At 34.0% G+C, this 144,179-nt stretch overlaps 1 protein-coding gene across 7 annotated transcripts; it reads left to right on the top strand.

The window, feature by feature from the left end:
* Positions 1 to 2,453: 2,453 nt before the first annotated feature.
* On the top strand, positions 2,454 to 118,126 carry USP15 (ubiquitin specific peptidase 15). Of its 7 annotated transcripts, XM_011225439.3 has the most exons (22): positions 2,454 to 2,689; positions 23,314 to 23,441; positions 32,964 to 33,094; positions 42,152 to 42,278; positions 48,048 to 48,193; positions 52,783 to 52,844; positions 71,308 to 71,394; positions 77,544 to 77,688; positions 98,333 to 98,506; positions 99,952 to 100,110; positions 100,190 to 100,414; positions 103,808 to 103,891; positions 103,982 to 104,076; positions 104,177 to 104,368; positions 105,456 to 105,571; positions 105,749 to 106,021; positions 106,401 to 106,471; positions 106,809 to 106,924; positions 107,755 to 107,904; positions 109,748 to 109,851; positions 112,968 to 113,056; positions 116,498 to 118,126. In XM_011225439.3, the coding sequence occupies exons 1-22, from the start codon at positions 2,601 to 2,603 to the stop codon at positions 116,678 to 116,680; spliced, it is 2,946 nt and encodes a 981-aa protein (XP_011223741.1). In that variant the 5' UTR covers positions 2,454 to 2,600; the 3' UTR covers positions 116,681 to 118,126. The 7 variants fall into 7 exon arrangements, with proteins under 7 accessions (XP_011223741.1, XP_002919643.1, XP_034500224.1 ...); XM_002919597.4 differs by lacking the exon at positions 71,308 to 71,394; XM_034644332.1 differs by lacking the exons at positions 2,454 to 2,689; positions 23,314 to 23,441; positions 32,964 to 33,094; ... (3 more) ...; positions 71,308 to 71,394; positions 77,544 to 77,688 and adding an exon at positions 91,998 to 92,134.
* Positions 118,127 to 144,179: the final 26,053 nt, after the last annotated feature.

The raw sequence follows: 144,179 nt of genomic DNA on the forward strand, positions 1-144,179 counted from the left end.
AATGTTTATGAACAATATCTCATTTCTCTTCATAATTGAAAGAAGCATCAGTAAAATAATCAGAATTTCCCTAAATCAGTAAACTGGGGTCATTAGAAAGTTGACTGCTATAATTAAGATCAATTTCACAATATATGTAAATAAGCCATCATGCTGTACTCCCTAAACTTATACAGTAATGTATGTCAATTGTTTCTCAACAAAACTGGAGGAAAAAGATCATAAAGGTTGGTAGAAAAATTAAAACTTACCCGAACTTCTAGATTCTGGAGCTAGACTTCCTGGTTTGCAATTCGAGTTCTGTCAATTGCCTCAATCCACCTATACAGAATAGGAATAATAACAATACCTACTTCACAGGGTTGCTATGAGAAGCAAGTTAATATTTTAAAGTGTTTAGAACTGGTCTTAGAACTTTATAAGTGCTTACTAAATACAATAATGTAACTGTGATTTCTTTTCTGTCTCTGAATTAGGTCTACAAAATGACTTCATGAATCTGATGTATAATTCAAATTAACATTGAACTTACATATGTATGTCCAGTTAACTCATTGCCTTGAATGTGGTGCAAATGAAAGTTTATTTTACTTTGTTGCATGGATATAGGCTTCAACATTTCAAATGTGCATTTTCTTTGAAAGGAAACTGAATAGGGAAGTGTGCAGGAGGCATCACTTCTCAATTATGCTAAGTTTATAAAATGATAGCATGGTTTTTACTTCAAAGCCTGTGAAAATTTTTTAACAGCTTTATTGAGATATAATTTATATACTATACAATTCATCCTGTCACTGGTAAACAACATTAGCATTCACTAATCGGCTCTTATGTCTCAGGCAATAAACACATATTGTTCCATTTAATCTTCATAAAAATCCTTTAAGGCAGGTATTAATATCCCTAATTTTATGATTAAACTAAAAGTTAAGTACTTTGCAGCTCCAGGTCGAGGTGAGGTTTTTAACTCCTGTTCGTATGGATCCAATATTCTTCCCATATCATGCTACCTCTCCTTGGAAAATTACTTTGTTGTCTTTCAGAGGTTGGCTGGGAGGGGGGAAATGTGACCCTTTGATGGTACTCATAGTTAGAGAAACTAATTTTTTCAACCTGCCATAAGAAAAGCTAAATAATATAAGAAATAGCAGTAACTGGAAGCTGCTTACAGACTCTTAAATCAAGGATGACATGATAGTGCAAAATTGTTTTATTATGAAGAAAATAAGCAACTCTGATGCCGATACACACACATCATAATGCCAGTACACACTAATTTGGAACGGCTCAGTACTTCTCACTAGCATAATTGCATCCATCTTTATTGCATTCCCACCAAATGAGTTAGGGTAGACATTAAAAATGGGGAAGAGAGAGATCATGCAGAATTCTTATCCATCTTTTAGACTTTTCACATAATTTATATTATCCTAAAGTCAAATTTCCAGACCTCCTCATATTGGAAATATTCAGTTTTGCCACAATTCATTTGAAACAAATATTTAGGTTGTTCTTGTATGTTAGGTAGCACGATGCTAGCTACCAGCTGTACAGGGATTTTAAAAAAGAAAGAAAAAACAAAGATGAACCCAGTGCAGCCCAGTTAATATTTCAGGTCAGGTTTTCAAAAGGAGAGGTAGTCAGTGTGCTCTAGTGGACAGAGAGCACGCGGGATTTGGAACTTGGGTTATAAACTTACCTCTCCACCTACTGTGTGACCTTAGCATTTGATTTTTGAGACTCGATTTCCCCATTTGTAACAATCGGCTACAGTAAAAGTTGGTATTACTAAATTTTAGGTATGCACACATGGGAAGATGTGGTTAATTAATGTTACTTTATAATATCGAGGATAAAGGTTTTCTCGCACGTTTCCTTCCCTTTTAATACCTGGCATTATTTGATACATATTTCACACCGTGTTCACCGAGGAACTGGAACATGTTTTTCACTGCAGTTTAGCGTCTGGGTGTGCCTGGGGAGGCGTCACAAAGAGCCTATAAAAGGTTTCCACCTACAGCAGGAGTAGGAGGGCAGGAAGGAGCCCAAGAAGGGCATTGAGGCCAAGCGTTCGGTTTCCGATTGTTCTTTGGGCTGAAATTCACCGAGCTTAGCTTCTGCGACTAGCAACGAAAAGACTGGTGTCTCAGAGCTGTTAATAATTTTCTGCCATATCTTAGCCGTCCCCACGCCCCCCGCCCCACCCCACCCTCAAGCGTGAGTGAATGCGCAAATAAGGGTTTTCAGGCGCCTGTGAGAAAAGAGGGAGGGGAAGGCAGAAGTCGAGGATGGACGGGGCGGTGGCACCGCTCTTGAGAGAGAAGACCGAGGGCCCCCACACAGAAGAGTTAAAACCTGGCGGCCCCGAGCCAGAGGAGGCCAAGGCGCGATGCTGGGCAGGCGGGGGCCGATTGGGGGCAGCAGACCACGGCAGCATACTCAGTCCGCCCGCGGGACCAACTCTTGTCCCGAGGCGCCCCCCCCACGTCTCTTTTGGTTTCGACCTGCCGACTGGGAGGGGCCGCGGGACGCCATTCCCACAATGCTCTGGGGCGTGCCGCCGCCGTCGCTGCCGCCTCCGCTACCGCTAGTGGAAGAAGATGGCGGAAGGCGGAGCGGCAGATCTGGACATCCAGCGGTCTGACATCGCGACGCTGCTCAAAACCTCACTCCGGAAAGGGGACACCTGGTGAGAGAAAGGGGTTGAGGTGGCCGCGGTTGCGGGAGGATGGTGGAGAACTGGGCGGGAACTGCGGGCTGGTGTCTTTCGCTAGTGACAGGTGCGGGCAGGTCCGGCGGCGGCCGCGCTGGGCAGCAGGATTTTGGCTGCTCCCAAAATGTTGGGGCAAAGATTGGACCCGAGTTGAGGGCCAGGGTTCGTGGCTTGTCGGGGCGTGCTGAGAGGCTTCAGAGGAGCGGCGACGGCGACTCACACAATTCTTTTCGTCCTCCTTCCTTCTGTAGTGCCGCTCCCACCTCAGGCCTTCCCGAATGATAGGTTATAGTCGTTCGGCATGAGTCCCTCAATTTTTGACAGGTCCCGGTCCCGCGGCTTACCAAGATCTCACCCTCTTTCCTTCTCCAGTCATTTCCTTTCCCGGCATTGTCGGCATTCAAGTTCCTTGTTATTCTGCTTCTTGTATTCTTCCGGGAGGCAGGCTGCAGGATGTTTGCGGTTCGTACTACACAGGTGGCATGTGTCAGGGCGCCACTTAAGAGAAAGAAACCCTAGTTTCCAGTTTTGTCAAAAGGAGGGAGAGGAGTACGGAACCTTAAGCTAATGAGAAATACCACGTGGTCTTGTGCCTTAGTGGAGGCTTGATAGAAACCGGCAGCGTTTCTCTTAGAAGCGCAGCCCTTCCCTCCTGTTTGAGGGATAACGTAGGCCTGCAAAAACTAGATAAGTCCACTTGAGGCTTAAGTCACTTGCTAATATTCAGACTTATAAAATACCAAAGGATATACTTAAAACGCTGAAGGAAGTATGTGTAGATTTTAATACTTGTTGGCCATAGTAAGTGGTATTCAGAATAACTTAAATATGTGAATATGTAACATAAAGAGCAAGGGCTCTGTTTATTAGGAAGGGTACTGTGCTGCTTTACTATAATAATTATTTTCATGTCTCATTGTCACCATAAGAGTGGTATATAATTAACAGAGTGGTTTTTCCACGTACGCCTCTGTGACTTAGTGGAAGGAATATAAGATTTAGACCTAGTTAGGTCACCGTTTCACCACTTACCCTGCAGTATGACTTTGAGGAGAGTTAATTTAAATCATTGTACCTCAGTGTCTTCATCTATGAAATGGACAATAATAATTTCATTGTAGGGAATTTATCGTGATTCAATGAGATATTCCAAAATATTACCTGTTTATGAGATAACATTAAATTTTAGTTACTACTTGTCACTGCCATTTACTTCTGATAAAATGCTGTAGTATTAGGACATTTTCAAGTAAGTAGATGGCAGTCTTGGGACTTGAATTTTAGTATTTTGATCTAAGTCTTGGTACTTTTTTCCAACTTTGTTAGACTACATAGATTCTGTGTTTATAGGATAAAAATCCCTAAGGGTGTAAGCATAGACTTGTTGAAGTACAACAGAAAATATGATCTTTAGGTGATTTAATAATCATTATTGTTCATGTAAGTGTGAGATGCACATTCCTGTGTGGAAACTAGATATTTCCTAGGACACATGTTTACCTTGGTCTGTGGATTATTAAAGATAAATTAATCCTTACTTCCTATTATTTGTTAAAGAACACTTAAAGATTCTTAATTGACCTAGCCTATTACCACCTCATAAAAAGATAAATGTGGATTTCCATAAAATAGGAATCTATAAATTTAAATATGGCTGTTATTCAGATGGATGTTCTTTTTAATGTTTTGTGTTTTTGTTATTCTGAGTAATTGGTGGTGGTGACACTATGGGATGATAGGAACAGCATGTGTATTGGGGGCATTAAAGTTTAAGTTTGACATTTTTCAAATAAAAGTATTTTTGCTTTTTCACAAAGCTACTATTAAATTGTTTTAAAGATCTGTTTTAAAGAATACAGGAAGTCCATAAATTTGAGTCTTCTCAATGCTTTCATTTTAAAGAAAAGGAAACTGAAGCCCACATATTTAGATAACAGCAAAATGTGGGAAAATTTTTTTTAAGATATATTTATTTCAGAAGGGTCAGGGAGGGGCAGTGGGAGAGAGAGAGAGTCTTTTTTTAAGCAGGCTCCCCGCTGAGTCGGGAGCCTGACTCTGGGCTCAATCTCAGGACCCTGAAGGACCCTGAGATCACAACCTGAGCTGAAAGCTAGAGTCAGATGCTTAACAAACTGTGCCACTCAGGTGCTCCAGAATGTGAAAATATTTGTACTTGATTGATTACCCCTTTAGTTAAAGGAAAAAAGATGCAGGAGCAGGATGGTACTGCGGATTTGCGAAAACCAGTTTGGTTTATATGTAAGCCAGTTAATTTGCAATTAGGTGAATTTGTCAAAAAAAGGAAATAGTTTAGAGCAAAAGTTTGATTCAAAGTTTAAAGGAGAATAATAAGTACACATTTCGTTGTTACTTGGGCTCATGTTTTTGAAACTCATTAAAACTTGTTTTTAACTTGTTAAAAAGTTATCTCTCTTTTTAAAAGATGTTTAGGTTAGTCATTTATGGTTATTTGGGCAAATCCAATCTGCTGTTTTGTAGCTGAAATGGGCCATATGCAGATGGAACATTATTTTGGTGTGTGTGTGTAACCATCGTGAAAAAGACTGATGACTATTGAGAAAAAATGGAAGGTTTACCATAAGTTTATTCTTGAAAGTTTAATACTGATTTTTGATGTTACAGTCAAGTGCCTTAAAATGAATAATGAAAATGAAACTTAATTTCGTTAAGTAGTTTGTAAGCACTTTTTGGGTAAGTATTGTTTCATAGTACTCTGGTAGATAACAGACACTTAGGCAAGGTTTGATTCTGCTTGAAAACTAGAGTTTCTGTTTATTTGTAAATAGCGAATGATTTTTATCTGCAGATTGAGTTTCTAGAGATGAAAATAAGTACACGAGTCTGAGATGAGGAGAAACAAACTTTATGATATGCTTAATACTAGACTTTATGGTGACAAGTCCAAACTGATGAAGGAGAGTTATACCTCTTAAAAAGGTGAGGTATGGAAGTGACATTGATCTGCATTAGAAGGAGTAAAGTAGTCTCATAAAGCTGTTTCTTAATCTGTATTTTAGCTCAAAGGAGGTATTCAGAAAACCTTGAACAAGATTATTTGAATTTAGTAACTATAGGAATAAAGATAAAGGAACTAGAGCGTGTTTAACTTAGATTGAATGAAAGATAACTTAATCTTCAGATACTGGGTCGTTTCTCTTGATGAGACAAAAGCAAAAATTTTTTTAAGTACGTTACGTGTTAAGTATATTAGGGATAGAGGAACCTATTTAAGGGGGATGGGTAATTAAATAAATGAGTTACAAAGACAAGTTGTGGGTTATGGAATACTCTCTTTGGAGATATAAGTGAACAGATAACTATAAATCACTAAAATCCCTGCTTTATTATCCGACTTTTATTAAATGTTATTCTACCAGTCATTTTCACTAATTTTTATGTGTGATGTTTTAAATTTTTATGTATGTTCAATGGTAATGCATAGCTAACTTTACAAATTAAATTTTGTGTGTCATTTTTGCATAAACCCTAATAACTTTAATGGGTTTAAGGTATTTCAGAGAGTAACTTTAATTTGTATTCAGAGTCATTTCAGATGAATATGGTATTTTTGTTTCAACAAATAGGCAAGGAATAGTCCATCAGATCATTGAGGTTTTCGGATTAGAAGACATTGATTTAGTTTAGGGCTTTCCTTCATTTCCTCCTCTTAGAAATCTTTCAGGTTTTATTTTATATGGTCTCTTATGTTTGTGCAACCTTGATTAACACTAACAGAAAATAACCTTATAATGACAAATCAGCTCATAATGTAAAGGGACACTATTAATGTAAACTCCAAATTATTTAGTATATACTTGTTAAAGAAATTTTTATATTACTTTACTATAAATATTAATTTTTAGTTGTGCCAAAGTGTTAACCACTAAATTAGGGTATATGTTACATCATTTACAGGAAATGAGACCAGAAAGCAAAATGGTTTTTTTTTTAGTGTTGGTAAATCGGTGAAAGAAAGAACAGAAATAGTGATGTTATTAAAGAGTATTTTTCACATTTTAGTTGCTTAAAATCTAGAAAGGCAATTTTTCCTAATTTAAGCCTTATTATAAGTTTAAATCACTTCTAAGTTGTTAGTGAATCCAAAATTAATGTTTCTTATTTGCCAGGAAGATCCAGAGTTTTTAGTCTGTGATTTCATTTATTTAGTGACATTCAGGCTTTATGTTTTTTTCTAAATCATATCATTTTCCCATTAGCACATGTAAGGTATTAAATAAATGTTCTTTTTACAAAATAGTTTTGTGACAAATATTAATCTTGCTCAAACATACATATAATAAGGAAAACTTAGCTTGTCAGGCCATGATGTGTAGTATTATATTTGAAAACACTATGTGCTAGGTACTGTTTTAGTACTTACATATGTTAACTTATTTACTCATCACTACAATTCTAGGGCACTAGAATGTGAATGTGTTGTAATTCACATTTGACAGAAGAGGAATCCTAGGCTCAAGTGTTCACACAGGAATAAATCTGGGATTTGAACCCAAGTAGTCTGGGGCTTTAATTCAGGCCCCAAAATCACTGTACTACACTGCCTCTTATTTTGAAGATGTATTTTAAAATGTAGTTCCACTTCAAAAGGAAAAAAATGTACTTTTCTTTTTAAATGGAATCTATTTTATATTTAGTAGCAGAATTCTACCATTTTATTGCAAACTTGTGTTTTATGACTTTTCAGTTTACCTATGATAGAGTATATAGAAAATCTTAACGTCTTGCTTCTGGAAATCTAAATTTAATTACATTTAAAGATTAATAGGTAATTAGCTCAATATGTAGAATAAATGTTATTTTGATCCAAAAGTTCATGTAAACAAAAGAAAATGGGATGACTTATTGTTGAAATTTTGAATTTCAATTGTTTATCAGTAATTACAAACTTTCTTTAGAGGTTATTTGGCTTCTTCTTATATAGTTTTACAGAACTAACACATCAGGCTGATAGTAAGAGCTTGTAGGATATTTTGTTTTAGTACTTTGCATTTTAAAAGTGTTGGTTTATAGAAAACCACAAATATATGACATCTCTTTTTGGACTATGAATCTATAGGAACAACCTAGCCCAAAAATGAAAATATGAGTGTCTAGTATTCTGTGTTCCATGTTTAGTAACTGATTTTTTTTTCTCAGAAAAAACTCTTTCAGTGGATTTACAAAGTCAAAAGACATTTGAATTAAGACAGTGAAAGGTACATAACAGTATTGGCACCTCTTTAACATCTTCCTGAAAACTAACAGTTGAAGTAGCAACTGCAAATAGATCAGTTTTGCCATCTTTGTCTTGAGATGTATCCATTTTATTACATGAGTTTAGAGTGATTTTTCTGTTCCTCACTTTGAGAATTACTTTATTAATAAGCCATAATTAGTAAGCCATAATTATTGATAAAAGTGAATTGAAACCATCAGGCATATTGACAAGGAGATAAGGGGAAGGTTAAGAACAACTAATAAAGGTGTTTACATGCATCATCTAAAATCATTAAGGATCCTTAAAAAATATTTATATTCCTTTCTTATAGGTAAGGAATCTGAACTCTCAGAAATCAGTTGATTTGCATGTGGTTTGCAGGTGATGATAATACCACCAATAGTGAACATTTATTGAATGCTTACTCTGTGTTCTAAATGCTTTATACTTAGGCAGCTTTTAAAGTAAGTGCTCTTATTTACCTCATTTTACAGATGTTTGATGAGTTCAGAGCTAGTTTAAATACCTGGTTTAAAATGATTTTAAATACTAGATATTATCAGTATCTCCTTAGTATTAGAAATGTTTTTCGGACACCTGGGTGCAGCAGTCGGTTAAGCATCCAGCTTTTGATTTCAGCTCAGGTCATGATCTTAGGGTGGTGAGATGGAGCTCTGAGTCAGGGTCCGCACTTAGCACAGTCTGCTTGTCCCTCTCCCTCCCCCCACTTGTTCTCTCTCTCTCTCTCTCCATCAGATACATAAATAAAATCTTTTTTAAAAATGTTTTTATGTTGTCACTACTCAAATATAATGCAAACAGGATTTCATTAGATTATTTTTCCTTCTTAGTTCTACATAGAATTATTTAGCAGTTACTAAAACAATTGCTTTTCTTCCTTGACTCAGTTCACTTTGTGCATTTTATTTTCATTTCCTCAGTTTCCACTGTAATTCATACTCTCTATCTTATATTTTTTCCCTTGAAGTCATTTCTCCATACTCTTTTTCCATCTGTTCTTTAAACAAGGGAATGTAGTTCCTTTCAGTTTTATCATCCAGTTTATACAGAAGTCACTACTGAAGAAACCTGGAATAAGACTGGTAGTAAGTGATCTCAGTTTTGGATACAGATTAAAATGACATCAAGGAATAATCAAGAAATGCTCCTCAAAAAGTAAAGAAGGTCAGATGGTAATACGAGGCAGTAAACCTCTGTAGAGGGGCGCCTGGGTGTCTCAGTCAGTTAAGTGTCTGTCTTCAGCTCAGGTCATGATCCCAGGGTCCTGGGATGGAACCCTGCATCAGGCTCCCTGCTCAGCGGGAAGCCTGCTTCTCCCACTCCCCCTGCTTGTGTTCCCTCTCTCACTGTCTCTCTCTCCGTCAAATAAATAAATAAAATCTTAGAAAGAAGGAAAAAGGAGAGAAGGAAGGAAGGAAGGAAGAAAAGAAAAAAAAGAAAGAAAGAAAACCTCTGTAGAATTAACCTGTATTTGGTTGTACCTGCAACACTTTTACTGCTTCCATCAGTAGGATTCTGCATTGTTTCCTTATAGACCTCCCTCACAAAAGGAGGGTAATGACTACTTTTTCTTCTTCATGAGGAGGAGAACTAGCTGTCTCTTCTCTCCTTTCAGCTTTGAGAAGAGTCAGATATTAGTGTACTAATGCCTTACTGTTAAAAAAAATCGTGTAGCAGAAGTAGCCATAGAAATGACTTCCTTTGTGAAAGAAGTCAAAGGCTCTCACGGGCAAGTCTAAGAGTGGCTTTGAGGCCAGGCTATTCTAAATTTTAGAGAGCCAGTTAAATCAAAATCTGGAGCACTAGAGACAGAATTAATTACTTGAGTGAAAAGATCATCAAGTTCATTGAGTAAAATTTTACACAAAAAAATTAAGAATGATTAGGGTGAAATGATCATGGTAAAAGAGACCTGATAATTTGGGTTACTTTATGTTGTTTAACAATATGTTTTAACAGCTTGACAGAGTTTAACAATTTAATCAAGAATTTATCTTTGATATAGATAGAAAATTTATATTCACAAATTTGAATGGGTAGAAACTTAATTCTCTGGAGAGATATAGTTAAGTAGTTACATGTACCATATAGTTATGGTGATGGTTACAAAAATTATTACATGTTAAGAGCTTTACACATATATGAAATAAGTGATAATATTCTCATTTTGGAGATATGAAAACTGAGGTATAGTGTTACACGTACAATAGTCACACACTTGGGTCAGTGATAGAGCAGAGATTCTAAACTAGACAGCCAACTCTAAACCCTGTGTTTTAAACTGTATTACTTGCCTGTGAGTGATAGAGCCATACCCATATTATGGAAACAACTTTTTGAAAGATGAATACTTTGGCATCTTAAAAATAGCATTTTCATCTGTTATCCATGTGAGGAGGCTGTAGGATTTTTCTGGGGGCTCTCGCCTTGGTTTAACATTCTAATCTTAGTAGTCTTATTTCTAATCAATATAGCTCTGCTTTGATACTGATGGTAGTTCCCATTTCTTGAAAATTATTTACTCATTTCTGCCTCATCGGGCATTACACATCATTATTATTTCAAATATATTTTACTAATTTCTGGCCTTCTCTTTAAAACCTAGCTCAACACCAATCTCTGAGCCTTCGGCTCAGGTCTTGATCCCAGGGTCCTGGGCTTGAACCCTCCATGGGGCTCCCTGCTCAGTAGGGAGTCTGCTTCTTCCTCTCCCACTGTCCCTGTTCTCTCTCTCTCTCTCTCTCTCATTGTCATGTGCGCACACTCTCTCTTTCTAATAAATAAATAAAAATCTTAAAAACACACACCAATCTCTGTAAAATCATCCCTAATAATCTCATCCAGATATATGTCCTTCCACTCTTAAAAAAAAAACCAAACAGCTTTATTGTGATATAATTCACATATTGTACAATTTTCCCACTTAAAATATATCGTTTGCTGGGTTTCGGTATACCCACAGAATTGTGCAACCATTACTTTAATCAGTATTGGAATATTTTTTATCACACCCCAGTCCTCCATACCTATTAGCAGTACCCTGCTTCCCCCAATTTCTCCTCAGATACCCCTACTTAAGGCAGCCACTAATCTACTTTTTGTTCTATAGATTTAGCAACTTTGGATATTTCATGTAAATGGAATCATATATGTGATTTTTGTGTCTGGCTTCTTTCATGAAGTATTATTACTTCTTACTGAATAATATTCCGTTGTATAATATACCACATTGAATTCATTCCTTCATCGGTTGATGGACATTTGGGTTGTTCACATTTTGGCCCTTATGAATAATCTTGCTATGAACAATTCATGTGCAAGTTTTTGTATAGACATAACTATCTTGAGTATATACCTAGGAGTGGAATTCCTGGGTGTCTGTGTTTAATTTTTTAGGGAACTGATAGGCTCTTTTCCAAGGGCGGTGCAGCATTTTACATTGCCATCAACTGTGTCTGAGGGTTCCAATTTTTCCACATCCTTGACTGCGCTTGTTAATATTTTTTTTGATTACAGCCCATCTTAGCAGATGTAAAGCGGCATCTCATGGTAGTTTTGATTTGCATTTTCCTAATGGTTAATGATGTTGCACAGCTTTTTCATATGTGCATATTGGCTGTTTGTATACCTTCTTTGGCAAAATGCTTGCCTAGATCCTTTGCCCATTTTTAAATTAGATTATTTGTCTTTGTATTATTCAGTTTTAAAAGAGTTTATGTATTCTAGGTACAAATCCCTTTTTAGAGAGATGATTTGCAAAATTTTCTCCCGTTCTATGGGTTTTCTTTTCACTTTCACAATCTTACTTGGCCTCCTTCCTGGGTTCCTTTTTTGTCTTAGTTTAGATGTAAAAAGAGGTCATAAAAATTAGTTCTAGCTAACTGATGAATTTAATGTGCAAAGTAGAAAATAGGTTGGAAATGCTCGAAATTTAAAATGAAGATACAAAGAGATTAATCAAGCCATTGTTTTATTTGAAAGAACTACATAGCTTTCAGTTAAGTTTTACTGAAACAGTGAAATCCTGTGTTATAGTTTGGTACCTTTTTAAAAAGCCTGTGATTATCTGGCTTACATGATTTAAAATGCTAGAAATTATTGATATCTCCTCTAGTATTGAAAAAAAATGGTTTTATGCTCTTGTTATGTAAATGTAATTTAAATAGTATATCATTAAATTAGAGAATTAATCTTAGAGTGAATTTACATCGCAAGTTGTTTATTCCACTAATTCTGCCTAAGATAGTTATACGTGTTTTTCTGAAATTGTGTGCTACATTGGATTAGGCTGAAGTATTTGTGTATTTTCTTAGTTGTAGAAAAATGTTTTATATCTATTTTGCAGAGAAAAAGGTAGGATTTTAAGAAATAAATGATGTTATGTTATATGTCAGTATTAGGAAATTAAGCAGGAATTGCTTATCTAAATGCTGTAAGTATAAATGTACTAATCAAAAAAGAAAAGAACTACGTGTTCATTAGCTTTATATTTCTTAAATTCAGCTGCTGAGATTTCCCCATTTCCCTATACTGCTTTTAAACTTCTTTATGTCTAGGGCTGCTCTCAATCATTTATTGGCCCCTATATATCTTTCTTTAAATTTGCTTCTAGCATGAATAAAAATAGTATAAACTTTTAGAACTCTATCTTTACTCCACCACCACCAAAAAAAAAAAAAGGAAAAAAGAAAATTTGGACTTTTTAATTTTTAAAGTAGCTTTTCAGCATTTGAGAACTGTCTTAAAATTGACTCAGATTTCTGTGGGGTCCTAAAATTGACCCATCTTCTCTGGAGTCATTGAAAACTATTCTCTCCAGACCACAATACAAATTGTGTTTCTTAATGCCTTCAGAATATTTAGCACCATGTAATTTAGACCTTTTTGAAGTGCTCATAGTTTTTTGTGAGTTTTTGATTTACTAAACATTTGATTTGTATTTTGATCCTCCCAGTAATCCTGTGAGGTATTCCCAGTGGTCTTCATGAAATGTAAATCAAATCATCTCTCTTCCCTGCTAAAAATGTTACAGTGGCTTTCCGTTACACTCAGGATAAAATCCTTACCATTACCTTAATGGCATTATATAGTCTCGGTCCTGTCTACCTCTCTAGCTTTATGTAGCATTTTTTATCCCCTTGTCATAAACTCCAGCATCATTTAGTCAGTTCCTCCAACATACCAAACTCCTAAAGTTCTGGTTCTAGCACATGGTATCCCTTCAGTCTAGATAGCTTTTTTCTTCTTTTTCCTGAAACAACTCCTGTTTATATGCTAAAATGTTATTTTTCCAAAGCTGCTTTCCTTTATTCCGAATAGGGACCCCTTTATTATCCTTTCATAATTCCCTGTACTTCCCCTTCACAGTACTTACCGCAATATTTTACTACATATATTAATTACTTAACATCTCTCTCCTACACTAGACTTTGAATTCCATGAACACAGAGACCTTGGCTATTTTGCTAGCCATCTATTCATATGGAATAGTAGATCTCAAATATTTATTGAATGAATTACCATTTCTAAGATGAACAAGCTAAAGGTTTTAGCACTAACTTCTCTAAAAACCTCACAGCAAGTAAAATTAGAGGATTTGGGGGGGGAAGAAGAAAAGAAAGTGAATTTGGGCCTCGTACTTTTTTTTTTTAGTATAGTTGACAACGCTGTACATTATGCTGTTATACATTATGTTTACCACAAGTGTAGGTACTGTCAGCATAAACACTATTGCGATATCATTGACCATATTCCCTATGCTGTGCCTTTTATTCCCATGACTTATTTATTCTATAACTGGAAGCCTCTATCTCCCACTTCCCTTCACTCATTTTGCCCATCCCACCACTGCTTGATGTTTTCAATAGTATGTCATTAAATGAGAGAATTAATCTTAGTGCTTCCATCTGGCAACCATCAGTTTATTCTGTGAATTCATAGATCTGATTTTGCTTTTTGTTTGTTTATTCATTTATTTTTTAGATTCCATGTATAAGTGAAATCATACGGTATTTGTCTTTCTTAGTTTGACTTATTTCACTTAACATAATACCCTCTGTAGCCTAGTACTTTTTCTGTAGTAAATTTAGAATTTATATTTACTCCAGTCTGATTTCAGGAGGTAAGAAAATTTGTAAGCGAAATTAATCATGAAGACAAATTGAAATTAGGTGTGAAAAAAATTCATCCACAGTTTAGTTTACCACCATTCTAGAAAAGTTCCTAAAAGAAAGATGGTGTTCACTTTGTAGTCGTAATTGATGTGAAAATGGGACTCTCATATAGGTGTAGCATGAATACTCAGGCTTTTTCTACTAAGTTCTGAATAGGCAAAAATCTAACATTTCCCAAAGATGCTCCACTTTAAATTACTTATTTTCTTCTTAAGTAAAATGGATAATAGTTGCTAAGAAATGCCTTTGAATAAGTATTTCAATTCTTAATTATAACTTGGTAATAACATTTTGTTATTCTTCTGCTATTTCACTTTTTGCAGAGAACCCTACTGTTTCATAAAGAGGGGAACAGAAGGAGTGCCTGGGTGGCTCAGTTAGTTAAGCATCTGCCTTCGCTCAGATCATGATCTCAGGGTTCTGGGATCGAGCCTCGCATTGGGCTCCCTGCTCAGCTGGGAGTCTGCTTCTCCCTCTCCCTCTGCCACTCCCCCTGCCTGTGCTCTCTCATTCTCTCTCTCTCTCTCTCAAATAAATAAATAAAATCTTTAAAAAAAGGGGGGGGGAGAGGGGGAATAGTATATGATTTTAGTAAGAATCTGTTACGTCTTTAAGTTTTTGTTAAGTAAATGGGATTTATAGTGAAGTTTAACATAGGGGGAAGAAAAGCATTGAATTTAGAGTACGAAAGCCAGAGTGCATACTGAAAACAGGCCCTGCATTTACTCATTTAATAGAGTTGTGTTTCGTTGATAAGTTACATATGCTGAGTTTTGGTTTCCCCAACAACTAAATAAAAAAGGAAGGAAAAAAGAGAGGTTACTGTAACTATAACATGAAAATACTTTATACATAATCTTTTTATAGATATAAAGCCTTGGTATTTTGTTATGTGATATTAAAATTTTGATTTAAACAGTGAGTAATATGTTCATATTTATGTCTTTAAAATGTCTGTGACCGCAGAGTGGAGGGCAAATTGGAAGCAGTAAACTTAAAGAGGAGAGATAAGTTGGGCAGCCATTGCAATAATCTGAGCCACAAAAAATAATAGAGAAGGGGAGGTACAGAACTAAGGTACTTTTCTGAAGGTACTTGGTTACTAAATGTTATGGGGTGAGGGAAGGAGGAATACAGGATAATACTTTGCTTTCTGACTTGGGAAATTAAATTATTGATGATATTTATTAAAGGACCCCTGGAGAAGGAGTAAATATGAAGGTGTGAAAATGATTAATGACTAGTGGTTGGAATGTATGAAAAATCCGGGCTGACATGGACCAGTAGGAATTGGAAGTATGATTTAAAGTTGTAAAGACTGGCCCTGGGATGCGGATTTTGGAATCATTAGTATGAATTAAAATATCATTGGCAAGTATGAACAGTGAAAGAAGAAATTAACTCTGTGAAGAGAAGGTTGCAAGAAGAAGAAGATGAAGAAAGAAGAGTATCCCTACCCTCTCTTGCAAAAAAAAAAAAAAAGGTAGAAAAGTAGAATCATATGGTTTAAAGAGAATTGATGAGGTACATAAAATTATGAATCTTTTGGATTTGTGAGAAATTTTTTTAGGGTTCTTTGGGGTAGGAAGACCTCTTATGCTAGGTTGAAGAGTAAGTAAGGGTTGAAGAGTAGAAACTTAAGCTTGGCTGTAAGAACAAGTCAGAAAAATGGGAGTAGATAGAGAAGGAAATGAGTGTGAGTTGGGAGGTGACATGGGGGAAAAGGGTGAAAGAATTGGCCCTGTTTACATGCTGAGTGGGAAAAAAAAAGACAAGGTACGAGGAGAAACAAGAGTAGGGGCTGTTAATAGGGTAAGTTCCCAAGGAGGCAGAAGGAAATTAAATCCAAAGCATAGGAACAAAAATAATTAGCCTTGGATTTAAGGAGGGTTACATCCTTCACTAATTCACGAAGGAATCAGGTAAGATTAAGGTGTAGGGAAGGAGAGTTGGACAGAAAGTAGGGGCTTCTAACTTCCTCAGAAAGTAGGGTAGCAAGGTTGTCTATTCAGCAATGTGAGAGACTGGCAAAAGTTTTGAAATTACTGGAAATGGAGAAGGCTATCTGGAGATATGCTGGAGATTTGTGGCTCTTCTCGGAAGGATGTGAGAGATTGAAGACCATAGACCTTTATCTCCATGAGATTTTCTTTACTAATTTTTGAACCCAGATAATATTAACATTATGATAAAAATTTTTCATATTGGTGTACTAGTATGTGAGGATCATGGTTCCTGCAAGTGTGAGGCACTCATGAATACTTGTTAACCCACTGAAACAGGGAAATGGTAGTAATTAAGCTACAGCCAGAGGCCTCAATCATAAAGTAACCTTGATCATATTTTAGTATATGTACTTCATGGCTTTTTATATAAGAACACAGTCACATGTCTTAGTATTATTCAGAAATATTTCATCTTTGGTCTCATCTATAAGGCATATAGACTCCTTTGTGCAAGAAACTTAAATTGGTGCATTTGTCACAAAGCATTTAATTTCCTATACTTTGGGCTCTCTGGATATTTGCACATTAATATTTAGATGAATTTTAGATGGTTGCAAATCTATAATGTAATACTTCATACTAAAACTTAAATCAGCTTAAAATCAGTATATGTGTCAATTGTAGGATTTTTTATTGTTTTGCTTCTATTATCTTCCCAGATATCAAGGGTTATAATCTGTACTGTTTTTTATGTGCTTTTTTTTTTCCTTTTGAGATGTCACTCAATCATTTCTTCTTTCCTGGTTTACTTACCGGTTGCTCTAGTTTCCAAAAGGAAATAATTTCTTGAGAATGAATACATTATTATGTGTCAGAAACATAATTTGATAAATTTAGAAATAACCAAATGAATCATGCTTTTCCAGAGAAAATTCTCCAAAACTTATGTAAATTTTTTATTAAAATTTAATGTTAATTCATGTTTGGAAGAGGTAATATAAGACACAAAAATAAAGGAGATAACATAAACCTACAAATTTCTTTCAAAAATACATAGTAAAATAAACTCTGCATTTTGTACATTTGGCTATACATATTTTCATCCCAATTTAAAAAAAAAAAAAAAACCTGGGGCGCCTGGGTGGCACGGCGGTTAAGCGTCTGCCTTCGGCTCAGGGCGTGATCCTGGTGTTATGGGATCGAGCCCCACATCAGGCTCTTCCGCTATGAGCCTGCTTCTTCCTCTCCCACTCCCCCTGCTTGTGTTCCCTCTCTGCTGGCTGTCTCTATCTCTGTCGAATAAATAAATAAAATCTTTAAAAAAAAAAAAAAAAAAACCTGAGGAGGCACCTGGGTGGCTCAGTCAGACTCTTGGTTTTGGCTCAGGTCATGATCTCAGGGTCCTGGGATTGAGCCCCACTTTGACCTCCACACTCAGTGCAGCGTCTGCTTGTCCTTCTCCTTCCCCCTCTGTTCTTCCCCCTCCAAAATAAATAAAATCTTTTTAAAAAAGCCTAAGTTGTATTTATAATTACTTATTTTTATGGTTGAAATGTCTTTTCTTTTGTTGACTGTCACTTATCTGTTTTGACCTCAACATTCAGTCTATACATTTGACTCCACTTCCTTTTTGTCCTTGTATATGTGTATATATAAACTATTGTTCTATATTAAGTAGAAAATATTAATCAGATTTAATGTAATATTTCAGGAAGAGAGAAGATTATAAAGAAAAATGTAACAAAACACTTACGCACACAACCCTTAGTTTAAAAAAATAAAACATTACAGAAACAGTTGAGTGTCCTTGTGTATGTTTCCCTAATCACATCACCTTCTGTCCCTTGCCAGAGGGAGCCACCATCCTGAAACAGATTTTTATTATTATTTTAAATTATTTATATATTATTTTATTTAGTTTTATAATTAAATTATTGCATTATCTTATGTATATATTTTAATATATATGCATGGATTGTAAATTGTATATACTATTTGTGGCATGGTTTTAAATTTTCTATAGTCATGCTACACATCTGTTATCTCTATATATTTGTGTTATATTACATGTGTCCTTTTGCAGTTCTTTTTTTTTGGTTCAACATTGTAGTTTTGAGATTTATCTTTGATACATGTAGTTGTATTTTTCATTATAATTTTTGTGTAATATTTTTGAGTATGAATAATTGATATTAAGTTTTTTCCCCTTTTCATTGTTACAAATTATGCTGCACTATATATTCTTATAGTTGTTATTTTGTAAATATGTACAAGAGTTTCTGTAGGGTAAAACTTAGCAATGGCAATACATGATTGTATGGTATGTACATCTTTATTCTTAATAGATTGTGTTGCCAAACTACCATCCGAAGTGAAGTTTGTAGTTTATTCCCCTTTGGCAGTATATAAGCTCCTATTACTACACATCTTTTCCACAACTTGATATGGTTGACACATGTGCACATGCTTGTGTTCACCAGCTTCATGAGATGATATGGTATGGTGTTAATTCGTATTTTTCCCATTGCTAATGGGATTAAGCATCTTGTCATATGGATAGAGGCCATTCTGATTTTCTCTTCTGTGAATTGCTTTTTTTTTCCTCTTAGAATTTTATTTTTTAATTTATTAATTTGAAGGAGTTCTTCATGTATTCTAATCCATTGTCAGTTATCTGGAGTATATGTATCTTTCCTAGTCTGTATCTTCTCTCTTTACTTGGTGGTGTCTTTGTTGAATGGTAGCCTTTCATTTTAACCTTGGCAAGTTTATCAATCTTTATCTTTAAGGTTTTTGCTTTTTGTCTTAACTCTTCATATTCTAAGGTAATGAGGGTTTTCTCGTATCTTATTTTAAAAAATTGTACTTTTACTTTCACATTTACATTTTTAATCCAACTATAACTTATTTTTATACAGTTAGTTCTGCTGTAACATAGCATGTGTTCTTAAAATCACCATGTTATATGCAGAATCATGCAATAAAAAACACAGGGCATATGGGAAAAATGGGGTTGGGACACAGCGCTCAAAGAAATTTTGTCAGTGACACATTAAAAAACATAATAAAAATGGTAGCACAGTTTTACATATGTTAAATGGTTAAGAAATACATAACTACCACAATAAATACGACATTTTTGTTTTTAAAAGGATGATGGTGACTTCTAGAAGTAGGATTCAAAGGGTTGCAGCTTGAGTTATTGTGAAGTGGTGGAAGGGAAGTTTTCTTAAATCTGCTGAGAAGTTGTATCAGCAGATGTGGGAGTGTGGCTTCTAACACACTTGAAGATGTTTGAAGTATGGGAGGGGGGTGGCTGAATGGCTCAGTCAGCTAAGTGTCCGACTTTTGATTCTGGCTCCAGTCGTGATCTCAGGTCGTGAGATTGAGCCCCACATTGGGCTCTGTGCTGGGTGTAGAGCCTGCTTAAGATTCTCTCTTTACCCCTCCCTCTGCATTCACCCTCTTAAAAAAAAAAAAATGATGTTTGAAGTGTGTGTGTTTTGTGCATCCTGTGTGGTTCAGTACAGCTGAGTAGTTTTCTACATTTACCTTGTGTTTGTTTCAGTTAGGACTACAGTAAAGCAAGCTAGGCATTTAGGGGGCAGAATTTAAGGAGGCGCTTCCTGTTAGGGTTACTAGACATCTCGCTTGCCTCACCCTTAGTCCTGGCCCTGCTTGTGGATTAAAGTAGTGCTTGAGCATATACTGAAATTTGTGCTATTGTTCCCTAATATATCAGTCATGTTTAACATATTCAGGTTTTCAAAACAAGCATTAGAGTAGGACTGACTGCATATGTGAGTTAAAGCTCTAATTTTTCCCCATATACTTAGCTAGATCATTCCCCGCTAATTCATAATGATGCTTTTGGTATATATCATAGTTCCCCATATACATGAATCCAATTCTTGTTTCTTTGTGCTGTTTTCATTGGTCTTTTTGCTTCTCTCTATGCCAGTATCACATTTTTTAATCACAGATCTGGCACTAACTTTGTAACCTTGGTCAAGTTACTCCTGTGTGCCTATGAAATTATAATAGTGCCTACATTATTGGGTAGTTAAAGGAGTAAATGAACCAGTATATTTAAGTGCTTAGATATATGCATCTGGCCCAAGAGTAAAGCTCAAATGTTAATTATTTTGTTATTAAAAGCAATTTTTTAACTTAATAAACAGTCTTGATATCTAGTAGGCTGATACTGCCATTTTATTTCTCCTTTTCCAAACTGTTTGAAAGGAAGTGGGAAAGGCTTCTAGGAGGATTCCCTGAGAAAGTGATATGTAGGCTGTCTTAAAGATGAAAGGAATTAAATAGATGTTAGGAGGAATAGGAGTATAATAGTCTAGGCAGATGGAGCTGTAGTCAGAAAATGGAGTGTCTAGTAACTGAAAGAAGGTTGTTATAGTTAAATCTCAGCAAAGAAAAACGGTACCAGTTGAGACTAGACAGGCAGGAGTAGATAGATGTGCAAAACCAATAGGCATTTCTAAGGATTTTAGACTTCATCTTATGATCATAGTTATAATTGTTTGTAAAGATTGGTATTTCACGCCTTTTATTCTTTCTTAGAGGTCTAAGAATGAAAGTCATTAAATATCAGTCTTTACAAATAGCTATAGCTATTTAAAAACAAAACAAAACAAAAAACCTTGGGATCTAAAATTGGTCCTATCTGGATCCTAATAGTATACCAAGGATTAAGAGTGCTGTTGAGAATGTGTAAATCAGGTCTTTGTTCACTTACTTGTAATCTTTGAGAACTGTTGATTCTGTGGTAGGGTTTTATCAGTTGAAATTGATGATTCTTAAGTTTGTCAGATTCACAGATTACGGGTAGAGTTTTTACAACAAATCTATGTAAATGTTTTGAAATAATTTTTTTTTATTTAGTTCACTTCATTTAATATTGTTTTCTTTCTTGAGTACACCTAAGAATTCTACATATTATTTCTATAATAGATGTTTCCATTTTTTCCTATATTCCCCCTCATGTTTCATTACCACAAAATTCTACAAATAAGATACAGGTGGCCTATAATAGAGATATGATGGCCTTTTCATTTGAAAGTAATGTTGAAAGTAGATAAACATCCATCACCTGAGAGAGTCTCCTCTCATAATAGTATCATTATACAGAAAGTAGTTACTTCAAGATCTAGAAATATGGCAACAGATGAATACTACCTAGCACAAACCTCTATCATACAGTAAAGGATTTATTAAATACTTCGGGAGCTAAAACCCCATTTTTTAGAAATATATTTTAAATAAATATAAATAGAATTTTGATAGTATTTCCCAAATCGTTTTAATGTCAGTTTTATAAATCATATTGTTATTTATAGTATTACTGTTAATTGATAAATTCAGTGCAATTCCAATCAAAATCTTAATCGTATTTTTTGTGGAATTTGATAAAATGACTCTAAAATTCACGTGGAAGAACAAATGGCCAAGAATAGTTAAGGCAATTTGCAACAACACCAAGTTGGGGGAACTTGCCCTAAAAAAAAAAAAAAAAAAATCAAGATTAAAGTAATAAAGATACTATGAAACTGGCACAATGATAAAAACAAAAATAGATGAAGCAGAGGAAAGACCACATAGTATGACATTAATTTGCAAAGAAAGCAAACGAAATGTCTGAATATTTTGTTTTAAATCACAAGAGGGAGTCTAAAAAACTTTTAGTTTGTGATAAATAGGTATAATTTTCTTTAATATGTAAAGTTATTGCTGGCTTAATCTCTTTATTTTAGAAATAGGGTTTTCTTAAGAACTTAGTCTCTGAACTTTTTTTCTTCAGAAGTCTCAAATTCTACAATTTGGGGGCTTTCAGTTACATAATCTTGACAGTAGGTTTGGAATACTAGTGTATAGATAATTCTGCAGTACCCGCATTAAGGGAATTAAACTGCTGATGAATATTCTCTGGGAATTGTGGGAGTTTGTTAGATTGGTGCCTTTGCTTCAGACATTTTCAGTTTATTAATAACTATAAACTGTATAACTGTAGGATTTCATTCCTATACTTAGTGCTGTGTGGTAAGCACAGGTACATTAGAATGATCTCCAAAAAAACCTGGTAACTTACGTTAGTACACATGTGGGCTTTAAACATCTTGTTAACCTTTACTTTTGATTTTGTTATTGAACCTGGCTAAGTGTGGGGAAGTGTTTCTGGAAAAGAATTTAAAATAATTATGAGCCCGTAACAAAGCAGTATTTCATAATGGGTATAATGTAGTCAAAATAAATTTGTAAAATTTTTTAGGTTTATGAGCTTTCTTTACTGGAGCACCATTATTTTACTTTTTCTGTCACTGGTCATCTGATGAGAACTCAGTTAGTAGGTACTTGAAAATAAGATGAATGTAGTTTCAGTAATGCTTACGGTGCTTGGTGCCACCACACTTTTGAATTCAATCAAAAAAACCTGTCCTGGGTGGGGGAATGCGATAGGCTGGTGATGGGTAGTAAGGAGGGCACGTATTGCATGGTGCACTGGGTGTTATACGCAACTAATGTCATCGAACTTTACATCAAAAACCAGGGATGTACTGTATGGTGACTAACATAATATAATAAAAAAATATTATTATAAAAACAAACAACAACAACAACAACACCTGTCCTGCTTGCCCCAGCAGATTTTATAAGAAATAGATGGAGGTAATATTGTTATTAACTTTTGTTGGAAAAGAAGCTAAAGTTTTAAGAAAATTTGTTGCTACGATTATTATAATCAGTCTTGTAGACCTTTAATAATCCACTTTCCTTATCCCTGAAAAGATAGAGTAAAATATATAAAATAAACATACTGTATTTGTAAGTTTTTTGCAAAAGAACCATTTTCATATTTCTTTATATTTTACCATGTTGTGCTTTAAAATTTTGTTTTGATTCATTCTTATGATTCCCATTTGAATTTTTGTTCAATTGTCAGATATTTTATGGAATAGCTAGTGCATTTTCTAAGAGGTGCTGTTAAAGATTTTTTTTAATGTGTATGTCAATACTTGTCCTCAAATAGTAGATATTTATAGAAAAATAACAATAACACTGTATAAGTGAAATGTTTTTCCAGATTGTAACTCACATTACAGTTACTCTCAATAATCCTTTCAGGTAGTTTGAAGTATCAAATACAGGTAGCTTCTCTGCTATTCATATAGTTACAGGTATTTACTTTACTGATTTCTTTTCTTTTTTTAGGTACCTAGTCGATAGTCGCTGGTTCAAACAGTGGAAAAAATATGTTGGCTTTGACAGTTGGGACAAATACCAGATGGGAGATCAAAATGTATATCCTGGACCCATTGATAACTCTGGACTTCTCAAAGGTCATTATTTCCTTTCATTAGTCAGGTTGTAAATGTGTTCATTTGAGTATGTTATAGTCAGTATATGTAATATGGAAAATGTTCATGTAAATAAATTAGAAAATTTTCTTTGTGTTATAGATTTGACCTAATGAACTCAGATTATTCTATCATAATTAGTTATTACTCTGTATCATGACAAATTTTTCCATTTATTATATAAGAAAGGTTTATTATTTTTTAACCCTTTAAAGAATGTAAGTTAGAAAGCGCTATCTTATTATTTGGGGGAAATGCTGTATTGTTATTGTTTTTCCTAATGGACACGTGACTTTTTTTTTAAGTTGGGGAGCAATGATACATGTTTAAGTTCTTGGAATTTTGCATCAGTCTTCTACAACCCTCACTACTTAACGGTCTTCTATACCTCTCATTACATTTGAAGAGAATAAAACATAAGTACCAGAACTTCTATTTCTGGCGAAGATGGAGTATGAGGGACAAGATTTACTCTTCCACCTGAGCAAACTAAAACCTTGACAGAATATATAAAATAATGGTTCTTAAGAAAAACATTCGATACCAGGCAACAAAGAACAGAGATGCTTGAGAGATAGGAAACAAATGAGGTAAGCTGTATGATTGCCTCAGCTTACTGCATTGATAGAATGTTCAGGACAAGGCACAGAAGAGGAAACCCGTGTAGAGCCTGGCAGTCTCCCTTAGTTGAGGAAAGAGTTTGGAGTCCAGGGAAACCCACACCACCAGAGTTTTCAGGGCAGAATACCAGATAGGAATGATGAGCAAAAAGAGGCAGAGGAGACAGTGAGACACCTAGAGATCTATAGAGGGTCTCTCTAAAGGCTTCAGCTGAGTGTTGATCAAGCTCATGTATATGAGGGGGCTGCCCAAGGCCGGGGAAAGACCCACCCAAAAGAATTAGAGGGAACAATCATTAGGGCTCATTTAGGACCAAGAATAACGTGTTCATAGCAGAGTGGAAAACCATAATTCCAACCATAATTCATGGAGTATACTACTGAGAACAGTTTTGCCCTGTAAATGGGCAAAATTAATCCTCCTGTCCTTCTAATCTGAAAGCGTCAAACTTTACGTCTTAGAACAAAATGCAAAAATACTTAGAGGAATACAAAAATATCCAGCATCCAACCAACAAGATAAAATTTGTAATGTCTTGGATCCAACCAAATATTACCTGGCATGTCAAAGAAGCAGAAAAATATGATGCATAATGAGGAGAAATGTCAGGGTTTAAAAAAAAATGTTTAAGTAGAAAAAAATGAACAAATGAAACAAATACAAAACAGCAAGATGGTAGATTTAAATTATTCTTTATGAATAATCATATTCAGTGTAAATACCCCTAATTAGAGGTAGAGATTGGATTAAAAAAATAAGACATAACTATGGGGACGCCTGGTGGCTCCATTGGTTAAGCTTCTGCCTTCAGCCCAGATCATGATCCCAGGGTCCTGGGATCGAGTTCTGCATCGGGATCCCTGCTCAGCAGGGAACCTGCTTCTCCCTCTGCCTGCTGTTCTTCCTGCTTGTACACACTTTCTTTCTCTCTCTCTCTCTGGCAAGTAAATAAATAAAATCTTTTAAAAAAAAAGACATAATTATGCACTGTCTACACAAAAGCCCCCCTTTTAATATAAAGATACAAATGGATTAAAAGAAATTTTAAAAGGTATGCCATGTTATGGTAAGCAGAATTCTAAGACCGATCCCAATGGCTCTCTTATATAATCATCTCCCCCTTTGAATAGGGGTAGAGCCTGTGAATAGGATGAGATATCATTCCCATGATTATTTATGTTGTATGGCAAAGGGAGATTATCCCAGTGGTTTTAATCTAATCACAAATGCCCTTTAAAAGCAGACTTCTGGCTGGTGGCAGAAGTCAGAGATTTAAAGCATGGGAAGTACTTAGTGCATCATTGCTGATCTGAAAATGGAAGAGACCATGTGACAAGGAAGGCAGGCATCCTCTAGGAACAGAGAAAGACATGGCCCACAGCCAGCAAGGAAACAGACCACCTCAGACCTGGCACCATGAAAAACTGAATTCTGCCAACAATCTGGATGGACTTGGAAGCAGATTCTTCCCCCAGAGTATTTAGATAGGAGGAGATCACCCCATCTTACATCTTGATTTCTGCCTTATGAGCCCTAAGTAGAGGATCCAGTTGAGCCCACCTGAACTTGTAACCCACAAAATTGTGATATTATAAATAAATATTGGTTTTGGGGTGCCTGGGTGGTGCAGTTGGCTAAATGTCCAACTCTAGGTTTCGGCTGAGGTTGTGATCTCAGGATTGTGAGATCAAGCCCTGTGTTCGGCTCCTGCGCTCAGTGCAGAGTCTGCTTAAGACACTTTCTCCCTCTCCCTCTGCCCCCCCACCTCTCTCTCTCTCTCTCTCAAAATAATTTTTTTTAAAATGTATTGTTTTCAGCCCCTACATTAGTTTGTTATGCAGCAAATAGGAAAGTAATACACGTGCTAACACTAATCAAAAGAAAGGTGGAGTGGTTCTATTACTATATAATTTATAATACTTGAGTATATAAGTAAAATGAGAGTCTCAAATCAGTGATGTTGGTTTTTTTTTTTTTAAGATTTTATTTATTTATTCGACAGAGATAGAGACAGCCAGCGAGAGAAGGAACACAAGCAGGGGGAGGGGGAGAGGAAGAAGCAGGCTCATAGTGGAGGAGCCTCATGTGGGGCTCGATCCCATAATGCTGGGATCACGCCCTGAGCCGAAGGCAGACGCTTAACCGCTGTGCCACCCAGGCGCCCCAGTGATGTTGGTTTTTAAGAAACTAAGGAAGAACAAATTAAACCTAAAGTAAAGAAGAAAAATAAGTTCAGAACAGAAATTAAAGAGAGACGAAAAAAACAGAAAATCAATGTACCCAAAAGCTGGTTCTTCTCAAAATGAATATAATATGTGTCAATTATAAAAAAAATAAACTGGTTCTTTGTGAAAATAATAAAATTGATCCATATCTAGTTTGATCACAAGAAAAAGAGGAAGGACACAGTTACCAATATTAGGAATACAAGAGAGATAATATCGGTATGGAATCCACAAATATTAAAAGGACAATAAAGGAATATTATGAACTTTATGTCATTAAATTCAACAAATTAGGCGAAAAGTTGAAAATACCAAAGCTCATTCCAAAAGAATAGTTTGCCTGAATATTCCCTATATTAAGTACAGAAGTTGTTTAAGATTTTTCACAAAGAAAATATCAGATCCAAATAGTGCCACTGGTGAATTCCACCAAATATTTAAGGGAGAAATAATACCTATTTTACAAAACTCCTCCGGAAAATTGGGAGATAGTATTTCCCAACTCATGCTATGAAACCATCATTACCTTGATACCAAAATCTTACAGAGACATTTCAAGAAAACACTAGACAAACATCTTGTCTGAACAGAAGTTTAGTAAATCAAGTCCAACAACGAAAAGGGTATATGTGTCGTATAGAAATACATATTTAAAAGATAACATATCATGAAAGATAAAAGAGTAAAATAGAAAGAAACGTCCTCATTCTCATAATGGGCATCTATGAAAAACATACAGGTGACATGAAAAAGGTAAGGGTGTCCACTCAGCTCTTCAGCTGGCATTATTGGAGGTGTTCTACCCAATGCGGTAAGGCAAGAAGAAGAGATAAAAAGCATACAGATTATATAGGATGAAGTAATAAATCTGCTTTATTCATAGACAACTATGTCCATGTAGAAAATTAGATTGAATCTAAAAAACAAAAACAAAAAACTTCTAGGGGTACCGGGGTAGCTTAATCAAGCGTCTGCCTTCGGCTCAGGTCATGATCTCGGGGTTCTGGGATCAAGCCCTGCATCTTGCTCCCTGATGAACAGGGAGCCGGGGCGAGGGGGGTCTGATTCTCCCTCTCCTTCTGCCCCTACCCCCTGCTTGTGCACACTCTCTCTCACATACACTCTCAAATAAATAAAATCTTTAAAAAAAAAAAAGTTTCTAAGGACTAATAAATGAGATTGGTTTATGGAATATAAGATCTTTATTTAAAAACCCAATTGTATTTTTATATGCTAACAATGAACTAATGTGAATAGAAAAAAAATACATCAAAAAATATATGGATAAATCTGACAAAATATGTGCAAGACCTATACACTGAAACCTAGAAGACATTGCTGATAGAAATTAAAACTTACAGAGAGATCCAGTTGGTGGATCTGAAGACTCAATATTGTTAAATTTCCCCCCTCAAACTATAGATTCAACACAGTTCCAAATTACATTTCTAGTAGGTGTCTAAAAAATTGAGATAGAAAAAACAGTTGAAATTGAATTTACCTATCATAAAATTTATCCTTTTAAATTGTACAATTCAGTGGTTTTTAGTATATTCACAGAGTTGTACAGCCACTTCCACCATCTAATGCCACAATATTTTCATCACACCAGAAAGAAACTTTGTGCCCATTAGCAGTCACTCCTTATCCCCTCTTAAAACCCCCAACCCTCAACAACCACTAATCTACCTTCTGTCTCTAGATTTACCTATTTTGGACATTTCATCTAAAAGGAGTCATACAGTATGGAGCCTTTAACATTTGAATTCTTTCACCTAACACAAAGTTTTCAAGGGTCATCCATGTAGCATGAGTCAGTATTTCATTCCTTTTTATGGATGAATAATTTTCCATTGTATGGATATACCACATTTAATTTATCCATTCATCAACTGATGGACATTTGAGCCTTTTTCACTTTCTGGCTAATGATGCTGTAAACATTTTCACATACAAATTTTTGTGTAGTTATATATTTTCATTTCTCATGGGTACATACTTAGATGTGCAATTACTAGGTTAGATAGTTACTCTATATTTAACTATTTAGGGAATTGTTAGCCTGTTTTGAAATAGTTATACTATTTTACATTTTCACCAGCAATATATGAAGGTTCCAGTTTCTCCATATCCTTCTCAACACATTGTCCTTTCATTATGGCCATCCTACTGCCTATGAAATGGTATCTTGTTTTGATTTGTATCTCCCTAGTGATTAATGATGTTAAGTATCTTATCTGTGCTGCTTATATATCTTTTTTGGAGAAATGTCTATTCTGATCCTGTTCTTTTTAATTGGAATACTATCTTTGTATTCTTATGTTTCAAGTGTTATTTATATATTCTGGATACTATTCCCTTATCTGATACACGATTTCCAACAATTATCTGCCATTCTGTAGGTTATCTTTTACTTTCTTGGTTGTATCTTTGAAGCACAGTTTTTAATTCTAAGTCCAATTTATTTTTTTTCTTTGGATACTTGTGGTTGCGGTGTCAGAATGCATCACCGGATCCAGGGTCATACAAGATTTATACCTATGCTTTCTTCTAAGAGTTTTATAGTTTTAGCGTTGCGTTTATGACTTTGAGCAAATTAAAGCTAATATTTGTATGTAGTGTGAGGTAAGAATCAGTTGAACAGATAAGAGAATCCAAAAGTCGATCCACATATATGTGGTCAGTTGATTTTAGGCAAAGATGTAAGAGGATTTCAGTGGAGAGAATAGTCTTTTAAGCAAATGCTGCTTGAGCATTAGGTATCTGTTGGAAGAAAAGATAAAAAGCTGAATTTTGATCCATATGTGGCATCATATACAAAATAAACTTAAGACAGATCATATAAACTATAAAACTTACAGGAAAAAAATAGGAGAAAATCTTTGTGACATTGTGTTAGGGAGATTTCTTAAATGTGATACAAAAAGCACAATTGATAAAAGAATGAACTTTACGCCGTTAATTGTGTTTGATCAGTAATAAATGATACTGTTAAAAGAATTAAAAGACAAACCACAGTGTGGGGAAAATATTTGCAGATCGCCTAGTTGATAAGAGACTCGTATGCAGAATAAAGAATTCTCAAAACTATATTAAGATAACATAAAACCTAGTGGAAAATGACAAAAGATTTGAACAGATGCTTCACCAAAGAAAGTGGAGTTTTCAAAAACTGCATTAACTACAGAGATACTCGGCATCATTAGTCATTAGAGAAATGAGGCTTAAAACCACAATGAAGTGCTACTATATGTGTATCAAAATGATTAAAATTTAAGTGTATGACCGATACCAAGTGTTGACAAGGATATGAAACAAGTGGCGTGCTTTCATACACTGTTTTTGGAAATGAAATAATCAGGAAATTTCTCAAAAAGCTAAACATACGTTTACTATGGGAACCAGTCATTCCACTCCTATGTATTTTCCCGAAAGAAATGAGAGTGTATATCCATACACGAATACTTACACACAAGTGTTCATAGTAGTGTTGCTTGTAATAGAAAAAATTGGAAGCAACCCCAAATGCCCATCAATAGCTGAATGGATAACCAAATTATAGTATATTCGTATAATGAAATCCTACACAGCAGTTGAAAGGAATGAAGTATTGATAGGTAAAAACAACGACTCAAGATGATTATGCAGTGTAATGGAAGCCAAACAAAAACAGTGCATCTAATTTTTATATAAGATGCAAGAAAATGCCTGTAGTAACAGAAAACAGACATAATTTTCTTTTTTTTTTTCAGACAAATTAGATTTTATTTTTAAAAATTTTTTTAAAAAACATTTAAATTCAATTAGTTAACATTTAATGTATTATTGGTTTCAGAGATACAGGCCTGTGATTCATCAGTCTTATATAATACCAGTGCTCATTACATCACATGCCCTCCTTAACGTCCATCATCCAGTTACCCTGTCCCCCCACCCACCTCCCCTCCAGCAACCCAGTTTGTTTCCTATGATTAGGAGTCTCTTCCAGTTTGTCTCCCTCTCTGGTTTCGTCTTTTTTTTTATTTTTTCTCTCTTCCCCTGTGATCCTCTGTTTCTTAAATTCCACATATCAGTGAGATCATATGATAATTGTCTTTCTCTGATTGACTCATTTCACTTAGCATAATACTCTGTAGTTCCATCGACGTCATTGCAAATGGCAAGATTTCAATTTTTGATGGCTGCATAATATCCGTTGTGTGTGTGTGCACACACGCGTGTGTCCGTATCCCATCTTCATCCATTCATCCAGACATAATTTTCATATGTAATTGTACAAAATGCACATTAGTCTATAGTTGCAAAATACAGATAAGTGATTTTCTGAGGATAGGACAGTAGACCTGGATGGACAGGAAGGAGAGATTGCAAAGGACTACTAGGAAACTTTTGAGGGGGATGGATTTATCCATCATTTTGGTTGTGGTGATGGTTTCACATTTGTATTGCTCTGTCAGAACTTACCAAATAGTTCACTTTAAATGTGCGGTTTATTGTGTATCAATCATATATCAATAAATGCAGAAGTAACAAATACCAGTTTTTCTGTGTTTCGCTTAGGGGTATTTTCCTTCCTTAAAAAGAACTTGATTGTTTTATTTTGTCCATGAGATATAAAATTACTATTGGATTCTGATACATAATAAAATCATTTACCCAGACTCTTAAATTATTGTGGAAAACAGCATAAAAGTCTTAATTTTTTTTTAAAGATTTTATTTATTTATTCGACAGAGATAGAGACAGCCAGTGAGAGAGGGAACACAAGCAGGGGGAGTGGGAGAGGAAGAAGCAGGCTCCTAGCAGAAGAGCCTGATGTGGCGCTCGATCCCATAACGCCGGGATCATGCCCTGAGCCGAAGGCAGACGCTTAACCGCTGTGCCACCCAGGTGCCCCCATAAAAGTCTTAATTTTTAAACTCTTCTTTCTTTTCCTAAGTTTTCTTCAAGGCAGTCTGTTAATAGTAGGAAGAAAATGGATGTTAGAGTAAACCAATTTGTATTTGAATCCAGTTTCTGTAATCTGTATGTGTAACCTTCGGCAAGTTAATCAATGCCTGAATCTGTTTATTAATTAATTTGGAGATATCTACCTCATAATATTGTTTAGAAAAGTCACCTGAGATAGCAGTGTTTCCTAGTAACACTTTTCACAGTATCTTCAATTTTCTGCATGTATGATCTTGGGCAAGTTACTCAGTTTCTCTAAAAATATTTTCTGATCTAGAATGGAGATACCTATCTGATAGGATTGTTTTGAGAACTGACTGAGATAACACGGTTGTTTACTGTAATATGTCTCTTAGAATATGATGCATATAGGGGTTTAGAATGTGTAAGTTTCTTTCACCTTCAGCAGGCTCTGAAAATATGTTCCAAATCAGCAGTTTCCCCATCAAGAATTTGAAATTACAACTAAGGTTTTAAAAAACTGAGCTTAAAAATTAATGCCTAGTTTGTATCTGCTATTGAGGTTTGTATTGTACAGTTCAGAGTTTTATCATTTCTGCTCTGTATGAAAGTTTTCTCAAAGTTTAGTGTAATTTTGGGTGCCTGGGTGGCTCAGGTGGTTAAGCATCTGCCTTCGGCCCAGGTCATGATCTCCACGTCCTGGGTTCGAGCCCGTGTTGGGCTCCCAGCTCAGTGGGGAGTCTGCTTCTCCCTCTCCTTCTGCCTCTCATGCTGCTTGTGTTCTCTCTCTCTCTCTCAAATGAATAAAATATATTTTTAAAAAAGCTTAGTGTAATTCTGTGACCATTGATTGATCCTAGATGGGATAAATAACTTTCTTTCAATCCTTTCAGAATTTTTTCTGCTTCTTGATTTATATTGTTAGGTCTAATTAAGAATAGTGTGTTCTCATTATTGAGATGCTACTGAGAACAGTTTTGCTTCCCATGTGTATTAATTTAAGACTGACTCAAATTGAGAAAATCTTCTTTATGTTTTATATAACTCAGTGAATTATATCTGTTTCTGTACTTTGGAAATTCAGGTAAAAGGACCAGGTAATAATAAATGAGTCTCAGATTAGGACTGTCATGTAAGTATAATTTATGGTATTGCTTCTAGATCTCTGGCCTGCCCTGCACTAAATTTTTAATTTAACCAGAATTTTGAAAATGATTATAGAATTAGAACTACATCTGAGCAACTACCTCCACTTTAGATTTTAGGAGGAATCTAGATCGTGGGCCTTCTGGAATGATGATTTGTTTCACAAGATGCCCTTTTTTGATTTCCATCATGGTTCCCAGCCCATGTGCTTTGGAGTCATTGTAAAAGGTTATTGATTTGCATCTGAATTTCCTTCATCAGCTTTTACAAGAATGACCACTGTTACCATGTGAGGGATCTCCTACTTTAAATATTTGGGAAATAGTCTTTTTTCAGATCCCTTGGTATTTTAAGAGCATAATAAAAAATTATGTCTTTAAACATTGTTCATTGACTACTGGTACACACTGAATCTTTTTAAAGCAACAGTTTATTTTGGAATATGTAGATTTATATGTGAATTTCTACAGAGCTTTCTTCAGAACTCATTTAAATACTTAAATTAGTCTCTGAGTTTAATTTATGATTTTTACACTAAAGTATTTAGATATACGTACTATTGTTTCTTTTTATTTAATGAGTTTACTTTTTTCTTTTGCAGATGGTGATGCCCAGTCACTTAAGGAACATCTTATTGATGAATTGGATTACATACTATTGCCAACTGAGGGCTGGAATAAACTTGTCAGCTGGTACACATTGATGGAAGGTCAGGAACCAATAGCACGAAAGGTACATATTTAGAATAAGTGAATAAAAATACTTTTCTTGAAAGGTTCACATTTTATTGTTAATTTAGTGACTTATGAAGTCTCAGGAATTATCTAGGAGAAAAAGACCATCAAAATGTTACTTTTACACTGTATAATAATAACAACAGCTAATACCTATAGAGGATTTACTATTTGCTAGCCACTGTTATAAGCAAATTACATGTTAGAGAATTGAATGTTTTGATCAATTGAAATATAGATTGTTTAGCTCTAAAGCTGTTTAGAAGAAGAACTTTATTCCTGGAATAGAGGAAAATCTGTGCCTGGAATGTCTTCAAATATGCTAACTTGTATTACTTTAACCTTAATGATATACTTTTTTTTTTCTTAATAAAGGTAGCATATTATACAGTACAAGTATTTGGTGTGGTAAACAGACCAACCAACAGCTTCATTGGCATTACTTTTTGAAAGAGGCCGTGTTAGAATTTCTTCAAATCTGTGTCTAATAGCAAATTAAAATAAGTAAATAAATAAATAAAAACCATGAAAACTTCACACAGGTAGAGAGAAAAATAGTTTCTCTGTTAGGAGGCCATCATTTGTTTTTAATAAGATAGTTTGAATTTATTCAACCTGTTGGATAATATTTAAGCTTTAGTGTGCATAAAATTATCCAGAGTTTTATTAAATTGTGTCTTCCTCCAAAATTTAGTAAGTCTGGGAATTTCCACCTTTACTTTGCCCCCATGTGACTCTTATGACAATGAAATTTACTTAAGAATGACTGTTTTTTAGGGTCTGAAGCCCAACTTTGAATTTTGCAAATCTCTGATTGAGTTCAGGAACCTAGGATTAGTAGATGTGATGCAGAAACCACGTAGTTAACCATCTCTCTGGGCCTCAAATTATCTCTAAAATATTTTGCTTATAGTGTCAGGCACTCAGTTAAAACAACAACAAAACAGGCAAAAATGAATATTAAATGAACAAGAAATACAGTGGAGAAACAATAGACAGTAGAAACAGACCCATAAGGAATCCAGATAGTGGAGTTATCAGACAGAAACTTTAAAATACTGTGCTTATTATGTTTAAAAAAATAAGATAGTTGAAGGACAGAACTGTTAAGAACCAAATATAATTCCAAAACAAATGTAATTCTCTAATTCTAAAATAATTTGAAAAAATTAAGTAAATACTCAGTGTTTTGAGTAAAACAATAAATAGAACCAACGAGAAAATTTGTAAACTAAATAACATCAGTAGAAAATATACAGACTAAAACTTAGAGAGAGTGAAGGATGGAATGTACAGAAATAAGCAAAGACCCTTGGAGACGGGGCATAATTTTAATATACATATAAGTGGGCTCTTAGAAGGAGAGGGAAGTCAAAATAGGGTAGAAGTAACGCTGGAGTTAATAGCTGAGAATTTTCTAAAAACTAATGAAAGGTGACATGTTATATATCAAGAAATGCTGTGAAACTCATGCTAAAAAAAAAAAAAATACAAGCAAAATCATACCCAATAAGGCAAAACGATGCTCCTAATAGTAGCCAAAAAAAAAAAAAAGTTGATTACCTTTAAAGTAAGAATAAACAAAGAAATGATTTCTCAAGAGAAATGGAAGCTGAAAAATAATCAACCATCTTCAACATGATGAAAGAAAATAACTGCCAGCTTAGAATTCTGTAACCAAGGAAAGGGTTCTTCAGAAAAGGATCCTTCAGGTGGTGAAAAAAGCTATTTTCAGATAAACAAATTAATAGAATTTGTTTCTAGCTGACCTGCACTAAAGGAAATACAAAACAGTCTTCAGAATGGAAGGAAATTATTCCATGCGGAAGCTTGGAGACACAGGAGAAAATGTAGATTGACAACAGTAAATATTGTGAATAAATGTTAAGACAGACTATTTAAGGGGCGCCTGGGTAGCACAGTCGTTAAGCGTCTGCCTTCGGCTCAGGGCGTGATCCCGGCGTTCCAGGATCGAGTCCCACATCGGGCTCTTCCGCTGGGAGCCTGCTTCTTCCTCTCCCACTCGCCCTGCTGTGTTCCCTCTCTCGCTGGCTGTCTCTCTGTCACATAAATAAATAAAATCTTTAAAAAAAAGACAGACTATTTAAAATGGTAGTAATTTCTTACTGGGATGAATATATGCATAAATTTAAAATATGTAATATTTGCACGTAAGTTAAGATAGTGGCCTCCTATGTAACCTCCAGTGAGCTCCTCCTTACATCCTCATCTTTAGGTAGTCCCCTGTGGCCAGCAACATATAGCAGAAGTTACAGTAGGTATATCACTTGCAAGATCAGTTTTTAGGGTAAAGGGAGTCAAAAGGTACAAACTTCCAGTTATAAAATAGGTAAGTCATGGGGATGTAAATATATAGCTAACAATACTGTATTGCATTTTTGAAAGTTGCTAAGAGTAAGAGTGGATCTTAAAAGTTCTCATCACAAGAAAAAAAATTTTGTAATAGGATGATAGAGGTTAACTAAGCTTACTGTGGTGATCATTTCACAACATAGACAAATATTGAATCATTATGTTTTACACCTGAAATTAATGTTATCTGTCAGTTGTACCTCATTAAAATAGAGAAGATCAGATTATAAAAGACACCTTGGCTCACACTTGGGTGCACATGCCCTCTTGCTCTCTCTCATTTCTCAGTCTGGGGGAGTCAACTGCATATTCAGGCAGCCTGTGGCAGGGCTCACATGGTAAGAAACTGAGATCCTTGACCAGTAGAGAGAAATGGAGGCCTGCTAACAACCATGTGAGTGAGCTTGGAAATGAATCCTCCAGTCTCATTCTGCTTTCATATAATTGAGGCCCCAGCCCACCCACAGCTTGACAGCAGTCTTTCACGAGACCCCAAGCCAGAACAACTCAGCTACGCCGCTCCACATTCTTGACCCTCAGCAACTATATGAAATAATGTTTACTCTGTTAAGTTGCTGAGTTTTGGGGTGATTTATTATGCAGCAATAGAAAACTGATAACTAATTTTGGTACCTGGAAGTAGTGTGCTGCCTTAACAAAATTTGAACTGTGGTGGTGGCTTTGGAACCAGGCAGGGGGTCGAAGTTTTAAGAACCTATAAGAGTATTAGTGAAAGCCTAAGGTGCCTTGAATAAATTGTTAGTAGAATTTTATTATTTTTTTTAAGATTATTCATTTATTTATTTGACAGAGAGGCAGCTAGAGAGGGAACACAAGCAGGGGGAGTGGGAGAGGGAGAAGCAGGCTTCCCACTGAGCAGGGAAGCCCGGTGCGGGGCTTGATCCCAGAACGCTGGGATCATGACCTGAGCCGAAGGCAGACGCTTAACAACCGAGCCACCCAGGCGCCCCCATTAGTAGAATTTTAGACTTTGAGGAGGCTGCCAGTGAGGACTTACGCGAAAGTGAAGAAAATCTTAACTGGAACCCAGAAGAAAGTGATCTTTGTTATAAGGTAGCAGAAAGTTAAGCAACATGTCAACTGCAGTAAATTGAAAGGTAAAAATATATCTGATAAGCTGAATGATCTGCCAGAACTGCCTGTTTTTTCTTGTGCTGCATATAATCAGAAGTAAGAAGGGAGAGAGAAACTAAAGAAAGGGCTGTTAAAAAGGAGCCAACACTTACTAGTTTTGAGGATTTCTGGCCTCTCCAGGTGACAAACAATGCTGAATGAGATATTCCCAAGCAAAGATGAAACTCCAGGCACTCTCAGGAAAGTGTGACCAAAAGTTAAAGCCATGGGTACAATTCTTTAAGACCTTAGAAAAATCAAAGGTGGTGCGTCACAATACTGTTCAGACAAAAAGCCCTTTAAAGAATTTTGGGGTATACTTTACACTTCGTTTCAATATGTGGCTTCTAAGAACAATACGGCTTCTAAGAAGCTTAAGAGCATTGGCCTTCAGTCTTCTCAGTATAAACCCAAGATAGGACATATCTAGAGGACATTTGTGGATGTGACTTTTTGTCTATGGAATGAGAGTCCAGTGAGATCCACTGGACACCTATGGTATTTTCAAGAACCACTACCATCTTGAACTACAGAGACAGTGTAAAATCAAAGAAGTTTCCTAGTCTTCTACAAGCAGGAGGCAGACTAAGAATTTACTCAACTGCAAACATGTGCTAATTTTCATGAAAATAGTATGATCTAGGAAGCAAAATCAAGTATTGTTAAGATTCATTTTCAGGTAAGGGCAGAATAAGCCCTAATCAAGGAACTTTAAGTATTTGCCCAGGTGAATTTCAGAATTTCTATGGACCTCTTTCCCCCATGCCCGTTTTAACAGGAATATCTAAAAAATTATCTTCTGCATGCCCCGCCATTTTGTTTTGAGCGTATGTGGGACAGAAAATTTATCCTGTAGTTCACAGAATTATAGATAAAGAGGAGCTATACTCAAGATGCTTAAGAAACTATATCCAAGGATCCTTATCTGTGCCTGGATCAGGTATAAATGATGAGTTTCTGAACTTGGAGCTAATGTTATAATGGGATGATACTAGTGGGGGCTTTGCAGGGAGTGAATGAATGTATTTTACATGTTGTGGAGAGGGACTTCGACTTGCTGGGAGCCAGAGACTGGACTGTGGTAGCCATCCTCAAAATGTTCCCCAGCGATCACCACCTCCTGGTATTCATACTCTTGTGTAATCTCCCACATTGTACCAGAGTTAGTCTGTGTGACCAGTAAAATATGACAGAAGTGATAATATGTTACTTCTGGGGTTAGTTTCTAAAAGATGTTGGTGGGGAGTGCTCTTTTGTATACTGTTGTGCATGCTGGCACGTGTTCTCTCTCTCTCTCTGTATCTGTTTCTCTCTCGGATCAATCACTATGAAGAAGCCATATTGCCATGCAGGCAGCATATAGAGGCACTCACATAATGAGGAGCTAAATTCTCTGCCAACAGCTGGAGAGGATCTGAGGACTGCCAACAACCACATGATTGAGCTTGGAAGCAGATTTGAACAATATGATTAAGCAGCATGACCTAATTGACATGCATTGCCGTTAGTAAATGCAGAGTACAAATTCTTCTTAAGTGGAATTTTTACCAAAGTTGACCATTTGCTGGGCCATCAAGCAAATTCCACTGTATTTCTAATAATGGAAATTATTAAGTATATTTTCTGTCCCCAGTGAAATTTAGAAGTCAGTAACAAAAAGGTAACTAGATTGTCTCCTAGCTATCTAGAAATGGAATAATATTCCTCTAAAGTAATCCTTAGGTCAAAGAAGAAATACAAAAATTTAAATTTAAACATTTAAATTTAAAAAAAATTTAAATTTAAACATTTAAAAAAATTTAAAATTAAACATTTTAAACTGAGTGATAATAACAATACAACATAAAAGAATGACTAAAGCCATTCTTACAAGGAATGTGATAGCTTAAATGCGTATGTTGGAAAAGAAGAAAGTCAAAATCTGTTGTCTCAAGAAGTTAAGAGAGGAAAAGGAAATTAAGCCTAATCAAGAAATAATAATAGGGGCGCCTGGGTGATACAGCAGTTAGGCGTCTGCCTTCGGCTCAGGCATGATCCCAGCGTTACGGGATCGAGCCCCACGTCAGGCTCCTCTGCTGGGAGCCTGCTTCTTCCTCTCCCACTCCCCCTGCTTGTGTTCCCTCTCTCACTGGCTGTCTCTATCTCTGTCAAATAAATAAATAAAATCTTTAAAAAAAAAAAGAAATAATAATAAAAAATAGACATTAATAAAGTAGAAAAAACCCTATATTAAATGACCAAAGTTGACTCAAAAAATGGTGAAGTTAGACCAGTAAAACAAACATGAGTCATGGCAAGACTGATCAAAAATAAATAATGCTGGGAGGCGGTGTCACAAAACTTTTTCTGGTAAAGGGCCAGATAGTAAATATTTATGAGCCAGGACAGTCTCTGTTGAAAGTATTCATCTCTGCTGTTTTGGGTACAGCCATAAATGATATATAAATGAATGGGCATGACTGTGTTTTAGTAAAATGTTATTTACCAAAATAGATGGCAAATCAAATGTAGCCTGTGGGTCATAGTTGGCCCATCCCTGATCTTGGCCCTGGTTAATTAATGCCTACCAACATCACAAAAAGAGGGGCAACTAGATATTATTTGCGTCTTATTTAGAATATATCACATCATCCATGAAGTAGTCTTACTAAATGCAAGAATAAAAAGATAGATGGTGGACTTTAAAGTTAAATGACATTTTAGAGATTTATCATTCATTGCAGTGCATGGGCTTTATTTGGATCCTGATTCAATAAAAATGAGATGCGGACAATTTGAATATTGACTGGATATTTGATATTAAGGGATTAGTTTTAATTTCGTTAGGTGTGATGTGGTATTGTGGTTCTGAGTCCTTGTTTTTGAAGAAATATATCTTGAAATAGTTTTGGATGTAATATTACATGTAGAATTTGTTTGTTATGTATTAACACCTATGATTTCATAGTTGTGTTATACTTCTGTACTTGTCTATTTTTTACCACTGGTAAGCATATTACTCAGTGCTGCAAAAACGAATATAGTTAACTCCTCAAAAATAGTAAATGTGTCCCATTAGGCCATGTCATCAAATTGTTTTAGAGTACCAGATTTCTTTAGAAATAACTTTGTTTCCAAAGGGAGAGAAGTAAGCACTTGGAATTAAGTAAAGTTTCTATGAAACTTTCATATGCAAATTTAATGACTACATTAGGTTTATCAATATATTTCATGACTTTCTACAAAATGCTCTCTAATATTCACAGCAAAATGAACAAACAAATTCTGTTTATTTTAATTCAATATAAATTTGTATTTCCCTCACTAATTTAGTAAGATGTTACATTCATTGTGGCCATCAATTAATGGAAATATTTTTATTTAGCCATATAGGGTTTTAAATTTTGGACAGGAAGCCAGATTTCATCTTATGCTTGCTCTTTGTTTATGACAATATAACACTATAATTCACTTAGAAAAAATGTTTTGGCAGTAACCTCTAATTCTGAAATGTAACTATTATGTCTGAATATTCATGTTCCAGTCTTATTTCAAATGTGTATTTTAATGGTCATAATAATTAGGTAAGTATAACTTTGTACCTTGTTTTTTATAAGCCATTCATAGCCATTATTTTAAATGGTTATTTTTAGTGCATTTTTAATAAGGTGGTAGACTTTATATAAACAGATACAAAGAAGATATTACATAAATAATCTATATACAACCATAATAACACTAATACATAAATATGCTAATTACTTTTTCTGCTGTGGAGCTACTGTATTCAAGCTTTAATTATTCATATAATATGGTTCTTTCAAGTAAAAATAGTTGGGAGGACAAACTCATATTTTCTTTAAAAAAACAGATTTTTTAATACACTGCTTTTGGAAGTAGTAAAATGTCTTATAATAGTAGTGTTTTGAGTACTGATGATGAGGGTTTTAATGATATAAGATATTGTTAGAGAAGGAAAAAAATGGTGAGAAAAATCCTGAAACCCAATAAAGTGGATTTTGAAATAATCTTGGGTTTTTTTTTCATTGTTTATAATGACTTTCTAATAGTTAAATCACTAGATTCTTTCCAGGAAAATATCTATTGGTGTTATGAAAATTCTCATTTTCTGAAAACGATGCTTATTTAGAAACATATATCAATATAACTAATAATGACGGATTTTCTTTTTTGTTATTTTATCCAGTTTTGTTATGCCATTACCTGCTCTCTTGTTGATCATTCCATTTTCCCCCCTAAAAATGAGGCCTGTAGGCACATCAGTTTTAGCAACCTACCAATGATTAGTATTAATATTATTTTAGGATTTTTACTCAGATATTGAGTCCCAGAGCAAAAATTTCTGATTGACAGGAATATTTGATTTCTGGTTTTCATACTTAAATATAGCTTCATGTGATCTTTTGCTACATTCTTAACCTCAAAATAAATAAGCATAAGAGATTTAAAGCAAATTTCATTAGTTAAGAGACAACTTATATATTAGTTTTTAAAATTAATAAAGAGCTAGAAAGTTGCAGGCTGTTGACCGTTTTAGAAATGTGAATATAACAAGTATAATTAAAAGAATATAAATGACAAAGAATTACAAAAATTAGTGTTGGATTGGATATTAAATGTTAGCAAAACTACATTTGAATTTTTTGAGCTAAAACAATTTCCCTGCAAGTGGAAGACAAATTTGTAAGGCCTTTACTGCACTGATGCTAAGCTTGTGAGTTACAGCAGTTATTTGGAGCCTCCCTTTAGCCATATTTGTCTAATGTATCACATATCAGGCTGATTACTATTTTCAGAAACAGTATTCATGACTGAAATCCTACAGTTAACCTTTAGAAGATCAAAAGGAAATATACTTATTTAAAAGGTGACCCTAATATATACATATTTTCTCTTTTCCTGCTTTGTTGCTTGCATGTTTAGCAGCTTTTTTTTTTTTTTCATTTGTTGCATAGAATTACTGAGAGTGTATTTAAAGGTCAAACAAAGTCATCTTAGGATGGAAAACTAACATATCAGTTACAGACCGCAGCTGAATGTTTTGGCAGCAGTAATTTGGAGTTATTTTAAAAGATTTATTTTAACATATAGAGTGATTTAACATAGTTAGCTATTGCTAACTGAAATTTTATAAAATTTATCATTTTTAAAGGTTTTCTGCTTGAGATCAAGTACTAAAAGCTAGAAATAGGTCTGGATCATCAATCAGAGCTGTATTTACATTGGGGGTAAACTTTCTCATTATAAATACTGAATGTATGCATTATTTATAGTATACCAAAATATCTTCATAGATGAGTAGAATGCCTTTCCAAACTATCTGTTAATGTTTAATATGATTATTCATGTTCTGTTAAATATTCCAAATATTTCCTAGCTTTTTCAACTATCTAGTATGTCTTATTTCATATTGACAGTTTTTAATTGTTTGTTTGTTTGTTTTGAGATCTGCAGTTTTTTTCTAAAGCCTCCTTAGAGAAATATATTGCTCTTAGAGACAGTGAAATATATTGAACTATAGCTAACACTGATTTGTTTTGGTTTTTAGGTGGTTGAACAGGGTATGTTTGTAAAGCACTGCAAAGTAGAAGTATATCTCACAGAATTGAAGCTCTGTGAAAATGGAAACATGAACAATGTTGTAACTCGAAGATTTAGCAAAGCTGACACAATAGGTAATGCAAAACCCTGTCTCTTTGTTGAACCATTGCTACTAGAAATTTACTTGTAATTCTATTTCTTATATGCTACTAGGATGATAACCTTTTTAAGGGTTTATACTTAAACATTATAGATTTTCAACCATGATGTGATATATCTTAGCCTAGAGTTGAATTATTTATCATGTTTAGATCTACTTAACATTATTAGATGAGTTTATTTACTTTTTTAAAAAATCAAATAATTATTGTTTTATTTGAGCATTTGAAAAAATTTGTGTGTTTGTAACCTGAGTATAAAGTAGAACTGTAAATAAAAATAAAAACTTGATTAAATGAAAACTTTTTCAGGTAATGTAATATAGATATCCATAATAGTAATAATAATGTTTCCCCTTCTTAGCATGGAAAATGGCAAACTTTTTATTTCCTTTTTTCCTGTTTATTCTCTGGACTCAATGCAAATTAAGTAGCTACTTAGACAAGGTAATAGGCTTAGCATTTTTATGTCAAATTGATTTTTTTCTATTTTAATGAGTAGGTTAGAAAATTAGAGTCTCAAATACAAACGTACCCAACTCCCACTGTATATTTATATATCTACATATACTTATATATTTATGTATCTACACATTTAAGTGCTTATTAAAAAATTTTTGTTGTATTTAAAAGCCACATTTTATTTTAAGATCAAGAATATGTTGAATGAAACATAATATAATAAAAAAAAGAGTATGTTGAATGAATGAGATGTTTTTTAAATAAGTGATTATGGATTTAATAACAGAATTTCAGTATTTTTTGATAAATCACAGCTCAAAATAAAAATTTAAGTTATTTTCAAATAAAGTTATTCGAAAACGAGATTAGTGGTAATAGCATTGATCTTGTTGGAAAATGTAAACAGACAGTGAAGACATAGCAGTTAATGCAGAACTTCTCACCAAGCAAAAAAATTAGCAAATTTATGTATAGCTTTCTTTGTTGAAACCAATCATTAAATATACTTTGGTTAAAAGTAAATAAGAATATTTACTTTTGACTTTCGTAAATATATTTGACTTTCACCACTTACCCGTTTCACAGCAGAAAATACTTATAAGCCTGTATTTTTCATGAAATAACATCATCATTCTTCAATACCCAGTGCTTGGTTAATCCTCGTGTTTTTACCAAATAGAATATTATGTATGAATTTTCTGTTTTCCCTCTCTTTATTTACCTAGAATGTTTATAAGTTTGCAGTGCAGTTTAGTAAACTCATCTTTCTAAGATGAATGCTTAAAATATTAAGAATTCCATGTATAAATGTCATTTTATTATATTAATGTATAGTTACTTAACTTTTGAATTTCTAGAATTGTGGAACATATTCAGGAAAATAAAACATTTCTACATACTAACAACTGAAAGTTTTCAGTATGTATAAAACTGCACTAATCAAAATATTAAACAATGCACAATAAGAATCATCTGTCCAACAAGGGTAGTCTGTTAAAATAAAATTGAAAACTAATGTCTGAAATGTTAAGCTAATTGGAGTATAAATGAGAAGCTACTTCTTAAAATACTTCAGACAGATAATGTTTTCTAGTTTTTGTAAATGTTATGTATTTCCTTTTCTCCTTAGCTAATTTCTATAGAAAAATTATGTATAAACATGAGATAATCAGAAATCTTATTTTAGAACATTAGTTCACCGAATAATATTTTTAACTCATTATATGAAGATCAGCTGGTTTAATTTCTGAATTCAAAACAGCATTACAGAGTTCTCATATTAAGTACTAAGTAAGAATTTGTGAAGGAGATAGGTAATTTATAAAGAATCTCTGCTTCAAAAAGTTTATAATTTACCTAGATTTTAATCAGCATGGTTTAAATTTACTAATTCTTTAAAAAGCTGCATACATTGGATATATACCTTAAAATTGTAAATGAACTGAATTTGTATACGGCTAAAGTTTGTTACTGAGTTAGAGCAATGTTTGTCAAGACTATGAGAGTTCATTACATATTTTGGGAGTAGAAAGAACGGAACATAAAATATCAGAATAGAAAATAGCAACACATACATGTATATTGGGTCACAATTTCTTACTGTATGTCTTAGTTTTTAAAAGTCTGACTGTAGTAGAGCAAGTTTGCTTTCTAAGCAAAAGGTTTTGCAAAAATTAAAATTAAAGTGGGAATTTTAGAGACTTCATGGTTACAGGTATCATAGTAGTTAGCCGTTGTGAAATACTATGTTTTTGGCACTTAGGAAGTTTCTTATTTAAACCTCAAAAATAACTGTATTGTCATTGGTTAGGGGATGAAGTCGAGCCTTAGGAAGGTTAAATAACGTACTTAGGTTCACCCTGGTTCCAAGTGAAAGAGTCTGTATTTGAGCTCTACACAGTCTCATCACTTAGTTTCCACCTTATACAATCTGTGCAAAAGTTAATTGGGCTGATTTTGTTTTTCTAAAGGAAGTGAGTATTGAAATAAAAAATTGGGATAATAAGGAGATATGGGATGTATATTTTTCCCTTGTGGTCTCATCTTGATTTAAAATGCTCCAAATACTTATGTACATAAAACTTAGCTGTATGCTATATAAATAGAAGAAATAGAAGCACCTGTTTTCTGTTTTTGCCAAATTAATAAAATGCCTCATTTTCAGCTAATGCTACCTACACTCGCTTATAATATAGTTACCATAGGCAGGATCTAAATACTTTACCTCATTCAGAGCCAAAATATCGTGCCTTTGAGTATTTTTCTCCTTAAATTGACATATTTGGATGTAGAACATGTTCCAATAAGAAATAAATATAAAATTTGGTTTTTTATGTTTTCTTTAAGGATACGCTGAAAAAATAATTTTTGTTATAAAATTTAGTGAAAAACGCTTTATGTTTATATAAAATTTATTAATAGAACTTTAACTTTCTTATTAAGTATTCTTACTAGAAATTTTGTCACAACAATTTTATTTTTATTATATGAGTTAATATTTTTCTACGTCCGTGAGCTTTTCATTAACTGCCTAATAGAGTCAGCTTCATTTATGGAAAAATCTACACACACTTTCAATACTTTGACATTCTCAACTCAAGTGATCTTAATCTGTATCCAACTTCAGGCATCACTTCCCTAGCTATACCCTAGCCTGTCATTATCTATAACTGCACCTGGCAGATCTCAGTTTGCGCATTCTGCTTTCTGGCTACTGTTACCCTGCTCGCATTCTCACTCGACCCTGCTACATCAGATATTCAAACCTACCACTCCCTTGGCACTGCTTCTATGATGGTCTCTAATTACTTCCACATTGATTAATCTAGTGGTAATTTCAGTCTTCCATTTTCTTAACCTGCCAGCAGAAATTAACATACTTATTCACTTTTCCATCTAGAGATAACTTCTTTTTATGTGGCTTCCATGGCACAAGTTTTCTCTGCCTGCCTCTTCTCGGAGAATCTGAAAACATACTCTTCATATTTCTGATCTCAAAACCTCAGGGTGTTGCCATGCTTAGTCCTTTAATTAGCTCTTTTCTTTGGTGATTTCCTTCTTTGCCCTAAACTTTCTGCGTATTGATATCTTTTGAATTTATATCTCCTGCCCAGATCTCTCCCTTAATTCCAGTTTCAATCATTCCATAGCTTCATTTCTGTCTGATAGGAATCTCAAGATATAACATGTATGAAACTAAAGTCCGTCCTTTCCCTCCAGAAACCTGCTACCTGTCGTTCTTCCCCATCTGAGTAATCACCACTTGTATTCTTTCAATTGCTCAGGCTAAAAACCTTGGTATCATTCAGATTTTTTGTTTCCTACCCTGCATGTAATCTAGCAGCATATCTTCTAAGCAGTTCTTCAAAATCTGTTCTCAGTCTGACCACTTAACATTGCTTCTCCCTTAGTTTTGATCGCTGCAGTAGCCTAGTCTCCTACCCTTGGTATCCTGCAGTTTTTCACTAGCAGCAAAAGTGAACTGTTAAAATGTCAGCTAGATCCTGCCACTTCTCTGCTCAAAACTCAATTGCTTTTCTTCTTACTCATAAAATAGAATACTTTCATAGCTCACAAGGTTCTATAAAGGTCTCATTTCCACCTTGCTCATTTCACTTCAGCCACATTCATGCACCATACTGTTCTAAAACATGCCAGATACATTCCCACCTCAGGGCCTTTTGCACTCCTTTCTTCTGCCTGTAATGCTCTTCCCCAATATGTGAGTAGCTTACAAAACTCAATGAAGAGGAAATTCCCATATATGTCTGTATGTATTGTATTATGTATGTAAATATCTGTGTATATTAATAGATGAGTGTCTGAAAGAAGAAATACCAAAATGTTAACAGTGGCTCTCTCTATAGGCATTTTATTTGTATTTGTATTTCCTGAATTTTTGCAATGAGCAGGAATTATTTATGCAATCAGGAAGAAAGTACTCATTTTTAATAGAAAGACTAAAATGACCTCCTTTCCTCAGCTTCTTCCTCTAGCCTCCTTCCTGCATAATGTTCTGTTTCTTGATCTGTGTGCTGGTTATATGGGTATGTCCACTTAGGAAATTTATCATTATATACTGATGACCTATGCATTTTTCTGCATACATTTACACTTCAATAAAAAGAACAAAAAAATTCACCAAAATAAAAAGCAGTACGGTTGTTAGTATAGTTTATGTAATTATTTAAATATTCTGGCTAATTTGTTCTTAAGTTTTCAGATACACTGTAAGATTTCCTATTTATTTAATGCCTTGATCAAAATCTCATTGACTGTGACTATTAAAGAACTTCAGCTGCTAAGTAGAGCATAAACAATATCATTAGACTAAATTTAATGATTAAGATTTCTTCAGAGAACATGTATTATTAGGTTTAGTATTTTAATATTTCTTTCCAAAACTAACCAGGTATTCTAAAATGTAGAAGTATTTTATGTTTCTTCGTATGTCATTAGGTATTTTACTGTTTTCTTGAGTCTAAGGGTAGGCAAGTTATTGACCAGAATTCAGTAGATTTAATAGTATTTTCTAATATCTCTTTCTCATGTTTAAAAATTTTAAAGAGTCCTTTAACTATGTGACACTGAAACTTAAATACATCTCTACTCTCAAATATGTGGGTACTCCTGTGTCTTATTTTATAGCAAGGTAAGCTGCTCCAGTTTAAAAAAAGACTTTTTTCCACTCAGATAAATGAGTTAGAAATAAGGAAAATATATGGTTTTATGTGAAAACAAATTTTTACCAATACAGACATCCCTCCAGAGAAGGCACTTTCCTTTGTGTCCATATATTCTGTTTAACTTTAGTTAACTATTCAAACTGTAAATAATATTCAATTTAATATAAATTATCCTAAAATTGGTTATATTACAGTTAAAAATATTTTCTATCTATAGTATCTTTGACTCATACTTTTTCTAAATCCAGCATATCATCAGAAAATATATTGAATTTATAGTGTGTAAAAAGTTAAAAGTCATCCTGTATAGTATAAATTATACTGTAGTGTTATGTGATTGAACTCTTCTCTCTTGCGAGATCTTAGTTTCCCCAAGTAATTATCTGTCAGAGTTATAACTACCCTTTTGTTCCTAAAAGGCACACTGGGTTGTCTTTATTGTTCTTCATATATGTCCTACATATTTGTTTACCTATTCTTGCTATTATATCAGTATTTTAAATTTAAATCAGGATTTTTATGCTGGTGAGCACTTAGCTCTATGTGGTATATTTAAAAATATTTATTATATTTACATATCTTTCCTCCTTAAATCTAGATACAATTGAAAAGGAAATAAGAAAAATCTTCAATATTCCAGATGAAAAGGAGACCAGATTGTGGAACAAATACATGAGTAATACATTTGAACCACTGAATAAACCAGACAGCACCATTCAGGATGCTGGTTTATACCAAGGACAGGTATTGTTGAACAATACTGTTTATTTTAAGCATACTATACTTGAAGCTTTTTGGAGTCACAAACTTTATGAATATCTTGACAATCTGTAATGGGTTCTGCTGTCTCTGGCTTCCTCTTTCTAACTCATCTCTTCCCTGTTCCTGCTGATCATTAGCAATAACTTCTGCTTCCCTCCTTGAGCTTGAGAGTAACCTACTTTTTAAAAAGAAATTGTTTTCCATCAATAAAACAGCTAATATAATAAGATGGGTCAGCAAACTTTCTGTAAAGAATCAAATAGTAAATATTTTTGGCTCTGTAGCCCATATGGTCTCTGTTACAACTATAACTCTTCCATTGTAGTAACACAAAAGTAGTCATGGAGGATATGTAAACAACAAGCTTTGTTTATAAAAGCAGTCAGTGAGCTAAGCGAGCTCTGGTTTGCCAGCCCCAGTAAGGTATCAACCCCCAATTTGGTCTTTTTTTTATAATACAATCCAAAGAAATGAATGTGTTAAGAAATGAAGACATTCATACATAATCAGCAAGTCCTACTGATTCTACCCTCTAAATATTTCTTGAATTAATCTCTCTATTCCATTCTCAGCTCTGTCTTTTAATAATGTCTTAACAGGTCCCTCTGCGTCTAGTCTTTTGTATTTCCATTCTCAGTCTTCCATATTTCTGTTAGAACACTCTTTCTAAAATGTAAACCTCGATGTTTCATTATTGTAAACCTTTGCTGGTTCCCTAACAGTTGTAGAATAAAGTCCAGGAACCTTAACACAGCATGCAAGTCAAGGTTTGACCTTTTGGCTAGACTTCCAGCATCTTTAGATTATCCTTGCCTCATGATTTATACTCTAACAATGCCAAGCTGAACTCCTTGTAGTTCCCTGAGCGTACTATATGCTGTTCCCAACTCCTGTGCTTTCATCTGTGTTATTCCATCTGCCTGTTGTACCCTTCTTCCCAATGCCTGCGTCCATCCAGCAAAAAGTCCTTTAAACATCAAAATATTCAAATTAATCATTCCATTCTATCATGTAGTCTAATCAGATCAGATTGTTCATTCATCAGATTCCAGCTCAAATGTCACATCATCTCTTCAACCTTTCCTGATATATTTTTCTCAATATCTATTTGAGGTATAGGAGTTTTCTACTTTGGAGAAAAAATTACTCCCTTAATTTCATAGTAATTTATGTATATGTCTTTTGTGTCATTCATTATGTACTTTATTTATATGTTGAGCTTCTCCACTAGACTTCGAGTTCCTTGTTTTAGTTGGACTTCATGTCTATTTATTTTTGTTTTTCTTTTTAGTACCTAACACAGAGCCTGGTCCTCCAATATACGGAGATTTTTATTTTGTTCTGTTTTATTAAAGATAATTATTGACAGGAGCGCCTGCGTGACTCAGTTAAGCATCTGACTTCGGCTCAGGTCGTGATCTCAGGGTCCTGATATCGAGCCCTGCATCTGGCTCCCTGCTCAGCGGGGAGTCTGCTTGTCCTTCTCCCTCTGCCCCTTCCCCTGTCTCTTTCTCTTTCGCTCTTTTTCTCTCTCTCAAATAAGTAAATAAAATATTTTTAAAAATTATTATTGACATCAGTATTATGATACAAGTTGTTAAAAAATCCAGAACAACTGAGGAAGTTAATTTGTAGTAAATGCCAACCATATGTCATGTATTCTATTAGGCTATAAAAACAGTGATTTTGAGACTTACTTTAACTATTATAGTCTTAAATGAAATCTTAGAAAAAGCAATATGTATTATAATCAAAATTTGAGTTAACCTGATTAAAGCTGGAGTAAGGAATTTAGAACTCTTATGGTTAGTCAACACCCCACCTTGTTAGCCAGCCAATTCCCTCTTTCACTCTTTAGTTACCATCTGTAGGTCTTGAGATGGTTCCAGGAGTGCAATTTGGAATACATAGAATCATTTCTTTAAAACTTTTCAGTGATCGACCTGGTTTTTATTCTTTGTAATGGTTTTTTTTCTATCTATCATGTACATTAGAAAACTGAGGCTTAGAGAATTTAAGTAATGTGATGTTCTTGATAGGAATGCATTTATCAGATTGCAGGTGATAGTAAATTATTTTAATAAGAAGAAGGTTAAATATCCTTACGAATGTTTGATCTTTTGAAGTAAGAATATTTCAAAGAACATGCTTTAAATTTACCAGATTTTAAACATTTATTTTCTGAGTGATGATAAAGGAACTAAACATTATTCTGGACTTTTTTTTTTTAAGATTTATTTATTTTAGAGAGAGAGAGCAAGAGCAAGCAGGGGGAGGGGCAGAAGAAGAGAGAGAGAGAATCTCCAGTAGACTCCCCACTAAGCTTAAAGCCCTACTCAGGGCTCACTCTCACAACCCTAAGATCATGACCTGAGCTGCAGTCAAGAGTCAGATGCTTAACCAACTGAGCCACCCGAGTGCCCCTGTCCTGGACTTTAAAATTTTTACTGAATTCGAAAGTAAAATGAACATCAGAAAGTAGAACAAAGATACTTTATTGAAGAGTTTCCCTCCCAAAATGGTGGTGGATATCTTTTCCTTCCCGTAGAGAGAGAGAGAGAGTGTGTGTGTGTACTCATTTAACTTAATTAAACTTGTTTCTAAAGATATTCTCATCTTGAAAGTTTTAACCATGAGCACAACTTTATTCAGAAAATAAGATATTTGAATAAAGGAGTGAATATTAACATTTCTGATAGCCTTCAACATTAATGTCTGTGATTGTAAAAAACATGAAATTTTAACTATACATACTATTAGGAATTTAAATGTAATGGTTCAACTTTATATATTTATTTGATTCTTCAGTTTTAGGGCCTTCCATTAAAAAGCAAACCATAAACAGTGATAGTAAATACATAACTTTGAAATGTTTTGTAACCGAAATCTTTCATATTATAAGTGATCTGTCTTCCAAATGACTATGAGGTTATATATATGCACATATATATACATAGTATGAAGTTTATATGTATATTTAAATTTGTAATGCTTTAAATGTACTTCAAGGCATGCTTTCTCTGTATATATGTAGTTCATATGTAGATGTCTTAATAAGTTGCAGTAATGGAAAACTCTTCAGGAGTTAAAAATCACTTACTAAATTGAATTTTATAAATCTATAAAAATATATATATGATTATATCAGAATGATATCAGAACATTGAGGAGAATGATGAATTATATGTGATAGGGAGAGGAATATGACAGGGAAGGATCAGGATAGTAAGTACACAGTGTTCTTATTCTTTATATGCTATGTATACTTCATACGTGTTCTTTGAATATAGGAAATACTAATTTGTTTTTCCTTTTTTATTTAAATTCAATTAATTAACATATAATGTGTTATTTTTTTCAGGGGTATGGGTCTGTGATTCATCAGTCCTATATAATAATACCCAGTGCTCATTACAACACATAATCCTCCCCAATGTCCATCACCCAGTTACCCCATCCTCTACTCCCCTCCCCTCCAGCAACCCTCAGTTTGTTTCCTATGATTGAGTCTCTTATGGTTTGTGTCCCTGTCTGATAACTTTAATATTTTAATTAGCATACTCTTTCAACAACCTGGTTCCATGAATTTTTCTGTTTATCAGTTTAATCATTCGTTATATGTGTTCTGAAACAGGCTTATATTTTACATGGTTAGGATCCAAATGCCAACTTATACATGGCCTGAAACATTCAGTCCACAAAAGTATTTTACCAAGAGTATGTAGAATAGGTTCAAAATTGAAACTTTAAGAAAGAGTTGAAAGTGAGTATCCAGGATGTTTTCAAATTTATAATCCCTTGCATTTACTTCGAGGTGTGTTTTTGTGTTATAGTTCTCCCATGGAAATTTGGTTATTAACTTCTTATTGACATTATCATGTATTTCTTTTGCTAATTTAGTTATTTTTGCTTAGTTTCTTTTCTTTGCACGGACTCACCCAAAGCAAAAACTGGAAGAAAGACTTTTTTAAACAAGAAGATAAGAGAAAGGATTCTGGTATTTTAGAATAAAGCATAGCTCTGCCTTGCCTTGTACTTTACATTTATTAGAGTTGCTGTCTGCCTTAACCATGCTGCAATAAGGGACCTGAATCTGATTCTCACAAATGTGGCTCTATCATTTATATATTAAAAGATTCTATACTTTACATAGTGATAATGTAAATAAAGGCAATTTTTAAAGCCCCAAATAAATTATGTGTAAACTGTAATTTGGAATTATCTCTGTCACTGTTTTTCAGATTTGCTTAATAATAGCTGGGATTATACATCAGTATTTTTAACAACTGTGACCATTTATTGAGCATTTGGGGTTTTTTGCATGGTGCTATGGTACAGCCTGCAAATAGAAAAGAAGTAGAAAATGTACTTCCTAAACTCAAGGAATTTATATTCTTATTTATATTGCCCAGCTTTGAAATCAAAATGCAAATACTTCTTCACCTTGTCTACTCTGTCCTTTAAATAATTCCAGATTTACTTGAGTTTCTTAGTGTATCCAGCTAATCTTCTAAAGCTATTTCAACTTCAGAGTTAAGGAAAAACACTCTTCTATTGTGTCATATTTACAGGTGTTAGTGATAGAACAGAAAAATGAAGATGGAACATGGCCAAGGGGTCCTTCTGCTCCTAAGTAAGTGCTCCCACTTTTTATGGCTGATTGTATGTTTTGAAGCCTTTGGTTTCAGATAACAAAATCCAGAATGATAGAAGATACCTAATTGTATGTTGCAAGTATATATACCTACTTTTATTTTTAAATTTTATTCTCAGTATAGAAGTTATCTAAATTTGCATTTAAATTAATATGCTATAATTTAAAAGCCTTCCAATTCAAATCTCTTTTAGAATAAGGTATAGTGTACATATATTGTAAATATTATGTTGCGTTGTCTAATACATCAAATCACTATTAAACATTTTGTTTAATATTTTTCAGGCTTTTTGTGTTTTTTTAAAGTATCTGTTTAAGAATAGCAAAATGAATCTGATGTGAAAGCAATATTTTTATTTATTTAAATGTTTTAAAATATAAAAGTACAAGTAGAGATAAAGGAGTATAAGAATTGCTTTTGATGGTAAATGAGGGATGAAAGAATTAGAAATCCTTTAACTTTTTTTTAATATGGTAAGAACACTTAACTTGAGATTACCCCCTTAACAAATTTTTAAGTGTACCATACAGTATCGTTAACTGTAGGCACATTGTTATACAGTAGATATCTAGAATCTATCCATTTATATAACTGAAACCTTATTTCTGTTGTGCAGTAGTTTCACATTTCTCCCTTCCCCTAGCCCCTGGCAGCCATCATTGTAGTCTCTGTTTCTATGAGTATTTGACTAGTTTAGATATTTCATATAAGTGGAATCATGCAGTTTTTGTCTTTCTGTGATTGGCTTATTTTATCTAATATAATATCCTCCAGGATCATCCATGTTATCACATATGGCAAGATCTCCTTCCTTAAAAAAGTCTTACTTTCTTAAAAAAAAAAAAAAAAAAAAGTCCGGATAATATTTCGTTGCATGTATATACATTTTCTTTATCCATTCATCCATCAGTGGACATTTAGGTTGTTTTTGTTTCCCTATCTTGGCTATTGTAAATTGTACTGCAGTGAACATGGGCATGTAGATAATCTCTTTGAGATGATTTCATTTCCTTTGGATATATACCCAGAAGTGAGATTTCTGGATTGTATGGTACTCCTATTTTTAATTTATTTAGGAACCTTCATACTGTTTCCCATAGCGGCTACATCATTATACATTTATACCAACAGTGTACAAGTGTTCCAGTTTCTGCACATCCTTGTGAGCACTTGTTATCTTTTGTTCTTTTGATAATAGCCAGCCTAACAGGTATGAGGTGATATCTCATTGTGGATTGATTTGCATTTCCTCAGTGATTACTGATGTTGAGCATCTGTACCTGTGGACCATTTGTGTGCCTTCTTTTTGAGAAATGTTTATTTCGGTCTTAGGCCCACATTTTAATCTGGTTATTTGGGTTTTTTGCCATTGAATTGTGGGAATTCCTTATATATTTTGGATATTAACCTCTTATCAAATACATAGTTCAAAGATTTAAAAGACCTGAATCTGTAAAACTCCTAGAAGACATGTTAGTGGGAAAGCATCATCATATCTGTCCAGGCAGTGATTTCTTGAATATGACACCAAAGCACAGGCAACGAGAGCAATAGACACATGGGACTATATCAGACTAAAAAGTTTATGCACAGTAAGGGAAACAATAAGCAGAGTGAAAACACAGCATACAGAATGGGAGAAAACATTTTTAATGGTTTTAGAATGATCGGATCTACACTCCATTATCAAAAACACTTAGTGCTAGTTGTACTTCAATTTCAGACTTTTCAAACCTTTGAAAAGTAATATGGTGCATATGCCACCTATTATTTTAATATATCTATAGAGTCCAGGGGGACTCTTTTAATCAAACGCATTAATCAGCAAATATTCACACTAAGTAGGATAAAGGACTATTAATAGTTTCATATCATTTTAGGCTAGGTTGCCCTCTAGTGAATTATAAAATAATTTTTTAAAATATTCAGAGCTTTTGGAATTTCAGATTTTCTGATAAGGGATTGTAAACCTATATTTTGAAAGCCTTAAAATAATGATTCTTGAATAAATTATTTCTTATTGCTAACCTAACAAATAAAAGAAAAATGATCTTTGAAATGGATGGCCACACTGAGCCGGCTTTGAGCGCTCTGCACACCAGGTCTCCTCCTCTTCCTGTTCTGGTTAGCTGTGGCAGCCATGAAGATCCTGAATGCCAAGGCCAAGGTAGCCCAAGCCCAGGAGGCACTGGCAGTTAACATCAGTGTGGCCCAGGGGCTGCAGGACATGCTGAGGACCAACTTGGGGCCTAAGGGCACTGTGAAGATGTTTGTTCTGGTACTGGAGACATCAAACTTACTGAAGATGGCAATGTGCTGCCTCATGAAATGCAAATTCAACACCCAACAGCCTCCTTAATAGCCAAAGTGGCAACAGCCCAGGATGACATAACTGGTGATGGTACCACTTCCAATGTCTTAAAAACTGGAGAGCTACTGAAACAGGTGGATCTCTACATTTCTGAAGGTCTTCATTCCAGTATAACAACAGAAGGACTTGAGGCTACAAAGGAAAAGGCACTCCAGTTTTTGAAACAAGTCAAAGTAAGCAGAGAAATGGACAGGGAAGCACTTATAAATGTGGCCAGAACATCTCTACCTCCTAAAGTACATGCTGAATTTGCTGATGTCTTAACAGAGGCTGTAGTGGACTCCATTTTGGTCATTAAAAAACAAGCTGAACCTACTGAACTCTTCATGTTTGAGATCATGGAAATGAAACAGAAATCTGAAACTGATAAAAGCTTAATCAGAAGTCTTGCTTTGGACCATGGGGTGCACATCCTGGTATGAAAAGAAAAAAAGAAGATGCATACATCCTCACGTGCAGTGTGTCATTAGAATATGAAAAAACAAGTGAATTCTGGCTTTTCTTTACAAGAGTTCAGAAGGAGGAGAGAAACTTGTAAAAGCTGAAAGAAAATTCATTGAAGATAGAGTTAAAAAATAATAGAACTGAAAAAGAAAGTCTGTGGAAAGTCTGTGTGATTCAGATAAGGGATTCATTCAAAAGGGAATTGACCCCTTTTCCTTAGATGCTCTTGCAGAGAGCTAAAAGGAGAAATATGGGAAGGCTGACTCTTGCTTGTGGTGGAGTAGCTCTAAATTCTTTTGACGGCCTGAATCCTGATTGTTTTGGACATGCAGGGCTTATCTGTGTGTATACATTGGGAGAAGAGATACCTTTATTGAAAAATAGAACAATCCTCATTCCATCATATTATTGGTCAAAGGAGCAAATAAGCACATACTCACTCAAATCAAAGATGCAATAAGGGATGGTTTGAGGGCTGCTAAAAATGCTATTGATGATAGTTGTGTAGTTCTAGGTGCTGGGGCAGTGGAGGTGGCAATAACAGAAGGCTTGATTAAATATAAGCGCAGTGTAAAAGTCAGGGCCCAACTTGGAGTTCAAGCGTTTGCTGATGCATTGCTCATTATTCCCAAGGTTCTTGCTCAGAACTGTGGTTTTGACCTTCAGGAAAACTAAAGTTCAAGCAGAGCATTCAGAATCAGGTCAACTTGTGGGTGTGGACTTGAACACAGGTGAGCGAATGGTAGCAGTTGATGTAGGCATATGGGATAACTCTTGTGTAAAGAATAGCTTTGCACAGTCCTGCACTGTGATTGCCATCAACATTCTCCTGGTTGATGAGATCATGAGAGCTGGAATGTCTTCTCGAAAAGGTTGTATTGAAGCTTCCCTTGTGTCATCTGAATCATGAAGACTCTACAGAGTGATCCTGAGAATAGCTCTGGAATTTTTGTCCAAGCTTCAAAAGATTTTCAAAAGCATTTTCTTTTCCCATATGAAAAAAAAGAGAGAACACTGACACTCAAATTCTGAAATTCTGAAATTATATTACAGTATTTTGAATTGTACTGCAACATACACATATTAAGTAGGCTGTTTTTACCCAACGAGCAGGATGTTTTGCTTTAGCTTCAATGTTATAAAAGTACCAAGTTAGATAAGTATGTTATCTACCTTGTTATTAAATGTTTCTTGAAAAACAAAACAACAAAAAAACTAAAATGCACCTTTAATGAGTGGTTCTCTATCCATTTTATCTTAGGTGAAGTTTTTTCATTTAAATATTTTTATGAGACTGTGCCTAAGTGTATTAATTACATTTATTATTACTCCATGTAGTAGGATATAAGGGTAGAACTTAGTGTAAGAAGATAATGAAAGCACATGGTAGAATCATGTAAATTTCTTGATTGATAAAGTTTTAGAAGTTAGAAATGTTTTCTTCGTGAGTATTTACTTTCAGTCTTTAGATCAGAATGACTTGTTTTTTTCTCGTTTATCTTTAGATTGTTATGTCCTTGTTAAAGCTTTAAATAATTTTTCAAATTTCAAAGTTGCTTGTGCCTTGAGAAGTACCTTGAGTTCCAAAGATTTAGAGATCTTTTCTACTTAAAATTATTTATTTTCACTTGAAAGATAAAACGTTATATATTTTCTTTTATCTTCTTCACTCTCTGCTAGCACAATACCATTTTTATTTACCTAAACAACTATAGTACTTGCTTCTGTAAGAGAAAACACAGTTTCTTACATAATACCTAACATCATACACGTGCAATAAATGTTGGTGAATGAAACTACTGCTAGAAATGTGCTGAAGTGTTTAAGAATTCCATTCTTCACTGAGTCTCCCAGAGTAACAGGAAACCCAAATTTCAAAGCAGAAAAGTTAAGTATCTCCTTACTATAAAAATGTTCCTAATACCATGTAATAGAATGTCATAAATTGCCCAGTGATAGTTTATTATAATACAAAAATAATTTTTTTTCGAAATTAGCATCAGTGTATGAAAAGACTTTCTAAAAACTAAGAATAAAAGGAAATTCTCAGCTAACTCAATAAAGTCTATATACCCAAAGTCTATAGCAAACATTATATTGGGAAATTTTGAACACAAACTAAATAGGATTGGGAGTTAAAAAAAAAAAAGAAAAAATTTACTACTTGCGTATGATACGGTCATTTACATAAAACCCAAAACCCATCTGCAGACTACTAAAACAGAATATTCAGCAAGATTCTCTTAAGACTAAATTTATAAAAAATTAAGGGCGTCTAGGTGGCTCAGTGGGTTAAGCATCTGCCTTCGGCTCAGGTCGTGATCCCAGGGTCCTGGGATCGAGCCCCATTCTAGTCCCCTGCTCAGTAGGGAGTGCTCTGCCCCTCATCCTACTCATGCATGTGCGCTCTCTCTCTCTCTCTCTCTCTCTCAAATAAATAAATAAAATCTTAAAATTATAAAAAATATGTTTTTATACCCAGAGGTCAGCAGCCTTTCTTTAAAAAAAAAAAAAAAGATAATATATTCAGCTTGAGGGCCATATGGTACCTGACTCAACTATAACTCCACCACTATAGCTGCTTTCAAGCTATGACATTATGTCACCAAATGGGTATGGCTGTGTTCCAGTAAAACTATTTACAAAAAAATGTGGCAAACTAGAATTAGCTTGTGAGCCGTAGATTCCTGACCCCTGCTATATACCATTAGTAACCCACTTAGAAAATAGCATAACAAAAATTAACTTGATTAGGAATGCATAAAATGTTCATGGGAAATAACTAACTTTATTAAAAGACAAAAGGTTATTATATACTAAATGCGTTAACCTAGTGATTCCTATTTCTCTAAATCTATCATGTTACTGTCTCCTATTAAAAATTCTATCCTTTTTTTGTTGTTGTTGAGAAACTTCACAAACTCATTCTAAAATTAACATTTACCAATAAAGGTCCAGGATTAGCTACGTCACTTTTAACAAAGAAGAGGAAGGAAGCACTGGACCTATTAGATAGTGAGGATTCCTACAAAGCTGTAATAATGAAAACAGTATGGTGCTAGCAAAAGAAAGACAAATACACTGGGATAATTTAATGAGCTCAAAACAAAACAACACATGTATATATGAGAACTTGATTAAGTGGCACCACTAGGCAGTGAGAAACAGGTTGTTTATTTTTTTTAAAGATTTTATTTATTTATTTGACAGAGAGAGAGACAGCCAACGAGAGAGGGAACACAAGCAGGGGGTGTGGGAGAGGAAGAAGCAGGCTCATAGCGGAGGAGCCCGATGTGGGGCTCGATCCCATAACGCTGGGATCACGCCCTGAGCTGAAGGCAGACGCTTAATCGCTGTGCCACCCAGGCGCCCCAAGAGAAACAGGTTGTTTAAAGCAGATAGGTGCTTAGATTTTATTAGGAGAACTACCTATTTGTAGGAAAAAAACAGGATCACTACCTTATACATGACACACTCACATAAAAAATGTAAAATTTGGGATGCCTGGGTGGCTCATTCTGTTGGGGGTCCACCTCTTAGTTTCAGCTCAGGTCATGATCTTGGAAGATGGGCCCTGAATTCGGCTGCTTACTCAGCAGGGAATCTGCAGAGTCTGCTTGAGGATTCTCTCCCTCTGCCCCTCCCCCCACTCATGTGCACCCACATGCACGCTTTCTCTCTAAAATAAGCAGATAAATCTTAAAAAAAAAAAAAAAGACGAAAGAAAAAAATAAAAGAAACATAAAAACTTTAAAGCTCATAAGAAACATCAGAGAATATATGTATTTTAGGGATCAGAGAACATAATGTGAAAATTAGTGGGTTTGATTACATCAGAATTATGTCTGTTATAGGAACCATACATGAAATAAATGGTCAAATGTCAGTTTTTTAATATCTAAAACCTACCTAAGAATAATACCTATAATGTAGAAAGAACTGCTATACGTTAATAGAAACAAAGCAGAAATCTTATAAAAAATAAAGGAAAGAGGGACATGTGGGTGACTCAGTCCGTTAAAAATCCAACTTTGGTTTTGGCTCAGATCATGATCTCAGGGCAGTGAGATTGAGCCCAACATGGGGCTCTCAGATTCTCTCCCCCTCTCTCTCTGCTCCCCCCTCCCCCAGAAAAAAGGAAAAAGAAAAATGAATAGTGGTATGCTGTAGGATGCCAGTGCAGCAGGTAGAAGTAACAATGGTGAGATGTTTAAAACTGGATAAGGTTAAAATATACAGTTGAGAGAAAAGAAAAAACAAAATGAGATTTTAATTCAGTATTACTTATGTAAATTTAAAACGACACATTACATGAAATATATTTAAGAACATAAAGAAAGCACTTATAGTAGAGGAAAATAGGAGTACAGATTAGAAAAAAAGGTTTAAGGATTTATCACTTCTTTTATTTATATGTTTATAAGTAAAGGAAGGATGCACATTATTTTTTCTGGATGAATGCCAGCTTAAAAAAGTGGTATTCTGTATATTTATTGAAGTCACCTTATAAGCACTTGTAACTTAGACAAATTCAACTCCAGCAGAGGGCTTGTAACCTTAGGCCCTCAAGAAAGAAATTTCAAAATATTAATATATAGAACATTCTGTTTTATAAACTCAAAATTGCTGTTTTATCTGTCAGGATACAATCCCTGGTCCTCAACATGGTATGAAGATGCTAGTTCTAATAAACATCACTAACCTGGGATTTGCCCAGTGCTCAGTGTTGCTTACTACATAACCAGTTCCTACACAGAGTATCAAAAGTTGAGGGGAAAATATTACAAGTTGTAACACGGTGATAGAAGAAGAATCACCTGTTGAGTTTGTTGAAAATGGTTTCCTAGGCCCTATCACCAGAATTTCTGATCTGGTAGCGCTGGGTGGAGTAGAGCTCCTGAATAAACTGTTCTAGGAAGTTCACAGGTGATTCTAATGCTTTTGGTCTTAGGATCACATTTTGAGAAATTTTGTAGGTAATGTTTCTTAATATTTACTGTGTTCACCGCCATAGAATGAACAGAATATAAAGATAAATCTTTGTGTTGGGCCCAGGAATCTGCATTTTTAGGTGCTGCTTTATGAACAAGAAAATACCAGTGTAGTAGGCATATGTATCCTGAAACAGAGGAATGTCCTGGGCCCAGTTTTAGCAGAATTGACACCATATATCCTCTACTAAAACTAAATTTTTGTGCTGCTTGATTGAGAAGAAATGCTAAATATTAAAAAATATTAAGGGTAAAATATAATTTTGTTTAAAACATGTAGCCCTGTAGTTATAAAAATGCATATATCCTGAAATAACCCAAAGTCTATGTTATAGATCTAAAACTACCTAAAAAATACTCAAGAGTTTGCTGTCTGTATTTTTCTGCTAGATACCAACATATGATTTGAAATTTACATGTTTATATTCATGTTATATTTTTAAAATACTCCAGTGCTTAGTTTTTTCAGAACTTGCATTTCTAATCTAGTTTTTCTAATTTCTTACAGCCTCTCAAAAACATAGTGTTTTGCAGTAATACCTTAGAAAAGTTTTAACCCAAGGTTTTCTGTTAAATTTGACCATTTATTTTCCAAAGATGTTGGCATCAGGTACATAGTGTAATTATTCAGTGGGAGATATATGGCTAGTTAAATCTTGTATTTCTAAAAAGTTATTTTAAAGTATTATAATTGTAAAAGCATAGAGGTTCCTAAAGAGAGGAAAAACCTAATCAATAGATTATACCCTTTACTTTCCAGTTTGTTGAATGTTAACATTTTATTCCTTAACTGTAGCTTCTGAGACACAACTCTATTGAATTTTGACTAAGTTGTACAATTAATTTTTTTCTGTATGGTTTTATTTAGGTATAGTTATTTCAAAGAATGGCTTTGAGATTATTAATATTACAGAAAAAATCGAAATTCCTCTTGTGAGAGTAGCACAAGAAGTGGATTTAATTCAGACATTTTCATTAATTGGTCAAAAATATTGACAGAAGACATGTGATTAAGTATCTGGTGAATAAAAGTTAAGGGTCATTGATGATTGTGAAAAGTCAGTTTTCATGGACTAGAAAACATCCAGAGAAGAATCCAAAATTAACTGCATAAGGCATGAGAGGCCAAAAATAATCAAATGGAAAACTAAGCTAGTAGTTCTTACTTCATTGTCTCTCTGCCATCTGTGTTGTTCCGATTAACAAAATTCCAAATTGGTGACTGAAACAGTAAGTATAAACTTAATCTGGTGCCGTATTAGTTTTTTTACAGCACGCTGTCCCTGAGTGCTCTGCTTGGCGAGAGGGAGCACTTTATAAGTAAAACTTCTGCATACTACTTTTTGCTCAAGATAAATAATAGAAACGTCTAGGTGACTCCACAGTATTCTGTTTTTGTTTTTTACACCATCTGCTTCAATACTTTATTTGCTTAAATACATTCAGAAAAATTTAATGTATACTTCTTTAGAATTTTTTAGAGCATGATTAAGCCCAATTTGCATGTATAATTAGAAGATTAACTGTATAGGGGCGCCTGGGTGGCACAGCGGTTAAGCGTCTGCCTTCGGCTCAGGGCGTGATCCCGACGTTATGGGATCCAGCCCCACGTCAGGCTCCTCTGCTGTGAGCCTGCTTCTTCCTCTCCCACTCCCCCTGCTTGTGTTCCCTCTCTCGCTGGCTGTCTCTATCTCTGTCGAATAAATAAATAAAATCTTAAAAAAAAAAAAAAAAGATGGTTAAAAAAAAAAAAAGAAGATGATGATTAACTGTATAAATGGATCCCGAAATGGTGCATAGACCTATTTGATTGAAAATTACTAAGATACATACTAGGAAACTCTTACTAAGTAAAGTATTGGTTTCATTTTAACAAATTGTACTGAGACTTTTTAAGTATTTACAAGCATGATAGTCTCTGCTTATTTGAAACAGTAGATTTGGTTATTGCAGTTTTTTGGTACTAAACAAGCTATATTTATCATAGTTCACAGAAAATGCACTCTCAGAGTTTCTATGAAAGTGTACAAATTTGTTACCAGTTTTAATCTTGTTCAAACATAAAGTCCGGGATTGAGTGATTTGAGTTTGTGGGAGTTGAGAGAATGGCTCATAAACCAGCTTTTGATTCCTTGTCATTTATATTCACATATTTTAAACTAATAACATGTGTTCAATTTAAAATGCAGTTTTATGAACCATAAATCTAGGGTAATATTCCAAAATCTATAATTTGTTGTATTTTTAAAGACATCTTGAATCTTCATAAATTTTCTTTCATAGTTTATATCACTTTATCTTGTTCTTATTATTTTTCTCCTTAAGAAAAAGATGTAGAATGACTTTCTCTGAGACTCTAAATTAAGTTAATGGAACAGCCCCAAACAAAACTGCCTAGGATGCAATTAAAGATAGGGAACCAGAGTTTGGAGAGTAATAACTGCAGATGTGGAGTTATCTTCCTAGAAGTGAGAAATGTAAGCATATGTGAATTATCTAATCGAAAATGTAAAGAATTATATACTAAATTTTAAAGAGTGTCCCTAAGTAATGACATAAAACAAAAAGATCAAGGAGAAAGAATAATCCTGAACATTCAGGAAAACTTGGAACCCATTATGTTGTAGAGGCCAAGGGAAAAGCTTTTAGAAGAAAGATAATGGTCAGCATTGCTAAATGATGCAGAGACTGGCGGGAGAACAGAAGAGATTCCATTTTTGACAAGTGGAAACTTTGTATTGAGAATGAGAAATAGATTATAGGAAAAGAGGAATTGAATAATCAGAAATGGAACAACTGGTATAGATCAGTCATCATGAAATGTAATGAAAGAAGAAAGAGAGGGTACTTGGTTGGAAAGGCAGGATTCCTAGAGAGGAAATGAAACTGCTTTACATATAAATTTTTTTGTTATTTGATTATATATGTTCTTTCCTAGGTATTTGTCACCCAAAGATAGGTATCATAATAATGTTAAAAGGAAGTTCCTTTGTGCTATTTACCAAATAAACTGCTTTTTTTCTGGTTAGGTTGGCTATCCAAACTCCAGATCCTTTTTGGAAATGCTTGTGCCTGCACATAAACACACTCCCCATGACTCTACTTTGAGGTTTCTCATTTTAATACTCATTAAGATCCTGAGTTTATATATACTCTCCTTTGAAATGCTGAAAATGCACATGGATTAAATAAATCTTTCCTTCATCTAAACACTGTACCAACTTTCTGTTGTGGAAAGATAATATATAATCTAGTACCTGTACCATGTCTCCAAGTTTTACCAAACAGAGCATGGTCACAGTTGAGTTCAATAACTAGTGTTAGAATTGATATTTAAAAGCCATATCCAGATTTAATTGAAGTTAGGAAATTTAGAGTTTATGTCATGCAGAAATGAATATAATTTAAGTTTACGGTTCTTATATAGATGCTTGATATGGCCACGTGCTCACAAATAATTATTGGATATTTTCCTTTTTTTCTTCTTTTTGTTCCCTGGTTTGATCCAAAAAGGATTTGAGCAATTTGCAGTAATACGGGTGAGTCAAGGTTAACTATATGAGTGGATACAGAAATCACTCAAATGTAAAATAAACCTAGTCACAGTAAGGTGAAACCAGAGGAGAAGTTAGCTGGCAGGAGCAAGTAAGGGCTTTTGAAGTTATCAAAATTGATCTGCAAATGTATGGGCTTGTTTTGGGTCCTGATTCAAATCAACCCACTAGGAAGAAAAGATACTTTTGAGACAATTGGGGAAAAAAGTGAACATGAACAGAGTATTCATTTGGGACTGACAGTGGTATCAAAAAAGATCTCTTACCTGTTAGGGATATATACTGTAATTTTTTGTTTGTTTCAGGTTTTTATTTAAATTCCAGTTATCATAAAGTATAATACTAGTTTCAGGAGTAGAATTCAGAGATTAATTGCTTACATGTAACACCCAGCGCTCATCGCAAGTGCCCTGCTTAATACCCATCACCCATTTAGCCCATCCAGCCACCCACCTTCCCTCCAGCAACAGTTTGTTCTCTGTATTTGTCTGTTTTATGGTTTGCCTTTCCCCCCCATGTTCATGTTATGTTTCTTAAATTCCACATATGAGTGAAATCATATGGTATTTGTCTTTCTCTGACTGACTATTTCACTTAGCATAATACCCTCTAGCTCCATCCACATCTTTGCAAATGACAAGATTTCATTCTTTTTTATGGCTGGGTAATATTCCATTATACACACACACACGTGAAATTATAAATGTCTGGGATTTGCTTTAAAATAGTCCAGCAAAAACATGGGAGGAGGAAGGTCGAGGGGACAAAGATAAAACAAAGTGGCAGGATGTTAATAATTTTTGAAGCCCAGTGTCTGGTACTGGGTACGTGAGGACTTATGTATGTTTGGAAATTTCTATAATAAGTTGAAAATGAAAATGGTTGCAGTTTTGGTACTGGGATTCATAATGGCTGAAGCAAAGTAATTTTATTTTTGTAAGTGGAATGTTTTATGTTATAAATACCATTGATAACAGTAAAATAAGGAACAAAAATAGAATTATGATAAGCAATTTATATATAAATTCTCTTAAACTCTCTTTCCTTTATCTTTAAATACCTAACATACTGCCTGGCATAGAAGAGGCAAACAGCAAATGCTTGTTGAACTGAACTAATCTATAATCTAACAACAGTAAAAGTGTTTTGTTTTTAAAGAGATTTAAATTTTTCTTTAAGAATTTATCTGTTAGAAATGGGTAGGTTTAAGGTTGGCCTCATTTTTCTTAAGATAATTCTTGTATAATGTTAGATCTTACAACATAGGGTGGTTTTATGTCATTTGAAAATACTTATACAGCTCTTTAATTGTTTTGCTGTGTCAGCATTCAGACTTAACATCTCTGTATTTTGGTTGCTCAATACAGTATTAGGTTTTCATGTAAGTTAATTATTCAGTTAATTTATCAAGAATATTCGGGGCGCCTGGGTGGCTCAGTCGTTAAGCGTCTGCCTTCGGCTCAGGGCATGATCCCGGAGTCGTGGGATCGAGCCCCACTTTGGGCTCCTCTGCTGGGAAGCCTGCTTCTTCCTCTCCCACTCCCCCTGCTTGTGTTCCCTTTCTCACTGGCTGTCTCTCTCTCTGTCAAATAAATAAATAAAATCTTTAAAAAAAAAATTTATGAAGAATATTCAGTTAGATTTTTCTGTCGAAGTACCAAGTTCAACTTACAGCCTTGAATTGTGTGCTTTTAATTGAAACACTGGAAATAGGGCAATTAAAATATTGCATTTTTCTGGCATGAAGTTTGATTTTCTGTTTTCATGAAATAATATCAGCCACATTGATGTTCTGTCTTATTTAAGAGATGGATCCCTACCTTATTACCTAGCCCAAACTAGCCAAAATCAGTTTAACACCTGATACCTGGCTTAGTATCTAGTCTATCTGGAATATCCTAAGTAATTTTTTTTCTCCCCTCTCCTTAAAAATCCACTTAAAAAATTACACTGAGAAACAGTGTAATTTCCAAGTTACATCAAAGAAATAAAGCTAAAGGGCTCCAGTTATAATCCATAGACTGACTAGTCAACCTCTGAATTAACTCCACAAATGTTAGCTAGATTGGGCTATGTGTAATCTAGGTCAGAAGTTGGAATCAGAATAGATAAGTGATCTGTTAACATTCATTCGTAATGTCTGTAACAGCATTTAAAAGGTGTTAATATACTTATGCTTTACCTGTGGACCATATCCATCCTTCTCTTTCAGATCATTATGGTATAAAGGACAGTCTCTCTACCAATGTTATTTATCCCAGTGCTCCCTAAACCTTGCTTTTTCTTTCATTATCTCCTCCCTCCTATCTATATATATAAACTCCTACCATACTGCCATACATATAGTAGACACTCACTTAACAGTAGTTCATTCTTTTTCTTTCTTTTCCAGTGTCATCTTCCCCTTAGCCTATAAATATAAATCTGTCCTGTCTTTAAAAACAAAAACAAAAAACCATAAACTTCCTCCAGATACCATTCTTTAGGGTTTTTTTTTTTTCCTTTGACAGCCAACTTTAAAAAGGCCATACTTATGCCTTACCACGCAGTCAGGATTTAACAGAGTCCTTATTTGACCTTTTTTAAATCCTAGTTTATGATCTTTCTTTAATACTTCTTGTTAACATCTCCTAAAGAGCTTCTCTTAATTTGAAGCCATTATTCAAGAACTGTTTACACTTCTCTGACTGATTCTCTGGCTGGCTGGTGCTCCACCTCTCTAGCAGTGCCATGTTTGCTTGTGCGGGTTGTGTGCTGCACAGCTCTTGGGCATCTTCCACGTTGTAATCTACTTGAAAGGCCCTCCTTGATACTGTGCAGTGTACAACTTCACTGACTGTATGCAACAGCTTTGCTCACAACTTAAATGCATTGGTATTTCACAAATTTTCATCTCATGACCTCTCCTTTCATACCATAAGAGGTTCACAGTGGATGGACTGTATGCTAATTCTGTTCCTCAGTCAAACTGACAGAAATAAGCCATTCTATTTTTCTAGACAAAAACTCTCTTCTGAATTCCAGATTTTTTTCTAAATGTCATGTAGGATTTTCCATGTAAGATTCAGCTAAAATCTTTTTTACCTTACCTTCTCCCATTCCTTCAACCTAATATGTATCCATATCCTGTACACCCTATTTTAGGTACCAACTCAGAGCCATCTTGAGTTCCTCCTTCAGCCTCATTCTTTTTTCATCTAGTTGATTAGCAGTCTTGCAGATGCTACTTCCTAAACCTGAAGTTTTCAGATGTCTTGATCTTGGTACCCCTTTACGTTCTTAAAAATTATTTTTTTAAAGATTTATTTATTTGTGACAGAACCCAAAGAACTTCTTTTAGTGGACTAGAAATCAAAAATAAAATTTTAAATATTTGTTTATAAATGATACTAAAACCATTATATTTTTACATAAATAATATTTTTATGAAAAATAACCTTCAAAACAAAAAAATGCACTGAGAAGAGTAGAACTGTTTTACATTTTTGAAATTTCTTTAATACCTGATTAAACAGAAGACAGCTAAATTCTCATATGTGCTTCTGCATTCAGTTTATTGTGATATATTGTTTGGATTGAAGTGCATAAAGAAAACTCAGTTTCTCACAGATACATAATTAAAACAGACAGGTATTTTCAGATAATTGATAACCACATCAGAACTTGACCGGGGGTGGGTTAATGATGAAAATTGAATTGCATTGTGGGATCTGAAACCACGTCAATGAACTTGTAATACTATTATGTTAAAATCTATCATGTCTAACTTGATGCAGTTGGAAAATACTGATTCACTGAGTTATGCAGATATTCCAAATATTGGCATATTTCATCATACAATATTTTTTAATCACATTTGTTAAAACATCACCAATCTTACAAGGAAAGTCTTTAAGTAATGGGGAGCTATCAAGCCTCACAGTGGCAAAGTCAAGTTTTCCAGAACTGTTTTTTTGTTTGATCACTTGAATGTTATCATTGGCAATGAATACTTTCAGTTTTTTTCCTTGAAGTTACAGGCTCCCTTTATTCATTTTTGAGAAGATGTCTGCCAGATAGCCTTTTATGTGGAAGAGTGGTACAGTGAAAAGAGGGGCTAGTTCTGCTTGAAATTTGAATAATTACACAAGTCTTCTTCTAATGACAGTCATCCATATAGAATGGATGTGCTTTTGCAAACTTCCCAGTTTGTCACATAATATTAAAAAGAAGTGTATTTAAGGGTCAAGATTTAATAAAATCAATATTTTTTATCTTCTCAACATGGATATTCTTTTTTTTTTTAAGATTTTTATTTATTTATTTGACAGAGAGAGAGACAGCCAGCGAGAGAGGGAACACAAGCAGGGGGAGTGGGAGAGGAAGAAGCAGGCTCATAGCGGAGGAGCCCGATGTGGGGCTTGATCCCGGAACGCCGGGATCACGCCCTGAGCCGAAGGCAGACACTTAACCGCTGTGCCACCCAGGCGCCCCTCAACATGGATATTCTTAAGTGAAACTGTTTTCCACTTCAAGGAGGCAGTAAAGAATACAAGGACTCTAGTATATAATTTGGTGCTACTGCTTTAACTCATGCTAGAGAATCAGCAGTTTTGCCCACCATTGTTTTTGCACTATCGTTGCAAATATCCACCCAGTGAAAAGGTCAAATAACACTTAAATAACCCCTGTTATTATGAAAATGCTTTTGACCTCATAGATGGGCATGCTGAAAGAATCGTGGGACCTCTAAGGGTCCACTGACTTTTCTTTGAGAACCACTTCCTAAACATCCCAGACATATGCCCTTGCCCACCCTGTGTTCTTTGCCCCAGCCTTTATTAATTTTGTTAATCTGGTCTCCTAAATGATCTCTCAGTCTCCTTTCTCTTTCTCAAGAATTACCTTTCTACAATACGAATTTGTGTAGGTACCCTTTTAAACTCTTTCAACATGCCCAGCACAAGGGAATAAGATATAATAAATTCCCTTATAAAACATAAAAGTCCTTTATTATTGTGCCTAGCTTATTAACTTCTGTTCCTGTCATTACATACTTCCTACTCTTTAAGCTGAACTGAATTTATTGATAATTCCCTAAACACATCATTGTTTTTACAGTCCCATACCTTTGCATGTGTCTTTCCAGTTTCCACCTATCCCTCCGACTCTGCGCATCATTTTAAATCACCTCGTGTTACCACCGACAAAATTTTATATTTTATTATAGTTTTAAAATTTCTACAGGACTTACACTGTTTTGTAGTTATTTTACTTATGTATTTTTTCTTACATTAGACTGTGAGCTGTTTGAGGTCAGGAACTATGTCTGTCTTTGTATTCCTAGTACTTACCAAGGGCAAGGCATATAGTAGTCATTTAATAAATGTTCGAGTATTTCAGTGAATTTCATGGAAACTTCTAATACTATCCTTGGATAGAATTGCTAATGAATAGTAAAAAGGCCACAAATGGGGAGGAAAAGGAAATATATATATATATGCGTGCCTCAGCCACTTTATTGGATAAGGTAATGAATCTTTATTTCCATAAATTTGAGTATAATTAAAATTCAGGAGAACATTTCAGTTTATTTCTGTTTCTCAAAAGTGAAGTGAATTAAATTGTAGCTAAACGGATCACATTTTGAAAAATTAATCTCCTTAATTCATTATAACTTCATCTCTAATAAATTTGGGGGTTTTTTCCTTTGATAATTTAGCATTCTTGACATGAAGGCAAAAATGCCAGGATACTTCTGTATTTCTATTAATATTTAAAAACTAGTACCTTAAAATATTAAGATAACCTTTTAAATGTCCTCTACATTGTTTTATATTAAAACTTGGTTGATTGTGTCTTATGTTTGAACTTAGCACAGTAAAATAAGATCTTCTGTCAGAAAGGCATCTAAATAGAGGTCTTTCTTAGTATAATCTGCCTATATACAACCTGTATCAACAACAAGAAACTCCTTTAATAAAAATAAAAATTTTTTACCAAGATTTCATAATGTATAAAACTTTCAAAAGTTAAATAAAAATTTTTATGTGTAAGAAATGTTATTGCCCACCATATATTCTGCATAATGCATTAGTATGTAGATTAGGTGAAATCCAAATCACCTAAAATTCGTATACTTCAAGCACATTTTGTAGATAATACTTTCATGCCCATTGACCATTTCACTGTTTATTAGCACCTGATTAAGGGAAATAAAATAATTTTTTAGAACTAATCACTTTGGGCCTAACTTAGAGTTTATGATGAACCAGTTACTAGACTGACAGCTTTTTATAGCCCATGGGCTAGATGTTGCCTAGTAAATTAAAATTGTTTACAAAATTACAAGGGAAATTAAATCTTTAAGAGACCTGTTAAGTATTTTAAAGTAATCATTCCTATGTAATGAGTTTGTTGATTATAAATCATACCCTTAAAGCATATTGGTTGATTAAAAGCCATTAGTAATTGAAATCTCTCCAAAAAGATTCTGAATTAGTGAGGTGTGTAATATATATAGTCAGACGTATGTCTTTTCAGTTTTTGCAGCGATAACTTTGACCAAAAATTACTTCTTGGGACTATGTTTTGAATTCTTTTATGCTAATGTATCCCTGTTGCCTTACATTTTAAAGAATTGGTAAATCCTCAGATCTCTGTGACAGTGTTGGGTGTTAAGTAGAATGCAATGGTACCTACTGAGATACAAATTGGATTTCCTTTACATGCTTCCTTTAAAAAATTGGTATTTTAATTCCACCGATTTAAGGAAATTATTGTTTGTAAAATATTGAAAATGGTTACCTGAACTCAGAAATGGGTATATTGAGTCAATAGATTTATAGGAATAATAAATATCAAGTTGTGTATTAAATTTGATAAATTTCTTTTGAAAATAGTTCCTTTTTGTACTATTATTTTTATATGAAAAAAATATATAGGAAATAGAAAAACAAAGGATATATAGTGATTTTGCTCATGAATCTGTTTTCCAGCATTCATTACTACATACATTGTCATCTGTTCTTTTCTTTATTTCATAATTAATTTCAAAATTCAGCATTTTTTTATCTAATTTAACATTTTCATATTTTTAAAGGTCCCCAGGTGCATCCAATTTTTCAGCTTTACCAAAGATCTCTCCTTCATCTCTGTCAAATAATTATAACAACATCAACAACAGAAAGTAAGCACTGAATCTTAAAAACTCTTTGTTTAATTGATCGCCCTATTGTGGTTGCAAAAAATCTCTTGTATCTAAAACTTAGGATAAAAGTCTTAATGCATTAAAATTGAATTTTTTAAAAATTACAGATCAGTTCTTCTAGGAGTAACTTTAAGAAAGCACAGCTATAAACTTCTTGATTTAATACATATCCTATAATAATCCACTAAAAGAGAAATAAAGTCAGAATTTTACTTTTTAAACACTAACTATTGAAAATATATAGAGAAGTCTGTTAGAACTCAATTTTTTAGGAAGGGTATGAATTTCAGATGTCATTTGAGAACGAGATATATAATCACCTACAATATGTAGTTTTTTTCTTAAAGTATATATCAGTGATTCTCATACAAAATATTTATGTTTATCAAAAAGGCAATCACTTTTTCTTTAAAAAGTTTGGAGAAACAATTCCCTTCCCCCATCATGAATAATATTCAGAATCTTGAAATTTATAAAAGTTATATGAAAGTGTATGCTATATTGCCATAAGAAAAAAGTTGTTAAAAATCACTTGGGCTTCACTGTAATGTCTGACATGGGTATATTACCTTGAAAATTGTCATGGTTTTTATTTTTTTGAAAAGGATAAAAAGAAAGCTTTTATTATTTGTGATTAGCCCAGTCAAATTAGGGGAAGAACTTTAATCTAGAGACGATTACCCATTTATTATTTCTTGAATATATATATTACATTGTGGTTTATTTTTTAGGTTAACTGTATGTAGTTAAATATTTGTACTACTTGTCCAGTTCATAAATGGCATCTGATTTCCTAGAGTAAATTTGAAAAGACTAAGGCTATTTGTGAAAAAATTTTTAAAATAGCATCATTAATTGAATTTGTTGGTTTAATTTATTTTCCCTTAAAATTCATATCTGGGTGGGGAGAGGGCTTGACAAAATGATTTTAATGTACATCTAGATTATAAATTTGTAAGAATAGCCGAAATAATTTGGAAAGGAAAATCAGAAAGGATTAATCCTGCTAAATATCACAACCTGTTGTAAAGATAATAAGAATTCAAACAGCGTAGTAGTGACCCAAGAATACATCTACAGATCAGTGAAATAGAAAAGACAGTCAGAAACAGCCCTTTAAACATAAAAGAATTTAATGTGATCAGAAAGCATTGTAGACTAATGGAGAATGAGCAGATTATCCAGGAAATTTTGTTGGGAAAATTGGATCACTATTGAGAATTTCTCTTTAAAACTTTATATTAAATTGACTTTTTAATTGTTAGGCCTATAAAAATTGAAAAGCAAATAAATGGAAAAAAATACTTGCTACAAATGACAAAGGATAAATATTCCTAATATATCAAAGTCAAAAAGATCAGTGAGAAATTTTCTAAGACAAGTAGAAAAATGGGCAAATGATGTGGCTGGCAATAGAAGTAAAATAATTAAAATACATAAACATTTTATTTTATTTTATTTTTTTAAAGATTTTATTTATTTATTTATTCGACAGAGATAGAGACAGCCAGCGAGAGAGGGAACACAAGCAGGGGGTGGGAGAGGAAGAAGCAGGCTCATAGCGGAGAAGCCTGATGTGGGGCTCGATCCCATAATGCCAGGATCACGCCCTGAGCTGAAGGCAGACGACCAACCGCTGTGCCACCCAGGCGCCCCAATACATAAACATTTTAAATACCCAAATTCACAACTAACTAGAGATGTGTAAATTAAAACCATAAAAAAAAAACTCCATCCACTTCTCTCTACCTCAACTCACTGGGAAGAATTAAGAAATGATACTTATTCTTGCAAGGATTTTGTTTGAGTGGTTGGAGTATTAGTCCAACTTTTCTAGAAAAGAATTTACCATGTATGTCAAAAAGATTTAAAGCATTAAGTCCCCTATTTTAGTAATTTATCATTATAGTGTAATAGTGAAATATCAAAGATGCTATGACTATCCAAAATTGAAATGTACTACGTTCTTTACCTCTTAAAAATGTATGTCCACAGGCCAAAAATTGAAAGGAAATATCCCTATAATCTGGTTTGTATTTTATATGGTATCTTTTAACTAAATTCATCAAAAATAATTTTTTCATGGGAGATAAAATACTTCTTGTGTTTCTACCAATTGCAGATGCTCCCACATTTACTATAAAAGAATTCAGTTCCAGGTATAACATGTATTTATAGTTATTCTTGGCGAAATTTTTAACATTGTATGTAGACTGCATTGAACATAGACTGTATTTTGACCTTTTGACTGGAGTCGTCATATTAGTATATGTGGTCTGGTGTGTTTCTGTTTTTGTCTTCTTTCCCTCCCATGGTAAAAATATGATAGTATAACTGGATCTTAAAACCTCTGACTGCAGAAGATACTGAGAGAGGAATTGGAGTATTTTCTTAAGTCTGAAATATGTTTAACGATTCTACTTCTATGGCTAGATTATATTTTTAGCTATTTATATTTGTTTATTTTAGGCACTAAAATAGTCCTTTCATAATAGGAAATTTTTATAGCAAATAGCTACTGAAGTACCACCATGCTTAAAAGTAAAGCTTTAAACGTAAAGCTTACCTTTCTTAGTGAGGAACAAAATTCAAACATTTGTAAAACGGAAAGTTTTTTTAAATTTGAATTTGAATTAACATTTTAATTATTTTGAATTTGAATTAATCTGAATTTGAATTAATATTTGGATTAATATAATAATTATCTAAATTATTTCACATAAAATTTATTTCTTTCCATTCAACTTGTAGAAATAAGTTGAAACTTAAGACTTTGTATGGAAGTAGCATACTTACTTTCAAGTATGTAAAATGGGATGACCTTTTTTAAAAGTACATTTTTAAAACGTCATGTGTGTGGAGGTATTCTACAAGTACCAAAGTATATACAAAAATCAGTAGTTATGACTTACAAGTTTATATGAAATTATCTACAAATTCAAGACTTGAATTAAACTGATACATTACTAAGATAAAAAGTTTTCATTTCCATAAATAAGGGTATTAGTCATAAAGATAATAACAAAGTATCCTTGTAATTATTTCATATAAATTTAATAAAGCTTTTACTGAAGACAAATATGAAGAATCAGTTGTTTACCCTGATATTATCCTAATTTTACTTGCTAGTCTATACAGTATTTGTTTTTGCCTCAATTATAATTTAAGTTCATTTTTAATATGCACCAATTTCTTTCTCTTTTTGTTCCCTGCATTTTTCTGTCTTGCTACATTTGCTTTGATATAACACTGCCTTTAAAAACTCTTTTTAATGTATGTATTGTCACAACTTTTGGCATTACACATCAGAGCAGATTTCTATTTTTATGTTAATTCATTTAAAGCTCTTTTATTTGAAATGGAAATGACTCCCTGTAAAAGATTAAAGTATGAAAAAGAACTTGATTTTGGAAACTGCCAGAGCTAGCCAGCCATATGGCTCTTTGCAAGTTACTTGCTGAAAGCATCATTCATTAACTGCAAAATGAGCATTATTAGAGTTACGAGGATTAATTATAGATTTATAATACTTTTTCGATGTCAAATATAAGTGCTAATTGAAAAGTCAGTCTCAAATTTGTATAGAAGAGAAGGGCTCAATTTTACCAAAAAATATGTTACTTTTTTCAGTGTATCTTCATTTAGGGTGATAGATTTATAATACAGAATTAATGTAGTATAATACTAAAATTCCCATTAAGATTACAGGCGTACTTATATATTTTTGCAAATAGGCACAGCCATAGAGGATAAGGACTAGCTTACCACCTTTAGGAAGAAAATAGTCATAGGCCTAGGTTTCTATGTACTTTGTTGAAGCATTTTAACAACTCCTGGTTTTGGTATTTTCCATGACTTACCTTAATACTTGATTTAGGAAGCACATAATGTGTTATAAGTGGCCAATCAATATAGTATTAAAATATTTTAAATTTATCAGTTTTTGTTATCATTGAGCATCTAGACTGTCTCAGTCTTTGGGCAAGGCTTATATTTACTCTGTCACTTAAACTGAAATGTAGATATCCTTTAAGATTCAAATTTTAAAAGACAAAACAAAAAAAACTGTTTTGAAAGTAAGTTTTTATTCATTTCTCAGTAAATAAAAATCCTTGTCCCAGCAAATTCCATCCTTGGTGCTGCTAAGAAGAGGAGAGCTTCCAGCATCCATTTGTGTTACTTGTGGCAGAGACAGATATCTGAATATATACTTAAGGAATGAGCATGTAAATGTGCTTTTTTTAGTCTTTTCACTTGCGCGCGCACGTGCGCGCGCGCGTGTGTGTGTGTGTCTGGCTGTCTAGGCATGAGCATGCATTTGAGCATACTTCCCTGTGTACTTGGCTCAAATTTTATTATAATTTTATATCTGGAATATGTTTGTTAATGTGGAGAATGTGTAGAAAATGCAGGCCTTTCATTTTTTGTATGTAGAGACCTTGATTTTTAGTCCTCCTTATAGGAATAAAAGAAAAACAGAATTTAGCTTTTTGTTACATGTCCTCAAAGTTAGATTCAAGAATCCAGTAATCAATCACTGAGTGAACATATATTGAATTGTTAATAGATGTCTTACATTTTAGTAGTTACTGGGAATATCAAATATGAATCATAAAGTTAGTGATCTGCCAGAACAAAAGATGCTGGAGTCTAGCTTGAGTATTTTTTGTGTGAGATAAATATATATATATATATTTATTTATCTTTTTTTTTTTTTTCCTTTTAAGTATCAGGATGTTTTGCTTTTTGCTTTTTTGAATCTGGGAACTGGTCTTTTTGTTTGTGTTGGGGGTATGTTCTTAAAAATGTAAAAATAAGGTTAGAGAAAAGCAAGAAAAAAAAAAAAAGGTTAGCATTGTGTGTGTAGTTTTGGGTTGAGGTAGTTTTACCTGTGTAGCTTGTTGAGGTGTGTGAGTGTGTGTTTACTAAAGGCTTTGTTATAACTGGCAGTAGTACAGTACTCTTAAACTGTTATAATAATAAAGTGAAAGTATAGAAGCTACAATAGAAAGTATTTGAAATTATAAGTAAAAAATATTTTTTAAAAAGAATACCAGGAATAAATTGTAGCCAATTGAGATTATCAGGGTTACTGATTTCTCATGTTTATTTGTAACACTCTGTTCTTTTATTTGAATCGTGATTTGCTTTTAGCATGACCTTGATTCTCATTCAGGTTTGTTCTCATGAAAAAAAAAAATGATTGAAAGTATGGTTTTGAATTATATCTGAAGTGTCCATTGTAAATATTTTATAAGATAACCTATTAAAAATTAAGGGAGAATCCATCCTTTTCCACAAAATTATTGTTTTTATTACATATAGAAAGAAAGAAGGATTATTTAACTTATTGACTTTTCTTCTTTCTAAAATTATTCTGATTCTCTGTTTGAAAATTATATAGCTTTTTTTTAATATTAATATTTATTGTGCTGATAGTCCAAATTATCCTAAGGTTATATTCATCTAGGTAAATAAACTGCATTATTCTAACAAACTGGAAAAAAGAAAAGGCAAATCCTGGAATGTACTTGCTTAGAATCATTTCATTTTTGCAGCCCCGATCACCCCAGGCTTTTTTCCGCATTTGAATACTAGATTTTGCTGGCCTAGCATAGAAACTATAAATAGAATCTTTAGTGCATCAAACCAGTGATGTCACAGAGGTCTTGGAAATCTCTGCTCTCACCTGTAACTAAAGTACAACTCCTCCTGTTTCTACTGTTCTCATTCTATTACAGTAGCAGGATGTAAAAGGGACATAAATGAGATGATTTATTGCTGCGGGTGGTGTTTAAAATCTGGATGTTTTAAATTTAATGGAGCAGTGAAGAGTGGAGCAAGCTGTGGAGCTGCTCCAGCTAATCAACGGTAGAAAGATATAATAGTGGTTTATATTGGTTGGTGTGGCATATGTATGCAGTGATTTTGTTAATTGGATGAGGAGTATCTTAATTAAAGGGGTTATTTTGATTTAGTTTCATGTCTTTAAAAGTACAAGTTAATTTTTTTAGTAAAAAAGTTTAATGACTGACTACCTATCTCAAATAGGTTTGAAGTACTCTGTTCAAATAACTATATTGTAATAATCAGCTGCATTATAAAAAATATTCTTTGTTTTCTTCCAGTGTGAAAAACTCAAATTATTGTCTCCCATCATATACTGCTTATAAGAACTATGATTATTCAGAACCTGGAAGAAACAATGAACAGCCAGGCCTCTGTGGCCTAAGTAACTTGGGAAATACGTGTTTCATGAACTCAGCTATTCAGGTAGGTCTTTCCAAAGTGAAACTCACATGTTTCATGGAAATCAACAAGAAAAGAAGAGTAGAGTTTTACATATCAGAACTTGAGTATTTTATATGTTTTGAGAGTTTCTGTTTTCATGGAAGATTTAAACATGCATGTTTGAGTCATTCTAACGCTAGTAAAATATCATCATGTTCCTCAATTAGGTGGCATATGATTGATTACTACATGGTAGAAGATTAACTATCACTTTATGCAAAAATACAATTTCAAACAGAAAACCTAGGCTTTCTGAAAAGAAAAAGAAACCAAGATGACACCTTTATATTTTCAGTAGAAGTGTCATGCTTTTTTTGGACATTGGTGGGAATATTAGAGAATAAATCTTTTATGATCACCAGTTCTCTAACTCTAAATTTATTTTTTATTTTTTTATTTTTATTTAAATTTATTTTTAAATCTCTTTTTTTAACCTTAATGTGAAATTAAGATTTTTTTAATGAGAAAATTTTATGAACCTCCTTTTGCATACATATTTTAACAAATCACTTTCCCTTAAAGATCTTTTTAATTTGGAGATATAATTGATCACTGCCCCTTTTTTCCCTTTGTCTCTCCATGGAGCTTCCCTTTTCTTCCTGCATTGTCTATACCCTCTTACAGCTTGTTGAATATTTATGTCTTTGATCGACTTCGAAGTAATGAGATCTATATATTTTTTTAATATCACTGTCACTAACTATAAAATTAGAGATGGTTTTTCATTTCCCTTTTACAAATAAAATTCTGCATTTCAAAAAGCCCAAAATAATGGTATACTATTTTTGATATTTCAATTTTAACCTTTTGGGGGGGTCCTTTTTTTGTTTTGGAGTGTTTCTCTTTTTTTTTTTTTGCAAATTCTAAAATTTTAATTCTGTAATTTTCTGTTCTCAATTCATATTTTAATACTGAAACTTCCATGCCCAGGAGGCATCCTCCAAAGATAATAGATTAAATACAGAGTATGGATTAATTAAGGACATTATTACAACTCTTTTTCACTATCTAAGAATAATATAGGACTCTTAACCATCCAAAATTTTAAATAATTCCTTTGTACATTGGCATTAATACATTTGTCTCCTAAATTAACCATTGTCTTTACAGTATTCTTGGAAAATTAGAATTTCATTGTCATAATTGCCTAGATCAGGAATTGGCGATCTTTTCGAAATGCCTAGGGGATATAATTACTTAATTTCTGATTTCTTGGTTTAGAGTTGATCCACTCAGAAAATAGCCTTTCTGCTCAAGTAGATACTATGTAGGGTCAATAAAATCTTCCTTTAAACCTTTGATGAGTAATATTATTTATGCTTTAATGTGAATTAACTTCATTCAAAATTATTTTTCTAGGATCCTAGTGTTAAACAATTTTTAAAAATTTTTATCTTTATTTTTCCGGGAGAGGATAAAAGAAACTCATCTGAGAAGAGCAAGCCAAAACATATTATTCTGACAGCTATTTAGATAACAAAGTAAAGTGTGTGGGTGCTGAGCTTTCAGAGATAGGAACAGGCCAGACAAATTGTAATTTTATTTGTATATCTGTTGGATAGTTTATATTCTACCTGACCACTGAAACTCATCTTTAGTACCAACTGTGGAAAATGTTTTATATAAATTGTGGTTACATCAGTACCAGAAAACTCTTCTTGTATCACCAGTCATTAATTTTTAGATAACTCCTTTCCTTGCACCGACAAAATTATTTTGGTTCTAGACGCTTGATGAAGGTTGAGAGGTGGTTTTGTTGTTGTTGTTGTTGTTGTTTTTAATCTAAAACCAATCTTGGTGCTTTCTTATAAGGATTAAGAAAATACTTTTAACAGCATAAGCATTAAAAATTTGAGACAGAAGAGAACAAGAGTTAATGTTCATGCTAATCATTCGGAAGTGGCTCTGGCTTTCATTCAAACTGAATTCCTTCTAAGGGATTATTATGTTCTAGTTTCCTATGCCTTTGATCCAGTCTTATTCAGTGTTTTGTCTCCAGATGGTTAACTATAATTTCTTAAAAATGAGTAGTAAAATTAAATCTAATCACTTATGTTGAGCTAGATTTGGCATTTGTTGAACTTTCTTGTTTGTGTTTAAGGTATCAGAAACTTCATTCTATTAGTTATTGCCTCACTTCAGAACAGTTTTATTACAATAAATTTGTAAATCTAATGCTGACCTTCTCTTATATATATTGCCTTTACATGTTCCATTTCAATTGAAATTAGAGCCATGAGGGTGAGGTTTGTTAGCCATGAGGGTGATAGTTTGTTACTTTCTGGTAATAATCATAAAGTAAGAAAAATTGTAGATGAAAACGTCAGGGGTTTTTAAATTTTAAGCAGTGGATATTATCTCATGTCTATGTCTTGGCTGGAAACTGTACTTTTGCTAAAATAAAAATCTCCAATCACTTTGGGCAAGAGAAAAAAAATGAGTTTTTATTTTTGCTACTTTTGACTTTTAATTCAAATCCACGATTAGAAAAGCTAATACTTCAGTTTTATTTTCTTAAAGCTTCTATGATTTTTGATTGATTTAGATGTTCACTCTGAAGCTGAAAACTCACCATTAAAGGGAATACAAAATGATGTCTGTAGCCTTTTTCCCTGTTTCATGAGCATGCATGTAAGTTGTTAGGTCCACAGATGAAAGGGGTTAAAGATAACTAATAGAGTAGGTTTTTTAAAATAACTTTTTTAGATAGTTTCCTCAATTATCCTTTTTTTTCAAGTTTCCTTGTAACTTCTGTGAGATTGAAGACAATTCATGAACTTCAGAAAATATTTCTACTGATAATTCGAATTTCAGTGTAATTTCTTGTATTCAATAATCCTAAAAAAACCACAGAGACATTTTGGTACCTTAGGCAGTATGATTATTTATATATCTAAAAAAAAAATATGTGTCGAAAACATACCTACTTTTGTATGTGAGAATCGATTAGGCTTATTAACCTATCAGTAACCTTGAGGTAATGAAATCTTTTGATTGCTTATGGTTAAAAACTAAGTGGCACCAATTGGAGTGTGATTTTAATATTATTAGTGTTATTTAATTTAACTGTATTTGTATTTAAGATTTTCTCTGATGTAATGGTATGAATATTAAATTTTTTTGATGAGAACCATATAGTTTTAATTTGTTAAGTTAATATTTATTGAATTTGAAACATATGAGCTACTTTTGGACATAGATCCTGACCTCATGAAGATTGTAGTCTAGATACTGTGATTTTCACACTTTTTGCCTTTTAGTATGAGAATCTTTTTTTTTTAATTATTACTATGAAAAGTTTAATTTTATCCTCAATATTTAAACAGATGTAGTGAAGTTGCTTTGGTTGGGTAAAGGGTGTAGAGTCCCATCTGATTTCTCTTTATTTTCCTTAATGGCCCCAGAAGCATTCTCATGGGATCCCAGGACTCTAAGGAATAGTCTAAAAACTATAATATCGGAAGAAAAAAGAACGCATTAAAAATTAATAATACAGATTAGAAGCACAGGTTATGGGGTTATACTGCCTGGATTGAAAACATGTCTCTCTTATTTATCTGTGTTACCCTATATAAATTATTTCCACAATTCATTTTTCTCATCAGGTGAGGAAAATAATAGGACTGGTATCTTAGGAATTTCATGGGGATTAAATGAGTTGAAGAATATAAATCTCTTAGAATAGTGACTAGCACATCATAAATGAATAGAGGTTAGGTTGATGTTTTGTCTTGTTTTGTGTTGATTCAATTCAAGGAACTAAGCAGAATACTTTTGGTAAACCCCCTGTATTTGTTCTCCTTTCCTGCAAGTCTCATTTCACTTGGCTTGAACCTAGTGAATGAAGAAAGAATTAATTGTATTTTTAATTATTATTCACTTAGTATTGTTGCAATAATGGTATTTATCATCACCATTTTTGAACTGTGGTAGTTTAAGTCTCCCTAGGCAAGCTAGTAGGCAAGGAATATAATAATGTAGAACTGTTGGTACATATTCAGTGTTCAGAGAACTCAAAATTCATGATTTCAGGTTATCCCCGGCCTCAGCCTCCTGAGTAGTTATGATTGCAGGCATACACCACCATGTCCCAGGGCTACAAATAAGTTAACAAAATAGTTTTCTAATGCCCTAAATCTTTGAGAGAATGTCTAATTTTAAAATTTTGCATTATTGGAGGTAATTTTAATTAGCATCAGTTGAGTAGCTTCAGGAGCACTCCAACCCTTGTCTTTTTCATTGTCAAGGCCTAGGAGGCTCATGATTGGCTTCCTGGAAGAAGCAACTCTGCAGATGGATTTGAAGCAGGGGAGTGATATGGTCTTTTCCACTGGAAAGCAGCATGGCGTAAGATGGTTGTTTTCAAACTCTTTACTTGGAAGTTAATAGGGCTTCTTACTCTAGGAAGTCATTGAAAAAAATTACAGTAGTCAAGAATCTGTTCACTTATTCCTGTCATACAGTGTAAAATCAGTTGGGATCCCAAGCATTTTTAAAGTCAGCTTTTTTTAATGGTCTGCTGGATTAGAAAAAAAGTCTATTCAGTAAATTCAGAAGACTGTTAAATAGAAAGCTTAAAGCTTTTTTAAAAAACTTGAGAATGAGTAATACTATACAGAAATAGCATTTTTTAAGAAACTGGATTCTTATTTTATTGTAAAACAGTGCAAAAGTCATTACTGAAGCTATTATTTCTGTGTTGTAGTACTTTATAGCTTTGCATATGATTAAATATAATGCTGTTCTGCTGTCACCCTGAGACATTATTTTTGCATTTATTGGAACACCAGTTCTTAGAAGTGCAGATTAACATGAAGCTTTCTAATTTTATTCAAATTAGCCAAATTTATAGTTAATAAATAAAAATAGTTTTCATCAAAAGAAGAATCGTTTAACCTGAAACACAAGAATTTTGAAAAATAGGGGCGCCTGGGTGGCACAGCAGTTAAGCATCTGCCTTTGGCTCAGGGCGTGATCCCGGTGTTATGGGATCGACCCCCACATCAGGCTCCTCCACTATGAGCCTGCTTCTTCCTCTCCCACTCCCCCTGCTTGTGTTTCCTCTCTCCCTGGCTGTCTCTATCTCTGTCAAATAAATAAATAAAATCTTTTAAAAAAAAAAAGAATTTTGAAAAATAGTTTAGGATCTTGAAGAAAATGACTACTTCTGATAAACTGAGAATATAGCTAAAAATTCAAATACTCCTTCCTATGGTAGACTTTTTAAAAATTATAAATGACATACAATAGTATATTAGTTTTGTGTATACCACATAGTGATATGATATTTTTATACATTACAAAATGATAACCATGATAGATGTAGTCATCATCTGTTACTGTGTGGTTATTACAAAATTATTAACCATATTCCCTATACTGTATTTGACACTAATCCAGGAAATTAAGCTCGCTTATTTGAGTTCCTATATTATGTGCCGAAAATTACATGGCACTGTCATCAAAAATGTGTTTAATCATCTATCAAATGACAACTCAATTGGGTCTTCTTTCCATTTTGATAAAAGTAAAGAAATGGAAACGACCTTACTTGTATTAGAACCATTCGCTTTCTCAACACAGATACCAATATTTTTACTTTTCCCTTTGTTTGAACTAGGGTAAGAAAGAAGTATTCCTTCTTTAGAAAGAGAAAGGGTGCTGGCAAAGGGGAACCTGAATTCCCGGGCATATTATTTTGGGGAAGAGTATATATACTCTAAGAATATAGTTTTCTAAGAATATAGTTTTCATAACTATAGTTCTCTAAGAATATAGTTTTCATAACTGGGGGAGAAATGGTATCTCTAAAAGCATGACTTGCACCTGTGTAACTTGGCTAATTGTGATTTCTTGTCATGAAAACATGCCTTTCTTAACATCAGATAGTGAAGGGAATAATCTTATTCGTTCTTCACATTTTCTGAATTAATATCCAAATATCTCTAGGATTAATGCCTCTATTTCTGAATTAGTATAGACTTAAATGTTTTATCTGCCCCTAAGTTTGTAATAGGGAATGACATGAGTATAGATTAGAGGAATAATACAGGGATTATTTCAAGGAGTTGTAAATAATTACACCTGATTCTAATACAGAATTGTTTTTATATTACTCTTGCAGATCAACACAATTTTACATATACTCACTAGATAGGATTACTTATGGTGATTACACCTTAAGACAGCAGCTAACATAATCAGACTGAAGTATGTTGTATCAAATTTTTTTTAAGATTTTTTTAATTTTATCTTTAAGTAATCTCTACACCCAACATGGATCTCGAACTCACAGCCCCGAAATCAAGAGTCACATGCTTCACCAGCTGAGCCAGCCAGGAGCCCCTTTTGTATTGATTTTAATAATTGTTGAAAGGATATTTATTTGTAATTAAAGGAAAATGTAAGAAATGTCAGTCTGTAATTTATAATGATAACTACAAAATTTGCTCTCCTCCAAAAAAAATAAAGAAAACGTGGTTCCAAATTTACTTCTGTCACCCAGAAATCAAAGTTTATTTTCTTGATGTCAAAATGCTTTCTAAGATTTATTAAATACACACTAATATCATTCAATACTTTAGAAGATTCTAAAATGTTTCAGGCTAATCTTAATTATAAATTGCCATTACTGAATAGTGTCACTAGGAAATTTAGGATATTGGACTGATAAAGTGTTAAAAAAAAAGGAAAGCCATGCTAAATCCTTTGAAGGGTTTGTTTTGTTGTCAATTTGGCTATTTTTTTTAATGTATACATTTAAATTCTGGTCAACTGAGACTGTGCTGTATTTATTACTAAAAAGTCCCTAACCTATTGGACCTTTTTTCTTTTAATGTCATTTATCTTAAAATCACTTTTCTATTTTAGATCGTGAGTAGAAATAGTTTGTGATTATGCTTATTGCATGAACAACTTCATTAATGTTGTCACTTTGCAAATAATTGCTTAGTTCAATATTCTTTTAATACTATATTTATGGAAACCAGTTGCTAAGTATTATCAACCAATCCTTACAGTGATTTGTAAACTATGCTATACTGGGTAGGGAGAGGGTCAGTGAGTTGATACTGAAAACCATTGCTAAATTAATAATAATATTTAAAATAAATTACTAATTCTCATAAACTCATATTAAAAAATTAACAGCCCAGTAACAAACCTGCAGCCTCTGAGAACAATAGTACCCTTCTTGCATAGTGTAGGTTTTTCATGTCATTGTCTCTTTCTTAATTTCCTCTTCACAGAGGTCTGTCACTTAAGGCATAAAGTATCCTTATTTCACTGATGGGAAAATTGAGGCAAGGAAAATTTAAGTGACTTGTCATTCACTAGGACAAGTTAATAAATGAATTAAAACTGAGTTATTCAGAACATTCTAAGATGATTCATCTTTCAAAATTATACTAATCAACTTGCAAGAAATGCATAAAAATGTTTTATTGTGGGTCAAATACACTTAACAAAATTTACTATTTTAATCATTTTTAAGTGTACGGTTCAGTGGCATTAAGTATATGCAGATTGTACAGTCATTAACAGTGTTTTTATGTTTATGTCAAGTATATGGCCCCTTAATCAAGATGCTCCCATGAAGTAGTATAACTGTTGTACAGATCAAAACAGTTTCCTAGGAGGTTATATACACATTTATTTGATAGTAAAAGTGTTCAAAACATTTTAAGAATGCCTTTTAGAATTACGTTCCTGTTTTCTTAATGTCACCGGTAGGTATTTCTCTTGTTTTGATGATGAAGTTGATTTTCAAAAATCTGAAGTTATTCAGAGCGTTGTCCTCAGAATATTATAGGCGGTCAAGCTGGGTAATTTTTTTTTTAATCAGATATGCTTATGAAGTTATCCATTTATTTACTCATCCCATAGTTATTGAGGGCCTACTAAGTTCTTCCACTCTCACAGGCACTAATTATGCATACCATTGTGAACAAAACACTTACTGTTTCCATGGAGTGTAGTGTAGTAGAGAAGATAAACATTAAATAAATCATGATTTATGATAAGCATAAAGAAGAAGAAAAATGGAGTGCTCTGAGTAAATAACAAGAACTTGGTGAGTATCTACTTTATATTGGGTGTCATACTGTCCAGAAGTAACATTTGAGCTATGACCAAAGAATGGGTATGAATTAGGCAGGTGAGAGTTGAAGTTAGATGGAGCAACATGTGCAGTGCCTCTAGGACAGGCAAGTTTGAGGAACCAAAATGTGAGTAACCCATGGAATATTTGAAGGGGAGTGGTATAAAATCAGTCATAACCTTGCCTGCTCTATATACAGTAGTAACTGCTCTCCTCACATTCCATACATGAAGCATGACCACCTCACATGTTTCTCTATATATTTGGGTTTTTTTGTCTGTCTGCCTTCGCCTACTCCAAGCACACACACAGACGCATGCTCACACACACACTCCATGAGCTCAAGGCCTTTGTTTTAGTCACTGCTATAGCCCCCTTTATCTGTCTGCCCCCGCCACCTCTCTCATACATGCTCTGTGAGTGTAGGGCTTTGTTTTAGTCACTGCTCTAGCCTTATTACCTAGAACAGTGTTTGATGTGTAAAAGGCACTCAAATTAATGAAAAATGAGGGAATTCACGTTTGTCTGTAGTTTCTGGCTAGTGCATCATAGTTATAAAAATTTAATGAAATTGGAGTGATGGTAGGAGGGGCACAGTAGCAGGAGTAGATTTGGGATAGGGAGAAGAATATAGTTAATTTTAGGCATGTTCAGTTTGTGACGCCCATGAAACATCCAAGTTAGATACATCATAGGCATATGGATATTCTGATATGGAATACAAACCGGAGGCTTAGGTTAGTAACAGAAATATGGCTGCTTGTAGATGATATTTAAAATCAGGGATGATTGCATCTAAATGAGGGCATCTATGAAGAAGAGGTCCCAGGACTAAGCCTTACACTACAACATTCAAGTGGAGGAAAGACACTACTGTTGGAATGGGAGAAAAGAAGATTGTTTGCAAGTAGTTTTCTAGATTTTGTGATGACTTCCATTATCCTAAAAATACGAGACCAGGTTATTTGCTAAGAAAGAGTAAGTAAGATTGCTTGGCAGTACTGAGATCTCATTTGAGGCTGAAGATCATCAATTCAGAATGGTGGAAGTGTATTTACTTGAAATTTTCTCTAGCAGTGTTCAGCTATATGGTGTATAGAATAGATGACTGGGTTCATATAGTAAGTAATTGGGTTCATCTAGGGTTGGAGAGAGAAAAAGACAAAGGAATTAAGAGCTACTAAACTAATTTTCTTGTTTTTATTGGGCTAATTTATTTAGCTAATCCAACAAACAACCATTGAGTCTCTGCTGTGTGCCAAGCATTGTTCCAGCCATTAGTAATAGAGTTGAAAAAGTGCCCATACTCTAGAAGTTCATGGTGTAGTGAATTTAAAAAGACATATAAATAAATATGATACAGTATGTGATAGGATAGAAAACATGATCAGCCAAATGTTGTGGAAGCTAAGAAAAGAGCCCTTGGGAAATAAGTGAGGCTTCACCAAGGAGGTGACTTCTGAGTCGGGCCTTGATTTTGTTTGGTAGAGTACGTTACTCATAATGACTTATGTTTTGTTCATTTGGTCATAAAAATAGCAATGAATTACCAAAGGTACAAACATAGCATCATAGCTCATACTTGTTCCATATTTTTCCACCACAGAAGTCCCTACATTAGAAATCTGTTTTACTGTAGCAAAAAACACATTGTTTATACATAAATTAAACACACATTGGCACCCATTGTATGCTGGATATTGATGCTTTTTCATATGTGTGCCAGCTCTAAAGAGAAGTACCTAAAATATTTTGAGCAATGACAATATCAAGAGAATAAACATATAGCCTCCTAAAGTAATTACATCAAAGATGATGTTGATTTGAATTTGAAGGGTTTACTGGAAATCACAGCTTTATAACCATGTCATGTATAATTAAAAAATTAAAACTATGTCGCCTTCATTTAGAGAGATTTTGCTTTGAATATAAACTGAATCATTGACGCACATATGTTAATATACATACACATGTATATATTCATTATGTATATATGAATATATATATTTTACAGATTTGTTATGAATGATTCTTCAGTATTGTCCAAGACCATTCTAAGTATTAAATACTTTGACAGAAGAAGTTTTCAGTAACTGTGTTTAAAAGAAATTACAAATTTTTACCAAAATGTTACTAATTGTTTATAAGGAATTTCTTAATAGTAAGATATAACATACTTTAAGATTCCTCTTATACTCACTGAATACCATACCTAAAGTGTCTCTCTCATCATGATTATACCACCATCTTCCTGGGGAACTCTACTGCCTTCCCTGAGACTTGTTCCATTAATCATCATATCATTGTTATAGACTTTTAACTCTACTTCTTCACTGTGTTTCTTTAAGCATATATATATATATATATATACACACATATACATGGTCAAGTCTTTTTTTCTTTAATGCGGGGGTGGAGATGGAGTGAGGAGCGCTCTTGACCTTGAAAATTGAAAATAATGGTTGGTGCTTTCTCCCTACTTTTTCATCTTCCATTCAGTAGACCTCTGCATCATAGCAATAGTAGTTACAAGCATGGATTTTGGAACCTGACTGCTTGGATTCAAATCTGAGTTCTGCTACTTGGTTGTATGATCTTGGATAAGAAACTTCTTAGTTTCTTCATCTGTTAAGTGAAGATAAATTGCTTAAGAAGTGCTTGGTACCTAGAACGTAATGTGTAAATATCAACTTTTTATACCACCCCATAGAAGTTGCCTTTCATAAGGTCATTCTTGACCTTCTGTTTACAGGGTTCCTTGTAGCCTCTTTACCTTTGAGAAGTTGACATAACTGACAAATCCCAAACCTATCTCAACCATAATTTTCCCTCCTGCGTTTCCCTCCAGTATGTAACTATTAGGTGGACATTTCTGCCTAGATAATAATACACTTAAACTAAATGTGTCTACTAAGACCAAACATATTCCCCCAAGAAACCTGATCCTTTTCTCTCTTATACTCCGTTATAGTTGCAACTATCCACCCACTAACCCAAGTCAAAAACTTGAGACTTACTACCTCTCAAATCCTGTTCATTCCACTACCGCTTAATGTCACTTATATCCATCTTCTCTTCTGTCAGTACACTATTTCAGTACTTGAGCATCTTTTATGTGAACTATTGAAATATATCTCTAACTCATATCTTTGTTCCTTCATTTATCCTCTTCCACTCCATTTAGTACACTGATTTCAAAGTCATTGTTTTAAAATGAAAATATAATTGTGTTATCTCTTTGCTTAAAACTTGCTTCCTGTCACCTTAAGGATAAAACCCGAATGGGACCCTACCTACCTCTTTAGCCAAAACTAGACCTTTTTGGAATTTGTTAAGTTTCAAACTTTTTTGTGTATACTGTTTTCTCTTCCCTGGTTGCTTTTCCCACACCTCCACCTCTCCCACCTTTCCTCTCTTTCTTCTGGATAAATACCTATTACATAGTGAGAATCATGAAAGTAGAGACTGTGTTTGGTTTTCTTTTATATCCCCAGTGTTTAGTATAATGCCAGATAATAATACATTAGAACAGTGTTGCTCACAGTGTGTCTATGGATGAGAGCCTGGTCAGCAATAAAGTAAGCATAGAAATTAAGCATAAGTGTTCTAAAATTTTTCTAGCTATTTGTCAGGGTAATTTTGTATCTACTAAATATCATAATAAAAAAATGGGGCTTGCTTTTTTGTATGTCATTTTTTATTTCATTTTTCTAGTGGTTCATTTTTATCGTATTTTATGAAAGTATCAGTCTGTGATGATTTGGAAATTAAAAAAATTTAGTTCTTTCACACAAATGGTTAGAGAAAAACTGCATTAGAAAATATACCCGAATGTTTAGAACTTGAACTGTAACATATTAATGATATTTCTGAAACTGTCTAAACTCCAAAAGAGTACATTAATTTTAAAAAGAATTACAGCACATATTATCTATCTTTAAGACTTCTTGAAGCTGAAGAGTCAGAAATCTATCAATATATATAAAGTCTGAGAAATACTACAGCTTTATGTTCCAGCAGGGTAACCAATCTGATAGCTCTTGGATTGAGCTGCCATGTTAATCACAGCTTGGCAGAGAAACCCCCACTACCATGCAAATAGTTTCTTGAATGATTTCACAGTGAATGATAGGAAAAAAGCCTTTTAGAACATTTTTATACTTCTTAGAGACTCTTGAAATAATGATCTTTTCTTAATAAATATTTGTTGAGTGATTAGATAAATTTAAAGTTCTTTTTGGTTATGAAGATAATCAGAAACCTTCATAGTTCATGCTATTACATGGTATTTAAACTTCTGTTTCAACTTACCTAAAGTATTTATTGTCAGTTATGGGCCTAATGTAGTGAAATGATGCAGAGAAGTATATGACATGGTGGGGTCCCTTAAAGAATGTAAAAAATCAGTTAAACTTTTTAGAAATTTTCTGCTATCCTTTCCTCTGTGCCTTCACAGGAGAACTAAAAGATCAGTGAATCACACAATTTGTAATATTCATTTATTAAAAAATGTTTCTTTACGAATATTATGTGCAAGGTACTGAACCACACATAAAATTTTAAAGAACCATTGTTTTTTCTTAAATCCTTTGTCTTGTGTGAGTAAAATAGTGGCATTCATTTCATTGTGAGCCAGTTTTGTATTATAAAGGGGATAGAATAGATACAATACTAAATATTAAAATTGAATTCATATACTTTAGTTCTTTAAAATAAATATAACTTACATTAAAGTTTATTAATGTTATTACAGCCATTTGTTTTTAGCTTGCTTCCTATAAACTGAATATTAAGCTTAAAATCACTCATTAAGTAGCCTGTTAGTTAAAAAAAAAAAAAAAAATTTTAGACAATTGCTGTTATAGTCCAGTTGTTTATAGTAGTATTGTTGGTGTAATCATTATCACAGAAACTTTCAAATTTATTTATATTGCAAGTGGATCTTCTAATTTTTACTTGTAGCATTTAATATGAAAATTAATGGTCTTTACATAATCATGGCTTTTTTTAACATTGTAAGATTTACTCACTGCCCGTAACAGGGTAGTCTTTTTGAGAAACTTAGAATTCTCCTCCCTCAATCCTATAGATGAGAGAGAGAAATACAAGCATATTTCTTTGCTAGCTAACAAAATGTTTCCCATTAGTTCTCATACTTCCCAGAGCTTTCATAATTCTTCATCGAATTTAAGTAACATATGAAGAAATTTCATAGAATTTGAAGGAAAGGGTAACAGCAGGAACTTAAATGAAGTTTAATTTTATTTAGGTCTTTAACATAGTGCCCAGATTAATGACATATATTAAAATGTTGAAACAATATCCTTGTCTAGTTCAAAACTGCTACCTTTGGAACTATTTTATGTAAAATTCCAATATTTTAAGTTAAGTGTATGCCAGTGCTTTCTTCTCTGACTAATTGGAAGGGGGAAAAATAGTTCAAAGTTTTTTTAAAAATAAATGAATTAAAGTTATATCCACTTATATTTTACTTACCTGATTTGTTTTTTAAAGAAAACTTGAAAAGAGATTGGAAATGAAAAGCAAAATAAAGCAATTATATTTTCTCTCCCAAAATACGTGGAGAAGCTTTAGAGTTGATCTCTCAAGTGTAATGAAATTTGCCTTTCCTAGGGAAAAAAGTAACAGAAAATAAAATACCAAGTGTCTTAAAAATATCTTATTTTTAAAATTTACTCGATGAAGGGTCAGGTTTATACTTATACTTTTTCATCGTAAAAGTCCACATCACACCTTCCTTTCTCATACTTATCTTTTACAGAACTAGAGCCAATATCCCAGTATTAACAGAACTCTTCAGAATTATACAGTACCTTTTGAGAATGTTTATACTGTTGTCATGACAAAGTGAAAAACAATAGCATGGCAAATCTGAAAATTCCTGTTCCATCTAATCTTAAAATCCAGGGCAAAAAATATTGGGTTATTCTAAGGTTACTTTAACCATGGATTACTTCAGGTTTTATTTTTAAATCATAAGAAAATAAAATGGTTTCCTCATTTTAGATTGGGTTTTTATTTTTAGTATTGGTTAGTTTGAAGGTTTAGCTACTTTTTTTAAAGAGTTGTGAGTGGCATTACATTTTGATCAGTTACAGAATGAGTTACAGAACTCAAAGCTTTAGGTAATCAAAAATTAAGTTTGTTTTCTTTCCTGTTCTAGTTACCGGTTTACTAAAATAGTGAGCATACATGATCACTTGAAAATTGGGCTTCTGGAGCACCTGAACAGAAAGGGAGTGGTTCATATTCAGCATTACAAAAGACAACTTTCTCTTTTTGAAGGGGATTACTTTGGCTATTTTCCAGGTACTGGGGAAATTCCAGATTCATTACAAGTTATTGGGATGGCTATTAATTATTCATTTCCTAAAATATGTTGATTACAGACTTGAGATTTGGTTATACAGTAGAACTTTGTTTCACTTCATTAGTTTAAAAAATGATGTAGAAATTTATGGTGAAATACAAAATTCAGACTCTTACATGAGTCACATATTTTTTCAGAGAACTCTAGAAACATCACTCTTACTGATCACAACATATTTAATGATAGAACTTTTTGAAAATAATGTAAGAGCAATAGGATTTGTACATGTGTGTATAAGGAAAAGTTATGTGCAGAGCATTATAGCTTTTCCAACTAGTTAAATAATGAAAGAAAATCATAACCTCACATAATAGTACAATTTTAGATGTATGGAAATTTATAACTAGAGAATTTTTCATAGAGAATCATTACTTTATAAAATAGTTGAATGGTATCTGCATTCTTCTTTAAAAATAGTTCTTGATGGTGGCAGTTGTTGAAGTTCTATGTACATTGAACCATATAGCAGAATGTCCACTCGATGAGACATTTGATTATTTAGAAGAATTCTCTTTAGAATTTTTATGTCTGGTTCTAGGTTGAAGATTTGGGGAAGAGTCTTTATAAAAATCTTATTTCCAAATATTTTTCCTTTACGTATCTTTTACTTATATGGATTTATCTTGATAGTCTGGGGCATTCACAATAGCTGTTTTCCTTCATCAGGAAAGCCTTCCTAGGCATTATTTGACTTTTATTTTTGAACTTATAGAACTTTCAGATAGGTTATAGTTCTGTAATAGGGTGCAATTCAGATCTCTTTAGGGTTTTCCTACTGCTCTCAATTTCTCTAAAGACTCCTTCCTGTCTTTCTGCCATATAAGCATTCATTCAACACACCTTTATTAAGGTATGTGTCAGGCATTGTGCTATAGACCCTGAGGTACAAAAGTGAACTAGGCATGAACACTGGTCTCAAGATAAGTGCAGTATAAGTGAGTTCAAGGTATAGAGTTAGCTCAGAGGAAGGAATATTATTCTTCCTTGAGGTGCTGAGGAACATGTAATGTTTGTAAGAGATGCTGAGATGAGTGTTAAAGAATGAGTAGGAATTTCTGACAGGGGAAGAATATTCTAAGAAAGGGAGGAGGAGTACATGCTAAGGTTCAATCTTAATACATTAAACTAAAGACTAACTTTGTCTTAAGACTCCTAATTCAAATTCACATTCAAGAATATTCTTTATTATTTGGAGTTTCCATTTTAAATGCATATGTAAGCACAACACAAGTAGAGAACATAGAGCCACTTTCAAGAACAGATATTTAGCGTCACGTCTGCTCACAAAATGATTGGCTTGCACATACCCAGGCATTCTCATTCCTCATGGACCAACAGTTTTTCATACTTGCTTATAATCCTGAACCTTCCAGTTAACCAAATGGTCATTTTATGATGAAGGCTATCAAACTAATGAATGCCAAAACTAACATCCTAAATATGAAATTAAGTTTTTTAATCCTTAGCTCTTCAATTGCTCTCATCAGTTTTGCACATAAATTATTAACTTGCCTAGGAATTATAAAAAATATTTAACATAGCAATATTTAGTCTAGTTAGCAAGTGCATTTTTGCTTGTTCATTATTTTAAGTTTTTACTTATTCTCTTTTACATTAAGAACTGAAACTACTGGTACAGAATCCTTTTCTTCATTCTGATTATTGCTTTATTTTTAACATGGTATTTGACAAAATTCTACCCGATTTAGGAACAACTGTAGGCACCATTATGATATAAACAAAATGTGGCTTAAGATACGTGTTTTATGATCAGTCACATTACCTCATATTTGGACTTCATTTTTTTGGTGATGAGTTGTAAGAGGTAATTCTTGAAATACTGAAGTGTTGGTATTTGTCAATGGCAGGGAGTTGAAATATGAACTAACAAAGGTGAAGCTCAAAATGGCACGTGACTGGTAGAATGTCACAAAACTCATAAATAGCCACAAAAGTAACATACAAATACTGTTTATGTAATCCCTTTTGTTTTTATGATAGATTTATATCTATGTTCTGAGATTTTACTAGGAAAAACCATGTATGTTAATAAAGGTTGAGTTTTGTTCTGTTTTACAGTTTAAGAATCATTGAGAATGAGAAATACATCCACATAGGCACATTACACATGTCGTGTGATTTTTAGGTCCATATTATGTCACTCAGTGGTAAAGTATCCTACAGGCTGAAAAGGAAATTCCCTATGTCTACATATGTAGGGCTTGTAATATATATATGTCATAAGAAAGGAATTGTTTTGGGACAGTCCCAGTCAGATAGAAAAGTGATGCTTGTTATAGTAGAGGAATCTTTGAGAGAGATGCTTCAGAACTATGGTTATGGTTGTTTTTATTATTGAACCAGACAAAATATTTATTCTTTAAGACATTGTATTTAATAACAAATAAAGTTTTCTTGTAGTTGTCAAAGATGTTCATGTTTCTAAGATAGCCTCATGTTAAAAGGTAGAATGAGTTGCATAAATTATAATTCAGACTGCATTATGACTAATTTTAAGATATGACCTTCTGCCACAGTGATGGCATTGAGTACTGATAACATTTGAGGCATGGAAATATTTTAGTTGTTTGACCAGTATTCTAATTATATCTTGAAATTTGTACTAAAAATTATAAGAGAACTTTTATTATTTTAAGTGGTCTTTATACTATTTCAAGAATAATATATTATGTTCAAGGTGAGGGAGAAAAGATATTTTCAATATGAGAAAGAAAAGTCTGACATCATTGTCAGTTTTTAAACTATTATGATACGTGCATTAATAGAACACTTTAGCTGTCTATTGAATTTCTGTGTTTATATGTGTTTGTATAAATTTTTAAAAAACATAGCTTGTGCGTTTCTTAAAACATTATGTTCTGGTGTACACCTGAAACTAATGTAACATTGTGTGTTAACCATACTTACATTTTTAAAAAATTGTGTTTAACAAATAGAATGCTTTTTTTGGGCCATTTAAGACTTAATGGTTTAAATTTAAATATAAGGGTTGTCTCAAAATATATTGGTTATGCTATCTTGACAAGTAACACAAGCACTTATCATTAAAACTATTTGTGTTTTTTTTGTTATTTAGTTTGTAATGTTGAATTATGGTCAACTTCAGAAATGGCATGTGTCACTTTGAAAATAATCACTGGTCTCTGTGTCAGACTTAAAAAAATCCAGGCAGAGACCTACTATAAAGCAGGTAGTGGATTGAGTGAAAGTTAAACAAAAGCATGAGAAGGTTGGTTTTCTCTTTTTAAGTTATTTATTTAAGTAATCTCTACACCCAGTGTGGGGATCAAATTTATGACTCCGAGATTAAGAGTTGCACAAAAGCATGGGAAAGTTTTTAATAGGTACTGTCCTTCTTTGGCTTAATATTCAGGTAAAAGTGTTTGAAGAAACTTTTAAGATTATTCATTACCAGCTAATATATTTTTGCCCCCTTTAGTAATAATTCATTCGAGAAAAATTTAAGTACTCTGTGCCAAACATTGAAGGAAAAGAGTAAAAAAACCAAGAGGATAAAAACATTTGCTAATATAGGCAAAAACATGTTTTATTAATGGTGCATTTACTGTACACATGCTGAGTGCTAGAGATATACATATAATTGATATTATAGTTCCTGCTCTCATGAAAGTCTCCGTCCATTTGGCAAGACAGACAAACTAAAAATTAAAGTTACACTATATTATAAAAGAAGTGCTGTAATAAAAGTGAGCATTATGCAATATGGAAACATACAGGAGGAAACACTATAAGGAATCTAGGAATACTTCCTAAACAGGATACCTGAATCTTGGTGGTTTAGTAGAAGTTAGTAGGACAAAGAAGGTATATTTCACACAGATGGAGTGATATTGCAAATTTACAGAGTGAGAGATTGCATGGAGGTCAAGGAACCACAAGTAATTAAATGAGGCTAGGATGGAATCAAATAAAGTATTAGCAAAACATAGGCTGCATAGGTAGCAAAAGACAGACTTTCCAAAAATTTGAGATTTTAATCTGAAATGGGTATTAAAGGATTTATAGCAAGGAAGTGACATGATTAGATATAAATTTTAGAAAGATCACTCTGGATGCTACTGGAAAGCTACAGAATTTTCAGTTATATTTGGAAGCTCTTTGCAAGATAGGGACATATGTAAACAATTAAGTGAAAAAGTTCAAAAATTATTTGTGTTTGTACAACTTGGTTCTTAGTTTGGTAAAACCATAAATTAGGTTCTTTGTATAATGTTGTTACAGACAGTAGTGGAATATCATATTCTTAGTATAACCCTGAACAAATACAAGAAATTGGAAAAAAAAACAAACAAGGATTTGAAAACTAATTGTTGGAAATGCTGTCTGACTGCCTCCCCTTTGCCTCATTGACTAAATAGTGTTAATCCTATCTGTACTAAATCAAATGATACTACTAAGTGATGGCATTTAGTGTAGCCATGGTATATTCTGGGTTACCTGACCCTACCTCTAACGTTGGGTTTATAACTAAAAGAACATATAATGCAAAAGGAAAAGAGAGTGATTTCAAAAGGTGTGTACAATTATGAAAGGTTGAGGTATAAAAGGAGTTCAGATGTAGGAAAGTATCCTTTCCCAAATTGCCTCCTACACTGTAACCTACCTCTGTCTTCCTCTTACTGACATAAAGTTTGTCACTGCTGAAGATGGCTTGTAAGTTATGCTAAGGTCTATATAGTCTATATAGTCTACCCCAAACATTTTTAACTTTTTATATTGCTTTCATTGCAATTATAATAATTATAATAAATTCCAAGGTTTTATAAATAGTTCTCCCTTTTTGCCTAATGATAGGGGCCAGATTACCAATTTGAGCTGTATTATTTTTATTCCATTGAAAATATCAAAATATATATTATAGTTACTTGAGTAAACATAAATTAATTCATATTTGAAACCACAAAATAGAACTTCATAATTTATTTCAAAAAATAAAAAATGCCTAATTTTGAATTTTTAGCCAAACAGTGCATGGTATATAGACATAGTTTATTGTTCCCAAGTAATTGGCATGAACCGAGCAGGCTGAACTTTTCATAGCTACCAAGACTTTAATCCCAGGCTGTTAATCCAAATGAGTGGTAAGCAAGCTTTGAAAAACCTTGATTTCCATTAATGTAAATCCGTGCTCTCATAAGAATGGGTTTCGACTCCTTTATATGGAAGCAACTACCTTCACTTAAGTACTTTGCCACTTGACTCCCAAGACAAATGTCTTCCTGCAGCAAAAGAAAGTGACCTATATGACCATATGTCTCAGTCATTAATATTCTATTTGGTGATTCTAGACATCTAATTGATAAATTAATAATGGGTTTATAATTAAGTCAAATTGTATGGTATTATCAACTTAAAATTATTCATCTTGAGATAAAATATTATGGAAAAACTATACTTCTGCCAACTGTTTTATTTTAAATCCCAAATTAGTTAATTCTAAATGAAAAAAGTGATGGAGAATTAACTTATTCATAGTTTTAATCTTGCCATAAAGGAAAATTGGATTGTTATGGTAATGAAGAACTTGATGGTGTAAGAATGCACTTAGCCAGAGTTCACATAATAGAAGTTGGCTCAGCTAATCTGTTCTGTCCCTTCTAAAAATGGTTGACCAAATGGAAAACTTAAAGGCTGCTCTTTCATGATAAGGAATTGACAATGGAAGAAGTAAATACCTCTTTAAAGTTAATTTCTTGCTTGCACTCTATCTCAGTTTTTTACCTACTCAGGCTAATTTGCAGGTGCCTGGGATGAGTAGACAATCCATAATTTCTACCAATCAAGTAAAAGAAGGAAAGAAAACTCTGAGCTTCTCTCCCAGTTAACAGGTAGTTTGCTGTGGTTAAAATTAATGCAGATTTTACAGCAACAAATATTAGCATTTTCATTTATTCTAAGTAATTGATTTGAAATTTGGGAAATGAATAGTTGAGTGCATCATTTGAGTGTTTATTTGACCAGTTACTTATTAGTTCAAGAGGCCATCATTTAAATTTTTCTCTGTACATTATGGCAAGTCAGTTTGTTTCTCTCTTCATTTTAACATGTTTAATGTGTGGTTACTTTTACTTGAAAATGTGTTTTATTCTTTGCAGTGTTTGAGCAACACACCTCCACTTACTGAGTATTTCCTCAATGATAAGTATCAAGAAGAACTGAATTTTGACAATCCCTTAGGAATGAGAGGCGAAATAGCTAAATCTTACGCTGAATTGATCAAACAAATGTGGTCTGGAAAATTTAGCTATGTCACGCCAAGAGCCTTTAAGGTTAGTATAGTGAGTACATTTTCAGTAAGGGCTATATCATCCCCAAGAGGACAAAAATAGGTTCTTTGGGGAAGGAGTGAAAAAATCATAGCTGTTAAATTGATTTGTGGCCCTCCATAGGGACCCAACACAAATAGACACACAGTATGTCTGTACTGTTAAATTTCCTGGGTGGGGGTTGGGACAGATGATAACTTAAAAATGTTCAAAAAGGTTCTGGGGGATGGGGAGAGAAATAAATTGGAAAACACCGTTATGGTACAAAATGACAGAGACAGCAGAGCATATGCAGGTTGCTTTAAAATATAGTACATATCTAAGAAACCTACATAAATTTTTATTACAAATGTAAAGACTAAATTTGGGCATGTCATTGAAGTCTAAAAACTCAGTTTATTTTGAGAGTCATTGTAAGTTTGAAAAATTATTGAAATTAAACCTAGTCTGCAAAATCAGCACTACATATTAATTAAATATTTTCAGTATAATCCTTCAACTTAAGTTTATTCTTTTTTGTGAAGTGGTTACCTCTTAGAACCAATAAAACCTCAAGTATAGTTTGCCATTCAAATAAGAATTGAGCTGAAATTTAGTTTTATATAGTTAAAAAGTTTTCCTATTTTTTTTAAAGATTTTTATTTGTTTGAGAGAAAGAGCAGGGGGATAAAGTTTTCCTATTTATTACAGTTGAGTTCTTTTTTGAAGAGAATAAGCAATTTTCAGCTATTTTTTAACACAAACAACTTAAATGATACTCATATAGGACATCTACTAGGCAACATTTTATTAACTATATTCTAGTTCTTAAAAAAAACACTACTACATTTATCTTCTTTAACTTTCTAAGCTTTGGACAAGCTAGTTTAGACAAACTATTTCTCAGCCCTTACCCATGATTCCAATTAGTTTTGTTTTACCTAGGTACTGTCTTAAAATTATGTGTAAACAGGTTCTTCGTATCTGACTTTTTCTTTCACATTTTTCAGTTTTATCAAAAAAAATACTTAGGACTACAAATAGAAAATTATATATGAACACAAACATTCCTGTTATATCTGAGATTTATCCTCTTTTTTACACACAGAAACTAAATGAGAGCCTTGTAATTTTTTCTAGTGACCCAGAAATATTGAATTTTAGTAGTCTTTAGAATATCCAATTTTGTATAAAACTTTACCATATTTTCTCCTTATCCTTTCTTCAGGTCTTTTCTGTATTACAGATTAGTTTTTTTATTTTAGATATGTAATTATATGTACTTATGTATATGTAATTATCATATCTGTAAATGACTGCAAAAGTACCACAAGTTAATTTGGGGACTACAAATAAACGTTAGCAGTCAGTAAATTCACAAAATATGAAATCTGTGAATAATGAGAATCAATTTTTTTTTAATCAGTCTTGTCCCTATAACTGATTTTGTAGTTTTGCTTTTCTTACAGACACAAGTAGGACGTTTTGCACCTCAGTTTTCTGGATATCAGCAGCAGGACTGTCAAGAGCTATTAGCTTTCCTATTAGATGGATTACATGAGGATTTGAATAGAATTAGGAAAAAACCATATATACAATTAAAAGATGCGGATGGAAGGCCAGATAAGGTAAATTTAATGATATTACTGTCACCACTCGTACAATAATGTGTTATCTCCGTGTAATATGTGTCTGTTTTTCTTACAGATAGTTGCTGAAGAAGCCTGGGAAAACCATTTAAAAAGAAATGATTCTATCATAGTAGATATATTTCATGGCCTTTTCAAATCAACTTTAGTTTGTCCTGAATGTGCTAAGATTTCTGTAACATTTGATCCTTTTTGTTACTTAACACTTCCATTGCCCATGAAAAAGGAACGTACCTTGGAAGTATACTTAGTTAGAATGGATCCACTTACCAAACCTATGCAGGTAAGTCATGATTATTTTCTTTGTATTTGTTACTTATATAAAAATTTAGTGTTGAGACCTTGTGTCTCAAGCACAATTCAATAATAAGTTTATTTGTGTAAGAGATTTTATAAGCTAAATACTTTGGAAATTAGTACAACTTTTTAGAGTATTGAAAAGTTGGGGGATGTGTAAAGTATCATTATTTGTAAAAAAAAATTCTCAAAGGCTTTTACTTATGATAGAAAAATGAGAGGTTCAATTTTACAATGTTAGGATAAATATGAGCTTAACAAAGATTAATATTATTTTTCCTATTTTCCAACTTGAACTTTAATGTTAATTATAATTTTTTTCTAGTGGCTGTTGGAAATAAAACTAATACCATACATTTTGATTCATGATTTGATAATGGTATACTTAAATACCTATAATTTTTAGGCATCTTAAGAACTTGGAAGAGAAATAGAAATTTAGTTCAGCTATAAATACTTCAGTAATGTTCTAAGCAAAGCACTCTATTTTCAACCTTCATTTATCGATTAATCCTTTTCTGACATTTGAACCACCCTAACAAAAGCAGTTCTTCCTCTTCTACCTTCAGTTCAGTTCTATTATCACACTTATAAATTTTATTATGACCTTCGGTTTACTTATCTTCTCTCCACTAGACCATGAGTTCTTTGAGGATAGGGACTTTGTAAATCTTTGTATTTCCAACCCCCATGACTTGCAGTATTACTAATGCAGAAATACTCAAAAATTATATTCATCGAAATATGTGTTAGGCACCTCATGAAAGTGTGAAGCTCTGTTTGGCAAACAGAGCAGATGTGGTTCCTGCTTTAGAGGACTGTTTACTGAAGATCTTTAGCTTAGAGTTCCAGACATATAGTGCAGTTTCTTAGAGCATAGTAGTTATAATAGTCTGCTCAGGATGCTACAACAAAATGCCATAAACTGAGTGGCTTTAAACAACAGAAATTTATTTTCTCACAATTCTGGAGGCTGGAAATCTTAAGATCCACAGTACCAGCATGGTTGGTATCTAGTGCAGACTCTCTTCCTGATTTATAGACAACCTTGTCCTCACTGTGTTTAGAGAGAGAGCAGAGAGAGAGCACCTGTGTGCACATAAGCTCTCTGGCATCTCCTTATAAGGGCACTAATCCCATCGTGAGGACCCCACCTTTGATCTCATCTAAACCACCCAAAATCCCCCTCTCCAAATACTGTTAAATACATTGGTGGTTAGGGCTTCAACACATAAATTTTAAAGGAACACAATTCAGCCAATAGCAGTATCATGAGATCTGTATGAAAGGTCTGCTTTTGAACAAAGTTATAATCTTACCATTAATTTAGTGTAAGTGTTTGGGTTTACTGTCAACAAGCATGTAGTAAATGGAGTGTTCATAATAAAAGTATAATCCTTTCATTCAAAGTAAAATCTAGTAAAGACTAGTCATGCAGTAAGTAGTGCAAATTTTCCCTATTTCTTCTGCTACTTCTTTATATGTTTCCCTCATGAACTCATTGAACCCGATGCCCTCATGTCAGTATTTCATTCAGTAGTACTAAGAATATTGAGCAGGGCCAGGAAAGGCCTGCTTTTATTTTTGGCCACGGGAATATATGTTCACATTTCTATGATCACACCCTTTAATAAGCATAGAATTGTTAATTCTTTTCAGTAGAGGGAAACCATAGCAATGCTAAACTACATATACATACTCTTACCTCTCTAGTATGTAAGCTTGTAAATATATGCCAGTGAGTGTAATGGAATGAGAGAGAAGTATAAAACAATAAGTAAAAATTTATTGCAACAAAAAAATAAATACACTTTTTCTACAGTACATTTGTTAAAGACAGTACTCTCCCATGCTAGTAATACAGAGTAATCTTTATTACATAGGGACAGATTGCATTCAAATTTCACATTAGCCTATAAGGCATGTATTGAATGTTCCCCCATAATTTGGGTTTTAAACTGTTTTTCCAGCAATATGAATTTCATTAGAATACCTCTTTTCTCAGTTGGTGACCAAAACTACAAATTTGTGGAGATTGGAGCCATGGTCAGTACAGAGGAATTGGGCATTTTTTTTCTACTTGGAGGAAGTAACAATTCAAATACAAAATGATAGGCTTATTAAACAGTGTGCTTTAACCAGCTAGAGAGGAAAGGGAAATTAGCTGAGTTAACCCACTTGATGAGGAATTTGACAACTTTGGTAACATTAAAGATGAGGACAAAAGCTAGGGGTGGATTGGTAAGTGAATGGGAAGTGAGGAAGTTAAGATAATCAGTGTAGACACTACTTTTAACAAGGTTATTTATAAAGCAGAGGAGAAAAGGAGATCGAGGGAAGGCAGTGAGGGACTGGTTTCTCTTTTCTTTCTTTCTTTCCTTTTTTTTTTTTTTTTTTTTTTTGNTTTGAGAGACTTGTAAATTATTCCATTGCTTATGTAAGAATAGGGACAAAATGGAATAAAGGATGATTGCTGGTTCCCGAGGAAATAGAACAGGATAGGATTCAGAGCATAGATGCTAGGGTTAGCCTTAGATGGGAAGGGTGACACCTGATTCTCTTTCCATGTGTAGAAAGACACGGAGAAAGGATCTTTTAGAAAGTTTGTTGGAGGACACAAAGTTGGAGATTTTCCTATCCAGTAGCCTTTTTTTTGTTTGTATTCTATGGATAGTGAAGGGAGAGGTGGTAAAATAGGAAGCCTAAGGAATGGTGGAGATTTTATGTAGTTACTGAGAGAAATGAAGGAAGAAGCAAATAAGGGATGCACAGAATTTCTGGCTGGTGTTGAATGATCAGTTAAGACTTGAGCAATGTGAATTTGTTGCAAACCAGTCTCTAAAGTTGGTCAGTTTTCTGCAGCAGATCTGAATAGCTCTAAAAAAGTATAGCAAGAATAAAATTGAATAACAAAATAAAGGTTTTGCAGTGCGGTAGTTGAAGTGATGAATCATTTGGGATCTAGATGGAAGGGCATGAAGACAGTAGGAAGCTTAAACCAGGAGAAAATTGAGAATTAAAAGGACTAGAGCTCTAAATGCAAGCTAAGAATGGGAAAAAATGAGTTTCCAGGAAAAGTAATTAATGGTTAGTCTGATAAGAGTTTAAGATATCAGAAATGGAACAAGTATATGACAGAGTGCAAGAAGTGAACTACAGATGAATGTAAGTGTGGGCCTTTGAATCAAAGAGCCAAGGAACAGTAAGGCTAAGATAAATTATCCATATAGACATTGTCAGCTAGGATTATGGTAGGATTGGAAAAAGACACTGTAAACCAAATACCAAGTGAATGTGAGGAAGCATCCATGAGTTCAGTTTCATCTACCGGGTATTTTTTCCAAAGTAATAAATTCACTACAATTTTTTTGTTTTTTAGTACAAAGTGGTTGTCCCCAAAATTGGAAACATACTTGATCTTTGTACAGCATTGTCTGCTTTGTCAGGAGTACCTGCAGATAAGGTAAGGTGTTTCTGGGTTTGAAGTATATAAGTTGGAGTTTAGTTTTTCAGTAATGTAAAACCAGCTTAATAGAAATTTATTTCCTTTTAGATGATAGTTACTGATATATACAATCATAGATTTCACAGAATATTCGCTATGGATGAAAACCTTAGTAGTATTATGGAACGGGATGATATTTATGTGTAAGTATAAAATTCATTGTGCGAAATATTACTTGGGAAAAAAATTCAGAAGAAATAACATAAAAGTTTCCAGAGTTTATGGTCAGTTTTGTCCTTATAGGTTTGAAATTAACATCAATAGGACAGAAGATACAGAGCATGTGATTATTCCTGTTTGCCTAAGAGAAAAATTTAGACACTCAAGTTATACCCACCATACTGGCTCTTCACTTTTTGGTCAACCTTTTCTTATGGCTGTACCACGAAATAATACTGAAGATAAACTCTATAATCTCCTGCTTTTGAGAATGTGGTAAGTATCAGACAATTCTACATTAAAAATGAATGATAGACTAGTTAAAAATAAATGTGCAGGGGCGCCTGGATGCCTCAGTCGTTAAGCATCTGCCTTCGGCTCAGGGCGTGATCCCAGAGTCCTGGGATCGATCCCCACATCAGGCTTCTCCGCTGGGAGCCTGCTTCTTCCGCTCCTACTCCCCCTGCTTGTGTTCCCTCTCTCGCTGGCTGTCTCTCTGTCAAATAAATAAAATCTTTAAAACAAACAAACAAACAAATAAATGTGCAGTGTACTATCAGAATATAATTTGATAAGCTTGTATTATCTCAACTTTGTTTAAACAGGTAGCAATTTACAAAATCAAATTATAGTTTAATTCAGTTTCCTGATTATGTTGAACACATTACTGAGGTAATTGCAAACCCAGAAAGCATGAATTCTTTTAGCTGTTTCAAACCAGTTTACAGTTGGAAGAAAATAGGAATTTGTCATATATGCACTCTGAAATTATAACAAATTTCAGATGCTTCGTTTCTTTATACACTTTGCCAGTTCAAGAACTCCTACTAATGGTTTTATTTAAAAGGATAAACTTTCATGGTTGATAGTATTTTAAGCCAACCCCTTTTTGTCTTCCTAAAACCTTGATTTGATATAATCAAAACTGCCATTTGATCCCTTTTATTTTATCCTTTGTAACTGACATAGTGTTCTTCTTGCATACCTGTTTTAATCATTATAGTCCCATAATCCATACATAAAGATCACATTATACAGTTATAAGTGATCTTAGTAATAATACATATATCATCTAAATGGGGATATTTATATAATAAGTGTAAGTCAAGAAATTATTTGCCACAAACTTTTAACATGTTAAAACCCTAGAAGTAACAAATCACCTTCTTTCTTTTTATAGACAACCAAAACAGAAATGATTAGTCACTTGCACTTACAGTACTATATCCTGAGTTGAATTTATCCTTGAATCTACTAAATGACCACTATTACTCCATTAAAAAGTTTTGTTTTACTGAAAGAATGGAAAACATTTTTTTTTAAGTTTTTACCTTCATTTGTTTGATTTCTGATTTTATTTAAGCCGATATGTCAAAATATCTACTGAAACTGAAGAAACTGAAGGATCCCTACACTGCTGTAAGGACCAAAATATTAATGGGAATGGCCCTAATGGCATACATGAAGAAGGCTCACCAAGTAAGACTTTACTGTTAAATTATAAAACCTTTCACTTGGATTATTGCCTGAGAAAAAAAGAAGATAGGGATTAAGGAACTAAAAAATCTCTTCAAGCCTGGGAAAAATAATGTTAATATTAATAACTTTTAAATGTAGCATTGGGTTTATTTAAAGACTTCTAATATCTAAAATTAGGTGAAATGGAAACAGATGAGCCAGATGATGAATCCAGCCAGGATCAAGAACTTCCCTCTGAGAATGAAAACAGTCAGTCTGAAGATTCAGTTGGAGGAGATAATGATTCTGAAAATGGATTATGTACTGAGGAAACTTGCAAAGGTCAACTCACGGGACACAAAAAAAGATTGTTTACATTCCAGTTCAACAATTTAGGCAATACTGATATCAACTACATCAAAGATGATACCAGGCATATAAGATTTGATGAGAGGCAGCTTAGGCTAGATGGTAAGTGTGAAAACTGGCTTGAACACTGAACTTGAGCAAAGCATGCTATTATTTTAGGTGAAAACTGTGAAATTGAGCAGTCGTGAAAAGTAACATTCACTTATCTATATAAATCTATATTTATATCTTAAAAGTCTTAATCTCTAAGTATACTAAAACACGTCACTGCTTATTAAATGGAGGTTAGACTTATGCTTAAGTTTTGTATCTTTTTTTTAACTCCTTAAATTTTTAATGGCTTGGAAACAGCAATTTATCCTGATCACCTAGTGCAAGTAGAAAAGATTGTTTATTGTAGTATATATCTTAACATAAAAATATACTCATTTTAATGAAGGCATATTAAGTTTTAAAGAAAAAAATATGTTTTCCATCTTAGAAAGATCTTTTCTTGCTTTGGATTGGGATCCTGATTTGAAAAAAAGATATTTTGATGAAAATGCCGCTGAGGTAAGTCATCACTCATCCCATATCTTTCCCATGTTGATCACAATTTTGTTACACTTTTTTTGCTTCTACCAGATACATTTTGTTAGTAGAAAAATGGTTATGTACTAGAAAAGCCTTGTTGGTTTACAAACATGCTTTCTGTTAACAGTTTTAATCATCCATGTAGGTGTCTGTATAGAAGTTTTTTAGAAGTGTGGTGTAAATCTCAGCTGAAATAGGCTTTATAATTCTTTTGAGAAAGTTTAGGGGTTTTTCATTACTATTCATAGTAAGATGGTATCACTAAAATGAGTTTTGTTTCATTTGTTCTCTTAACTCAAGAAATACTTCTCTTTAGGATTTTGAAAAACATGAAAGTGTGGAATATAAGCCTCCTAAAAAACCATTTGTGAAATTAAAAGATTGCATTGAGCTTTTTACAACAAAAGAAAAGCTAGGTGCTGAAGATCCCTGGTAAGAGACAAAGTTAAAACATTACTTCTAATTATTTTTTAAGGATTTATACTGAGGTATGTGATATGTCAAGTTGAAAAAGTGGTAACTAAATTCCCTTTGATATTTTAAATAATAAGCATTTCTTTAAATGATAATAGTTAAAAGTGATTCAAGGGGTACCTGGGTGGCTCAGTGGGTTAAGCGTCTGCCTTTGGCCCAGGTCACAATCCCAGGGTCCTGGGATCAAGCCCTGCATCAGGCTCCTGGCTCAGCCGGGAGCCTATTTCTTCATCTCCTCCCCACTTGTGCTCTCTCTGTCTCTGTCACTATCTCTCTCTCTCTCAAATAAATAAATAAAATCTTTAAAAAGAAAAGTGATTCAGATGTTTAAAAGTATTATAATATTAAGCTTTAATCTCATTACTTTATTATTATAGTAGCCATTTTACAATGGGTAATTTTAGTTACTTTTTCCAAGAATTTTTTGCCATGCAGCTGTTTTGATAGAAACATTTTTGGGAAAATCATATTTTGTGGTGTTACTAAGTCCGTTAGAGCCCAGAAGTTTTGAGATTTTCTAATACTTAGATCTCAACATAGGTTTGTGTTCTTTTAGCTTACTAAAATGTAAGTAATCTAGCCTTCATCATTTCTTTGAATGCCTATTTACATATTAATTTATAATATTCTAAACCAATTTGATTTACTGAAGATATATATATCTAAGTCTGGTATATATTAGGCATATAGTGATTGCCCACTGAATAAATGTAAAACTTGCCGAGTGTTTTTTTATCTATTATTTTCATTACCTCTAGCAAGCTTTAAATATTTCTCTTTATTTTTAGGTATTGTCCAAATTGTAAAGAACATCAACAAGCCACAAAGAAACTGGATTTATGGTCCCTGCCTCCAGTACTTGTGGTACATCTCAAGCGATTTTCTTACAGTCGATACATGAGAGACAAATTGGATACTTTAGTTGATTTTCCCATCAAGTAAGTTTTGATTATGCTTTATAAACATTGGGCAACTATAGGTTCTTATAAACATCAGGTAGCATTGGATCCAACTTCAGTTTTTTAGTGTATTTGTGAGTAGTTCTAAAAATTTGTAAGAATCAGTAAGAATTTTTATTCCTTTTTAGGTATTTCTCAGAGAACAAAGAGAAAATATATCTTTTTAAACAACAGAATAAAATTCTGTATTACATTATTATATGGGTCCATTGGCACTGTTTATAAATCTAAGATACTCTATGGAATCAGAGTGATTTTATTTTTCCTAGGAATTATTTCATCATTAATCATCAGTTATTCCTAAGTATGCTTTTTAAAAAACTGAAGTAATATGAAACAGAATAATGTAATTGCTGAAAAGGATGACACAATAATCAGTCATCCCTGTTGTGTCATACTTCAGTTTATTGCATTGTTCAGAGTATTACATCATTTTTGTAAAAAGTCTGGAAACAGCATCTTTATAGTCCTTTTTTTTTTTAAGCTTTCACTAAATTTAATTGAGAATTCATAAGGACAAAAATGAAATTTCTCATTCACATGGTCCAGGAAGGACTTCATCACACAGTATTTTGCGTCACACAATAACTTGGCACTCTCCCATTTTGCTAAAAGAACATTGATAGTATTCTTTTATATTTCATATTTGTGCAGCAGGTGTTTGATACAGTTAATAACTAACAAACTGCCTTAGGTGTGTGTGATTAGAAGGAAATGGATGTAATATTGAAAACATTCTTTGGATTGCTTATTTCTGATTGTTGTTTATAAAGTTAAAATTAAAAACATTTTGCAGTTTTTTACCAGAAAAAAATGGTAATTTTCTCCTTAACAAAATTATGAGCCATCAGTTTTCTCAAGAATATAGCATTAAAAAGAAAAAAGGAAAATAGCATTTTGACAGTTTTTTTTTTTTAAAGATTTTATTTATTTATTTGACAGAGATAGAGACAGCCAGCGAGAAAGGGAGCACAAGCAGGGGGAGGGGGAGAGGAAGAAGCAGGCTCATAGCGGAGGAGCCTGATGTGGGGCTCAATCCCATAACGCCGGGATCACCCCCTGAGCCAAAGGCAGACGCTTAACTGCTGTGCCACCCAGGCGCCCCAGCATTTTGACAGTTTTAAGTACAAGAAGAGCCAAAAGTAATGATAAGCTGGAATCTATGAGAGATATCTTTGAAATTTAGAATCATTATTGCTTTTTAATGATGTAAGTCCAAAAAAACAAATAATGATAAGCTATAAAATGGTCATGTTCCAGTTTCATGCATGACAGTTTACAAACAGTTGAGTTTCGAAGAATGTTGCCCACTTGGGGTATTTAGATTGTCAGAACCAGGAAAATGTAGACTAAATATTGGGGTTTAGATATATCTATATTATAATTTTTCTGTGAAAGTTATTTAAGAACAAATAAACCATAGTGAAAAATAACTTATTTGTTCTTAAATACACAATTCCTAAAAACGACTTCAAAAATATGAAAAATTAAAAGGGTCCCAATGGCAAATGGTGATGACTCTTTTACTATATATGGAGAGTTAAATGTATTAGCATAAAAACTTTAATCTGAATAAACAGCAGTCAGTAGACAAAATTCCCAACCCCTAAGAAAAATCTTGCCAAAATATTCAAATCTCAGGTGTGTGTGTGTGTGTATATACATATATATGATATGTTTTAGTTTTTTGACTCTTAGTGATTTCTTTAGTGCGAGAGATATTTTTTATATAAATGAGAGTCAAGTAACATTGACAGAAGATAATAGAATTCATGACATTTAGGGAAAACAAAACTAACTTTATCTCTTTGTTAATAAACAGTGACCTGGATATGTCGGAATTCCTGATTAATCCAAATGCAGGTCCTTGTCGCTATAATTTGATTGCTGTTTCCAACCACTATGGAGGGATGGGAGGAGGACACTGTAAGTGAGTTTACCATTTTGCTAAAATCATGATGCTTGCTGACTGCAGACTTTTTCCTTAAGATATGTATTACTTAAAGGGAAAATGTAGGGTGCCTGGCTGGCTGGGTTGGTCGGTAGCATGTGACTCTTGATCTTGGGGTTGTGAGTTTGAGCCCTACATTGGGTGTGGAGTCTACTAAAAAAGAAAAAGGGAAAATGTAAAATGTGTTTTACATATAGTACTTGTCAATAAATGTTGATTAATGAATGAATTAGCTTTTGAAATTTTTTTTTTAACATCAGGAGTAGAGAATTGAGTTAATCATACTTTTCAGTTTAATGCGTGGGACATCACTCGTCAGGACTCCTGTCCTTTTCCATTCTCCTTCCCCTTTCCCTTCCTAAAGTGCTTGGTGTATGTGTTGTTACAAATCATGCATCATTATTAATTTTTATATAATTGGTATACTGTGTTATAGATCTTACATTTTTCTCATAACTCGTAAGACTTATCCATGTTACTTTGTGTCCGTTTAGTTCATTGCTTCTAACCACTCGGGACGTAAATCTACCATATTTTATCTTTCTGCTCACTTCATGGTGGACATTCAAATTGCCTTTAACTTTCTACCACCACAAGACTGATAAACATCATTGTTTATGGTCCCCCATGTGAGAATTTCTTTGAGCAACATACCCAGAAGTAAGATTGCTCGGTTATAGAATATTCACATACTGCCAGATGGCTCTCCAGGACAGTTATACCAGCCCACACTCTCCAGTTCATAGATTTTTCTGTTGAACTATCTGCATTCCTGGGATAAACCCTCCTTACCTTTTTAAGTTTTTTTTTAATATATAAATGTTATATATTTTAAAAAAATTCTTCTTTAATTCCCAATTGAATTTGGTTAACTAATTTTTGTTAGTGTTAAAATTTCATTCATAAGTGAAATGGTCTTCTCATTTTTTATATTGCTCTTTCTTTGGAGTCAAGATTACAGTCTACTCTAATAATAAAGAGGCTGAGGTATTTTAGTCTTTTTCTGTATCCTAAAGCAGGTAGTGTAGTATAGGAATTAATTATTCATGAAAGTCTAGTGGAATTCACCTGTAAAATTATCTGGGCTTCACACCCATAAATTTTTCTATTTATGTCATGCTTGTTGAAATCTATTCAGTTTTCTTTTTCCCAAGATGTACGCTTTATGGCATTTTCTATTTTTCTAGAAGTTTTCTAGTTTGAGAATAGTTACATGTAATAGCGTTATGCTATACCTTTGTCCCTTTTTTGTTCTTCTATTTTCTTTTTAGTCCATTTTCCCAGAGGTCTGTCTTACTAATCTGTTCGAAGAATTAGCTTTCCACTTTATTAAATTTTTCTTTTTATTATTGCATATGTATTCTCTCTCATTGATCTCTTCTCTTTGTTGTGTTTTTTTTTTGTTACTTTGTGTTTGCTCTGTTGCTCTATTTTTAATTTTTGATTTGAATGCTGTATTAGCTTTTGCTTTACATTTTTTTCTCCTCTCTTTAAGGCTATAATTAAAGCTATAAATTTCCCTCTAACTACTGCTTTATCTCTATTCCATAAACTTTGAAATGTAGTCTTTTCATCTACTTTAAATTCTGTATGTATTTTTAATTTCCATTATGATTTTCTAATTAGTCTAGGGCACTTAATCATATGCTTTTCCAAACGTATGGGTTTTTTTAAAGCTTTCCTTTTGTCTTAATTTTAATTTTATTACATAATGGAGATACTGCCTATATTGTATTAATCCTTAGTTTATTAAAGTGTCCATGTACCTTAGTACATAGTCTGTTTGTAAAATGTTTGTGTGCTTGAAAAACATATATTCCCCATCCAGACGTAGAATTCTATATTTCTCTTATATTTCAAGCCTATCAGTTATATTCATATATTTGCTATCTCTAGTTATTTTTTATATTTTGTTATATTTCTGAGAATTTGTCAGCATTCTTATTATAATGTTGATTTATCTATTTCTACTAACAATTTTATTAGTTGTTTTGCATTATTAGTTTCGTTCATGTTTAAAGTGGTAGCTCTTCTTTCTCTGTTCCTTTTACCAGTCTTTGACATGTTTTTTCTTTTGGTATCACTTGGTTTGCAAACTCTGGGTGCCTTTTTGTTGGATTTGTCTCTTATAAACCATTTTATTGCTAGATCTTGTCCTTTTATTTAATATTTGTTTTAATTGTGGGTACAGTCGTCTTCAGTTCAACTGACAAACTTACAACCCACAATAGGCTATACCCAGAAGAGCAATAATTTTGTTTTGTGAGGGGTAGAACAATTTAGAAGATATAACCTATAAGGTGTCACTTTTTAGAAGTTATGACATCAAATAATTATTTTGCAGACATTTGTGACTTTGTTTCCTCAGTTATTGGATAGTTCAGACAAAGTATGGGATGTATAAAGGGGACATTTTTAACTTTTAAAGATAAAGCAAATCTTTAAAAATTGTACAGATAAATTAATTTTTATTTTTCTCTTGCTCAGTACTTTTGTTAAAGACTGAAAAAGATTTTGGTGTAAAAACTACTACAAATTAATGGGATAGTATTACTGAAAAAATATTTGTCATACAAAATTTAAATTATGATTAAAATGTCAAACTCTGGAGTCAGAGACAGACCTGGGTTTAAGTGCTAACTCAGCTACTTAACAGCTTTACTATTACATATTAAACTTCTCTTGATGCCTCACTTTCCCCATTTCTAAAGTTAGAGGAATAATAATACCTTTTGTATGAGATAATTAATATATGTGAAGTACATAGCACTATACCTGGTCCACAGTAAGCACTTCATAAGTGTTAATTCCCATTTGTTGTCATTAGTATTATTCTGTGAACTGAAAAATAATAAATCTATTCTGTTTGTCCTTGGGATGAAAAAGTCACAGATTTCAACGTATTTGAAAAATATCTTAGGCATTTAGACTGTAGGAATCAGTTGCATGTGTAATAGATAGGCTTTGTGTAGATGATTGTCATGTAATTTTAATATGTATTCCTTATATAGATGATTGTAAAGTTTTGCGAGTTCCCCCCAGGAAACCATAGATCATTTCAGTCACAGAAGTGATTATATTTTTTCATTAGATACTGCTTTCGCAAAAAATAAAGATGATGGAAAATGGTACTACTTTGATGACAGTAGTGTCTCAACTGCGTCTGAAGACCAGATTGTGGTAAGTGTGTCTTTATTTCCTGAAAGTCACAGAATCCACTTTTTTAAAAGCTCCCATGGAACACTGCAGTCTATATTTTAGCAGTTTCTAATAGTTAAGAGAGACTTTCTCTGATTTAAAGAAATGTAAAGTTGTGTCCTCTGAGTGGAAATTTGTCTCCAAATTTGCCCACTAACAGAAGCATAAATTGCATCATGAAAATTTTTCTGATAGTTTTCAACATGAAAAATGGCATTTTCTAATGAAAATAATTAAATTTTCCTTTGGAAAATAGGTTCAGATATTTTGGGACACTGACTACTTAAAATTAGAGTACTAAAATAGAAAAAAAAATTCTTTAAGGGCCTTCCTTGCCATACCTATGATTTTTAAAGTAGTCTTTTTTTTTTAATGTTTTTTTATTATATTATGTAAGTCACCATACAGTATATCCCCGGTTTCCGATGTAAAGTTCGATGATTCATTAGTTGCGTGTAACACCCAGTGCACCATGCAATACATGCCCTCCTTACTACCCATCATAAAGTATAGTCTTATCCTTTGTAACACTTAAACATTTAGACTCAAACTTACGTGATTAGATGAAACAAATTACACGATTTTCTTAAAAAGTTAACCTTGAGGATCTGTTACTTTGATATTTTCTGAATAGTAGAAAAATGAGGAAGTAACATCTGTTCATATTTGCATCAGTTTATCAGCCAAAATATTGGTAGTTGTTTTGCTTCCCAGCAGAGCATATTTTTATTATCAAATATTGATTGGTGAGGGGATGACAGGTTTATTCTAAGAAGAAAACTAAGACTTGGCTTAATAAGGGTTTATTTTACTATTAAAGTTTGCCTTTCTAAAATTTTATTGTTTAATCACAATAGTACAAATAGTGAAAAGTGTAGTATTTGCTCCTGTGAGCATGGAGCTCATATTTCCCATTTAAATTTTATATTCTTTGAGGACAGAAACTAGCTTTTTCTTTAGTTCGTAATGCCTTAAAAGTCTTCAACTTCTGTTGTTCAGTTTAATAAATTAATAAACTTCTGAGCCCAATTATTGGCATAGTTTTAATCCATCATTGGATGAACAGATATGAAATAATTTTGAGTTGTTTCTCTACAGATATTTTATATACTTATCTACATGTGTATATGTATTATGTACTGTTGCTTATCTCCCTATAGCTATAACACAAAACAAAGAGACTTGAATGCTATTATTTTTTAAATATGTATATGCCTAAGTTAATTACATTTCCAGTTTATATTTAGACTTCTGATTTCAAGTCTCAGCCATCACTTCTTTTTTCAATTGTGTTCTTCTGTCTAAATCTCCCAACCAAAACATCCTGAAATTGCCTACAGTGATGATACTTGATTTAGTAACAATTATTTGAGTAACTTCTTTATATAGGACCCAATTCTAAACAAGATTAAAAGACAGCTATCTCTAACTTCAAGAGGCTTAAAGTCCAGAGATGACAGGAAGTAAATTAACAGCTGTATGATAAGTACTATTAAACATCTTGACTACATGGAAACAGGACAGCCATCTCTCCACTGATTTAGGGTTTAAGAAGATAGGACCAGTGTACGGAAGTTTGCATGAGAAAGCGATGTTTGACCTGAGTCTTCAACTTTGCAAATGGAAGTAAATTAAACAAAAGAAGTAAAGGTGTTCTAAGCAGAGAAAACAGTAACTACAAAAGCAAGGAGGCATGACAGAACATAGAATTTAGGAAAACAGCAAATAATTTGGTATTATTGAAAGGACATACTTGTTAAGAGTATGGGGCAGAAATAAGGCTAAAGCTAAAGTTGGCAATCATCAAAAAAGATGATATTGTACACGGTTTAGAGCTTTTCTTAAAGACTGTGAGAAGCCTGGGTGATTATTAAGCAATAGAACATTATTAAATTTGGAAGGCACTGAGAAAAGAAGCAAAAAGACCATTACAGCCTCCAGCAAAAAGAAAGCTGTCATGTCATTTTTGCAATACAAGCCTCTAAATTTAAAGTTGTGGTAGTAATGTATAGACAAGGGGGAAAGGGATTTATAAGATAGTTCCTGGATAGAATTAATAGAATTTGATCAAGATTGGATATAAATAAAGACATAGAAATGCAAAGAGGGAGAAGTTGAGGATGACTTAACTTCAGCATTTACCACAATAGGAAATATAGGAAGAAAATTCGCTGTTGAAATTTGAGCTACGTGTATGATAGCTCTCGGGAAATTTCCACTAGGTTGTGGGACTAACAGCACTAGAGTTCAGGAATGAGAACTAGCTAAAGTTATAAATTTGCGTCATTATTCTTTGGTAGCAGTTGAAGCCATAGGTTTTAATGAATGACCTAGTGAGAAGATACAGATTGAGAAAGAGTGGTGGGCAGAGGACTGAACATGATTTTTTTTTTTAAGGTTAGGATTTAATGAGCCCACAAAAAAGTCAGAAGCAACTATGGAGATAGAAGATCTAAGGAAAGGGGCGCCTGGGTGGCGCAGTCGTTAAGCGTCTGCCTTCGGCTCAGGGCATGATCCCAGCATTCTGGGATCAAGCCCCACATCGGGCTCCTCCACTGTGAGCCTGCTTCTTCCTCTCCCACTCCCCCTGCTTGTGTTCCCTCTCTCACTGGCTGTCTCTCTCTCTCAAATAAATTTTTAAAAAAAAGAAGAAGATCTAAGGAAAAGAAGTGTCACAAAAGCCAAAAATTATTTGATGCAGGAAAGAGGAGTAGTAAAGCATTAAATGCTGCAGAGAGATTGACTAAAAGAACTTTTAAAAGCACCCATTTAATTTGTCTATAGCAGGTTATTGCCCCTAGTGAAGGGCATTTCGTCAGAATGATTGGGGCAACAGATCATACTGAATTGAGGAGTGTGTATGAGAGTGAAAAATGAACATTCCATGACTCTGTCTGCCAGCCTGGCAGCTGGAGGAAGGTAGTAGGGATTTAGGATGGGAAAGTATTTATTATGCCAAGTAGTCCACTAGGTAAGAACTTTAACTAAAGATTAACACAGTGATGATGAATGGAGCAATATCCTTAAGACAGTAGGAAAAGCTGAACTCTAAAGCAAACTTAAAGTGAAACGATTAGTATTAGAAAGAAGCTTACCTTTTCCTTAGAGACGGGAAGGAAGAGGCATAGAATTGTTTCATGTTAGAGTAACTAGGTTAATCTGTGATATAATTAAATTTACTTATCTGTTCAACCAATGTAATAGAGAATAAAAATGTTAATTCTAGTGACTATTCTTCCTTTATATATAGAAGTCATCTTATATTTAAACCAATTTCAATAACTTCCATTTGACCGTGTATGGTTTTTCTATTTGATCTATGCCCTGTCACCAAATTCGGTTACCAGCTGAAAAATTCATAGTATACTTAATGAGATCTTTGAGAATCATGACCATATTAACATGCTTTGTTTGTTTCAACAGTCCAAAGCAGCATATGTACTCTTCTACCAGAGACAAGACACTTTCAGTGGAACTGGCTTTTTTCCTCTTGACCGAGAAACTAAAGGTGCTTCAGCTGCCACAGGCATCCCGTTAGAAAGTGATGACGATAGCAATGATAATGACAATGATATAGAAAACGAAAACTGTATGCACACTAACTAATGAAAGTCCTAGAAGCCATAAAAGAGAGACTTTCTTGCTGGTGGTGTCTATTGAAATGATGAAGTTACCCACCACATTAAACAAAAGTCTGAGATGGGGAGTTTCAGATAACCGAATGTAAATCCTTTATCAGATTTTAACTTGTGCAGTACTTGAAGTGAAACACAATGAAAACTTTAACAGAAATTGTCTCTTAATACATTTACAGTCTTGTAATTACAAGCTAAATATATATAGGAAATCACAAATAAATCCCTTTTAAGTTTGCTGCTGTTTTGATGAATTATGTTTTCTTTAATTTTTTGGATGTGAGTTAATTGATGACAAATGTTAAATTTGTGGATGTTGGTCATTTATTTTGCTCTATTAATACTGCAAGAAAACTGGCTGAACTTAGTTTTTGGATAATCTAGTTCATGTGCATTAGGCTGCCACATATATTACTATGATATTTAGCTGCAGTATCAACGCGGCGTAAATACTGCAGTAGTATTCTTGGAAAACCAAATTTTCAAATCTATCCCTGGTAATCAACATGGGCCTATTAAAAAACCAAATCATGATATAAGAAACAATCTTGGAAAGTTATTTTCTTTTTTAGTATCATTAAAAATCCAGAATATTATATTCATCTTACTGCTGCTGTGGAAACAGGTTCTAGATTTCACACTCCATCTAAAATCAATTTTCAGTTAAATGTAAGTATTTTTTACTGCTATTTGGATCTATTCCTTAGATATTAAAAGATTTTTTGACTTGCTTTAAAATGCATATCTTTAATCTGGTGTTAGTCAAAAATTAAAATTTTTGCTGTCTGTTTTTCTCTACCCCATTTTTTGGTAATTTGGCAACTGATAGCTCTTCCAATTATTGTATTATAAGGACAGACTTAAAGTATTCTGTATCCATAGTAATAATTACATCAAGCTTAGATGAGAAATTTTTTTCATATACTGGCCTTTAAATCATTAATGGACAATTGGCTTTAAAGGTAGGTCTGTTAACTTTCTTTGTGTGTTCCTGATGGAATTCACCATAGCCTTACAGCTTTTCTCAGAAGGTAACTTGTTATAAGAAAATTGGCATTTGCATGTTCTAGAGTCAGAACCTGTATAGTATATAAAGCATACAAACCTTGAATTCAATTTTAGTTCACAACATTCAAGGATCCAGGATGCCAAAAATATATGTGAACATTTGAAACATTTTTCATTTGCTGCTTTTTCCCTTTAATCTAGTTGAAAGAATGTATTGTCGATTGGCATACAATACTGCCTTTAATAGAAAATCTAAATGCTGGGGCACATTTCACATATCGACTACCTGAGAAATTGCTTTGTGTCCCACTGTTATTAAAGCAAAAAGTATAGTGTTCTTCACTTGAACTAATCAAATACAATAGATATAAATTGTGTATTGTAAATAAAAGTTCACTCTGTGAGTGCACATTTTGGTAAATTATTTATTTATGTTAGCATTTAAAAGTAAAAAGAAAAAAAATGCATTTGACCAGGATAAATGAGGTATGTTGATCATGGCTTTGCTTTATACCTTGATATTAAAGCTGGTTTTTCATCCTGGTATTTTAAAAGCTGCTTTGGGTTTTTTTTTTTTTCTTTTCTTTTCTTTTCTTTTTTCTTTCTTTTCTTCTTCTTTTTTTTTTTTTTTTAATGTAAACTAACCTCCTGCATGACAGAGGTTAAAATTTTGTCTGCACTTGAGTTCACTTGAGTTTACATTTGAAATGTGCATGTTTATTTATACAGATTTCAATAAAGCTATTTAAGGCCTTATTTAGTCTTTTATTTCTTACTCTGAATCTTTTGATAAAAACCCCCTATTTTATGGGCAGGTGACTATGTGACAGACTTTTTAGTTATCGTGTAATTAAAGATAAAAAGGAAAGCATGTCAAAGTAAAGCAAATCCTCTTAAGGATTTGTTTCAAAGTTGATTTTTTAATTTAAATATTCATTATATTTGTATACCTACTAATCACTGTTCTGTAGTCTTAAGATAGAGCCGTAAACAAACATCCCTCCACTCACAGAGCTTGCAGTCTTTCTGCTGTCTACCAACTAAGAAACTTTCCATTTTTCGGAGGTTTAAAGAAAAACCAAAATTAACTTTTTCCAGCTCTGGATTGTACTCTCCATCCCAGTTGTCCATAGAGACCCATTTCTTTTTAATGCCTGCGATTAACTTTTATTCCCATTTAAAGAAGTGTTTTAAAGTAGAAAATGGTGTTAATAATGCCATTGAATTTGTCAAACTCAAATGACATTGTCAGCTGCAAAAAAACACCTAATAGTGCAAAAGGCTAATCCATACTCTAATTAAAAGTAGATATTCATAGGTAATAAGGGTGTAGGAATGTAGCCAGTCTAGAATTCTACTGTTAGCTTTTCTACTTAGTAGTCATATGACTTTGAATTTAATCTCCCCCAGTATGTTTCTTCACCTGTAAAATTACAACAATAATAGCATTACTGAGCACTTAAAATGGACCAAGTTGTGTATTAAAGTGCTGTATGTAGTATCTCATTTAATCCCATAGTAGCTATGCGGTAGAGACATTCATCATCACTGTTTTTCATTTGGAGAAACCAAGGTACAAAGCAGTTACTATTCCCAAGTTCATATAATTACTCTGGGGCGGAGCCAATATTCTATCCTCAAGTTCTGTATACTACCTCCCACTTTGTTATAGTGTCTGCCTCACAGGATTGTTGAGATCTCCAATGAGATAATGTATGTTATGGAAAGGTGCTTTGTAAACTATGTGGTATACTCATTACTGATTTTAAATTTAATACAACATTTTTTTTCCTTGTTTATCTAACTCAAGTATGACCTTCTTTACACTTCTCCAAATGCAACCCTAATTTTCAGGACTTTTTTCTTCACCTATAATTTAGTTTAATTAATCTCTGTACAAAAGCTACAGCTTAATACTTTGTTTAAAGATCTTGCTTTCTCTTATAGTCTGTTCTTTTTAGCAGCCCTATATTTACCCTTGCTTTCCTGGCAACTCACTATAAAACCACACAAATCATTGATACGGGCATGAAGAAAATCAGTAACTATTGATTGATGTATAAGGACAGCACTTTCTCATCAACTAATCTCATTGAGGTAAGGACAGTTTATAAGAAATAAGCCAGGAGACTGTAAGAAAAGATGAGGTGAGCCTCTTTCATTGGCTCACCAAAGGGGCAGGGAGTGGGGTGTATGCAGGTTAGAACCTTGTACCCCAGAAAGGAATCGACAGTATCACTGGTACATGGTAAAATAAAAAGCAGGCCAACTTTTAGTCGGTTTTTTATGTTTATGTTTATGTTCTTTTATTTATTTATTTATTTATTTATTTATTTATTTATTTATTTATTTATTTATTTATTTTAGAAAAAGTAAGGGGAAGGGCAGAGGGAGAGAGAATCCCAAAGCAGACTCCCTGCTGAGTGCAGAGCCCAACAAGGGCTCCATCTCAGGACCCTGAGGTCATGACCTGAGCCAAAATCAAGAGTCAGCTGCTCAACTGACTGAGCAACCTAGGAACCCCTATGTTTATGTTCTTTATAGACAATGCACTTCATTATTCCCTGCTTCCCACCCTCCGTTCTTGGTATGCTTCTGATCTTTGCTTGTGCAGTATAGATTAGCACATTCTCTTTAGGTTAGTTTTTAAGATACAAATTAGAAAATTCTTGATTACTAGGGTAAAGAACCAGAAATCCTCTAAAATCTCAGAAAGTAATTTCATTTCTGGAGCCAAAGAAGAATAGTGGATATCTTTCTTTGTATATCTTAACTGTACGATAAAGTAGTATTTCTGTTTTCCTTTAAATCACTTTTCTTGAAAATATAATTATATTGATAATTCCCAAATACTTCTTTAAATGGCACTTAAAAGTGCCAAAAGATAGGGGGGAAAGGAGAATGTATGGATATCCTTGCTGACTTACGTATGAAGTTACAGAGCTGCAGTATATTGTCTTGTTATCAGATTTTTGCAATGAGAAATATATGTAATTTTCTTACAAGCATTTTAGATTGTGGAACATTTCAGTTAGATATATATGTTTTTCATATGTTTAATTCATATTTACTATATATTAGGCAAAAAAAATTCCAAACAGCTCAGACAACAAAACTTTCATTTAACAAATATACTCAAATTTTTATAAGCTATGTAAAGTAGGTTTTTATCAGAACTGGAAAGTTAAAATATACGTGGTAAAATTCATACATTGATCAACACTTATTACAGTAATGATGGAGTAAAGAATTTTTGAATGGGTGACATAAAACAGGCAGTACAAAAATTATTTTTGGCAAATATATGTATTGGGAAAAAATACCCCACATCATACCATAGTCTAATTATATTCCAACTCTGCCTTTTGAGAGCCTGGAAATTGCCCAGGTAATGAAAGGAAAAGACTCTAAGGGAATCTAGAAAGTAGATAAACCATTTAAGAGAATCAAGAGTTGACATAATATTTTGGACTAGAGTCTCAGAGGACAAGGAGAAAATCAAATAGATTTTGGTGTCTTTTTTTTTTCCTAGAAATGTCTGTTGAGTGTGATCATACAAAGCAGCTAAAAATACAGCTGTCTCTTCAGTTAATTGTTCTTTTAAATGGAAATCCTGTATGAAAATAAGAAATATTTTCAGTATCTTCCAATATGCACAAAATCAAATATTTTAAATGTTTAAACTGTTTTGGTAATTAACTGTGTTCTACTGTATAAAATCATGGTTGATGGTGGTGCTCATTTTGCTCAAAATTTCTTTATATCAGGAACTTGTAGCTTGTTCTATATAGTTTGGTGAAACAAAAAATAGTTTTATTTGCTGTGACCTTCAAATCCATTGCTAGCTGGAGTTAAATCTACATACATAAAAGTAAAACAATAAATATGGAACCATCCCAACAGTCTTTTCCCATAATGTGTATTCTTACCTTTTTCTCAAAAATGACAAATTCTTATAATTTCCCAAACTTGTTTAAAAAGCTTAAATATCACTTTGTTTTTTAATTCTTAGTTAAAATCTTTCAGGATTCTTTTTTTTTTTTTTTTAAGATTTTATTTATTTATTTGACAGAGATAGAGACAGCCAGCGAGAGAGGGAACACAAGCAGGGGGAGTGGGAGAGGAAGAAGCAGGCTCATAGCGGAGGAGCCTGGTGTGGGGCTTCGATCCCATAACGCCGGGATCACGCCCTGAGCCGAAGGCAGACGCTTAACCGCTGTGCTACCCAGGCGCCCCATAATCTTTCAGGATTCTTAAACTTTGTAACATCTTAAGTCTGTCATTAAAACTTTTATTACAGTATTTGCTTTTCTTTAACTTTATAAAGGAACATTGGAGGTTCATTGATTCTTAGATAATCTGATTCAAATAATTTAGACTCACGTACTAAAGTACCTCACATATGTCTGGCCTTCCATGTGTGCCTTCACTGTTTCTTCTAGCCTGTTTTCTTCTGACCTTGAGTTCTCCTTATAAGCAAGTGAAAGTATTTCATTTTCTTTGTAGTGAAAACCATCTTCCATTATATGAAGTGGTGAATTATCAGTGTGTTGAAACAAATAAGAATTATTTTAGAATTGCCCTCAATTGTGAAAAATGAAAAACTAAATTTTAAGTATAGAAAAACTATAGTACATTTTTTTTAATTTGATAAAGGATTCCTGTACAACTTTTAAATATTGAGTGACTTTAGTAGGATAAACTCTTCAATTTAAAAAAACTCAGAATTACATTCAATTTTGAGCCATAACTCTATTGTATGAGTTGAGGTAATACTGCAGATTTAAACAGTAAACATCAGTAGTTACAGATACTCGGGTAATTTGTTTGTTGGGAGACAGTGAGATATGGTAAGGAACGTTCTATATCTAGAAATGTTTCCCCACAGCTAGCTCTAAAGTCATTGGCTTCTGATTTTCAGTTTTCTCAACCATAAAATACCAGTTTCTTGCAAGGGAGGTAATGGACGTGTAGGTATGAACTTTCAGGTTTTGCAAAATAAGACAGTATTTTGTACTGTGGACAACTAGAATGTTGTATCATCACTCATAAAAGATTTCTTAAATGGAAGGCTCACATTCAGCTTTTGAAATTATTGTTGAAGTCTGTATTTTTGCAAAGAATAATGAGTAGGATGAGCCAAAACAAAAGTTGGGTTTTTTTTTTTTTCATTTGTTTTAAATCTTTCTTCTAGCTCCTGTAAAAAATGGAGCAGAAGTATTAGTGTGGTGGTAAGCTTGAAAATTAAAATTTCATCATGGACACTAGAATCCAGTTACATACTAACACGTTTTTTAAAACTATTTGTGAATATAACTTCATAGCTTTTAAATTAACTTTTTATTTCTTTAGAGGGGGGAGGGGCAGAGGGAAAGAGAATCTTAAGCAGGCTCCAGGCCCAGTGCGGAGCCCAACACGGGGCTCTATCTCACAACCCTGAGATCATGACCTGAGTGGAAATCAAGAGTCAGACACAACTGGCTGAGCCACCCAGGCACCCCATATAGCTTTTACATTTAGAACTTTTTCTCTGCCTTAGGCAGACATTCATTATGTTGGTTTTTTCCCCCTAATTTCATTAATCATTGTCTGTAATCATTCGAGTCAAAGATAATAGTTCAAACTCCAGAGGTTATGGCTTTTATTATGTTTGGATATATTTAGTAACAATTACAAGTCTTTGAGTTTAACCAGTATTAAATAATTCTTCATGTCATGGCAGACTAAAATGTAGCATTCTGTTTGGGAACATATAAATGTACAGTCAGATCTACTCATCAGGATTATCTCTCCTGGCCACCAGTCTCCTTTTACTACAGTTCGTTCTCTATTCTGCCAGAGTGATCACCATTGAAAAAAAAAAAAAAAAAAGATTCTATTCCTCTCTCCAGCTCAAGTTCTCCTCTAACCCCTCCATAGGAAAAGAGTGGTTTGGAGCATAGACTCGGGAGTTAAACCACTTGAACTCTGAGCCTACCACTTTCTTGCAAGTCATGTCACCCCCTGACTCTGATTTCCTTAGTTTATAAACTGGAACAACTGTAGAATTTCCATCTAGGAGGGCTTGGGGTCTGATTAGAAGGAAGTGTGAGACTGTTAAACTGCATATATGCTTAGCAAGCACATAATTTTTCTCAGAATGCACAGTTTACTTATGGTGGGAGCTATTAATAATTATTTGTGAGGAAACCAAACTCCCCATCCACCGGCACCATCCACTCCTGACACTGTATTACCTACCTTTCAGAACTGTGAAGTTTAAACTATCTTGATCTTAATGAAGAATGTAGCAGCATTATTACTAATAAAGTACCCAAATTTACGAATGATTGTTCTCTCTTTATCATTCATTCTCAAGGACACTATGCTTTCTTTAGCAAGAGAGCAGAGAGTAGGGTAATGTTTAATGATACTAATTGTAGGGGCGCCTGGGTGGCACAGCGGTTAAGCGTCTGCCTTTGGCTCAGGGCGTGATCCCGGCGTTCTGGGATCGAGCCCCACATCAGGCTCCTCCGCTATGAGCCTGCTGCTTCCTCTCCCACTCCCCCTGCTTGTGCAACCTCTCTCGCTGGCTGTCTCTCTCTCTGTCGAATAAATAAAATCTTTAAAAAAAAAAAAATGATACTAATTGTAGTTTGTGTAAACATAAAATAGCCCAACCAGAATTACTTGTATACATAATTTATTAACAAGACCTTTGGGGGTGCCTGGGTGGCTCAGCTGGTTAAGCGTCTGCCTTTGGCCCAGGTCATGATCCCAGAGTCCTGGGATCGAGCCCCACATCAGGCTTCCTGCTTAGTGGGGAGCCTGCTTCTCCACCCTCTGCCATTCCCCGCACTTGTGCTCTCTGGGTCACTCTCTGTCAAATAAATAAAATCTTTAAAAAAAGGGGGGGGTTTCCTTAATTAACAGAGACTCAAAAACCTGTGAGACAGAACCAAACAGGAGTGAGAGAAAATGGAGCAGAAAAATGTAATTGAGGGAAAAATGGCCGAAGTTTTCCCAAGTTTGATTTTAAAAAATAAACAAATAAACCCATCCAGAAATCAAGCATACCCCAAGCAAGATAAATGAAAAGAAAACCACGTGTATATATACCCTTAATAGTCAAACTGATAAAATTCCAAGATAAAAATAAATTCTTAAAAGCAAACATGGGGGAAAAGTCACATTATTAGGAAATGATGTGACAGCTATTTCATTAGAAACAATGAATGCCAGGAATAAATGGAATAATGTCTTTATGATCCATAGAGATGTGGCAGGGTAGGGGGGACTGTCAAATTTAGGATTGATACACAGGAAAGTATCTTTCAAAATTGAAAGCAAATTAAACATTTTCAGATAAAAACAGTTATGTCCACTGGTAACCCATACTGCACACTAATGGAAATGCTGGAGGAATTTCCAGATGGAAATTCAGATCTACATATAGGAAGGAATGAGAGCTCTGAAAATTAGGTAAGTAGAGTATGTGGATAAATATAGAATAATTTTACTTTCTTAGAAAAACTGAAATAGTTTTTCAAAGAATGATATGAGAATATCAAAATGAATGATATGAGAATAAAATAGGTAACAATAGACAAAGGCTGAGAGGAGTGTATGTGAAATTACACTGTTATAAGTTTCTTACATTAAATTATATTAATGCAAAAAGATCATGATATATTAATAATGTATATTACAAATCCTAGAATTACACACAAAGAACAAAAGAGGCATAACTAAAAGCCAACATAAGAGAGAAAATGGGAAAAATAATAACTGTTGTCACCCCTCCTTGCCCAGAAAAAGTAAAGGTAGGAAAGGAGCAAAGAAAGAACAAATAGAAAACGAAGACGGTAGATTTCAACCCAACCATATCAATAAAAAATTTAATGCACTAACCTCTCTAAGGCAGAGACCATAAGATAGGGCAAAAAAAGAAAAACCCAAGTTTGTGCTTTTCCCTTTAAACATAAAAAGTTTTAAATAAAAAGATGGAAAATGATGCACCACACAAACACCTAGCACAAGAAATTCAGTATAGTTATATTAATATAAGATGAATGATACTCTTAGAATACCACTCACAGCAAATGCATGAGGGATAGTCTCTACATAGACCAAATGCCGGCCCATAATTACATCAGTAAATTGCAAAGGATGGAAGTCATACAAATATGCTGTCTCATCACCAGATAATTATGTTAGAAATTAATAAAGATATCTAGAAAATTAACATGGGTCAAAGAAAACTACATGAAAATTTGTGGGGTAAAGCTAAAACCTCTTCAAAGGAGATTTATGACTAAAAATACTTATTTTAGGAAAGAAGGTTTAAAATAAATTGTTTAAGCATTCTCCTTAAGCTCATAAAAGAAGAGCAAATTTAATGCAAAGGAAACAAATCAGTGAAAGAGAAAATGGAGAAAATCAAAGCAAAAGCTGATTTTTGAAAAGTAATAAAAGTAGTAAATTAGCAAGACTGTGTTAGTTTGCTGGTATTCCATAATAAAATACCAATAAATACCAAACAACAGAAAATCAGATTCTCACAGTTCTGGTGACTGAAAGTTTAAAATCAACATGCTGGCAGGGCTGGTTTCCTCTGAGGTCCTCTCTCATTGGTTTGCAGAGGCCACCATCTGGCTGCTTCTCATTGCCACTCTGTGTACCTCTGGTATCTTTCTGTGTGTTGTAATGTCCTAATAACGACGCCAGTCATACTAGAATAAAGCTCACCCTTATGGTCTCATTTTCACTTAAATCACCTCTTCAAAATCCCTTACTCCAAATAGAGTCAATGTTGAGGTACTGGGAGTTAGGGCTTTGTTATATGAATTTTGAGGGAACACAGTTTAGCCCATAACATTGATAGAATAAATTATCATTATCAGGGATGAAAGCAAGGATATCACTGTACGTATTATGTAGATTAAAGGGATAATATTTTGAAGAACTTTGACAATAAATTCAATAGCTCAGATGAAATGGACAATTTCCTTAAAGAATACAACCTTAAAAAAATAGAATTTATTACAATTTGACACAGAAGAAATAGAATTCTGAAAAGCTCTATATCTTAAATAAATTGTATTTGTAACTAAAAACCTTCCCACAAAGATAAAAGGAAGATTTGAGTCCATCAATACACTAAAGCCCACTACAACTTCTCTGTTTTGTGAATTATAACTAAAATCTTGAGAATGTTAATAAAACAACTACCTAAAGATTCTGAAAAGTACATAAAAGCAAGTGGATTGTGGAAGGAAGTCAGAAGTTGGAAAAGCAATCCATGAAGGGGTGAGTTCTTGAGTTTCTTTTGTCTCACAGTTACTCTTCTAGGGCAGGCCCAGTTATAGAAATATAAATCTTGTGGATGGCAAACGTCAAGTAGAACCTTGTTTTCCTATCTAAAGGAACCCTGAAAGGGGAAACCTACAAGCTGGAAAATGTAACCGGAATTCTGGAAAAGAGAGATTTATGGAAGGTAATTAACTCAGCATAACACCACTCACCTCTGATTTGTTAATGGACAGGAGAAATCTAAAACATAACCTTTAATATTTAGACCATTGCTCAAATTTCACACTAACTCCTTAGAAACGTATGTGCAGGATAGACCCGAAACAACACAACAGAAGCTCTATGGCTTGAACTAAGATTTAAACCATGGCTCAAATCTCAGACTAAACCTGAGTGATGGAGGTGTGGGAAAGTCTGAAAGGAAAATAGAAAAGATTTGGAAAACAGAACTGAGATTGGAAGCACTACCTATAAGAAAGCAAGACAGAACTTTTGGTCTGAGCTTAAACTAGGTTGATTGGTTAAGAAGAAAAAAAAAATTAACATCCTCCATAGGATTATAAGAGAACCCACAGCCTACATAGCATCACAGTCAAAATTTCCAGGATAGAATCCAAAATTACTTGGCGTACAAAGAATGAGAAAAATGTGACCAATTCACACAGGGAAAGACAACAAGACATATAACTATAATAATAAGACTGTAGTATTGTCAGAGAGAGAAACTCAGAGATCAATGTAACAGAAGAGAGTGCCCAAAAATAGTGTCACTCAAGTACAGCCAATCAATCTTGACAAGTTGCAAAAGCAATTCAATGGAGAGAGGATAGTCTTTTCAACAATGACGCTGGAGCAACTCGGTATCCATAAGAAAAAGAATAAGCCTAAACCCACACCTCATACAAAAATCAACTCAAAGTGAATCATAGATTTAAATGCAAAGCATAAAAGTATAAAACTAAAAGAAGAGTCAACATAGTGAAAATTCCAAATGCTGGTAAGAAGAATACAGAAAAACTATCTTTTCTATTGCTGGTGGAAATATAGAATAGTACAGCCATTCTGGCAAGTAATTTGACATTTTCTTTAAAAACTGACATACAATCATCAAACAACCCAGAATCACTCTTGACATTTATTCTAGAGAAATGAAAACTTAGGTCTTCATACAACTGCTTGTAACTTTATTTGTAATAACTCAAAACTGGAAACAACCAAAATGTCTCTCAATAGGTAAATCGTTAAACAAACTGATATATCCATATTATGGAACTCTACTCAGCAATAAAAGGAAAAAGCTATATATGACAATTTCATTGGATCTCAAGGGCATTGTGCTGAATGAAAAAATCAATTTCAAAAGGTCACATACTGTATGATTCCATATATATATATATATATATATATATATATATAAATTCTCAAAATAACAATATTATAGAAATGGAAAGCAGACCAGTGGTTTCCAGAGGTTAGGTGGTGGAGATAAGGTGTGGTATGACTATGAAGGAGCATCACAAGAGAGGTCTGTGTGATGATGGTATAGTTTGGTATTTTGATTGCAGTGGTCATTACACAAATATACACATATGATTAAATGACATAGAACTATATACACAAATTGTACCAATGTCATTTCTTGGTTTTGATATTGTACAATTATTATATAAGACAGACCACTGGGGTAAACAGGATGAAAGATACATAGTGCCTCTCTCTGTACTATCTTGGCAACTTTCAGTGATTCTCTATTACAAGATGAAGAGGTTTTAAAAGTTAGGTACCTGATTACTGGATGGATTCAATAGCATAATGGCGATATAAGAGAAAAAAGTCTTTGAACCTGAAGAATGATAAACAGAAATCATACAGTCTGAAGAACATGGTCAGGGGAAGACTTTTGAAAGAAAGAAAGAAAAAAAGAACAGAGCATCAAGGACCCGTGGGACAATATTTGTAAAATTTAACGTATTTTCCATTGGGTTCCCAAAAGGAAAGGTTAAGATTGGACCAGGAAAATTATTTGAAGAAATAATGCCCCCACACATCCCAAACTTTTTTTTTCTTTTTTAAAACATCCCAAACTTAGTAAGACATAAATTTACAGATAAAGGAAGCTTGATGAAACCCAAACAAGATAAATTCAAGGAAAATAACATTTAGACATATTATAATGAAACCACTGAAAACTAGTTAAAAATGTTTTAAAAAAAATCTTAATAGAACTAAAGAAAAATGAAATATTGCATATGGAAAAACAATGATTTGGATCAGCTTGGATTTCTCATCTGAAGCCATGAAATCCAAATGACAATGGAAGAACATCTTTAAAGTGCTAAAAGAAAAGAACTGTCAACCCAGGATTCTATGTCCAGCAAAAATATCCATCACAATAAACGTGAGATAAAGACATTATGCAAGAGATTTAAACAGGCATTTCACCAAAGAAGATGGCATATATACAAATGAAAAGATCCATATTTAGATACATATATAGATGGCATAGAAACAAATGAAAAGATGCTTAACATAAGCCATTATGATGATTTTTGCAAATTGAAACCACGATGTTATACCACTATTGATCTGTTGGAATGGCTAAAATAAAAATTACTGACAATACCCCAGTTTTAGTAAGGATGTACAGCAACTAGAAAGCTCATTTATTTCTACTGGGAATGCAAAATGATATAGCCACTTTGGATAACAGTCTGGCAGTTTTTTACACAGTTAAATATACACTAACCATACAACCCAGCAATCCCACTCCTAGGTATTTACCTGGGAGAAATGAAAGCTTACTTAATTCATAAATTGATAGATCTCATAGTATACACCCATACAATACACATACAATACACCCAAAAAATGTTAATTTTACTCCTTAAAATGTTCATTTTACTCTTAAAAAAAAGCCTTGAAGTTTCACTACTGATTTCTGCCTATCTATCTTAAGGAAGAAATAATACTAATCTTACACAAACTCTTCCAGAAAATAAAGAAGGAAACACTCCTCAATTCATTTCTTGAGGCCAACATAAACTTGATAATAAAACCTATCGGATTCAATAAACATAGATGCAGGGCACCTGGTGGCTCAGTTTGGTCAAGTGTCTGTCTTTGGCTCAGGTCATGATCCCAGGGTCCTCGGATGGAGCTCCACATCAGGGTCCCTGCTCAGGGGGAACTTGCTTCTCCCTCTCCCTCTCCCTCTGCCTGCTGCTCCCCTTGCTTGTACTCACTCATTTTCTCTCTCTCTCTCTCTCTCTGTCTGTCAAATAAATAAAATCTTTTTAAAAATAAACATAGATGCAGAAATCCTCACAGACACATGCAAAAGTTAGCATGAGAATCCAGCAATTTTTAAAAGAATAGTACATCCATGACCAAGTGGGGTTTATCCCAGAAATTCAAGGTTAGTTCAAAAACCTATGAGTCATTAGTTTGCGTTTTGCAAAATGAAAAAATTCTAGAAATCCATTACAGAACAATATGCTTCATATATTTTGATGGTCTGCCATTAGATGTGTAAATATTAATATACCTTCTTGCTGTATCAAACCTTTATTAAAATTAATGTCCTTCTTTGTCTCTTGTATCCTTTTTAAAAATTTACGTCTGATATTAGTATAGACAGCCCTGCTCTCTTTTGGTTGCTGTTGGCATCAAATATCTTTTTCCCTTCCTTCACTTTCAACCTGTTTGTGTTTTTGGATCTCAAATTCTTTCTTGCAGACAGCTTGTAGTTGGATCACATGTTTTTACCCATCCTGCCAATCTCTGTCCTTTTGATTGAAGGGTTTAATCCTTTTAAATGTAAAGTTAGTACTGAAAAGAAAGGACTTAACTTTTGTCATTCTGCTATATACTAATTCAATCTCCTTAGTAGTGGTTATCTGTTTAGACTTTCTATATCTTCATAATTTAGTCTTGGTAGGTTGTTATGTGCCCAGGAATGTATTCATTTTTGTCTAATATGTTAGCATATAATTGTTCATAGTAATGTCTTACAATCTTTAGTATTTCTGTGGTACTAGTTGTAATGTCTTTTCTTTCATATCTGATTTTCTTTGACTTCTCTTTTTTCTTGGTGAGTCTAGCTAAAGGTCTGTCAATTTTGTTTATTTTTTCAAAAAACCAGCTTTTAGTTTCATTGATCTTTTCTATTTTCATTTTAGTCCCTATTTTATGTATTACCACTCTGATCTTTATTTTGTTTCTTCTACTAACCTTGAGCTTAGTTCTTTTTTTTAGTTTTCAGAGGTGTAAAGTTAGGTTGTTTATCTGAGATCTTTCTTTTTTCATAATGGAAGTATTTATTACTATCAACGTCCCTCTTAGAACTGCTTTTGCTGCATCACATAAATTTTAATATGTTGTGTTTCTGTTTTCATTTGTCTCAAGATATTTTTTGATTTCCTCTTTGATTTCTTCTTTGTACCATTGGCTTTTCAGGTGCATGTTATTTAATCTCCACATATTTGTACATTTTCCAGTTTTCTACTTATAATTAATTTTTAGTTCTATACCATTGTGGTCAGAAAAGATATTTGATAGGATTTCAATCTTCTTAAATCTGTTAAGACTTGTTTTGTGGCCTAATAGATGATATATCCTGGAAAATATTTCATGTGTGCTTGAGAAGAATGTGTATTCTGTTACTGTTGGACAGAATGTGCTGTAAATGTCTTTTAGGTCCATCTGATCTACTGTGTAGTTTCATTTTGGTTTTTCCTAATGTGTAGTTTTAAGTCCAATTTTTCCTTATTGATTTTCTGTCTGGATGATCTATCTATCCACTATTAAAAGTGGAAAGATTTAATGAATTTTTAAGTTATAATAGAAAACGACTAAGAAATTTCTCCCCTGAGACTGTCTCAGGTCCTCTAAACCACCCCATTTATACTTCACCCACCTCTACTATTTTCCCCTTTAAGTGATCAAGTGGGAAAAGCACTGGGTTGATAAAGTTGGTTCTCTGCTAGAGTGATGTCATCTTTGATATAATTACATTCCAGCAGGCAGATGACTTACGTGAAAAGATTGGTACAATACTCCTGAAGCTACTTTTCTCCTCTGCCTGCTCTCCCCTCTGCACATCCTTTGGACAGGCACCATGCTGCTAGTTAAAAGTGTGAACTGTAGGGCCAGCCTTCCTATATTCCCAGTCCCACCATTTAGGAGCTATTTAACCTTAGGAAATTTAACTTAACCTCTTCCTGCTTGAGTCTTCTCATCTGTAAAATGGATATAATAGTGTTTATTTGATAAGATTATTATAAGAACTATATAATTATATTTATAAAATGCTTAGGTCAATCCCTTTGTGTGCCAACTTAATTGGGTTCCTATTTCCTGTGCCTGGAACACACTAAGTGTGAATTAGCACTCCTGAAATAAGTCTCTCTCAAATAGAGCTGGGAAGAGTTCTTGAAAGAATAGGTCTTCTCTCTGTTCCTCTTCTCTCTCAATCCCTCTCCTGTTTTCTCTTTGGCTGCCCCTCATTCACTCAACAAATACTGAGTACCTTCTGTGTGCCAGGTGCTATTTAGGTCGGTGATTATATTTTGAATTTAAAAAGCATTGTTTTTGGCTTTTTACAATATAATGAACCAAATCAGTACTTGAGCAGTCTGTTACAATGCCATGAGGTGGAGAGAGGAGAAGGAAAGGTACTATGCAAGCTATTCTGTGTTTATACTGTTTCTAAGTTTCTCTTTCTGTCTCTGTCTGTGTCTTTCTCTCTCTCTCTCTCTCTCTCTCTCTCTCTCTCTGTGTGTGTGTGTGTGTGTATTCCTCTTGAAGAAAATAAACTAAGAAATTTCCTGCTCAAAGGACAGGAAGAACTGGCTATCTTCTATTAGAAAAGTAGACAGGTTTCAGTTATTATTGTTAGTAGCTGAACAAAGATAGTCTGGTTGTAGTCAATTCTAGCCAGCAGGGGGCAGGAGTGTCCAGCTGTATGTGTCATTGCAAATATTCTGCTCTTCTCAAGACCTATATTAAATAAGAAGTGCTTCTGATTTGATGTGTCAGAGCTTTTCATTTTCAAGCTGTACAGCTGGTGTGTAGTAAAAATGGCTTTTGGTATTGTAATGTTAAAACTGGTGAAAGGAAGAAGTTTCTACTGATTATGGCGCTCAATTTTTGATTTCCCACAAAGCTGTGTCCTCTCCTTAGACCTCCAAAGAACAAAATCTTCTACCTTCACATTCAGCAGATCATCTCAACTGGAGACAGGAATGGAGGGAAATACATATACTGTCAAGATATCAGGCCTCCCCAGCTGGGCAACCTTGGGCTTATTTAACTTGTCTCCTTAAGATATTTGCAAAGACTAAAGTGAAAGTTACGTTAGACTGACCAGGGAATCACACCCTTCAGGGACTGTGGACATAAAAGAATACATTCAGTTGACACTGAGGGGCTAAGCCAAGGATATCCCCTTGTTATCTGATCTCTCAGCTTTCTGCACTCACAGCGGTTATAGTGGAGGGCCATGCATTCCCAGAAGTCGGATCCAGCTCAACTATGTTAAAAAGGTGGGTTTCTTGTATATTTTCAGGGATCTTACTTTTTATCCTTTCATTTATTATTTATCTTACAAAAGATGTTTTGAGTTCCCACACAACATATAAGTTATTCTCTATCACTTGTTGCAGGCTTTCTATAGGCTTCGTGTGCACTTTCTAAATATTCCTTAAAACAAACAGATCTGGGATAGAGAAGAATACCCCTCAATTTCCTTGTTTTTATTATTTAATTTCTTTTTAATCATGAGTATTTTATTTTAAATGTTTAAAAATAATGCAAGCGGAAAGTGGCAGAACGATAACATGGAAGGATTACCTTGGAATGGCTGTTCCAGCCTGGATTTCTGTGTTTACATGAGGGCAAAATAAGCTTCAACCTTATTAAAGCCATTGTGTTTTGCATTTCTGTACCTCACAGCCATACTTAATTCACATTAACAGACTAGGTGAGTTCTGTATCTAGAACAATTACATTCAAAAGTCCAGTCTTTTTTCCTTATGTATATGTAATACAAAAAGTGTCATCAAACCACATAGCTTTATCACTTAACATTATATGGTGAGCAGTGCCCACAAAAATACCTTTGAAACTATGGTTTTTAATAGCAATATAGTATTCTACTATGTCTTAGTCTAACCATTTCTCTGTTTTTCATGTACTAGCATTCTACTGAAGAAGAATGAATCTCCTTGTATATCAATTTTTGTGCACATTGCTTATTATTTTAGGAAAAAGTCCTACATGTGATTAGTTTCTATAGTTTTACTCTCATCTACTATTGGGATTTTATTGTTCTTTTTAGAGAAAAAAAAAGTAATGTTTTATATTTGTAAAATATTTGTGTAATGAATGTGTAAGTTTGAAGAAGAATAAAATAAACACCATGGAGCCCTTTGTCCAATCTCAGAATTTAACTATCAATATTTGAAGCTGCCTGTGGGCTCCTCTCTAATCTCAACCCCTGCTAACCCCCTAGAGAAAAATACTGTACTGAAGTTTGTGGTTCTCCTCCCCGCCTTGTTGTCATTTGTCTTAGTTATATATCTCAGTTGGTGAAGCCAAAAGTCTTGGAGTTACCTTGGATTTCTTGCTACTCCCACCCCCCTTATCTAATCTGTTAGCAAATCCTGTTGGCTCTGCCCTAAAAATATATATCCAGAATTCACCACCACAGCAACATTCTTCTCCAAGGCACCGCCTCTCACCTGAATCCTCAACATAGCCTCCTAACTTGATTCTCTTGTTTTGCTCCCATTCCGTCTATTTTCATTACAGTGGCCCCAGTAATTCTGTTTAAACCTAAGTCAGATCATGGCAGACCTTTGCACAAAACCTCCCCGTGGCTCTCAGAGTAAAACCTTGCAATATCCTAGAGGGTCAGTCCCACTCTGCCTTGCTTTTCTGAACCTGCAGCCTACTACCTTTCTCACTCCAAATACTTGAGTCAAACGGGTACACTTGCTGTTCCTTGAACCCACCCAAACCACTCAGACCTTGGGATTTTTGTACTTTCTGCTTCTCCTGTCTGAACGCTCTCTCCTCAGATATCTGCATGGTTCAGGTCCTCCCTCCAGTAACCCTTCTCAGAGAGGCCTTCCCTGGCCACCCTACTACTCTCCCTATGACTTTCTAGCCACTTCACTTTATGTGTCTCTTTAGCACTTTCCACTAATATAGATTTAATTTACTTGTTTGTTGTCTGTTCCATCACCAGAAATTAAGCACCATGAGGTCAGGCATTTTTGTGTTTACTGCTGCCTGTATCTTTGGTGTCTAGAACATTGCCTGGCACATAGTAGGTACTCAAAAAATACTTGTTGAATTGAAATTGAATTGAGTGTATATATGTATTTTTATATATTGTTTGGCTTTGTGGTTTTATGAAAATGATCTCTTCCTCTATGTACACATCTATGACTTGCTTTATCTTCCCACCATTATATGCCTGATTTACCTACATTAGTCTGAATGGTTATAATTAACTCATTTTCACCAGTGTGACATTTCAGTGATTGTCTGTATCATTTAATTAACCATTCTTCTCTTGATGGACATTTGGGTTGTTCCATTGTTTAGTTATTTATAACTATGCACACATATGTATGTAAACATTTATGTATTTATAGACATGTACACATATGCTTTCGGGTTCTTAGCATGTCTGTAGGATAAAGTGCTATCATTGGAATTGTTAGAATAGAGGGTATTCCCCTTTTTTTATTTAAAAACATAGTTTTAACTGTGGTTAAAAACACATAAGATAAAATGTACCATCTGAACCATTTTTAAGTTTACATTACAGTTAACCATATACAGTTCAGTCATGTTAAGTATCTTCACATTGTTGTGCAACAGATCTCCAGAACTTTTCATCTTGTAAAACTGAAACTCCATACCAGTTGAAGAACAACTCTGCACTTCTGCTCCCTCTATCCCCTGGCAACCAGTATTTGACCTTCTGTTTCAATAAATTTGACTACTTTAGATATGTCGTGTAAGTGCAATCACACAGTATTTGTCTTTCTGTGACTGGCTTGTTTCACTTAGCATAATGTCCTCAAGTTTTGTCCATATTGTAGTATGTGTATTTTTTTAAGTATGCTGTCTTTTTCTACTTTCTGAAAAGTTTCTCACTTCTATCTTGTGCTTTTCTCATAAATTATTTTTCACTACACAGTTTCTTTTTAATTAATGAGACAAGCATAAAAATGAAATCATACCATAATTTTAAAAACAACACACTGGGGCATCTGGGTGGCTCAGTCAGTTAAGCAGCTGCCTTCAGCTCAGGTCCTGAGATCCAGCCCCACGTCGGGCTCCCTGATCCACGGAGAGCCTGCTTCTCCCTCTCCCTCTACCTGCTGCTCTGCCTACTTGTGCTCTCTCTCTGTCAAATAAATAAAATCTTTTAAAAAAATTGAAATTAATAAAAAATACACTTATTGGGAATTAATTAAACAAATGCAAATATAAAATCTTGTACTTTTTAGACCACTTTTATTTTTAAATCCATTTTATTGAAGTATAATTTATATATAAAAATTAACCAATCTTAAATGTTCATTTCAATTACTTTTGACAAATGTGTACACATCATATAACATTTCACCCTCAAACTACCCACATGCCCTATTTTAGACAATTCCTTCTTCCCACCCCTCACTCCTGGCACCACTGCATGGGAACAGGGCGGGTATACTGAAATTCTCTGTGCTATCTTTATAATCTTTCTGTAAATCTAAAATTATTCCAAATACAAAGTTGAGTTAAAAGAGAGAATCAGACGGGCACCTGGGTGGCTCAGTCAGTGAAGCCCCGACTCTTGATTTTGGCTGGGTCATGATCTCAGGGTTGTGCAATGGAGCCCCAAGTCCAGGCTCATGTTGAGTGTGGAGCCTGCTCAAAATTCTCTCTCGGTCTCCCTCTGCCCCTCTGCCCCCTCTCCAAAAAAAAAAAAAAAAAAAAAAGAGAGAGAGAATGAGAGACCACCAGACTTGTATTCACCTATTATTCATTCTGTTGTCCTTGGAACTGCTGTCATTCCATCCCTCGTCACCCAGAGATAGGGCAGCACCAGTATTAATTCCCTATTGCTGCTATAACACAATTGCCACAAATTCAGTGACTTAAAACAAGATAAATTTATTACCTTAGAGTTCTAGAGATACAAAGTAGAAGATGGAGCTTATGACCTAAAGTCAAGGTTTTAGCAGAGCTATGTTCCTGCTGGAGGCTTTATGGAACAATTCATTTCCCTGTCTTTTCCAGCTTTTTTTTTTTTTAATTTTATTTATTTATTTTTTGACAGAGAGAAACAGCCAGAGAGAGAGGGAACACAAGCAGGGGGAGTGGGAGAGGAAGAAGCAGGCTCTCAGCGGAGGAGCCCGATATGGGGCTGGATCCCAGGACCCTGGGATCATGCCCTGAGCCGAAGGCAGACACTTAACAACTGAGCCACCCAGGCGCCCCTGTCTTTTCCAGCTTCTAAAGGCCATCCACATTCCTTGGCTTGTTGTCACTTTTTCTATCTTTCAAGCCAGCAGGATAACATCTTCACATTTTCTCTTGCATACCCATGCTTTTGTTGTTACATCTCTGCTTATAATTCTGACCTTCCTGGGTCTCTTACAAGAACCACTGTGATTACATTGGGCCCACCTGGATAATACAGGACGATTTTTCCATCGAAGATCCTTACTCATACACAGAGTCCCTTTTGCTATATAAAGTAATATATTCACAGGTTCTAGGATTTAGGATATGGACTTTTGGGGGTCCCTTGGGGGAACATTTTTTTTGCCTACCACATATACCTATGAAATTCTGGGAGAGCTGGTTACATCTGAGGGTGGTCATGCAGTTGGAAGGTACCAGGATACCAATATGGTCATACTTACTACAGAAGATTTGTGAACAAAGTTTCTATCATACTTTGATTTGAGGGCAATGGCCACAAGAGACAAGAGATGTAAAGTAAGGAGAAGGGCCTATTTTAATTTGATGCCTTGACAGAGCAGGGGTTTGAATTGGTGATCTGAGCAAAGGGACTGTATTTTAATGATCCAGGGCACAGTGAGTTACTTGACATGGATATTTCTAGTTTGTGACCATAAACCTAAACACCTAAGATGGCAAGATCACCCCATGTAGCAGTTGGAACCATCTGATATAATGAGAACCTACAGAGGCAGGTGGGTGAGAGAGATATATTGATTACTTAATCCTGGGGAATGCCTAATTTCTATAAAATTCCCCAAGTATACTGTAGCAATCTAGTTCAACATTAGAAAGATGATGCTTTGGTTCCATTAGAAAAAGATATTAGAGAGCTTCACCATGCTAAGAAAAGAATAAAGAACAGTATTAACTATCATTGGCCATCAGTATCTGCTGACATAGGAGTGAAGGGAGAAAGTACATTAGGTACCCGTGTACTCAACAAATGTCTGTAGGATATCTCAATCAACAGGGCATGTTAACCTGCAGTTAGTGCTGAGGACAGGTGGATCCCATAGATTGTAGATGGAGGTACTGAATGTGCTGAAGTGTAGGAGATCCAGATAGACAAGCTAATGGGTGGTAGATACACCAATGAAAATAATCAGGGTCACACATCGTTGGCCCTCTGGAATCTATTTGGGGCTTGAGCAATAGCAGGAGTTTTATAGAAAGAAAAGGTACTGACTGCATAATTGACCAGTGCATCATTACCACTTGTGCTGGATATTCTCCTCTTCTAAATCCTCTCTCCACTATTTTCCTCCCTTCTCTGTATTTCTAGAATATTAAAATTGACCATCAATAAGTTTCCATATCCTTGAGGTTCCTGTTGGGTTTGGCCGATGGGAGCACTGGCAGGAGGGGATGAGGAAGGAAGAGAGGGAGGGCAAGGCATTATTCTCCAGCTCCCTTCCTTAGGGTGCACTGTGGGACATCTGCTGCAATCACAACCACTCCCCTTGGTTCCAGTAACTGGCCTTCTCCTTGTCTCTTCAGGGTGGGGAGGAATGATAGCTCCTCACAGCTTTCAGCCCAGGGTGGGGATTTCACCTCCCCTTAAGGATTCTTTTAAACCTGTCCAAACTTTTTAAATAGCTTCTTTATTAAGCAAACCTCAAATACCCGTTTTAGGCGTGCCTTTCTTTTCTTGTCTCCTGATTGATATGTCACTCAAACTAAGGAATAGATCCACCACCAGGGGGATTCCTTATGAGCCTGAGACATTCAGGCATTGGGCTTAGGGCATTGGGAGGTGCTTCTGAATCAGATAATTTAGTTTTTGACTGAAAGGAATACGGCAACCTTTATAACACCTTGGAATTCATTTATTCAATAAATAATTATTGAACATATGTTATGTGCCAGACACTGGAAATACCACAGTGAAGAAAACAAACAACACTGTGCTAGTGGACCTTTATGCAGGTGGAAGAGACAGATGATGAACAGAGTAAATAAAGTATATACTGTATGTTAGATGCTCTGAAGGAAGAATAAAGCAGGGAAGAGAGCTGGGGGAGTTGGAAAGTGTGCAGGTTTATTTTACTTATTTTTTTAAGATTTCTTTTATTTATTATAGAGCATGTGCACGTGCACAAGCTGGGTGGGAGTGGCCGAGGGAAAGGGAGAGGCAGGCTCCCTGCTGAGCAAGGAGCTTGATGGAGGTCTGGATCCCAGGACCCTGAGATCATGACCTGAGCCAAAGGCAGGTGCTTACCCGACTGAACCACCCAGGCGTCCCAGAAGTGTACGATTTTAAATTGGATACTCAGGGAAAGTTTCAGTGAGAAAATAATATGTGAGTAATGACCTCAAAGAGAGTTGGCAAGATAGTTGACAGGAAATAAAAATAGGACGTAGAATGCGAAGCGGTGCCTGAAACTACCTACCAGATATCTGCAGGCTGAGAGATTTTGCTATCTCCCTGACATTACATGAAACTAGCTATTTTCCAAGGATGCTCCAGCCAAATTTTCAATATGGCAGCTGCCAGCAATAGTGCTGATGGTGCTGAGAATGAGCTAAGGGAATGTGACCATGCCTGGCATCTTTTACAACATTAGGCTGCAAACTCATCCTCTTTCTAATCCTCAGAACTAGTGTATTACAGTGTAAGGAAGTCATCTTGCGCTGCTGCTTTTAAAGATGGAAAAGAGTCTCTGAAGGGTTATGTGAAGAACTGGCAGAAAAAGGGAGTGGTCAACAGCCAGGGACCTTCTGCCCTGGGGGTCTTATCCCCATTTCCTCCCCTCCCTACACCTCAGCTTAAACTCACCAGCAAGAATAAAAACTAGGGCAGGGCTTTGACCTCTCCTTCAATATATAAGGTAAGACCAGGTAAGTGATACCTCAGGGGAATATGAGCTCATAGGCCTGAATAACAAGATACCTGGGTCAGGTAGGTAGTTGCTGCTGGTAACAGAAACACGTAAGGGCTAATTTTCCCACATAACGGAAGTCCAAAGAAATAGAGAATCAAGGGCTAATAAACCAGCTCCACGAAGCCGTAAAGGAGGCAGGCTTCCTTCTCCACCATTCTTAGCATGAAGTTTCCACCGTCAACATCACAAAGTGGCTGCATGAAAGTTCAGCCATCATTTCTGCTTTTCAGGTTGGAAACACAAGGAAAGACAGAGGGCCAAGACGGAACCTTAGCTGAGCTTTTTCAAAGTCCTACCTATCAACCTCCAATTAACTTAAGGTTATCAGAAAGTGATGTTTTAAGCATTTTATATTTTTGCTACTTACAGGCTTTTTATGAGTTTTCCTATGTTTTAGGAAATTTATTTAGAGTCCTGGGTTGATCTGAAATACATTATAATTTTTACTGTTTAATGACACAACATCTCATTTTCAAAAAGTGTTACATTAAGCAGGACATGCCTATATTAGGGAACTAATCCAATAGTTTGGTAAAAAAAAAATTTCATTATAATCAAGTTTATCTTAAGAAGTAAGTATAATCCATATCAGAAAATTCTAGCAATAGAATTCCTTCCTAACATTGTAGAGAACATGATATGATAAACTCATAAGTCTTTTATAATGATTCCCACTTATGCAAAAATTTCTAATTTTTAAATTTTTATTTATTTTTATTTTTTTAAGATTTTATTTATTTATTTGAGACAGAGAGAGAAACACAAGTGGGTGGGGGAAGGATAGAGGGAGAGGGAGAAGCAGACTCCCCACTGAGCAGGGAGCCTGACTTGGGGCTCAATATGGGGTTCCATCCCAGGACCCTAGGATCATGACCTGAACAAAGGCAGACACCCAGGTGCCCCTATTTAATTATTTTAAAAGTAGGCTCCACAGCCAACATGGAGCCCATCATGGGGCTTGAACTCACAACCCTGAGATCAAGACCTGAGCCAAGACCAGGAGTCAGAGACCCAACCGACTAGGCACCTAGGCACCCTATGCAAAGATTTCTTAAAAACCCTTAACAAACATAAAATAAAAGGAAACTCCCTTATCTTGATAAAGGTTTAATACCAAAAACTTAGAGCAAACTTTTTATTCAATGGAAAAAAATTTACTTTAGATTCACTTTAAGATCAGGAAAACACAAGATTGTTCATTCATTGTTAGTATTTTACATGGTTCTGCAGGACCAAATAAGCTGTATAAGAAAAGAAAAAGAAATAAGAGATGTAAGAATTTGGGGGAAAAAAAGTTAAAGCTCCCACTATTTCCAGATGATATAACCATCTATACAGAAAACTTAGAACCAACAACCCAACTATTAGAGTGAATGAGAGTATTCAGAAAGTGCACCAGATATAAGACGAGTTGATAAAAATCAATGACATTTCTCTTATGAGTAATAACTGGAAAATATAATTTAAACAACAAAAGTATCTAAGAATTTAACTTACCAAATAATAGAGAAATTATCTATGGAATATATTTTTAAACTCTATTAAAAGACATAGGGAAATATTTCACTAAATGGAAAAATACTTTGTTACGTTGAATTGAGAGAACATTATTATAAAGACCACTGTTCTCCCCAAATCAATCCATAAATTCCATGCAATCTCAATCCAAATTGCAGCTGTGTTTTTGTTTTGTTTTGTTCAGTTTTCTTTGGTTTGGAAACTCAACAGTCAAAAGTTACTTGAAAGAACAAAGGCCCATAATTATCTAACTTTTTCAGTTGTGAAGGAAGCTCCAAATGGGGAGGAAGAGGCGTTAAGACACATTACAAAGGCATGGAAATAGTAGAGTACAAGAACCGAGATAAATAGACATTGGACAGAATACAGAGTTCAGAGATAGACCCATGTATATTTGAGACTTACTACCTCCTGGAAATAGGGAAAGGACAAACTTTTTTGTGTGGACTTTTTGGGAAAACTGGATCACCAAATGGGGAAAAGTAAAACTGCATTCCTTCCTAACACGATCGTTGAATGTGGAGCACAAATACATTAAGACTAAATGTGGAAAGTTAATTCCTAAAGATAACATCCTTGACTATCTTTAATACATAATCATGGCCGCAGGTACTGCGAAGGAAGGGTATACTGGATTAAAATTAGCCCCAGTTTGTTTATTTATTTATTTATTTATTTATTTATTTATTTATTTATTTATTTGACAGAGATAGAGACAGCCAGTGAGAGAGGGAACACAAGCAGGGGGAGTGGGTGAGGAAGAAGCAGGCTCCTAGCGGAGGAGCCTGATGTGGGGCTCGATCCCACAACGCTGGGATCACGCCCTGAGCCGAAGGCAGACACTTAACCGCTGTGCCACCCAGGCGCCCCTAGCCCCAATTTAAAGACAAACAATAAACTACAATTACAGCAGTTTCAATAAATACTTTCTCCCTGGAATCTGTTCCTAGTTATCCCCAAATATCCTTGAATATGCTGGGTGAAAAAATAACCTCAGCCAGTTGGTACCCCATTACCTTTTCAGTAGACACCGGAGTTATCTATTCTATCCCCAACACCTCACAGTTCCCCATTAGAATCCCTCAAGTACGCAAGTCCTCTCTGTGTAGGGTAGATAATATACCACATGATTAGCCCTTCCTAAACCTCTTAGACCCCACGTTGTCTGACATAACTTTTTGTTAAACTTCACAATAATCCATTAGGCAAGATTTTACTTTCTACTTGGAATATTAACATTTCTTGTTGGCCTGAAGGACTGACCCTTGAAGTCCTGGGCTCCTCCCCCACTCACCTTTGCCTTCTGAGAGTTCTGACAGATCACCCCAATTTTATTGTTTTTCCACTATGAAAAGCTCCTGAATGTTTTATTGATATTTTTTCATATTTTCTTTCTTAAAATAAATGTATCATGAAAACAAGAAGAGGAATATTTGAGTAATGGGACCTTTGAGCAGGTGTAATTAACAAAGTTAGGGGCGCCTGGGTGGCTCATTTGGCTATCTGCCTTCGGCTCAGGTCATGATCTCAGAGTCCTGGGATGGAGTCCTGAGTTGGACCTCCCTGCTCCGTGGGGAGTCGGCTTCTCCCTCCCTCTCTGCAGCACCTCCTGCTTGTGAGCGTGCGCGCGCTCTCTCTCTCAAATAGATAAAATATTTTTTAAAAAAAGAAAGAAAGCAACTTAGAATGGGGTGTGTGTGGAATGCTACTATCAGCCTCCTTCTCCGCCCCTGCTCACCTCTGAGAATCCAAAGCAGGCCTCCAGGAAGAATTAATGTTGACCCCTTCCATTTCCTAAACCCAAAGTCCTGGGATACCCTGACATATACCTCCACAAAACATTGACAACGAAAGATTTGCTATTAAGAAGAAATACTTCGGGAACAGTAAAAATCCTTGCTTGTGATAAACAGAGACCACCCTCTTCAGATGGCAGCTAGCATCAAGGCTATTAGATTTTTGTCTCTGTATGTATACGAACATTGCTCCCAGAGATTTTCCTTTCCAGAAAAAACAGAGGATGAATTCCTGGCTTACTTGATGAAAAACATCCCCCCCAAATAAAGCTTGTCTTAGTTTGGAAAGTGACCTTGGTCCACGCTCGAGTATACCAGTTTGAGGTGGAGAATCCCTGGGGTGGGGACGGGCTGGGGTGGTTGTGGAAAGGGGATTAACCAGACAAAATGCCTGATGGTTGGAATCTGACAGTTCTGTGAGGGTGACTCTCAGGGTTTTCAT

Source organism: Ailuropoda melanoleuca, chromosome 15 (genome assembly GCF_002007445.2).
Source record: "Ailuropoda melanoleuca isolate Jingjing chromosome 15, ASM200744v2, whole genome shotgun sequence".
NCBI lineage: Eukaryota > Metazoa > Chordata > Mammalia > Carnivora > Ursidae > Ailuropoda > Ailuropoda melanoleuca.

Coding starts and splice junctions, on each gene's coding strand:
- USP15 (XM_011225439.3), top strand. CDS start 2,601: ATGGCGGAAGGCGGAGCGGCAGATCTGGACATCCAGCGGTCTGACATC. Junction 103,892..103,981: donor CAGGAGTACCTGCAGATAAG/GTAAGGTGTTTC, acceptor ATTTCCTTTTAG/ATGATAGTTACTGATATATA. Junction 107,905..109,747: donor TTAGTTGATTTTCCCATCAA/GTAAGTTTTGAT, acceptor GTTAATAAACAG/TGACCTGGATATGTCGGAAT.